The 127,166-nt window shown below is 43.8% G+C and overlaps 5 protein-coding genes, 1 non-coding gene and 1 pseudogene across 8 annotated transcripts; 3 read left to right on the top strand and 4 right to left on the bottom strand.

Annotated features, from left to right (window-relative positions):
• Window positions 1-23,209: 23,209 nt before the first annotated feature.
• Window positions 23,210-26,280, top strand: LOC115896878 (gamma-aminobutyric acid type B receptor subunit 1-like). Of its 2 annotated transcripts, none has more exons than XM_030928553.1 (4): window positions 23,210-23,542; window positions 24,006-24,093; window positions 24,798-25,001; window positions 25,754-26,280. In XM_030928553.1, the coding sequence occupies exons 2-4, from the start codon at window positions 24,006-24,008 to the stop codon at window positions 26,134-26,136; spliced, it is 675 nt and encodes a 224-aa protein (XP_030784413.1). In that variant the 5' UTR covers window positions 23,210-23,542; the 3' UTR covers window positions 26,137-26,280. The 2 variants fall into 2 exon arrangements, with proteins under 2 accessions (XP_030784413.1, XP_030784414.1); XM_030928554.1 differs by lacking the exon at window positions 23,210-23,542 and adding an exon at window positions 23,590-23,709.
• A 1,005-nt stretch (window positions 26,281-27,285) lies between these two features.
• GABBR1 (gamma-aminobutyric acid type B receptor subunit 1) lies at window positions 27,286-53,943 on the top strand. 2 transcript variants are annotated; one of them, XM_030928555.1, is made up of 19 exons: window positions 27,286-27,306; window positions 28,759-28,919; window positions 32,374-32,508; window positions 32,922-33,092; window positions 34,221-34,322; window positions 34,611-34,676; window positions 35,132-35,323; window positions 42,355-42,597; window positions 43,552-43,615; window positions 45,195-45,272; window positions 46,822-46,972; window positions 47,468-47,600; window positions 48,974-49,090; window positions 49,188-49,295; window positions 49,728-49,821; window positions 50,498-50,625; window positions 51,206-51,334; window positions 51,558-51,701; window positions 52,469-53,943. In XM_030928555.1, exons 2-19 carry the CDS (start codon window positions 28,794-28,796, stop codon window positions 52,640-52,642), a joined length of 2,355 nt encoding a protein of 784 aa, XP_030784415.1. In that variant the 5' UTR covers window positions 27,286-27,306; window positions 28,759-28,793; the 3' UTR covers window positions 52,643-53,943. The 2 variants fall into 2 exon arrangements, with proteins under 2 accessions (XP_030784415.1, XP_030784416.1); XM_030928556.1 differs by lacking the exon at window positions 27,286-27,306 and having other exon boundaries at window positions 28,244-28,919.
• A 13,163-nt stretch (window positions 53,944-67,106) lies between these two features.
• On the bottom strand, window positions 67,107-68,526 carry LOC104676767 (olfactory receptor 2H2). The gene is given in 2 exon segments (XM_030928552.1): window positions 67,107-67,553; window positions 67,555-68,526. Coding segments are annotated over 2 exon segments (939 nt in total). The 5' UTR covers window positions 68,047-68,526.
• Window positions 68,527-73,314: 4,788 nt separating this feature from the next.
• LOC104676779 lies at window positions 73,315-78,201 on the bottom strand (annotated as a pseudogene).
• On the bottom strand, window positions 74,028-74,114 carry LOC115897160. The gene has a single exon (XR_004057089.1). It is a non-coding gene; the product is annotated as a small nucleolar RNA Z195/SNORD33/SNORD32 family (small nucleolar RNA).
• Window positions 78,202-98,970: 20,769 nt separating the features above from the next.
• On the top strand, window positions 98,971-102,498 carry UBD (ubiquitin D). The gene is made up of 2 exons (XM_010381643.1): window positions 98,971-99,221; window positions 101,760-102,498. The coding sequence occupies exons 1-2, from the start codon at window positions 99,195-99,197 to the stop codon at window positions 102,228-102,230; spliced, it is 498 nt and encodes a 165-aa protein (XP_010379945.1). The 5' UTR covers window positions 98,971-99,194; the 3' UTR covers window positions 102,231-102,498.
• A 1,451-nt stretch (window positions 102,499-103,949) lies between these two features.
• LOC104676778 (putative olfactory receptor 2I1) lies at window positions 103,950-107,299 on the bottom strand. Its single transcript, XM_010381660.2, has 2 exons — window positions 107,294-107,299; window positions 103,950-104,891 (listed from the first exon to the last, which is right to left on the bottom strand). The coding sequence occupies exons 1-2, from the start codon at window positions 107,297-107,299 to the stop codon at window positions 103,950-103,952; spliced, it is 948 nt and encodes a 315-aa protein (XP_010379962.2).
• Window positions 107,300-127,166: the final 19,867 nt, after the last annotated feature.

Genomic DNA, 127,166 nt, shown 5'->3' with positions numbered 1-127,166 from the left:
TTCTGTATGTTTGTATGTGTGATGGGTCACTCGGGATTTGTTAGTTTCTTGTCCCCAAAGAATGTTTTTAGGGAAGTCATGAGATGAACGTCAGGAGTGCTCAGAGAGGCAAGGTTGGAGGAAGGGAGACCAGCAAGGGCAGCAACTAACTGTGTCAGTCAAAACAGGCAGCAGGGATAGAGCCAGCGTACAGGACACGCTCTCTAGCCTTCACATCACTTGCCAGTTTCCTCAGTGTCACAGGGAAGAGTGAGATCTGGAATGGAAACCTTTCTCTCACCTCTGGGCTCAGCTGAGAATTGCAAGGGTGAGACTAGCATTGGTACCAGGTTCCAAAAATAGACTTCCCAATCTTAAGGCAAGTATGCCTCCTCAAATAAGGAAAAAAGGCTCAATTTAGAGCCGTGCCTTCCAATGCAGCAATCACTGCCTGCAAGTGGCCACTTAAAATTAATTACAATTAAATAAATTAAAAATTTGGTTTCTTGATTGCACTAGCCATGTTTCGAATGCTCAATAGCACTACAGCTAGTGGTTATCTCATCAGACAACACAAATGCAGAATATTTACATCGTCACAAAAAATTATATTGGGCAACACAAAAATTTATATTGGGCAGCAAGGGGTAGAAACACAACTGAGACATACATTTCTGCTTTTGTCCGAGATGGGTGTAAGGAGCTAGAAGGACAGATTATGGTCAGCTGAATTTGGGAACTGCTTATTCTTTCACCCTGCAAGGCAGCTGGCATTTGGGCACAAGCAATGCTTGGCTACTCTGGTGCTGTGTGGTTGAAAGTCAAGATTGCAGGGGTGGATCCCATGGAAAAAGTGGCCGCTGTGGATCCCTGGCTTTTTACTAAGTGGGGATTTTCTACTTCAAAAACCTAAAATGTCCTGGGACGCTCTTTCTCCCTGATGCATATTCAGGTAGGAGAATTATGCACAAGATGTTTCTGGGCAGGGCTTCGGGGCGGTAGGATGTATGTAAGTGTCCAGCACTAAGCAAGCTGTCAAAAGCTGGATGGGAGATCAGGATGAGGGTGGAGGCATGTGGGAGCAGGGAGGGTCAGGAGCTTGCCGAGCCATCACAGCCACTTTGGAGAAATCACAGCATCTCTGAAAACAACAACAAAAAATAACCACCTTACTGAGATCTTCTATGTGCTGTGGTTCTAAGTGGTTTACTTGCATTAACACCTTTAATCCTCACAATAACAAAACAAATATTGAACTATTATCACCCATATCTTACAGGGGAGAAAAGGGAGGTACAAAAGAGGTAAAGGAACTTGCTAAAGTCACACCACTAGAGAGTGGCAGAGCTGGGATTTCAAGCCAGGCTTTCTAGTCCTAGAACTGGCTCTTTTAACCACCACAATACAAGACCTCTGATGAGCTCAGCTTATTTACTTTCATGCCCTCAACTGCCTCAAATCTCCTGAAAGGGGAGGATTCCTGGAGCTGTGAGAGCAGTCCCTTGGCTGACGTGCTCTTTGGGCAAAGATGATATATACAAAGGAAGTGGAGAGGGGCCACCAGCAAAATGAAGCCAGTGCTGTTGCCACTTGAAGAAATCTGGGGTATAGGGGCTGGGCGCAGTGGCTCATGCCTGTAATCCCAGCACTTTGGGAGGCCGAGGTGGGCAGATTACCTGAGGTCGGGAGTTCGAGACCAGCCTGACCAACATGGAGAAACCCTGTCTCTACTAAAAATATAAACATTAGCCAGGCGTGGTGGCGTGCATCTGTAATCCCAGCTACTTGGGAGGCTGAGGCAGGAGAATCCTTTGAACCCGGGAGGCGGAGATTGCGGTGATCCGAGATCGCGCCATTGCATTCCAGCCTGGGCCACAAAAGCGAAACTCCGTCTTAAAATAAAATAAAATAAAATAAAATAAAATAAAATAAAATAAAATAAAGAAATCTGGGGTATAGGAACACCAGGTATTGCCAGGAATAGAGCTTGGTGTAGATGTGTCCAAGAAGTGAAACCACCCTGTATCACCCTGGGAGCTGCTCATTTCTTTCAGCATTTAAACGTTATTTTAATTGATTTTGTATAGCATATGTTATGAGATCCTGCAAGTATTCTTGAGTTGCCTCTTTTTTTTTTTTTTTTTTTTGAGACAGGGTCTCTCTGTCACACAGGCTGGAGAACAGTGGCGTGATCAGGGCCCACTGTAGCCCTGACCTCTCAAGTTTAAGTGATCCTTATGCCTCAACCTCCTGAGTAGCTGAAACTACAGGTATATGCCACCATGCCTGGCTAAATGGAAACTTCTTTCCTTTCTTCCTTTCTCTGTCTTTCTTTCTTTCTTTCTTTCTTTCTTTCTTTCTTTCTTTCTTTCTTTCTTTCTTTCTTTCTTTCTCTTTCCTTTTTCTTTCTTTCTTTCAAGAAATGGGGTCTTGCTATGTTGCACAGGCTGGTCTCAAACTCCTGGACTCAAGTGATCCTCCTGCCTCAGCCTTCTAAAGTGTTGGGATTACAGGCTGAGCCACCACACCCAGCTCAATTTTCTTCCGGTGTTGCTGTCCTCAGTAATTTTAGCTTAATCTGCATTTCTCACCATGTCCAGTGACAGACCATGTGCACAGTAATATATACAGAGTGACACACTGAATACAATAAATGTGTGTGGTAATTTTTTTAACATGCTGTATCCTGTCCATATGTGAAATAGTAAGCACTCAATAAGTGATAACTTTCCTACATTAAATACCCAGCAACAGTACTGTGTAAGGTGTTCCAGATCATCTGTAAAATATATATCTTTACATTATTTATGTTATCAGAAGTGATAATGGACACACTGTTTTGATTCTTGTTGTCCACTTAATTCATAATTCCACGTTAATATGTAATATAGCTTTTTTGTACTTTTGAAAATTGATTTTAAGCCGGGCATGGTGACATGCACCTTTTGAGCCCATGAGAGAGAGGCTGCAGTGAGCACTGATCATGCTGCTGCACTCCAGCCTGTGCGACAGAGTGAGACCCTATCTCAAAAACATTAAAAAAGTAAAAATTGACTCTTATAAAGTAACATACTTTGAAAATCTCAGCCATCCAAAGTCAATCTGTATTTTCTCTAAATTCTTCCATATTTGTATATATATGCCACTAGAGGGCGCTCCATGAAAGTCAATGACCTGCGAGGGCTGAAAGTAGCGCTTACACATCCCTCCTTCTCCCTCCTCCCACCTGTTTTACGTAAATGGTAACAATTTATCTTGAAGCTCTTTCCTTATCAGTACCTAAAGAACATCCTTGTTATTTTTATACAGCTTACGATATTTTATTGGATGAATATAATATAGTTATTTAAGTAGCTTCCCTAGACATTTAGGCTGTTTCCGTTTTTTAAATATCTATTTTTACTAGGTTGAAGCAAAAATGTACTCAATTAATTTAAATCAATACATATTTAAAAGCAAGTGCTATGTGTCATACTTTATATTAGGCCCTGATTATAAGAGTTTCAGCAAGACAGACAAGATTCTTGCCTTCATGACTTATATTCTAGTTGTATTGCAGTTATATTCCAGTTATATGTTACCTAAAGGCACAAATTGATATATGTCAGGCCATCATTTTCAACCTTTTTGTTCTTACATATAATTTGTCAATGAATATCAGTCTACTAAGGCCAGCTACATATTTTGAGGGGCAAAATGAAACTATAGAGCTCCTTGTTTAATAGCAGGAAAAGGCCAGGTGCAGTATCTCATGCCTGTAATCCCATCACTTTGGGAGGACCAGGTTGGAGGATCGCTTGAGCCCAGGGGCTCGAGTACAGCCTGGACAAGATAGTGAGACCCCATCTCTAGTTAAATAAATCTATTAAAATATAATAAAATAGAAAATGAAAAGCAGAAAAAAAAGCCTTTTCCTTTTTTCTGTGGTTCCACTGTCAACCTATTATGTGGAGGTTTTTTTTCTTTCTTTCTTTTCTTTTCTTTTTTTTTGAGATGGAGTCTTCTATTGCCCAGGCTGGAGTGCAGTGGTGCAATCTCGGCTCACTGCAAGCTCCGCCTCTGGGTTCAAGCCATTCTCCTGCCTCAGCCTCTGGAGTAGCTGGGACTACAGGCGCCCGCCACCATGCCCGGCTAATTTTTTTTTTGTATTTTTTAGTAGAGACGGGGTTTCACTGTGTTAGCCAGGATGGTCTTGATCTCCTGACCTCATAATCTGTCCGCCTGGGCCTCCCAAAGTGCTGGGATTACAGGCGTGGGTCACCGCGCGTGGCCTTTTTTTTTTTTTTCTTTTTTATTTAATGTCACACTCCTTCAAGCACAGGAGTACCTGGGGGGAAGTGCAGATCTTCACAAGTGCCTAGGACCATGCCTTCCATTTGGCAAGGGAGGTGTGTATGCCTGACCTCCCTCATCATTTCCGCTGTGCCCAGGCCCCTGTTGGGAGCGAGCCTACAAAGAAGGTGGTGGAGCCGGCAGCTGAAAACCAGTGCTGGGGAGATTGGGAGGCATGGGGAGCAGGACCTGGTTTGGGCCAAGTCTCCAAGAGTCTCTAGCCCATGTTCTGCTTTCTCATCGGACCTCATTATAAGACACAAATTGAAAGATAAAATTATTAAGAATTTCAAGACAGGAAACACAGAGCTTTAGAACCCAAACCCGGTATCCCCTTCTAAATATGGGGCCCTTGTGTGACTGCCCTGGTCACTCACCTATGAAGTTTACTCTGCTTTATACACAGAATAGTTTGTTCAGAGAGCATGTTTTATTGGCAATTTCAATAAATATTGATAAATTGCCCTACACAAAGTTGTGTACTTCACTGTACCCTGGCTTTCTCCTTAGTGAGTGAGGGAATAATATCATCCACCTCACCAGGGTTATCATGAGAATTCCGTGAATCAGTCCCTGTTAACTGTGAATGGTACACAGTAACCACTCAGTAAATGCAGGCATTAGCCCTTACATGCAGTGATTTTCTCCTGGAACTCCCTCTAGTGGCATAAATGTAAAGAGGAATTCATTTTTTCTTTTCTACTTTTGTGGCCGTTATTTCCCATATTTGTGTGTTTAAATTGGTCTAGATATTCCACTGAGGCTCAATGACTGATAGACTATAAAATGTCTAATTTACATCCATTTAGCCAGATGCTTCCTAGGTAGGTCGGAGATATGAGAACACTGATCCGAATCAATGTGAGGCAGCTCCCAGCAAGTAAGCACTTGTAGCATGTGTGAGCACTGGTGCTGTGGTGAATGAAGCCAGGGGCTGCTCTTTCATACTGGTTTATTTCTTTTTTCTTTTCTTTTCTTTTCTTTTTTTGAGACTGAGTTTCGCTCATGTTGTCCAGGCTGGAGTGCAATGGCAGGATCTTGGCTCACTGCAACCTTCGCCTCCCGGGTTCAAGGGATTCTCCTGCCTCACTCTCCTTAGTAGCTGGGACTACAGGCACCGGCCACCATGCCCAGCTAGTTTTTTGTATTTTAGTAGAGATGGGGTTTCACCATATTGGTCAGGATGGTCTCGATCTTCTGACGTCGTGATCCACCTGCGTCGTCCTCACAAAGTGCTGGGATTGCAGGCATGAGCCACCGCGCCCGGCTATACTGGCTTATTTCTTCTAAGTAACACATACAGTGTAGAAAAATTAGAAACGATATGGAAAAATGTAGACAACAAAAGACTAATAATGTTAGGGCCAAAGGTTTAAATTTTATCTATCAACATTTTTTCCATTTTTGTATATTCCCTATTATTAATCTGAGATACACCAATATTTTTATCTTTCAAAAGAGAAAACATTCAGTTTCTTATGAGTCAAGTGAGTCAGGTGCTGAGGCTTGCCCCTCCCCCTCACCCCCCTCACTCTGTCACCAAATGGGAATGGGTTTGCGCTGATTTTAACCAAAATGCTATGGGTTGTCCTGTGGAAGAGGCTTTGGGCTGTTCTGTAGGTCCCTGTGGGGTAGAAGAGTTGGGTGCGAGACTCTGAAGGCAGATTTCAGCTCAAAAGAAAGAATTTTCCCTCCTTCAGAGCTGTCCAACAGTGGTGGGAATGGGTGGGAGCTGCGGGAGTGAGCTTCCCATTCCTGGATTTTCCAGCCAACCAAGAACTGGAGGTTAGGCCACATTATCCTAGTATTTTTGCCTAGCTGTAGGATGATACAAGAATATAAATTTTCCTTCCCCATCTTCTCCTGCTTTTCCTCGCTTCCTTTCCATTTCTTTGGCTCCTTCGCTTTTCGCCACCTAGCTGCCAGATATTGCGGGGTAAGGGCCAGGAAGCTCTCCCAATCCGACCCGCAACAGCTGACGTCACGGCTTCACCACCGAGAATTGGTTGCCAGGAGTTTTTGGGGGCGGAGAATAAGGCGCCGATTACAAATAGGTCAAAGAGAGGTGTATGCGAGCGGCCAGTGACACCCAGTTCCTACGGGCAGAGCCTTTCTTGCCTTTCGCATCAGACACACTGCCCTTGGTTACGTGCTTTTCCTCCGCTGCCTGCTTCGTTTATCTGCTTAAACCCAGCCTGGGCTAGGTAGGCCTGAAGCCTATAATGTTGCTTGGCTGTTGCTCAGGAGAAGAAAGGCCCAGGTGGCCAGTTTGGCAACTGGCCCAGGCCCTGTGAGCACCCACCTGGTGATGGTCCTTCTGTCACTACGTAGTCGCTCCGACGCCAGGAAAGCGCGGTGGTGGCCATTTTGGAACTGGGCAACTTACTTCCCAAGTCATCGTGGGGTCTGGCCACCACAGTATTTTTTTTGTTGTTGTTCTGGCAGAGAACACTTTATGGAGGGATAATTATGTAGCCTAAAATTTCTAGAGTTGTTTCAGGACTCATAATATCCTCATTCCAGAATATGGGAATATAGAAACTTGGAATACTCAGATGCAAATCCCAGCGCCACCCTTTCCTAACTGATTGAGGAACACATCTGACTCCAGTCTACGGTCCTGTGGAAAGACCTGTGACCTAGGCAAAGACCTTAAAGAAATCTCTATTTAACTGTAAAATGATAATTCTGTCACTCACCTCATGGTGCTGATGTAAGGATTAAATGAGACAAGGTACATAAAGTGCTTAGGCCTGTGTCTGGCTCCCCCAAAAAACATAACACCTCTTGTGCAGCACCTGTGCGCAGAATGTTAGCCAGTGAGGGCAGGACTTTGTCTTATTTTCCCTTTGCCCTCCTGGGCATTGAATAGTGAGGGATACATAATAGAATAAGTTTGCTGAAAGAATGAATGACAAAGAATCCCCGCCTGTAGGTCTTCAGCCTTTGTAGTCTATTCTCTTTTAGGCTGTGGGCTCTCCCTCAGGCATCTTCTTGCCACTCTAACCCCTCTAGGCTGATAATTACACTTTTACTTGCTCTAGGTCACAGCAACCTGTTAACTAAGAGATTAGGATTTTGATTAGTATTTTTGACTTTTTTTTTTTTTTTTTTTTTTTTGAGACATGGTTTCACTCTTGGAGTGCAGTGGCCTGATCTCGGCTCACTGCAACCTCCACCTCCCAGGTTCAAGCGATTCTCCTGCCTCAGCCTCCTGAGTAGCTGGGATTACAGGCGCCCATCACCACACCCGGCTAATTTTTGTATTTTTAGTAGAGACGGCGTTTCTCCATGTTGGTCCGGCTGTTCTCGAACTCCTGGCCTCGTGATCTGCCCGCCTCGGCCTCCCAAAGTGCTGAGATGACAGGCGCGAGCCACGGCGACCGGCCTGGAAGATTTTTGTCTGTTTGTTTTTTGTTTTGAGACGGAGTTTTGCTCTGTCTCCCAGGCTGGAGTGCGGTGGCGCGATCTCGGCTCACTGCAAGCTCCGCCTCTCGGGATTTACGCCATTCTCCTGCCTCAGCCTCCAGAGTAGCTGGGACTACAGGCGCCTGCCACCTCGCCCGGCTAATGTTTTGTATTTTTAGTAGAGGCGTTGCTTCACCGTGTTAGCCAGTATGGTCTCGATCTCCTGACCTCGTGATCCACCCACGTCGGCCTCCCAAAGTGCTGGGATTACAGTCGTGAGCCACCGCGCGCGGCCGGAAGATTTTTAGTATGCTTCTTGAAACTGTCGGTTCGGTTACTGGCTTACTAACACCACAAAAGCTGAACCAGTTATTAGTCTGTTAATGCTATCCCCTCAGAGAAGGAGGAGGACTTGGTAAGGAGCTAGTAAACCATAAAGAGACTGGGTACTTAAAATTTGTGAGTGGACTTGAATGTGGATACGTGTGTGTCTGCGGGGGTGGGGTGTGTGTGGGGGGGTAGACGTGGGTGTGGTGGTTTTGAGCTGGTTATGGTTAGCCTTCTGGGGTGGCCTTGAGACATGAAAGGGATTTCAACTAGCCCAGCACAGCTTTCTGCCTGACCAGAGTTAGCCAGGACCATACATTATTGCATTCAAATCAGGGCAAGGAAACTGCCTCAAGGTTTACCCAAAACGGATCATTTTTATTTATTTATTTATTTTTATTTTTTGAGACGGAGTCTAGCTCTGTCGCCCAGGCTGGAGTGCAATGGCAAGATCTCGGCTCACTGAAACCTCCACCTCCCGGGTTCCAGCAATTCTCCTGCCTCAGCCTCCCGAGTAGCTGGGATTACAGACGCCTGCCAACATGTCCAGCTAATTTTTGTATTTTTAGTAGAGACAGGGTTTCACTGTGTTGGCCAGGCTTGTCTCCAACTCCTGAACTCATGATCTGCCCGCCTTGGCCTCCCAAAGTGCTGGCATTACAAGCGTGAGCCACCGCGCCCGGCCGATAATTTACTTTTTATTGCACATACCACCTGATATATTTTCACAGTGAGCATATGGCCTTTATAATAATGATTTTTTGTTGTTTAAGTTACAAACAAACCTGAAAAAATACTTGCCTTTTAAAAATGCTGTTTCTGAAGGGACCTAAATTTGCCTTGTAACTAGTACCATCTAATGGTCAAACTGAGCTATTGCGCTGAGGTTGGACACAGGAAGCTAAGGGAAGACAGGGATGTGGGAAGTTCAACAGGGGTATGCTATGGAATAGGGTGATAGAACTTTGTGGATGACATACCGACATCACTTGCTGAAGTTGTGCAGAGTTTATTCTGACTGAAACAGTAATCCAGAAATTAACTCACATCTAATGACTTGGTGGTATAGCATACCAACACTTTAATGCCAGTCACTGAAGAAAAAGTGTGTTCCTATAGCATTTTCACATTCTGAAAACATCTGTCTATGATTGCATTTATTTCTCACAATATTATGTGAGTTAAGGAGATCAAATAGTTTGATTCCTATTTTACAGATGATGAAATTGAGGCCAGATGGGTTGTGACAGGCTCAATCAAGGTCAGTCAGGTAACCGTTGTCAGGGCAAGACCAGACTGCCATTCTTTTTCAGGTGTTTCTGCTGCAGTTGGGGGCAGAGATATGCAGGCTTAACTTTTATAAATATAAAAGAGATGCTTTATTGGGGAACATGAAGTAGTGGTTCACTGAGTTTTTTGTACCATTTCTTAGCCTTTTTGTTTTATACAATTTTTTATTTGCCCCAACCTGAACTCTATGTTTGGAGAGGTGATTTTCAGCAACTAAGCTAAATTTATGTATAATTTGTTTCTTTTTCTTTTATTAGTCAAACATGTTTTAACTTGTAACTTTTCTTCTAAAGTCAGCATCCTGTGTATACATATGTGAATAATTCCACTTCAAGGTAAGGAAACTTTAAGGGTATTTTAATTAGTGCTCACAACAAATATGTGTATCTCTTCTGATTTTTAAATCATAAAGACGGAGCATGACTATCTTATTCTGTTTCTGTATTCCAGTTTTAAAATCATTGGCTGGGGACAGTGGCTCACGCCCGTAATCTCAGCACTCTGGGAGGCTGAGGCAGGCGGATCACTTGAGGCCAGGAGTTTGAGATCAGCCTGGCCAACATGGCAAAACTCTGTTTCTATTAAAAATACAAAAAATAGCTGGGCATGGTGACATGCACCTGTAGTCCCAGCTCCTTGGGAGGCTGAGATGGAAGGATTGCTTGAGCCTGGTTGACAGAGTGAGACCCCCCATCTGAAAAAAAAAAAAAGTAGAAAGAAAAAAGAAAAAAAAGTCACCATACCACACTGTAGGAGCTATGAAGGCTGACATCATGCTTAGCTCATGTGTGTGATCCCAAAATGCCCTATTCCATAAATATTTATTGACTAAATGAGAAATCTTACAGCCAGATAAGTTTCTATTGCACACCTGTAATATTTTTAATGGTAGTTATGGAAGGTGATACTAAATAACAATAATATTTTCTGGACCAGGCATGGTGGCTCACCCCTGTAATCCCAGTATTTTAGGCGGGATGGTCACTTGAGGTCCAGAGTTCAAAACCAGCCTGGCCAACATGGCGAAACTCCGTCTCTACTTCAAATACAAAAATTAGCCAGGCATGGTGGTGCACGCCTATAATCCTAGCTACTGGGGAGGCTGAGGCACAAGAATTGTTTGAACCCTGGAGGCAGATATTGCAGTGAGCTGAGATTACACCAGTGCACTCCAACCTGGGTGATATATATATTTATTTATTTTTCTTATGAGCCCCTTAAGAATAAATCAATACACAGGCAGAAAAAAAGCATTCCAAGATTTTTGTTGTTGTTGTTTGTTTTGTTTTTGAGATGGAGTCTCGCTCTGTCTCCCAGGCTGGAGTGCAGTGGCTGATCTCGACTCACTGCAAACTCCGCTTCCTGGGTTCAGGCCATTCTCCTGCCTCAGCCTCCCAAGTAGCTGGGACTACAAACGCCCGCCACCACGCCCGGCTAATTTTTTTGTATTTTTAATAGAGACGGAGTTTCACCATGTTAGCCAGGATAGTCTTGATCTCCTGACCTCGTGATCCACCGCCTCGGCCTCCCAAAGTGATGGGATTACAGGTGTGAGCCACCGTGCCCAGGCCTCCAAGATATTTATTTATTTATTTATTTATTTATTTATTTATTTATTTATTTGAGACGGAGTCTTACTCTGTTGCCCAGGCTGGAGTGCAATGGCCGGATCTCAGCTCACTGCAAGCTCTGCTTCCCGGGTTTATGCCATTCTCCTGCCTCAGCCTCCCGAGTAGCTGGGACTACAGGTGCCCGCCACCTCGCCCAGCTAATTTTTTGTATTTTTTAGTAGAAACGGGGTTTCACCGTGTTAGCCAGGATGGTCTCGATCTCCTGACCTCAGTGATCCGCCCATCTCAGCCTCCCAAAGTGCTGGGATTACAGGCTTGAGCCACCGCGCCCGGCCTCTTTTTTTTTTTTCCTTGAGATGGCAGTCTCGCTCTGTTGCCTAGGCTGGAGAGCAATGGCTGAACTTGGTTCACATGCAACCTCCAACTCTCTGGTTCAAGTGATTCTCCTGCCTCAGCCTCCTGAGTAGCTGGGATGACAGGTGTCCACCACCATACCTGGCTAATTTTGGTATTTTTAATAGAAATGGGGTTTCAGGCCGGGCGCGGTGGCTCAAGCCTGTAATCCCAGCACTTTGGGAGGCCGAGACGGGCGGATCACGAGGTCAGGAGATCGAGACCATCCTGGCTAACATGGTGAAACCCCGTCTCTACTAAAAAATACAAAAAACTAGCCGGGCGAGGTGGCGGGCGCCTGTAGTCCCAGCTACTTGGAGGCTGAGGCAGGAGAATGGCATAAACCCGGGAGGCGGAGCTTGCAGTGAGCTGAGATCCGGCCACTGCACTCCAGCCCGGGCGACAGAGCGAGACTCCGTCTCAAAAAAAAAAAAAAAAAAAAAAAAAAAAAAAAAAAAAAAAAAAAAAGAAATGGGGTTTCACTATGTTGGTCAGGCTGGTCTCAAACTCCTGACTTCGTGATCTGTCCACCTTAGCCTCCCAAAGTGCTGGGATTACAGGTGTGAGTCAACACACCTAGCCTTTTTTCTCTTCTCCTTCTCCTCCTCCTCCTCCCCTCCTCGTCGTCCTCTTCTTCCTCCTCGTCCTCGTCATCGTCCTCCTCCTCCTCCTCCTTCTTTTTTATTTTTTAATTTTTATTTTATTTTATTTTATTTATTTTATTTTTTTTTTTTGAGACGGAGTCTCGCTCTGTTGCCCGGGCTGGAGTACAGTGGCCGGATCTCAGCTCACTGCAAGCTCCGCCTCCTGGGTTTACGCCATTCTCCCGCCTCAGCCTCCCGGGTAGCTGGGACTACAGGCGCCCACCACTTCGCCCGGCTAGTTTTTTTTTTTTTTGTATTTTTTAGTAGAGACGGGGTTTCACCGTGTTAACCAGGATGGTCTCGATCTCCTGACCTCGTGATCCGCCCGTCTCGGCCTCCCAAAGTGCTGGGATTACAGGCTTGAGCCACCGCGCCCGGCCCTCCTCCTTCTTTTTTAAAATAGAGATGGGTTTTTGCCATGTTGGCCTCAAACTCCTGGGCTCAAGCAATCTGCCTGCCTCAGTCTCCCAAAGTATTGGGATTACAAGTGTCAGCCACTGAGCCAGGCCTAAAACTTTTTATTTTCTAAAGCTGAAATAACTTCAAGATATAATTTAGAGATATCGTGACCCCTTGGGGCCCAGAGAAGAAAATCACTCAGAAGTTAAAATTAAGAGAAGGATCAGGCACAGTTGTGAGTGCTGTAGTCCCAACTACTCAGGAGGCTGAACAGGGAGAATTGGTTGAGGCCAGGAGTTCAAGACCAGCCTGGGCAATAGAGTGAGACCTGTCTTTTAAAAAAGTAAAAATAGGCCAGGCGCGGTGGCTCACACCTGTAAACCCAGCACTTTGGGAGGCTGAGGTGGGCGGATCACCTGAGGTCAGGAGCTCGAGACTAGCCTGGGCAACATGACGAATCCCCATCTCTACTAAAAATACACAAAATTAGCCGTGTGTGGTGGTGCATGCCTACAGTCCCAGCTACTCAGAAGGCTGAGGCAGGAGAATCATTTGAACCCAGGAGGTAGAGGTTGCAGACAGCCAAGATCGCACCATTGCTGCCTGGGCAACAAGAGTGAAACTCCACCAAAAAAAAAAAAAAAAAAAGTAAAAACAAGATCACGAGGAATGGTTGTAGGAGCCCAGCCCATTCTATTTGTGCCTCTATTTTGAGCCATTTCATCCTCTTCCCTGACCAGTTCATCCATCATCCCTCCTCCCCATTAACCACCAGCTTACCTTGTACTCTTCAGTCTTAGAACCCACATTACCTTCAATCTTCTTTGTAAAATGTTGGTAAGAAGTTAACAAATTCAGGCCGGGGGTGGTGGCTTATATCTGTAATCCCAGCACTTTGGGAGGCTGAGGTGGGAGGATCACTTGAGGTCAGGAGTTCTAGACCAGCCTGGCCAACATGGTGAAACCCCATCTCCACTAAAAGAACAAAATTAGCCAGGCGTGGTGGTGCACGCCTATAATCCCAACTACTCAGGTAGCTGAGGCACAAGAATTGCTTAAACCTTGGAGGCAGAAATTGCAGTGAGCCAAGCTTGCACGACTATACTCTAGCCTGGGTGACAGAACAAGACTGTTAAAAAAAAAAAAAAGTTAAACTCAAATTCAGGAATGATTTCTTAATACATTTATCCTGCTATTTTCCATTTTTCCCATAGTGGAAAATAGAAAATAGAATGGCATCACTTGAGTTCAGCATAGGGAAAGAAATTTCAAATAGGGCATAAGTTCTAGGATTTAGAACAGCTAATGCAGGAGTAGAATTAAAGAAGATACCCCACGTAGCCTAGCCTGCTAGCTGCTTGACAGTAACCAGGGATAACATGGGAACAGTTAAGGTTCTTCAGGTCATGGTCCCTTTCTTTTTCTTCTCCCCTCCCCCATCCTCCTTATAATTGTTCAGACATAATGAAAGTTTGCTGCAGGTACAAGTGAAAATTTTCCACCTGTATCCCTAGTTCATAACAGGACCTTGAGATAAGACCAAGAAGAATGATCCTTGGAAAAGTACTTTCTTAAGAGCAGCGAATGGCCGAACATGGTGGCTCATGCTTATAATCCCAGCACTTTGAGAGGCCAAGGCATGTGGATCCACCTGAGGTCAGGAGTTTGAGACTAGCCAGACCAACAATGTGAAACCCCATCTCTACTAAAAGTACAAAAATTTGCCGGGCGTGTTGGCAGGCGCCTGTAGTCCCAGCTACTTGGGAGACTGAGACAGGAGAATAGCTTGAACCTGGGAGGCGGAGGTTGCAGTGAGCTGAGACTGCACCACTACACTCCAGCCTGGGCAACGGAGCAAGACTCCATCAAAAAAAAAAAAAAAAAAGGCAGCGAGAAGAAAAGTAAGGCCCTCTTCCTGATAACATCTTGCTCTACTCCTGTTCCCGATGTGGGCCACCATTAATACCACTATGTGGAGCAGAATTTGTGCATGCACCAGAGATTATACTTGCGATGCTATCAAAATACTCATGGGTGGTGGGGGATGCATAGAGGTCCTGCCAGGTCTAATGCTGGTGAGGAAGCTTTAGTTTGCTAATGGTAAGGGCTACTGGGCAGTACAGTAAGGGTACTGAACATAGTAGCATCATGGACAGCAAAATGGCAGCACCTAAAAATAAGGCAAGTAAGTAAAGCTATTGCTAAAAGAAAATATTCAGATAAACACGGCTAAGTCTTTTTGGAGAGGGATTCTGCCTATGGCTCAGCCAAGGCCCCCTGCTGTATGGGAGGGTGAATCTTCTGAATCTTCTGCTAACAGAAATCTTACCCATGTAGTGATAACCCCAGTGGTTTAATCCATAGCAGCATTGCTGATATGCAGAGGTCTCTCAGGAAGAGAGACCCCGGGTATCTTGAGGATGCTTTCCACATCTTGTCATTGGGCTGCGCAGGGTCTTTGTGAGACACTGTGCAGATTATTAAACATGTCTGAGTTTCATTTTTCCCATTTTGCAAATGGGAAGAATAATATCTATATCAGAAAATGCTATAATGAGCAAGTGAGACAATCCAAGTAAAACACACAGCCCAAAACTGGTTATAGTAAAATAAATTCTATTATTATTATTATCCTGTAACTTATAGCGTGGCATGACTTAAATGTGTTTAGAATGTGTCACTGTTATGGCCCATGGAACAAAGCATCCCATTTTACCAATACCTAGTAGGTCTTCAACAAACAACAAAGACCACTAGATTAATAGACTTGGAAACTGGTGTGATCATTCTGTACAATGGAATGAAACTCATCTCTGAGTCAGAAAATATGTAGCTCTTTTAGTGGGATAAAATGAGTCACATAGTCAAAATCCCTGCCCCCCTGGAGTTTATGGTCTGGTTAGGAAGTCAAATGTAAATACACAATTCCATAGTTACCTTAATTACCACTGAGATAAGTTTTGTGTTTTTATTTTTATTTTGAGACAGGGTCTCCCTCTGTCACCCAGGCTGGAGTGCACTGGCATGACCGCAGCTTACTGACCTTGACTTCCTAGGCTGAAGTGATCCTCCTGCCTCAGCCTCCCACGTAGCTGGGACTACAGGCTCATGCCACCACACTTGGCTAATATTCCCCATGTTACCCAGACTGAGATAAGTTAGTTCCTTCGTTCGTTCCTTCCTTCCTTCCTTCCTTCCTTCCTTCCTTCCTTCCTTCCTTCCTCCCTCCCTCCCCTCTTCCTTTCCTTTCCCTTCCCTTCCCTTTCCTCCCCTCCCCTCCCCTCCTCTGTTCTTTTCCTTTCCTTTCCTTTCCTTTCTCTTTTCTTTTTTTTTTTTTTCTTTTCTTTTCTTTCTCAGGGTCTCCCTCTGTTGCCCAGGCTGGAATGCAGTGGCATGATCTCAGCTCACTGCAACCTCCACCTCCCGGGTTCCAGCGATTCTCCCGCCTCAGCCTCCTGAGTAGCTGAGATGACAGGCATGCACCACCATGCCCAGCTAATTTGTGTATTTTTAGTAGAGATGGGTTTTCACCATGTTGGTCAGGCTGGTCTGGAACTCCAGACTTCAGCTATCTGCCTGCCTCGGCCTCCCAAAGTGCTGGGATTATGGGCGGAGGGGTGTGAGCCACCATGCCTGGCCTCTTTTCTTTTCTTCTTATTTCTTTCTTCTCTCTCTTTCTAAAAAACAAACAAACAAAACAATGACTACCATATGCCATATATGTGAGTGGTTAGTGGGATTGGGGAAACAGGGTTCTAAGTCTGAGGAATTCAGGGGAGGCTTTACTGAGGAGGCGCCATTTAAGCTGTTAGTAACATGAAAATGGTATAGGGTGAGGAGGTTGAAGACGGCACCACGCCCAGGCAGAGGGAGCTGGGTGTGTTTGGTTTCTGAGTTGAAAGTTAAGGAAGTTAAAAGAACAGCAATTAGACTACCATGGCTGGAGCATTGTGAGTGAGGGGGAGAAGGACCTGAGACTTGACTTTGAGGCCAGCCTGTGGTATTTATTGGCTGTGTGATCTTACGAAGTTCATTCAAACTTTCTGAGCTTCGGTTTTCCTATCTGACAAATGGAGATATTATCTTATAGAAACAACCGAAAGAATTAGGAGAGCTAATGTGAGAATTCTTTGTAAATTATGCACCAGTAAGGTATTCAGCTTCTGTGCAGATCTAAGTGTAACAAATACTGAAAGCATCTGAAGGTGTGTATGAGTCATGTCTGCTTTTTAGGTCTTCAGAGTGATGGCTTAGAAAGACAGGCATGGAAGAGTAAACTCAGCAGGTGTTTGTTTACTCTCAATTGCTAAAAGTCAAGCTTGCTTCACATCTGTTCCAGGCTTTCCCTCCACTGGGTCTCAGTGGTTCCTATGGTTCTCTGGACTAGGGCAAGATTCATCTGACCTGTTGTAATAGAGTCATGGATGTGACATGATCAGGTTTTCATCCGTGGCCTTTATGGGGATCCTTACTGGCATTTAAAAAATTATTTTATTTTAATTTATTTTATTTTAATTTGAAATGGAGTCTTGCTCTGTCACCCAGGCTGGAATGTAGTGGTGGGATCTTGGCTTACTGCAACCTCTGCCTCCCAGGTTCAAGCAATTCTCCTTCCTCAGCCTCCCCTGTAGCTGGGATTACAGGCACCTGCCACCACGCCCACCTAATTTTTTGTATTTTTGGTAGAGACAGCGTTTTGCATTTTTGGTAGAGATGGGGTTTCGCCATGTTGCCCAGGCTGGTCTCGGACTCCAGTTCAAGCGATCCACCCGCCTCAGCCTCCCAAAGTGCTAGGATCATAGGCGTGAGCCACCGCACCCAGCCCTTTTCCTGGCATTTTTACCATATTTCCATGAATAGAATTTCTAGTCTGTTGCCTCAGATTTGTTCATTTGACTCCTAAAACATTTATCTGTAAATGTCTTCTCATGTTTATAAACAGTTTCACATATCCTTTTCTGCAATTCCAAAATTCACAATACTGTGAAAACCAAAATTTTGTAAGTCATTTGGTGGCAAAGCCTGGCCTGACTTGCATTCATTCTGTGACAAAACGAGATGTGAAGCTATTTATAGTCTTTCTTTACCTCACCTAGTGTAAATAGCCATACATTTAACGTGAAAATATATTTGTGCTTAATATGGGCTTTAGATCTGCATACACATATTAAATGGTAGATTTTTGAGTACTGTGTAGCTTCTAATAGAAAAATCTGGGTGATATATCCTTTTACTCTGAGTATTATTTGATTAGTGTGCTTTGAATAAGTGAACAATCATTTTAGTATTTGAACAGAATATGACGAGAGACAGAAATCTATTGCAGCAAAATGAACAAACAAAACCCCTAGCAACCAATTACATACACACATTATGACGCATATGTTTTTCAGATTAGTATGAATAATTAATTGTAGATATTCATACCAGTATATACTTAATTACACATGTTTAATTAAATATAATACTTATTTTGAGATCTTTAAAATGCTCACTAAATTTGTTTGTGAGAACTGAACCTTTCTTTTTTCTTTTTCTTTTTTTTTTTTTGAGATAATTTTGCTTGTTGCAATGGCACAATCTCGGCTCACTGCAACCTCCAGCTCCTGGGTTCAAGCAATTCTCCTGCCTCAGCCTCCCAAGTAGCTGGGATTACAGGCATGCACCACCACGGCCGACTAATTTTGTATTTTTAGTAGAGATGTGGTTTCTCCATGTTGGTTAGGCTGGTCTTGAACTCCTGATCTCAGGTGATCCGCCCACCTAGGCCTCCCAAAGTGCTGGGATCACAGGCGTGAACCACGGCATCCGGCCGGAGAGCTGAACCTTTTCTAAGTCTGTTAACATGACCTCATTATCCTCTAGATGAATGGACAAAGAAGCTTTCTATTTTCCTTTTTGTTTCTTAGGTTAATCAGACATTTAATTACATTGTGTTCATTCACTTATTATATAAAGGTGTGCTTATTGAGAAATTATTTCTAGAGGCAACTTCACAGTGTCAACGTTGTAATCTGGTTATGGGCTCTGGGCACTCCTGAGACAGGGGTAGGATCCCCACTACCTCAGGGCTTCTTGTGGGTGAGGGTGGTAAGTGCTAGTGCAGGTATTCATAATGTGGCTTTTTAATTTCACTGGTTTTCTGACTCCCAAACTGGGCTCACCTGTACATGCCTGTAAAGACATGATAGAAATAGCTTCATGAGCTTCCTATGTCCTTTTATTGGCACGAAGAACCAAGGCCAGAAATGCCAAGAATGTACAACTGCTATGGTCTGAATGTTTGTGTTCTCCCAAAATTCATGTTCTGAAACCTAATCCCCAATGTGATGTGGTATTAAGTGGTGGGGACTTGTGTGAATGAGATTAGTGCCCTTATACAAGAGGCCCCAGGGAGCTTGTTTGCTCTTTCTAGCATGTGAAGACACAGCTAGATGGCAGATGGCAGATGGCAGTCTATGAGGAAGCCAGCCCTCACCAGACACTGAATCTGCCAGTAACTTAATCTTGGATTTCCCAGTCTCCAGAACTGTCAGAAATACATTTCTCTTGTTCATAAGTTACCCAGTGCAAGAGATTTTGTTATAGCAGCCCAAATAGACGAAGACAGCAACCAAACTAGAATTGTGTGTGGGGAGCAATAGAGAGGGTTTATTAAAGAAAGATTTTTCCCTTACTCTCTTACTTCTTTCTGGCTCAGTGATTCTGAGTGCCTGTGTCTATCAAGATGGGAAGAAAGAGAACATACAAATGGAAACTGAGGGGAAGGATCAAACAGTTTCACAAAAATATCCTATTTTAGTGATATTAAATATGACGGAAAGAGTTCAAAACCTCATTAAAAAGCCAGAGTGAATCCCAGAGTGTAAATAACTTCACATCTGAATAATAAACCTTTGCCCTATACATTTTTCTAAACAGCAAGAGCTGTTATAGGACAGAAAACTCTCCCAGAAGACAGGTCTTTCATCCTAATCCAAGAGGACGTGAACATCTTCCATTCACCCAGTGATCACCACTACTTCAGATGAGAGAACAGAACTGCAGTTGACCTTTGATAGAAAATGCCTTGGAGTGGGAGTTGGGTGAGAGAAGCGCCTCAAAACTAAGCCTCTCAATGCAATAGAAAGAATTTGGAAATAGTGCAGTGAACTTAAGTGCAAATTTTGGCTCTGTCAGCTTTAAAGCTGTGTGACCTCTGATTTGCTTCTTACTTTCTTTAAATGGTAGTTTACTAGGCTCAGTATAGAACATGAATAACCACTCTGTGTGGTTAGGTGAGAATTTAATGAGATACCCACAAAATGCACCTAGCATCTACATGATCATCAGTAAATTGAATTACATTGGTTAATATGTTTTCAGGGCTCCCAGCGTGTTAAATTCTGGGCTATATGTTCTCAGGGATGGATGGAAGATGAGGCAGAAGAGAGGAAAGGAGGTAGAAAGAAAGTATGGGAGGCCTGGCCCGGTGGCTCACACCTGTAATCCCAGCACTTTAGGAGGCCAAGGCAGGTGGATCATGAGGTCAGGAGTTTGAGACCAGCCTGGCCAACATGGTGAAACCCCGTCTCCACTAAAAATACAAAAAATTAGCTGGGAGCGGTGGTGGGCGCCTGTAATCCCAGCTACTCAGGAGACTGAGGCAAGATAATTGCTTGAACCCATAAGGCAGAAGTTGCAGTGAGTGAGATCGCACCATTGCACTCCAGCCTGGATGACAGTGTGAGACTCTGTCTCAAATAAATAAATAAATGAATAAATAAAAATAATTTTTAAAAAGTATGGGAACTAAAATGAATAAGGTTTGTCATTTTCCAGTAATCTGAGTAGGAACTCCACTGTCTCCATGAAAAACAGTCAAAAACTGCAAGAGGAGATGACATTGCCAAAGGTACAAATTTTACAGAAGTGAGAGAACTGGATCAAGCCCAGGGAGCTTTCCAGAGGAAATAAGTTGTGTACTTGATGTAAAAGAAAAGAAGGAAGTAGACTGACTGTGGGGAGGATGAAATTAGGATACTCAAATAGTGGTTCTAGAAGGACCTTTATAAATACCCTGAAAAATATGGCCAGGAATCCTGGCAGTGACATTGGAGTACGAAAAGATGTGAAAGGAGGAAGTTGCAGCTACTGGTGGAAAAAGGTAAGTGGTTTGTATAGTGAATACAATTGGAGCCCCTGTCTGTACCCTCAAATACCTCTGCCTCCCAAACAAGTAACAGATTTTAGCTATACTGATTCAACTTGCTTAGGAAGGTTTTCTTTTAAACCTTTATAAATCAATTAGAAATGATTTATAGAGGAGACACTTGTAAAACATTTGAACAAAAGTTGAACAACAAATACGACAAAAGAAAAGTGTACAGGCCATGCACAGTGACTCACACCTGTAACCCCAGCACTTTGGGAGGCTGAGTCAGGTGGATCACCTGAGGTCAGGAGTTCGAGACCAGCCTGATCAATATTGTGAAACCCTGTCTCTACTAAAAATACAAAATTTAGCCAGGCATGGTGGCGTGAACCTGTAGTCTCAGCTACTTGGGAGGCTGAGGCAGGAGAATTGCTTGAATGAGCCGAGATCACACCATTGTACTCCAGCCTGGCTGACAAGAGTGAAACTCCGTCTAAAAAAAAAAAAGAAAAAAAGAAAAGTATGCAAAAATTAATGGCCCAGAGGCAATTCTTGTTAACATTTTGATACATCTTTTAGCTGTTTTTTTTGTTTTGTTTTGTTTTTTGACTGAGTTTCACTCTTGTTGCCCAGGCTGGAGTGCAATGGCATGATCTTGGCTCATTGCAACCTCTGCCTCCCAGGTTCAAGTGATTCTTCTGCCTCAGCCTCCTGAGTAGCTGGGATTACAGGCATGTACCACCATGCCTGGCTAATTTTGTATTTTTAGTAGAGATTTTCCACATTGGTCAGGCTGGTCTTGAACTCAGGACCTCAGGTGATAAGGGAAGGGGCACTATTGACATTTATGGGTGGGACAGAGGTGTAAGATATTCTTCAAAGCACTACCTACATGTTGAAGAATTGTTCCTCACCCAGATTCTCAAAAGTCCCCTAGGACATTCATGTAGTGAAAACCTGTGTTTAATTATCTGAGCCTAGAACTTAATACAGTTAAATTTTTTTTTTTTAAATATACAGTGAACTTTCTAGGAATGCAATTATAGTTCTGTGTAAATTTAGGGAAAATTAACTTTGCTACCAAGAGTTGTTCAACATTTTGTTAAATCACTTCATTGATGGCAACATGCTGGAGGTAGTTGAGTCACCAACTCAGCACCTGGATCAGCCTGTGTTGGTAGCAGTTCCATCCCCGTGGTTCTGTGAACAGGTGGAAGCATCTACTTACTCCATCAAGACTTCTAGAGGTAGTCGGGCCTCGGCACTCACACATTAAAATACTGTTTATGTTATTTTATTGCAAGTTACTTTTCTTTCATTTCCCCTTTACATTACAGAAAGGGAAGCATTTTGCTTTTGTGTGTGTGTGTATGTAGGTAGGTTATATCATCTATGACTTTCTCTCCCTCCCTCCCTTTCTTTTTTTTGAGATGGAGTCTTGCTCTGTCACCCAGGTTGGAGTGCAGTGGTGCGATCTTGGCTCACTGCAACCTCTGCTTCCTGGGTTCAAGCGATTCTGGTGTCTCAGCTGGGATTACAGGCGCACACCACCACGCCAGACTAATTTTTCTATTTTTAGTAGAGATGGGATTTCGCCATGCTGGCCAGGGCAGGCTGGTCTCAAACTCCTGAGCTCAAGTGATTGGTCCGCCTCGGCCTCCCAAAGTCCTGGGATTACAGGCGTGAGCCTCATCCATGAATCGCAATTCAGGACAGTAAAAGTGTCATTACAAAATATTTATTGTAAAAAAGAAGTTGAAGGTTGAGAGTCTCAATTCTAGTCAGTCTCTCAGTGCTTGGTTTCTTCCTACCATTTTTTCCCCCTAGGACCAGTCAGAAAGAAGCTTTTTTTTTGTTTGGTCCCTCCGCAAGAAGGAGCCCACTGTTTCCTCTCCCAGCCCAAACTCAGGCCTACGAACAACAACAACACACCACACACACACCCCTCCACTTCAAGGTATAGCCAAGAGCTTCTGGAGCCGTCAGAAAGGTCTGTACATGCTGTCTTTAGAGCTTCCAGTTTGCCCTTGGTCAAGAAATACTGTTTGCTAGGCCCTGCTGGAGTACATTAGATAATATTGGCTTCTAACCACCTGGAGGTTCTTCTTTCTTTTGTCCTTTTACTACCTTCGTACCTTAATTTCTCTCCTTGATGTCCCCCTCCCTGTTTTTCTTTTTTCCTTTTTGCCTCCAATCCGTTCTGCGCGTTCCCTGCAGAGCAGGCGAGTAGCAATGCTGCTGGACCATGGAGCTGCTCTAGTCTCCCAGAAATCTTTTCTATACCCACATTTCTCGCGCTTAAGTGGCCCTCAGCCCCCCTCCCCCACCTCCTTCTAACCCAGGTTTCTTCTTTCTTGCCCTCCGGTCGCAGTTCTCCTGGGCCTCTGCCTCTCTCCTGTCACCCGGATCCAGGGCTGCCTTCTCTTTGTGCAGCCGTCCTTCTCCACCTTCATCCCAGACTCCCCTGTCTCAGCGCCAGCTCCTCTGCCTTTGGCTCGGGTTCCCTCATCCCGACCCCGAGCTTCCAGTAGTCTTGCCCGCAGGTCCCCGGGTAGTGACCAGTGCCCGGCGGCGAGTGCGTGTGCACCAGTGCACCTCCCTCTCTCCCACCTCTCAGCCGCGCGCCTCTCCGCCGCCCGCCCCACCGCGCTGTGGGCGGTCCAGGGCGGGGCTGGGATCCGGGGCGGCTCCCGGGGCTCGGGTTGTGGGAGGCGCCCTCTCCCCGGTCTTCCCCTCTCTTCCCCCCGCCCTGCCTTCCCCTGCACCCTCCTTCTTCCCTCCGCCCGGGAGCTCTCACCGGTCCCCGGCGCCGCCTCCTTCCCTCCCGGCTCCCCGCTCCCGTGGCTGCCGCCGCCCCGGGGAAGAAGAGACAGGGGTGGGGTTTGGGGGAAGCGAGAGAGGAGGGGAGAGACCCTGGCCAGGCTGGAGCCTGGATTCGAGGGGAGGAGGGACGGGAGGAGGAGAAAGAAAGGTGGAGGAGAAAGGAGGGGGGGAGCGGGGAGGAGCGGCCGGGCCTGGGGCCTTGAGGCCCGGGGAGAGCCGGGGAACCGGGCCGGCGCGCCGAGGTAAGAACCAGGGCCCCGGGTTAGCAGGGCTCGGAGAGGGGCGCGCGGCGTGGTGGGGGAGGGGGCAGTGGGCGCAGGGCCCAGCTGGGGGAAGCGGGACTGGGGGAGAGGAGGAACCGCGGGGATGGAATCGGGGAGCGCTGAGGCGGCCGATCCCGGGAGCGTGGGTAAGCCAGGCTCTTGTGAGCCGCGGGGGCCGGGGGAGAGGAGGTGGTGAGAGGTGGAGTCCCGGGAGGGTTGGGGGCCGAGGGAGGCAGGAGGAGGGTGGGGACAGGCTTTCTCTCCTCCTCTCCCCCCACCCCGCGCGGGGCTCCGCCCCCGCCTCCTCCGCGGGGCGCTCTCTTGGTCCCCGGACTGAGCCCAGTCGGAGCTTGCGAGGCAACCGGCAAGAGGTCGAGTAGTCTCCGGGTACGGGCCGCGCCGGCGGGGCTCGGTCCGGTCCTCATGGCCGCCTCTCACTTAGATGCTGCTGCTGCTGCTGCCTCTGGCGCCACTCTTCCTCCGCCCCCCGGGCGCGGGCGGGGCGCAGACCCCCAACGCCACCTCGGAAGGTGCACCCTTCTTCGACGACCTCGGGCCCTCCTTCGCCCCACTTCCCTTTCCCTGCATCTCCTCATTTCTGGTCCTCATCACGATCCCATCAGTCTCACATATCATCCCGGTCTGGCAACCCCTTCTGCTCGGCTCCGCTTTACTACTGCTGACCTCTTTCTGTCACCCCACGTTACTATCCAGCACCCCTTTTCTCTGCCCACATTACTACACTATACCACCTTTTTATGCATTATTTTCTCCTCCTCAATCCCTTTCCCAGCCCCTCATTACTACCTCAATTACTCCCTTTTCTTGGTCCCACTTTGCTGTCCAGATGATCTTATAAGGCCCCCTTTATCCTCCTGTCCTAATTCAACTCAAATATCCTCATTTAGCCTTTATTTTTTTTTAAATAAAAGCTCCACCCACATATCATACCCTTCATGATTTCTTTACTTTTCTTCCTTACCTCCACCCAGCACCCTTCCCTCCCCACTTGTGGGTTCTCTCATCAGCTTTAACCCTGGCCCTTTACTCTCGGTCCTTTAGCCAGGGGATCTGTACCTGTTCCCACTCCCACCCTCTAGTGCCCCATCCCTCTTCCTCCGTCCCCAGCCTGCCCACAGACCACGCCCTACCCTCCCCTGCCTCCCATTGGGGAGCCTGCCTTTTCCTCTTTCCCACCATTCCTCTCTGTATGCCTCCCCCACTCACCCCTTAGGTTGCCAGATCATACACCCGCCCTGGGAAGGGGGCATCAGGTACCGGGGCCTGACTCGGGACCAGGTGAAGGCTATCAACTTCCTGCCGGTGGACTATGAGATTGAGTATGTGTGCCGGGGGGAGCGCGAGGTGGTAGGGCCCAAGGTCCGCAAGTGCCTGGCCAACGGCTCCTGGACAGATATGGACACACCCAGCCGCTGTGGTGAGTAGCCTCGGAAGCCCCTCCCCTCTTCAAGACCATTCCTTTTCCTGCCGCAAACTTAGCATTACTGCTTGCAAGTCAGCACTTTAAATCCAGTATACCAAAATTCACAAATACATTTATTGAAAGACTACTACATAAGAGCGGTTTTGCTCTGTGCGGTTGGAGGTAGTAGAGCTAGCAGCCTGCACAGTTCATTTCATCCTCCCTTCATTAGGCCACTGCTCATTGGCCTATAACATTGATAATTCATCTTGTGAATTATTCTCTTTGAGGATCATTAGTGGCAGATGATGACAAAAAAATTCTAAAATGATTTCATCACATTTTTGAATACCTCTGTCACCAACCCAGAGACCATATGCCCAAGAAACAAAAGCCAGTTTAATATTAGTAGAAGCCAACTATAATAAGAAAATCTGATTGTGCATCCAAAGTTATATACATCTACATATTTCAAAGCCAGAGAACCGCCCACTGTAGCTGACTTTGAAGAGATCCCATTTTGTGTGCTTATAGCCCCATCTTGGGTTCCTACAATGGTAATTTTTTTTTTTTTTTTTTTCGGGAATGTGTGGATGCTTGCAGAGGTAAGGGAGGATTGGAAGATAGGTAGGCAAATCCTTTTCACATGTGATTTTCTTTAGAGCAGGATGCTTGTGGACCCAAACCCACACCTGAGTCCCCTGCTCTTTAAAGGGAAAGAGCCTTCTCCAACTCGCCTCTCTTCTTATTTTCCTGTCTCTCCACAGTCCGAATCTGCTCCAAGTCTTATTTGACCCTGGAAAATGGGAAGGTTTTCCTGACGGGTGGGGACCTCCCAGCTCTGGACGGAGCCCGGGTGGATTTCCGGTGTGACCCCGACTTCCATCTGGTGGGCAGCTCCCGGAGCATCTGTAGTCAGGGCCAGTGGAGCACCCCCAAGCCCCACTGCCAGGGTGAGGGGAACAGCTGCCTGCATGCAGCTGATGAGGACGCTTGTGTGAGGATGGGAGTGGGGTGGGAATGGATAATGGGAAAGAATGGGGAGCTACAAAAATGTGGGGGAGGACATTGGAAAGGGGGAGATGAAAGTCCCTTTTTCCTCCATCACTTGCCTCAAACTTCCTCTTGCAGTCCCGGATATCCTCTGTAGGTTGTGGGCTTCCTTCCTTTACCTTTTAAAAAAGTCTTCTTCCTGCTCCCAATTCTTAAAGCCTCACGTTTTCTCTTTTCCTTTATGAATCTCACCTCTCTCACCTTCTTAAGGTTTAAATACTCCAATTTTCCCTTTCTCTAAACTTAGAACTTTCCATTGCATCACCCTCTTCTAGAATTGATCCCTCACCATTCCTTATATAATTAATTTATTGTAAAGTCTCAGAAATAAATCAAACATTGTACTGAGAAAAATGGAGAAGGAGAGCTCTGGGGGTGGAAACATATTAGGGTAAAAGACTTAAAATTGGAGGCAGCACTATCAGAAGATGAAGAACAACTCAGGGATGGGGTGGGAAGAAGACAGTCCTTTTCTATACCTCCCAGACAACCTCCATTATTCCCTAAGGGAATCAGTGTTGTGTCTGTCTACTTTTTTTTTTTTTTTTTTTTGCCATGTAATTCTACAAACTCTCCCTTTTCTAGGCACCTGAACTCTGCCATCTTATCTCCTGGGGTGCAGTCATCCCATTCCTATGCCTCATACTTCCTCTACCCTGGTAGATTCTTTCAAGATCCTTGGGCTTTACTTTCCTCACATAACTCAGTTATTCTGCTTCTGGTTTACCATTTTATTCTGGAAATGGAGAGTCCCATCCAGGGGTGGACTTATGACACTACCGAAACTTAGGCTTCAAGGTTTCTCACCTACAGGGCCCTCTTCCTGTGCTCTAATAATATAGAGGGCTCGATGGATATGTGTTCATATGGTAATAGGCTTTTGTAAAAATTGCAGAAATAAGATTTTAACAGCAATTGCTTAAAGCCAATTGTATGTGTAATTTTTTTCTTAAAGATTCCCAGTTTTGTAATATTCAGGCACCACAGAACCAAGATCTGCCCCAAACTTAGCTACCGGCATTACTGTCTCAAATTCTGTTGTTCTATGAAAACTCGAAGAAGAAAATAAGTCCTGATCCCCAGACCCCCCTTGCTCTTATCCCCAGGCACCCTCCCCTCAGAAACGCAGGCTTCTGCCCTCCCTGGTCTTCAGCATGGACAGGTGTGGGAGGGGGCTGGGGATCAGGCCAGGGAAGCTGGGCGCCAGTGGTAACTCTTCTCTGATCCCCGTCTTTCCTGCTGCCAGTGAATCGAACGCCACACTCAGGTGAGATGAGAAACCCTTACCGCGTGCACTGCAATGCCCTCCCCTTCACTCTGCACCCTCCACCCCCTGAAATTCTGCCCTTGAGGCTACGGGGCGGGGCGTCGTCCGTTGTCACCTTCCCCAACCCACCCCAGTTTGCGGCCACCCCCTTCCCTCCCTACCTGTTTCCTGCCTCCAGTCCCGGTTTTCCGGGCTGCGGTCCCTCCGTGTCCCTGCTTGGCTACACTTCCCTGGGCTCCACCTCCTCCCAGACTGCCTCGCCGGTGTCAGGCAGAGCCCAGCAGAGGGCGGCAGGGTGCTGGGAGACCCTGAGCTTCCACCACGTCTTCCCTGTGGGGTTTCTTGCGACCTTCTCTGGAACCTTTTCCAGCCTGCTGCCTCCTAGGATTTCACCTAATGGACTTCCTCAGCCCGTCCCACCCATCCCAACCCTGGCCAGGCCTCTTGCGCTCTTCCCCACATCCTTTCCTTCTGTGGACCCCTTCCTTGTCTTTTCTCAATTCCATGTCCCGTCTCCCTTTCTCAGGTTTCTGTCTACCCCGCCCCAGGCTCCCTTCCACGATCCCACCACTCCCTCAAACCAGTCTCCCTTCCGCACCCAACTCGTTCCCTCCAAAACCGTTTCCTCTCCCCCCATACCCTCAGTGCTTCACTGTATCGACTCATACTCCCACTTCAGACCTCAGGCGCCAGCCCCGTTTCTCTCCCGTCCCACTCGCATCCTTCCCTTCCTACCTCTGGTTCCTCCGTGCTTCAGCCTCCCGCTGCTCCCTCCGCCCACCCCGCCCTCCTGGCACGCCCCGTCCCCATTTCTCCTCCCCTCGGGTCCCCTTAAGTGAGATCCCTCCCTTCCTCTTTCGTTCCTTTCCTCTTCGAGGTTGCATCCCCCCTCCTCTCCCCTTCCCTCCCCTCCCCGCCCCTCCGACTGTCGCTCCCACCAAGGCACTCGCTTCCCTCCCCGCCCCCTTCTTGCCTCCCCAGCTCCCGCCCGCCCCCCCACCCCCCGCTGCCGCGCGCCGTCCGTGACGTCAGAGCCCCCTCCCAGCCCCACATCTCCCTCCTCCTCCTCCTCCCCTCCGTCGGTCAGTCAGTCCGCGAGGAGAGTCCGCGGTGGCGGCGACGGTGGCGAGAGCCGCGGGGGCTGTAGGAAGCCAACCTTCCCTGCTTCTCCGGGGCCCTCGCCCCCTCCTCCCCACAAAACCAGGGATGGAGGCGCCTCCCCGGCACCCTCTCAGCAGCCCTCCCCGGGAAAAGTGTCCCCCCTGAGCTCCTTCCGCTCCCCAACAGCTACCCCTGCCCCCCACGCCATGGGGCCAGGGGCCCCTTTTCCGCGGGTGGGGTGGCCACTGCTGCTTCTGGTTGTGATGGCGGCAGGGGTGGCTCCGGTATGGGCCTCACACTCCCCCCATCTTCCGCGGCCTCACCCGCGGGTCCCCCCGCACCCCTCCTCAGAACGGCGCGCAGTGTACATCGGGGCACTGTTTCCCATGAGTGGGGGCTGGCCAGGGGGCCAGGCCTGCCAGCCCGCGGTGGAGATGGCGCTGGAGGACGTGAATAGCCGCAGGGACATCCTGCCGGACTATGAGCTCAAGCTCATCCACCACGACAGCAAGGTAGCCCTGGACATGGGGGTGGGTGGGAGGTGGGGGTTTGCGGGGCAGGGGGCCAGCCAGCTGCACGCGCCTCCATCTGTCTGAGTCGTCTCTGGGATTGCGAGGCAGACCCCTCCCTTGTGTGACTGGCAGGAGATGGGCTGGAGGTGCAGGAGCTCGGGGAGAGTCGCAGGGGCTGGAGGTCCAAGATGAGCGTCTAGGGGTTCAAGATGGTTAAGCATGCTGCAAGGCAGACCCTTCTGCCCCGCTGCGGGAGTCTCCCAGAAGTGTAGGGGTTTCCGGAAACTGGTGGTGGATTTAAGGTATTGGGAGACACTGATCCTCTGAGGGAGTAAACTAACCCTGGAATGGGTTGGGGGTGGAGGGAATGTCAGAGGTGGGTAGCTGGATTGGGGGTTTACATTTACCATGGTAACAAGGTAAAGTCTTGGCGTAGGTTGGAGCTGAAAGGAATAGAGACAGAATGAGGAAAATTTTGAGAGACTTGAGAGCTCTAGTTTATTTATCATAACAAACAGCAAGGTAGTGGTGAGCCCTACCTGACTCCTTCTCATCTCTCTATTTCCAACCCTGTTGAGCATTCCCAGACTGTGGGATAGATGGCATATGGAGACTGGGGAAGGCTAATGATCAAGAGGTGGGCAAAAGCACTGGGAAAATGATTTGGATTGGGGATCCACATGGGAGCCCCCACAATAGCATGGGGATGGAGAAGAGTCAGCATATAGGGAGAAGAGAACAGAAAAGAATGGCAGTGGGGGAGAGGGGCAAGGAGGTAGGGTGGGGATAATGAGAGATCTTGGGGCACCCTATGGAACTTGGGTCCTGACCTTATCTTCCCTTATAGCATTGTGGCCTCTAGGATGTGAGAAGGGAAATGGGATTTAGGGAATAGGGAGGTGAGTTGAGGGAGAGAGAAGGTAAGCAAATTTGTGTCCAGGGGTATTAGGGGATAGCTTATAATGAGGTTCCTTTCCCACCCCTGCCCTACATGAATAATTGGGGGTGCGGGAAAGGATGTGACACAGGGAAGGAGATTTAAGACCTCAAATTTATCTTTGCTGACATGGGGCCCCAGAGACTTAAGGAATTGGGTTAGGGTGAAATAGAGTACAGAAGGTGAGAATTTGGTGATCTTACCAAAGATCAACCTTGGGGTGATCCAAGGGTTTGTATTCATTCTTTAGAACGTCACTATACACCTAGAAATAGGTGTGTGTGTGTGATAGGTGTGTGAGGGGACAGAAGTGAGGTTGAAAGTAGGGTACTTGAGGAGAAGAGAGCACAAGAATTGTCAGGAGCTTGGAGAGAGAACTTCAAATCCCCTTTGACTGTTACTTTCTCATGGTTCTCAACCTTCAGTGTACATAAGAATCACCAGAGGAGTTTGTTAAAAATACAGATTTTAGCTCCTTGGTCAGGGATGAATCCCAAGTATTTATCTGTATTTTTACCAATAGGCATCCTGTCTTGGTGAATTCCTGAGCTGTAAGCTAACCCCAGAATGCCTATAGGAAGAGCAGGAGGGTACAGGAAAATAATTAGGTATTAGGGGATGGGAGGCAGGAAGAGAAATAGAGGATCAGATCTGGTAGAGGGTCAGACTCGGTCAGAGAGATCACTGGCTATGGGGAGTGAGTGTGAAGAAAATTACCGGGAGAGATGGGTGCAGGCTTTATGATAGGGGATCACAGGAGATAGGGGAGGCCTGGCTGTGAGCTCAAACTCATCCACCATGACAGGTGATTCCCTGGAGGTGGTGGGAAGCAGACGCGGGAACTGGGAGAAGGGAACTGGAGGAGAACATACCAGAGGCAGCAAGCGGGGCTGGATGGGAAGGCAGAGGAACCGGAATGTGTCAACTGGAATAAGTCGGTTTCCTGCCTGCAAATCCAGATCATTGCAAGAGCAAAGAGAGGGAGGAGAACTAAGGAAGTCTATTGGGGAGGGGGAGAGAATCTCGTGGTGGAGAGAATCTGCAGTGATGAACAGTGTGTGGAAGAGGGAAAGGGTTGCAAGAAAAGGTAGATAAGAAATCAGGAAACAAAATGGGGGGCATGCATTGCCCTGTTGATATGTATCTTATATGTTCTTGTATGTCCTCATTATTCCTATTAACCCTGTCTTTAGAGGAGAAGTGGAGGGGCACCGAGGGGCTGTAGGAGAAGCTGGGAGCAGGATCTGGAGTAATAAATGTGGGGAGAGTGCAGGAAGGTGGGTCCTGAGAATGGTAAAGATTTACAAAGTTGCCTTAGTGGGAGGCATAAAGAGAAAACCTTCCAATGTTGTTGAACACTGCCCTTGGCCAGGGTGAGGGTAGGGTGGGCAACAGAGTTCTCAGTGAGTGCTGGTTCTTCAGATTCCAACAGCTTCCCTTGTTTCCCCCTTCTCCAACTTCCCACCGTGTCCCAAATGTCAGGCCTCAGTGGGAGGTAAGCAGGCTCCAGAGTGCTTTCTTTATTTCCTTTCTACTTATCCTCTCCTCCCCGCAACATTTCACCTTCCTCAGTCCCCTGAGCCCCCTGTCTGTGTCCCCTCTGCCCTGGCTCCCCACTGGCTGCCATTTTGTCTTCACATGCACTGAGGTTCCAGCAGCTTCTGAAATGTCATATATCAGCAGGAAGGGAACAGGCAGTGGGAGACCCAAGGCTGGCTCTTCCTCCCCCATTTCCCCTCCTCCCAGGCTTCCTTTCTTCTCTGGCTTTCTGCTTGTTTACTTTCCCTAGCTCCAAGCCTCTCTTTAAGGCACCTCTCAAATTGTCTGGTTTCTTGAGAGTTCCATTCTATTCATTCTCTCTGTTCTTTCCTCATCCTACATTCTTCCCCACTTCCACCCCCCAGTGTCTTTTTTTCTAATGGACCTGTCAAATGTCAGGGCCCAGCAGGAGGGATGGATCACTGAGCGGGACCCCCTACTGGTCTTGTTCCTGTTCTCTCTTTACTTATCACTAGCTCTGAAAAGAGAAGAGGGAGGAAACAAAGGGAAGGTGGGGAGAAGGGGTTTGAAGAGGTGAGGAAGGGATTTTCATAATATGGCTTTGAGCAAGCTGCCTGAGGACATGGAAAGAGTTTACCATATTCCTACTGACTCTTTTCTACCCACTGGTGTTTGGATCATAGAAACATGGGGTAAAGGGCCTGGTGACAAAGGGAAGGGTCTGAGGGTGAGCTGAACGGAGGTAAGGTGATATGTTCATTAATACCAAAGGAGGGGTATGCAGGAGAGGTGATGGGTAAGGCTCCAGATGAAAGACAGAGAAGGAAGTTTAATGAAAGAGGAGAAAAAAGACTCTTGACAGGAAGAGATGCTAGAAAGGAGAAGAAAATGGTAATTAATGATGAAAGTGAGTAGTTGAGAAAGGAACTAGTTTGTTTGAGAAAGATAAGAGTAGGAATTGCAGACAGGGGAGGGGCCCCAGGAGAGCTTGCCCTCATCTCTTCTCTTGTCTTTCAGTGTGATCCAGGCCAGGCCACCAAGTACCTGTATGAGCTGCTCTACAACGACCCTATCAAGATCATCCTTATGCCTGGCTGCAGCTCTGTCTCCACGCTGGTGGCTGAGGCTGCTAGGATGTGGAACCTCATTGTGGTAAGTAGGGCTATGGGGGTCAAAAGATGGGGTCATTCCCTTTTGAGCTCTACTAAAGGGAAGATCGCGATTGCGGGTTTGTATTGAAAAGATTGCAGGGGACCTGCTTCTAAGATTCAGAGTCCTCTGCAGACCTGAGCTAGGCAGCTTCCTAGCAACAGTGGCCTGACAGTACTGCAGCTGACCTCCTTCTTCAGAAGGAATTGAAATTAGATCAGTGAAAGAGCATCCCGATTGTGAGGGGTGCGTGGGCCTTTGAGAATCACTTTTCCTTAGGCAGACCAGAGGTGGGGAGGTTTGGAGAGAGTAAAGTAGAGAAACTGAAAGACAGAAAGAGGGTTAAAGGAACTCTTAGCCACGCTTGGTGTCCTCAGTGAACAGACCCTGTTGCACTCACTCTCCCTGCCCCACAGCTTTCCTATGGCTCCAGCTCACCAGCCCTGTCAAATCGGCAGCGTTTCCCCACTTTCTTCCGAACGCACCCATCAGCCACACTCCACAACCCTACCCGCGTGAAACTCTTTGAAAAGTGGGGCTGGAAGAAGATTGCTACCATCCAGCAGACCACTGAGGTCTTCACTTCGGTGAGGAGGGGTTGGGCAAGGGGTAAAGGGACATAAGCTCTAATTCCAGCACAGGGAGATGTGATGCGAGATTCACTTTTAGAGGCGAGAGCTTGATTCTTCATTAAAAGAGAACACATTTCTTGAGGATTAAGTGCATGTTCTTTCTGTAGCCAGGGGAAAGAATGAGTTGAGTTTTTGGAATCCTCTCTGTCTTTATGATTTCATGATTTTTTTCCCCTGTTTAATGCCGTGTTCCCGACAGACAGACCCAGAATGACTCAGTTCTGTTAAAGTAGGTTCAATCCAAAGTGGAGGCAAGAGATGGGAGGGAAGATGAGATAGGAATCCAGGAAGGCAGCAGATTCCAGAGGCTCTCAAGGGGGGTGGTGGGTGGGTGCGAATGGGAACAGAGGGGATGGAGCCGGTGGATTACAGGGGAGAGAAGGAGAGGAGAAAGAGAAAGAGCGAGAGAGAGAGAGAGAGAGAGAGAGAGAGAGAGAGAGAGAGAGGAGAATGGGGGAGAGGAGAGAGAGGGGCAGACGGACAGCTGCATGGGTCTGGTAGTTGGCACTAAGAGAGAGAAGCCAACAGACAAGGAAAGGTTGAGTGGGGAGAGGGAGATTTGGGGAGGTAGAGAGGAAATACAGGCTCTACATCTGAAGAAGGCAGTCTGCTCCCTTCCTTTTGTTCTATTCTTTGGGTCTTCTATCCACTGTGTTCAGTGGCCCTTTAATCCTCCCCCACTTTCGCTCTGATTCAGACCATTCTTTGTCTGTCTGCCCACTTGCCTCTTGAGGTTGACATCATGCTGTCTGTCCTAGTCCTCGCCTTGTCTTTTCCTGGTTCCTCTATGTTTCTTTCCCCCATCTTTGCCTTCAGTGGTAGGAGTGGGTGAATGGAGTGGCTTCCCCCACACAGAGCCTCAGCAGGGGCTCATCATTCACCTTCCCACTTGGAAGCCATATCCTAAGACCAGACGCCTTCCTGAACTCCTCACTCCAGGGACAGAAGCTGTTGAAGGAAGGTTCAGAATGGCTGTGTCTTTGCTCTATCTGAGTACTGCTCTGAAATCCCCAGTTAACCTCTCTGGTCTTTATTCCCTCATGCACCTGTGTTTTTCCAACTTGTTTTTCATTCCCACCCAAGACTCTGGACGACCTGGAGGAACGAGTGAAGGAGGCTGGAATTGAGATTACTTTCCGCCAGAGTTTCTTCTCAGATCCGGCTGTGCCTGTCAAAAACCTGAAGGTCAGGTGGCTGGAAGTGATGGGCTCTGTTTACAGAGGGACCAAGCTGGGGGACAGGGGCTGGTTGGAGAGGAAAGCAAGGCGGGGGCAGGTTTTGATTCTCTGAGGCAATAGCATCTCCTGGGGAAGTTTAGCTCCATCTTCCAATTGACGTTTATCCACTATGCATTGAGCGTTACCGTGCACTAAGCACTTTGGGATGGGAAATCAAAGCTGCGAAGATGCCTGGCTTAGCCCCTCAGGCATTCCCAGATGTCCCTCAGGAGCTATTTCTCTCTCTGTTCTGTAGCGCCAGGATGCCCGAATCATCGTGGGACTTTTCTATGAGACTGAAGCCCGGAAAGTTTTTTGTGAGGTGGAGTTGGATCTGAAGAGGGAGGGGCACTGGGTGGGAATTCCCCTTGGTTTTCTTGTGGGGCCTCCTCTCGGCATCTGTGCCTGAGTTGATAGCATATGATCTGAGGTGACGATTCATAGGATGTCTCTGTTGTCTCTGACTGCATCCCTTGTCTGCACACACATGATGCTTTCTTCAGATCTCATTTTTCTACTGCTTTGTGTTTCCCGAGAAGCCTATGAATTCCATCTGTCCTGATAGACTGGAAAAGGCCACTCAGAAATACAGGGACTGGGGAGTAACTTAGAAGGAGGAATTGTCAGCCTTTCCTACCATCCCCAAGACTTGCAGATTTCTCTTTGTAGTTCTACTGCTCTTCCCTGGTTCCCAAGAGGCTAAATAGTGTCAAGTGAGATAAGACAAAAACAAACAAACGAGCAAACAAAAACCCAGCCATCCTCCTCTGTATTCAGGTGTACAAGGAGCGTCTCTTTGGGAAGAAGTACGTCTGGTTCCTCATTGGGTGGTATGCTGACAATTGGTTCAAGATCTACGACCCTTCTATCAACTGCACAGTGGATGAGATGACTGAGGCCGTGGAGGGCCACATCACCACTGAGATTGTCATGCTGAATCCTGCCAACACCCGCAGCATTTCCAACATGGTGAGAGTGTGGGGACTTGCAGGCTGGCACCTGGGAGGGTGGAGGGGACTGAGGGAGGCTTGCAGGGGAGAGGGTGCCAGGGAGAGGGTGTGGAATTTGGATATAAGGGAGAAGAGGGCGCTGTGCCCACCCTGGACTTGTCTGCATTATGTTTCCTGTGGATCCTACCTTTGCTCTGACTTCCTTGGGTAGGAGAGAGAGAGAGAAAAAAAAAGATAGAGTTGTATGTTCAGTGGGTTCCTAATGAGTGGAAGGGCTGTTACCATGGAGACGAGGAGCAGTTGGTGAGAAGTCAGAGGAGGAACCGGCGTTAATGATAATATGGATGCTGTATACGCAAGCACACCTTTACAGGAGCGCTGTGTCTGGGCAGGATTGCATTTTATTTTCTTGGTGATTTACGTTAGTACTTTAGAGTTGCTTAATATTCACTCATGATTGATATGCAATTAGCTTGGATCCTGTTGCTTTTTTTAATGATTCTTTTTTTAGAATTTTATATGGAGAAGGGGCTTTTGAAATCATTTAGCCCCAGACAGCTGGTTAATGACAGACTTGGAGCGAGCAGGCGCATTCTCTGATTTGGGAGGGCTGGGGCAGCCCTGCAGCTGAGGGGCAGAAGTGAGTGTGGGTGTAGGCGTAGGGGAAGAGGCTTCTTTACTGCTCAGCACTACATTGTAAAGAGTACGGGAATTTGGGATAAGCTCGATACGTCCACCTATGTGTCTGCTTATAGTACCAAGTGTGTACCTGCTTTGGAGAACATGCTAGGGGTGAGTTAATGGTTGTAAAGCCCCCAAATAGCTTGATTTAAAAAGTTTTACTAACAGTGGCATTTATGTGGCGCTTAGATTCATGATTTCAGGGATCCTAACAGCAATACTCTGATATGGACTTATTATTTACATTTTGTAGACCAGGAAAATGAGACTCAGAGTGGTTTAATGACTTGTCTCAGGTCATGCAGCTACTCAGCAGTCCAGCTGGAGTTGAATCCTAGTTAAATCTGACTCCAAACTGCTCTGCCTCATCACTTCCCATGGAAAACTATAAAGCCTGACTAAAAAGTTTGTACTTTTATCTGCTAACACTTTTTAGCTACTGGCAGTTTCTAAGCAAAGGAGAAATAAGATTTAGGAAGTTGACTCTGGTGGTGCGTTGTGATGAAAGATCTGCTGCCACATGGACTCTGGTCATGCACACTGTTTTGGGACATTCTAAGTGGACTCTATGTTTTAAGGTATGTTAGTTGAAAAATACAATGAAAAAATTTTGGAAGATCACTTTCCCGTAGAGTACCCAAGAGGTGAGTCATCCCTAAAACCTGGGAAAGTATTGGAATTGGCTACCAAAGCCAGAAAGGCTTGTTGGTGCCCTGAGCCCAGGACCTGCCGATCATTGATTCTGTCTTACAGCAGGGAGCTAGAGGAGGCTGACAGAAAACAGGGATTTGGCTGGGTCTGGTGGCTCACACCTGTAATCCCAGCATCTTGGGAAGCCAAGGCAGAAAGATCATTGGAGCCCAGGAGTTCAAGACCAGCCTGGGCAATATAGTGAGACCCCCAGCTCTAAACAAAAAGAGAGAGAGAGAGAACAGAGAGTTGGTTAGGAACATAGAGGGACACCTGAGCGTTGGGGCAGGAAGACTTGGAAGGTCCCTTTCTGGCTTTTTGTCTCTAGAGAAAGATAGAGTCCGTAGGGCTTCCAATGGGACCAGCCTAAAATGCCAATGGGGAAGCCAATATTTTCTGAAGAGGATAGAAGCAGTCTTAACAACAGCCTAGGGGCGGGAGAGATTATAGATGAATCAAACAGCACCAATAGAAGTGGATCAAAGTAAGGGTTGGACTTAGGGGGCCGGAGCCATGGAGACTTAGAAAAGAAGCACAGTTGCTTTTATTCCCTAAGGATGGCCTTACATTTAGATCAGTAGTTCTCAAACTTTAACGTTCATCAGAACCACCTGGAAAGGTAGTACACAGGTTACCAGGCCCTTCCCCTGGAAATTCTGATTCAGGAGATCTGGGCTAGGGCCTGAGAAATATTTCTAGTAAGTCCCTGGGGATGCTGATGCTACTGGTCTGGGGATCACACCTTGAGAACTGTTAGTTAGGGTAGTGGTTTTCAACCAGAGGCTACCCTATCTGGAGGCAGTTTTGGTTGTTACAGTTGAGGGTAGGGGATGGGGAGGGATACATGCTCCTGATATCTAATGTGTTGAAGCCAAAGATGATTCTAAACATCCTACAAAGCACAGTCCCTGACAACAAACAATTATCTTGCTCAAAATGTTAATAAATAGTGCAGAGAGTGAGAAACCTTAGTTTAGAGAAAACATCTTTAGGGGCCATATGTGGAAATGGAGAGTAGGTTAGGGTGGTTTTAGAGAAATGTAACTGTGGGATAGAGGGGAATGTGGGAGGTGGCATCCTGGAGATTAGATTTTGAGGAAATCCTGATTGGGGTAGAGATCCCATCAGACCTAGGACCAATACAAGCTAAAAAGCTACCTCAAGATACACATTCTAGCCCACTGTCAAGCATTCATTCTTGAGAGCCAGACGAGGATTTGCACTTGGCTGATTAACTAATTGCTATGGGTTGAGGGGTCTTTATTGTTCAGATTTCCTTAAGCTGCAGAGTAGAGTTTCTGTTTGACAATCTATAGCTGTATCTTTACTGACTCAAGGGGGAAGCATTCTACTCTTCTCTACTCTTGGGGTGGCAGGAGCAATGGTGCCCCCGGTGGTTAGGCGTGTTTGTGGTAGTGACCTGGCGTGAGCACAGAGTATGACGACCTGGGCAGGGGACCGCATCATGCTGAGCAGATTAATCCCTTTCCATCTGGGTGATTTTTTTTATGCTGTATTTACGTTGAACTGAAGATTGAATAGACCAATCTTTCAATTTGAAACTAAGGACTACTCAAAGTATTAGCCTAGCCGCTATTTGTGCAGATGCTCTTGGAGAGAGGTGGTCTCACGTACAGAGACTGTGTAGGGTGGCTGGTAAAAGTATGGATTAGCTCTGCTACTCACTAGCAGTATAATTTTTTTCAGGCAAGTTATATAACTCTTCTCTGCCTCAGTTTTCTTATCTCTAAAATGGGAATAATAACACCTCATTGGATTGTTTGAAGATTAAATAAGGTGATATAGGTTCCCTAGGAAAATGCTTGATACATACTAAGGACTGTAAATGTTAGCCATCATCATCATCATCCTGTGTAAGGAGGGTTTGATATCAATGAAACATTTCAACAAAAGAGTTAAGAGGACTCAGTGATTTGAAAGGGTCTAATGTGATTCCAAGGCTTCAGTCCCGTTTCCTGGGAACTGTTTGGGAGTAAGGAAAAATTGAGCTTCGTCTTGGATATTTTGATTTTGAAAGTATTCATCATCCATTTATAAATGCCTCAGAGTCAGTTAGAAATATGGACTTGAGGCCAGGCGCAGTGGCTCACGCCTATAATCCCAGCACTTTGGGAGGCCGACGCAGGTGGATCACAAGGTCAGGAGTTCAAGACCAGCCTGGCTAACATGGCGAAACCCTGTCTCTGCTAAAAATACACAAATCAGCTGGGTGTGGTGTTGCGTGCCTGTAATCCCAGCTACTCCGGAGGCTGAGGCACAAGAATCTCGTGAAACCAAGAGGTTGCAGTGAGCCAAGATCGCATCACTGCACTCCAGTCTGGCAACAGAGCAAGACTCCATCTCAAAAAAAAAAAAAAAAAAGAGAGAAAGAAAGAAGAAAACAAAGAAAAGAAATATGGACTTGAAATATTGAAATATTTGGCTGAAATTATAGAACTGAGTATCAGTAACAAAGATGAGGTTGAGAGTCAAGGAAATTCACATAGAAAAAATGTAACTTACTTTATACCCAGCATTTTTATACATGTTCTAATTTCATTCCACACTATTTTAGATAGTATTATTCTCATTTTAAAGCTGAATAACCAACTGGTGAGGTTTAATAACTTTTTTGAGATTTCATTGCAGGTAAAATGATTAGAATATGAATTCATCCCTTTATCTATCCAACAGACTTTTATTTTTATTTTTTTTTGAGATAGAGTATCCCTCTGTTGCCCAGGCAGGAGTGCAGTGGTGCAGTCACTGCAGCCTTGACCTCCTGGGCTCAAGCCATCCATCCACCTCAGCCCCTCCTAAGTAAGCTGGGATCACTGGCATATGCCACCAAGTCTGGCTAATTTTTTTTTTTTTTTTTTTTTCTTGAGATGGAGTTTTGCTCTGTTGCCTAGGCTGGAGTGCAATGGTGCGATCTCAGCTCACTGCAACCTCTGCCTCCTGGGTTCAAGCGATTCCCTGCCTCAGCCTTCTGAATAGCTGCGATTTTGGCACACATGCCCAGCTAATTTTTTTTGTATTTTTGGTAAAGATGGGGTTTCACCATGTTGGTCAGGTTGGTCTTGAACACCTAACCTCGTGATTCTCTCCTCGGCCTCCTGAAGTGCTGGGATTACAGGCGTGAGCCATTGCACCCAGCCAAGTCCGACTAATTTTTTTTTTTTTTGAGATGGAGTCTCGCTCTGTTGCCCAGGCTGGAGTGCGATTGGCATGATCTCCGCTTACTGCAACCTCTGATTTTTGAGTTCAAGCGATTCTCCTACCTCAGCCTCCCAAGTAGCTGGGATTACGGGAGCCCACCAACACACGCAGCTAATTTTTGTATTTTTAGTAGAGACGGGGTTTCACCAGGTTGGCCAGGCTCTCTGGAATTCCTGACCTCAGGTGATCCACCTGCCTTAGCCACCCAAAGTGCTGGGATTACAAGCATGAGCCACCGAGCCACTGTGCCCAGGCTGACTTGTTTTTTATAAAGCCTTTTTAAAATAAAAATTTTTCTTTTTCTTTTTTTTTTTTTTAAAGACAGAGCCTTGCTCTGTTGCTCAGGCTGGAGTGCGGTGGCATCATCTCAGCTCACTGTAACCTCCACTTCCCGAATTGAAGTGATTCTCTAGCCTCAGCCCTCAGCCTACTGAGTAGTTGGGACTACAAGTGCACACCACCATACCCAGCTAATTTTTTGTATTTTGGTAGAGATGGGGTTTCACCATGTTGCCCAGCTGGTCTTGAACTGCTGAGCTCAGGCAGTCTGCCCACCTCGGCCTCCCAAAGTGCTAGGATTATAGGCATGAGCCACTGTGCCTGGCTTTTTTTTTTTTTTAAAGCAGTTTTAGTTTCGCCAGGCGCAGTGGCTCAAGCCTGTGATCCCAGCACTTTGGGAGGCCGAGACGGGTGGATAACGAGGTCAGGAGATCGAGAGCATCCTGGCTAACACGGTGAAACCCTGTCTCTACTAAAAAAATACAAAAAAAAAAAAAAAAAAAACTAGCTGGGCGATGTGGGGGGCGCCTGTAGTCCCAGTTACTCCGGAGGCTGAGGCAGGAGAATGGCGTAAACCCGGGAGGTGGAGCTTACAGTGAGCTGATATCCGGCCACTGCACTCCAGCCTGGGCGACAGAGCGAGACTCCGTCTCAAAAAAAAAAGCAGTTTTAGTTTCACAGCAGAATTGAGATGAAGGTACAGAGACTTCCCATATACTCCCCACATGCGTAGCCTTCCACATTATCAACATCCTCCACTAGAGTGGTACGTTTGTTACAACTGATGAACCGACATTGATACATCATAATCACCCAAAGTCCATAGTTTACATTAGAGTTCACCCTTGGTGTTATATATTCTGTGGGTTTGGACAAATGTATAATGATGTGTATATGTACTGTTAAATACTTTACAGAGTATTTTCACTGGCCTTATCCAATGGACATTTATTGTGACTTCATTATGGTTGGGCACAGTGCTAGACGCTGATGATTAAGAAAGGGATGGGATTTGATCTTGTCCTCAAGGGTAGAACCCAGGCCCATTCTACCCTAGGGCAGAACCCAGGCATCTTCAAAGCCCAGGCTGCTTCAAATCCCAATGTAGTAGCCACTGCTCTACACTGCCTGTGCCCTTTGCATATCTCACTTCTCCATCTCTCTAGAAAGTTGGAGAAAAAGTGAGCAAGGCATGAGGAACAAAGTTATTTATTTATTCTTCATTCATCTATTTATTCTTTCATTAGTGTATGTGTTAATACATTCCAAACCCAAACAATTACTTGTATGGTCCCTTGTGTGTTACTTGTGGTTTCCCAAGAAGTAGTTGCTAAGCTTTTCCTTGTATGGTTTCTGTGAGGTAAGGAAGGAGTGATGTGATTTTCTCCAGTATGTAGAATGTAGTTCCAAGAGGTTAAATAATTTACCTACAGTTATTTAGCCAAACAAGGTTACTGCAAGGTATATGAAGTCCTGTCTCTTGACCCAGTTCATGAGAGAGTTAAAGCTAATTCTTTTTAGCTTTCTTGGAAAAAGAAGGTTGAGTGTTAGGAGGGGTGTGGGTAGGATTGAGTAATGGACTTCAAAAATGTGAAGGATATTTCTGTAGTTTTCAGTCTTCCGAAAGCCCTCTAAGAGGAAGTGAACTGAAAGCACACAAGAATGGCAAGAAGTTAGCACGCTGAAGAAAATTCCTCCTGGTTGGCAAGCAGAGTGAGAAGACTGTGCTATCACCTTTTCTAGAATCTTTCAGAATTGTAGGAGCTGTTAGATCCTGGGTTAAAACTCTATGAAGAAAGTCAGAAGGATCAGAGAACATCAATGTCACAACTCTTCATTGGAATATCCATCTCCCCCTTTACTCTAGCTCTACCTTCCATCCTTTGCCACTCATTATCCAGAGTGTTTATTTGTCAAACTTCTCTGTTTGCAGTTCTGAGCTAGCAACTATACACACTAAGACCGCTGGACACAGCTAATCCCTGCTCTAGTCTAGTAGCTTCCGATCTAAGGCAGACACATGGGTATAGTTAAAGATTTTGAATGTACATATGCCCAATCTGACAACAGTAACACAAACCATCCATTCAAGTAGAAGTGTTTGAGCCAGAGTTGGATTGCACCCCTTCCCCCACACCCACACACATTTCAGTTCTTTCCTTATGATTTTTTCCTCCCAAGACATCCCAGGAATTTGTGGAGAAACTAACCAAGCGACTGAAAAGACACCCTGAGGAGACAGGAGGTTTCCAGGAGGCACCGCTGGCCTATGATGCCATCTGGGCCTTGGCATTGGCCCTGAACAAGACATCTGGAGGAGGCGGCCATTCTGGCGTGCGCCTGGAGGACTTCAACTACAACAACCAGACCATTACCGACCAAATCTACCGGGCAATGAACTCCTCGTCCTTTGAGGGTGTCTCTGTGAGTTACAACAACTTCCTTTATACTCCCCTGTCTTCCCAATCTCAAGAGAGACTCCCGAGAAGCACCTTCTACAAACATGCATTCTCTGTTTTTCTTAGTTACTTCTTTGCAATAATCAGTCTCCAAACAGAGAAATAGGGATCTTCAAATTCGAAAAACCCATCAAAGACTGGAGGGAAAAAAAGGATGTATTCCTTTTTTTTTTTTTTTTTTTTTTTTTTTTTTTGAGACGGAGTCTTGCTCTGCTGCCCAGGCTGGAGTGCAGTGGCCGGCTCTCAGCTCACTGCAAGCTCCGCCTCCCGGGTTCACGCCATTCTCCTGTCTCAGCCTCCCGAGTAGCTGGGACTACAGGCGCCCGCCTCGTCGCCCGGCTAGTTTTTTGTATTTTTTAGTAGAGACGGGGTTTCACGGTATTAGCCAGGATGGTCTCGATCTCCTGACCTCGTGATCCGCCCGTCTCGGCCTTCCAAAGTGCTGGGATTACAGGCTTGAGCCACCGCGTCCGGCCTTGTATTCCATTTTTTTAAACCCCTCCCCTCATTTCTTTTCAAACTAGTCTGAGTATTCATGAGTCAGATGAGAATTGTAGGATTTTGAAAGACAAAACAGTCTGAAAGGTCATCTTCTTATTCCTTTTAAAATGAAAAGATTAGTTTCCAGAGAGATTTGCTGACTTGCTTAGGCCACACAACCAGAAGCCTGCTGGTGTTCTGTCTGGGGGTTTTTTCCCATTCAAATCTCATGAGTGAAGCTCCTTCTCCAAAGAATAATGTTTCTAAAATCTAGGGTATGGGCATCTGGGGTGTGTCCTATATGCAGGCAAATGCCATAAATAGCATTCATTCAGAGGCTCAATTACATCAAAAACAGAAGGATTTAAAGAGTCCCTGATGTTCTCTTTCACTCCTGCTTTTATCCCCTTTGCCTTCCTCCACATGTTTCTTCCCTCAGGGCCATGTGGTGTTTGATGCCAGTGGCTCTCGGATGGCATGGACGCTTATCGAGCAGCTGCAGGGTGAGTACTGGGGCAGGAGGGGACTGGACATGGGGGCCCGGCTGGGGCTGGGCTGGGATGCCACCTGGGGAAGAATATCACAGAATCACAAGATGGCCCTGGCACCTTCCCACTTCTGCCCTTTTCTTTTAACCCTGTTCATCAAGCTTGTAAATAATAATAATAAAAAGCTTAGCTACAAGAAGATTGATGTCTTTGAGTTGCACTGGTTTTGCTCTCGAAAAGAGGTGTGTAGGCTGGGTGTGGTGGCTCATCCCTGTAATCCCAGCACTTTTGGGAGGCCAAGGCGGGCAGATCATGAGGTCAGGAGTTTGAGACCAACCTGACCAACATGGTGAAACCCTGTCTCTACCAAAAATACAAAAAAAAAAAAAAAAAAAAAAAAAAAAAAAATTAGCTGGGTGTGGTGGTAGGCACTTGTAGTCCCAGCTACTTGGGAGACTGAGGCAGGAGAATCATTTGATCCCAGGAGGCAGAGGTTGCAGTGAGCCGAGATCATGCCACTGCACTCCAGCCTGGGTGACAGAGTGAGACTCTGTCTCAAAGAAAAAGGTAAAGAAAAGAGGCGTGTAAATTAAAAACAGCTACTCTCTTTCCCAGTGGCTTCCATTAATTTCACAAATTTCCCCTGGAGTGGCTTGGGTTGAGAGGTTGATGACCTGTCAGTTAGACTCAAGAAAGCTGAATCTAGGAGAACTGCTACATTTTTTTAAGGGAATCCACCAAATTTCCTTGATGTGTAAACTATCATTTCTAATTTATCTTCAGTGTGTATAGCTTGGCTTTTATAGATTGTATTTTCTTGAAACTTAGCACACTTAGGTATTTGCAGAACTTCTAGGAGTTAATTTTTCTGCTCCACCCGGCTCTCAGTCTTTTATGGCATGGCCAAGAGAGCTATTTCTTGGCCTCCTGTGAAAAGTTTCTTTCTTCCTTTCTCCCCACCTCCACATCCTCTCAGCTTCTCTTTGTATCCAGGACAAGAGGAAGTGGACTTCAGCCATGGTGAAAGGAGTGTGAGTTGGCTTTTGAAGGAAAAGTTATGGTAACGGAAACAGTTCTAGAACAGAAATCTTAGAAGTGACCAAATTTTACTCAATGGCGCTTTAAGAGGCAGATATAACTTATCCAAGGAATTAAAACCCAAGCCAACGGAAGAGAATGTTCTAAAATTAAAATGAAAGCCACTGGGAAAATAGAGCCTGCCCATCATGAGAGGAAGAATAAGCAGAAATATGTGTAAAGCTTTAGAAGCCAAAATCAAAGTGAGAGACATCTCACCGAGAGAGGTGTGAGGAATGGAATAGGTGGCAGACATGTTGTGGAGCCTCCTCACTGAAGACTTTTAAACATAGATATTCTTATTTATTTGAGTTGCCTTAGGAACCACCTTATATTGCTTTTAAGTCATGTTGCTGATTCAAGCAACTCGTAGGTCCTTCCAAGCATCCTTTAGGGCCTCAGGTGAAAATAAAATCAGATATAGCCATGCAAAGCTCTAGGAAAGTGGGAAGTTGAAAATGCCTAGGATCAGCTCTTTGGCTCCCTGTGGTCACTCCTTTTATTGTCGTCTGCTCAGGTGGCAGCTACAAGAAGATTGGCTACTATGACAGCACGAAGGATGATCTTTCCTGGTCCAAAACAGATAAGTGGATTGGTGAGTGGACCTTGTTTGTATTTTCCTTCAGCCCCTCTGGACAATCAAGGGAAAAAGTCATGCCTTTGAGTGAGGATGGAATGGTGGAGACTATTAGGTTGGTATGTGGCTGGCAGCTGGGCTAGGAGAAAGGGTTAAGTGAGAGTGAATACAACCCCTAAGGCGTGGGTAGGGGAGACTGGTGTATTTGGAGAGGGAATAGGCGGTGGTTATACTATTTTTAATAGTACATTGCTGGGGTAACTGGGGATTAGAGGCAGGGGGTGGGCAGAGGGCGGGAAATGGAAACTCCATTTGGGTTTCCCAGATGTCCTGGTGTCTTGATATATTTGAACCAGCTACTTCAAGCCCAGAGCTGTCTCTTTGTCTGTCTCTTTAGTTTAATGGTTGCTTAAACTATGGAGGAGGAGGGAAAACCTCATGTAATTGTCATCTTCCAAAATGTGCTTGTTATTTTTATATGCATTTTTAAAAATTTTCCTATTTTTATGTAATTTTAGAGGTACACGTGCAGTTGTGTTACATGAATATATTGCATAGTGGTGAAGTCTGGGCATTTAGTGCACCTGTCACCCAAATAGTGTACATTGTACCTAATAGGTAGCACTTCATCCCTCAAAATATACTTTTTAAAGAGGGAAAGTAAGCAGTTATTCTTTGTGTGTTTGGCCTAAATGATAGGACATAGGAGAGAATCTGAAGGGGGACAAAAGGAAGGACCTACTGATAAAAAAAAGGCTCCTTGAGAATGAAGGGGAGGCCCAGCCATTGAAGATGGCTGCCATCTGCCCTGCCCAGTGGAAATCTAGTCATTCCCAGCACTGCTGGAGTTTTGCCCTTTTTTTTTTTTTTTTTTTTTTTATAATTTGAATTTAGGACAGTGTTCTGAGTTGCTATAAATGCTGCATGGCCTAAATTATTCTTAAAAAAAATACTAAGCAAATTGAAATTAGATTTTTGGTGAACTCTGACAAATTTGAACCCGTAATAATAACTGGAAAACATCTTTGGGAATATCACCTTGCCAGGATTAAAATTTCAGATTAGTTTTCCTTCTTTTTTTTTTTTTTTTTTGTCTTAAGATTAGGTGTCCACACTAGATACTTCAAGGCCTTTTTAGCTTTATGATTCAATAATTGTCGTTTGAAACTTTGATTTGGGTTATAAGAGACTTTATAACATTTTTTAGTTATCCCCTTCTTTCTCTTCCCATTTTCCTTTGCTGTAAGAAAGACAGAAAAACTTAAAGAACAAACAAAAACAAAGACTACAACTTTGGTGACATGCCTCAGCATTTCCCAACCTGTGGACAGACCATTCACTCCATCTTCTCATCTCGTTTCTGGTTGCTTTCTAACGGCCCCAGTGGCACTGAGCATTCTGCCTGCAGTAACCTCTGTTCAGTGCAGTTAGGGCCTCACGTCCCCAGCCAATGACTGAAGTCTGTCAGCAATCTAGTTCTTTGCCCTTTTCTCCTATCCCGTCTTCATTCCTTTGTCCTCCTTCCCTTCTCTTTTCCCTTCCCCTCCTCCTCCCCTGTGCCATGCAGGAGGGTCCCCCCCAGCTGACCAGACCCTGGTCATCAAGACATTCCGCTTCCTGTCACAGAAACTCTTTATCTCCGTCTCGGTTCTCTCCAGCCTGGGCATTGTCCTAGCTGTTGTCTGTCTGTCCTTTAACATCTACAACTCACATGTCCGGTAAGTTTCTCTTCTGATGTTTTCCTTGTCTGCCTCTCTGAGATACTGATCATGTTCCTGGACAGGATGAGAATGAAACCTGTGTAACTCGCATGGCCATGTATCATGGAGTTGTTCATTCTGACTTGTTAAGAATGAAAACAGGCAAACCAGATATAACCCCCACTCCTACTTCAAAGTAGCTAACTGGAAGGAAAAAGAAAAGAAGAGATAAAAACAACCTTTGGGGCCAGGTCTCACAGTCTTGGACTCTACATAGATAGCCTGTATTCTAGTGGGAGCCTGTGCTTGGGAAGCCCTCTGCAACTCCATCTTCAGCCCCATGACTGCATTGCTTTGCCTCTCAAGACTCCACTGTCTTCTTCAATCCTGTCTTCCTTTAGCCCCTGGCCCTGAAATTAGGGTCATGCCGTTGCATGGTATTTGGAGAGCTCAGCCTCCCTGGAGAAGAGGGGTAATTATCTCTCCCTGTCACCCTCTCCACCTCTGCCCTAGTTATATCCAGAACTCACAGCCCAACCTGAACAACCTGACTGCTGTGGGCTGCTCACTGGCATTAGCTGCTGTCTTCCCCCTGGGGCTGGATGGTTACCACATTGGGAGGAACCAGTTCCCTTTCGTCTGCCAGGTGAGGAGGTGGTGGGCAAATTCCTCACAGAATGTGGCTCTCCCACCCGTCTCAGGAGCGCCTTCCATGATTTATGGTTCTCTGCCTTTCCTCCTCAGCTTTCCCTGACTCTTGTCCCTGTTCTTTCCTTCTAGCAGTCACCCCTCTGGTCTCTGTTTGGCTCTGTCCCTTCTTTTTGTGCCTGCAGGCCATTTTCATTCTGTAGTTCACTTGTCAGTTCCAAGGTTGCCATGGCAGGCCTTGCAGAGAAGAGGAGGGAGCCATTGAAGGCAAAGGAAGGGAATTTGCTCAAAGGTCTCCTGAACAATGGTTGCTTGTCTGTAGTATGGGGGCTGAGAATCAGAACTGTGGACTTCCCTTGGGAGCCTCTGTTGGGTTTGGAAGGATGGAAGCAGAGATCAAAACAGACAGCAGAGAGAGTTGGGGGGAAGGGACCACTGCCACACAGGGAGGAGGGGCTCTGGGACTGTTGGTACATGGAAAGTTCTAGCGCTGTGGGGAGAGGCCAGCTTCAACAGTGATAGCTGAGTGGTTCTCTGTTGCATTGGTGGAAACACCCACTCTTTCTCCTGATCTGCCTGCCTGTCCTTGCTCTCTCTTTTTCCTCTGCTCTGTGCTGTCCTGATCATACATCTGTGCACATGGCATTTCCATGCACATGCACATGCAGTTCATCAGGAATCCTCTGTTCCCAGTGAGGCCAGAGTGCAGCTGGAGAAGCAGACAATTAGCTGCAGTGCAGTAGGAGAGGTTCCAGAGTAGAGATCTGCACAGAGTGCTTTGGGGGCAAAGAAGGGAATGCAGCTCACTGTTGGCATGATTGGGTGGACCTCCGTGAAGAGGTGCGTTTGAATACTGAAGGACAAATAGGATTTTATCAGCTAGAGAAATAAAGGAAGGCTACTTCAGGGGCATAGGGAGCATCGTGTGGCTAGAAAATACTTGAAAGAGAGTAGATGAAGAGAAAGTGAGTAGTTCAGCGTGGCTGGAGCGTGGGGTAGATGCAGGGCTGGGAGATTAGCCTAGCTGGACAGGTGGGTGGGAGCATGTTGTGAAGGGTCTGTGTCACATCCAGAAGTGTTCAGGCTGTAACTTATAGATACCGGGGAGTGGGTGGAGGTTTTTGGCCACTAAAGCCAGGAGGTTTTAGCAAGATCACCTTGGTGGTGTGGAAGTAGAGGGTGGATGGGAGGAACTGTTCAAGGTGGGGAGACTGCCCTCTCCCTGCCACTCCCCATCCTGTTAACATTTTCCCATCCTCCCTGTGTCACCATGTGCTCCCTGCCCACACTCCCTTAGGGTTCTGCCCATCCTTACTGCAGTCCCTGCTACTACCCTACCCTATTCTGCCTGTGCCCTCTCTTCTTTTCTAGGCCCGCCTCTGGCTCCTGGGCCTGGGCTTTAGTCTGGGCTATGGCTCCATGTTCACCAAGATTTGGTGGGTCCACACGGTCTTCACAAAGAAGGAAGAAAAGAAGGAGTGGAGAAAGGTGAGTTGCTGCCCAATCCTTAGCCCCCTGATCCTTGGCTCCTGGGGCACAGAGCATTTTCGCCTGATGTGCCTGTTCTCCCCACATATTTATCCAGACTCTGGAACCCTGGAAGCTATATGCCACAGTGGGCCTGCTGGTGGGCATGGATGTCCTCACTCTCGCCATCTGGCAGATTGTGGACCCTTTGCATCGAACCATTGAGGTACCGCTGGAGAGGAGGTGCTGTGGTCGGGAGAATGAGCAGGGCTCAGTGGCCATCAGGGCCCAGGGGTTGTGTGTGGTCTCGAGGGATGAAGCTACTTGGTGAGAGTGCCTTCCTCATATCGGAAGCTCTTCCTTTCCTTCCTAGAAGGAGCCCCTCATAGGCCTCCAGATTCTGAAGAAAGAAAGATTCCTCCAGATAGCTGAAGAAAGGAAGGGGTGGGGATCTGGGAAGGGTGTGTAGAACTTCCAGGCATCAGGGAAAGTGGGGAACAAGCACCTGCAAGGGTTCAGGAAAACATTCTCAGGCCTGGAGTGAGATTTGGCATCCGCATTGAGGGTCTCATAGGAGAACAGCTGGAAGCCAGAGAAGCATTGAGGAGAGGAGGGGAGGCTGGCAACCATCTTTCTTGTGACCTTGTTTCTCCTCTAGACATTTGCCAAGGAGGAACCAAAGGAAGATATCGACGTCTCTATTCTGCCTCAGCTGGAGCATTGCAGCTCCAGGAAGATGAATACATGGCTTGGTGTGTGGGATGTGGGCAAAGGAGGGCAGGGATGCACAAAGGCAAGAGGGAAGGCAAGGGCAGAGGACTTGGAGGGAGAGGGGTCTTTGGAAGAGGAGGTAGAGAGCTTCTCAACCCAGTTTGAACACCCTACTCTTTGTTATTGCACTAATCTTTTCTGAGAATAGGGGAGAGTTGCTCTTTTGCTATGAGGAGCTTAGGGCCCAAAGCACGGATGAAGAACTTGTGTTTAGCAGAGGGACAAGTGAGGGTAATCCACCTCCAGACCCTGACATTATCTTCTAGATCCCCCTTGGCCTTATTAACATTGTTCGATTCATGGTCACAAATGGCAAACCTACCCTCTGCCTGGAAAACCACCTTCCCCCCTGGAGGGTAAGGGTGAGGCATGTGTGGCCCAGACTGGCCTATTTCTAGATATTCAGCAAGCTCTTGCCTGACTGACAGCAGCTCGCCACCATTGCCTTCCTGTGTGAATCCCATGAAAAAGTGACGAGGTCTGGGCAAGCTGGGTGGACATAGGGGGTGGGGGATACAGGGTGAAGTTTGCTAGGTCAGAGGGGCTGGATTGGAGAGGAGGGCCCCTTTTCCATTGCAGAGTAGGTGAAGGGCAGACAGGGGATGGGGATTGAGTGAGGAGCATGGTGGTCCTTGTGACTCTCTCCTGTCATTCTAGGCATTTTCTACGGTTACAAGGGACTGCTGCTGCTGCTGGGAATCTTCCTTGCTTATGAGACCAAGAGTGTGTCCACTGAGAAGATCAATGACCACCGGGCTGTAGGCATGGCTATCTACAATGTGGCCGTGAGCATTGACCCCCTGGCATTGACCCTGTGGGCTGACCACTGCAGCCTAGATGTGATGAACTAGGAAGAATCAATGCTAGATCTGGGATCGGTTGCTTAGGAGTCTTAAAAAGTTTGTTAATTCTTCAAGTTTACAAAGCGCTTTACAGTTTACTAAGCTCACTGTAGACATTGTATCATTAATCTTACAGCTACCCAATGAAGTAGATATTAGTATCCCCACTTTATAGGTGAGGAAACAGAAACACAGAGAAGTTAAATTGCTTGTCTGTGGTTGATGGACTGGACTCTGTTGACATTTCCTACCAGGGACCGACTCTGGAGGACCTGGAATGTGTGCATAGAGATCCTGGGAGTTCCTGCCTTGAGGGGAGTGGTCAACCAAGAGTGAAAACTGGTTTGGGACAGTTTGAGATTTTTCTCAATCTGTATTTCAGGATGATCCTGAATTTGGATCCTTTTCAAAGGGAAAGTTCACCAGGAAGCTGTCTGCATAGGCTCCCTCCCATGGGGAGTAAACTCTGGATCTTGTCTGAGCCTGCAGACCTGAGACTCCCTCAATGTGTCTTTCCCTCTAGGTCCTGTGCCTCATCACCGCTCCTGTCACCATGATTCTGTCCAGCCAGCAGGATGCAGCCTTTGCCTTTGCCTCTCTTGCCATAGTTTTCTCCTCCTATATTACTCTTGTTGTGCTCTTTGTGCCCAAGGTGAGGTTCTATTTTTTCTCTCACCCTCTTTAGTCCCATGTTCCCTCCCTCCCTCCTTCCTACAGTACTGAGTTCCTCTGCCCTTCCATTCACCCTCCTCTCACTCCTCCCCTTGTTTGGGCCCAAGTCTCTTATCAGCATTCTTTCCACCTCCAACTTTCCATCAGCCATTCACTAGTACAGTCTCTGCTGGGCCACCCCACACCCAAACATTTGCCCCCAGATGCGCAGGCTGATCACCCGAGGGGAATGGCAGTCGGAGGCGCAGGACACCATGAAGACAGGGTCATCGACCAACAACAACGAGGAGGAGAAGTCCCGGCTGTTGGAGAAGGAGAACCGCGAACTGGAAAAGATCATTGCTGAGGTGCGGGGGTGGGTGTCAGGGTGGGGTGTTGGAGTGGTGGGGTCCAAGAGGCTTGTGTCTTAGCTCGGGTTGTCTGAAGCCAAGCCTGAGGTACAGGGTTAGATGTTCTTGGTTCATGGAGGGAGGGTCCTAGGAGAACAACCTGTAAGGAGTGAGTGGAGCAGGATAGGGGAGGGGAAAGGGCTGAGCAAGATTCTGTCTCAGGCAAAATCCAGTGTTGGCCTGACAGGTGGAGGGGCTCTGGAGTGGGAGCTATGTGGTTGACTCAGCCTCCTTAAGGCAAGAGGATGGCTGTTGGCTGTGGGTGGCAACTGAAGAGAGGCAGCAGTGAGCCTCTAGTAGTCAACACTCACAGCAGCTGGGTGTCGCATGCAGCCCCAGCATAAAGGACCTGGGCAGGCGTTCACTGTGCCCCAGGCTGTCATTAGGGGCTGGTGCAGTGCCAAAGAGAGGGATGTTCCAACTGGGTTGACACAAATCTCTCTGATTTATTGGAAGCTCTGTGCACTGACTTTTCTCTCCTTCCGCACTTTTTCCTTTTGTTTTTAAATTCTCTCTTATTTCCCTGATCTCATTTTTTTATTGGTATCCCCATTATGTTCTCTGGCTTTTCTTGTTCTATTTTGATTTCTCCTTTTAATTTCTTCTGTCCACTTACCCTATGTCCTCCCCCCTACATTTTTCTGTGCCCTTCCTCTCTTTCCTTCCTCCCCACCCCTTCATCACCTCCTCTTCTCCTACTCTCCCAATTGTGCTTCTTCCTCCAGAAAGAGGAGCGTGTCTCTGAACTGCGCCATCAACTCCAGTCTCGGCAGCAGCTCCGCTCCCGGCGCCACCCGCCAACACCCCCAGACCCCTCTGGGGGCCTGCCCAGGGGACCCCCTGAGCCCCCCGACCGGCTTAGCTGTGATGGGAGTCGAGTGCATTTGCTTTATAAGTGAGGGCAGGGTGAGGGAGGACAGGCCAGTAGCGGGTGGGAAAGGGAGATAGGAAGGCCAGGGGACTCAGGAAGCAGGGGGTCCCCATCCCCAGCTGGGAAGAACATGCTATCCAATCTCATCTCTTGTAAATACATGTCCCCCTGTGAGTCCTGGGCTGATTTGGGTCTCTCATACCTCTGGGAAACAGACCTTTTTCTCTCTTACTGCTTCATGTAATTTTGTATCACCTCTTCACAATTTAGTTCGTACCTGGCTTGAAGCTGCTCACTGCTCACGCGCTGCCTCCTCAGCAGCCTCACTGCATCTTTCTCTTCCCATGCAACACCCTCTTCTAGTTACCACGGCAACCCCTGCAGCTCCTCTGCCTTTGTGCTCTGTTCCTGTCCAGCAGAGGTCTCCCCACAAGTGCTCTTTCCACCCCAAAGGGGCCTCTCCTTTTCTCCACTGTCATAATCTCTTTCCATCTTACTTGCCCTTCCACACTTTCTCACATTTGTCTCCCCCTGAATTTTGCTTCCTTTGGGGGCTCATTCTTTTCGCCAAGGCTCACATGCTCCTGCCTCTGCTCTTTGTGCACTCACGCTCAGCACACATGTATCCTCCCCTCTCCTGCGTGTGCCCACTGAACATGCTTGTGTGCACTGCGTTTTTCTCTCATGTTCAGTCACATGTGCTCTCAGGCACCCTGCATTCATAGCCACGTGTGCCCCACTCACGGTTATGGGTCTGCCCTTGAGCGTGTTTGGGTAGGCATGTGCAATTTGTCTAGCATGCTGAGTCATGTTTTCCTGTTTGCACACATCCATGTACTTTCCCTGTGTACCCTCCATGTACCTTGTGTACCTTCTTCCCTTAAATCATGGTATTCTTCTAACAGAGCCATATGCACCCTACCCTGCACATTGTTATGCACTTTTCCCCAATTCTTGTCTGGTGGGGCCATCCACACCCTCTCCTCATCGCAGAATCTCCATTTCTGCTCAGACTCCCCCCTTCTCCATTGCATTCATGTACCACCCTCAGTCTACACTCACAACCATCTTCTCCCAAGACTGCTCCCTTTTGTTTTGTGGGTTTTTTTTTTTTTTTTTTTTTGAGGGGAATTAAGGAAAAATAAGTGGGGGCAGGTTTGGAGAGCTGCTTCCAGTGGATAATTGATGAGAATCCTGACTAAAGGAAGGCAGCCTTGACTGTTGGGATAGACAGATGGACCTACGGGGCGGGAGGTGGCGTCCCTTTCACACTGTGGTGTCTCTTGGGGAAGGATCTCCCCGAATCTCAATAAACCAGTGAACAGTGTGGCTCGGCACCTTGCACTCTTCCTGTGAACAGAATGGGTTTCAATCCAAGAAGGAAGGCTCAGAGGACTCCAAGTTCATGAAAAGGCTTTGAAGCAGAGGGTGAAAAGAGGTGTTTTATTGATCCATTGAGGCCTTAGCAGAATAAAGCAGGACATGATTAAGTCTGAGATTAGTGAGTGAGGACACTACTGGTTTAAAGTGTGGGCTCTGGAGTCAGACTGCCAGGGCATCAGATCCAACCACATGCAAACATTTTCTTAGTCTCTATTCCCCGTGTCCTCATCTATAAAAATGAGAATAACAATAATAATACATTCCTCCATATGTTGGGTACAAAGACTATATAAATTGTGCATTCAGGTGCCTAGGATGGCCCTTGGGCCATGGTATATGTTGCATGAATGTTAGCCTCTGTCCCTGCTGTTTAATGAGTTCCTCGACAGTAGTGGGCATGAATTGGGAGCCTGGAGCAAGTGCCTAAGCGTCCCCTCTAGGGACGCTCCTTCCCAGGAACTAAGAACAGTAAAAGAATGATGACTGCTGGAAGGTAATGGATGAGATGGCCACTGAGTGCTTCCAACCTTAAACATCTTTGTCTAGGAACTCTGAGCATTTTGGAAATAATTTGCTATCAAAATGAAAAAAATTTTGAATGGACAAGGGCCAAAACACTTGCCTGAGACTTTAAACATTTTTTATGTCGTCTTGGAGAGTGCTTTTTTGAAGCTCAACTTTTCTTTTACTTTGGCACTGATTTTTAAAATGATTCTCAGATTTTTGTAAGAGAGCTGCAAGGGTTGAATGGGCCCCTGTCATTCATTGACCAGTTAAGTGCCAATTTCTGAACTTCCACTAAAGCATGAGCTGGTTGAATCTTAGACCAGTACTTGAAAAACGTTCCACTGTGATTATCCACCTGGGACCAGTTGGACTTAATGTGAGTCTCTCTTCTTCCCACAGTGGAATATCCTCTAGGAAAAGAGAAGAAGCCAATGGAGTAGATAAGCCTGCAGTGTGGAAAATGAATAGTTGGCATCAGAACAGCAGCAGGAGGCTGGGCGCGGTGGCTCACGCCTGTAATCCCAGCACTTTGGGAGGCCGAGGTGGGTGGATCACGAGGTCAGGAGTTCAAGACCAGCCTGGTCGAGATGGTGAAACCCTGTCTCTACTAAAAATACAGAAATTAGCTGGGCGTGATGGTGGGCGCCTATAATCCCAGCTGCTCCGGAGGCTGAGGCAGATAATTGCTTGAACCCAGGAGACAGAGGTTGCAGTGAGTTTGTGCCACTGCACTCCAGCCTGGGCGACAGAGTGAAACTCCATCTCAAAAAAAAAAAAAAAAAAAGAAAAGAAACAGTAGCAGGAGCTGTAGAACAGTCATGGGTAGAACCTAAAAGACCCAAATTATCATCTTAAACTTGCATTGCACTTAGGTGGGCTGTAAATTATAAACAAAGGGTGAACAGTTCTACTGGGGCCAAAGGTGAGCCAGACACTCTGCTAGCAGGAGTGCAGGAGTCTCAAGCCAGATGGTGGGACTGGCAGAGTGCCCAGTGCAAAGGGGTGGGAAGGAGTGAGATTGAGGATATTATAAAGGTACTTAGAAGAGAACTTGTAAGATTGTTACTGGCCAAATTTAAAACATGACTGAGCACTGTTTTTCATACAGGCCTCCTACTAATAAGAAAAACACTTTTGAGATAACTGTTTGTTTGAGTTCACAGTTAATGTTCCTGATGATTAGGATCAGTTGCAAATGTACATCTGTCAATGCTCATCTATAATCAGACTTCATGTATTCATTTTTGAAAGTGTCTTTTCAGGGAGAAAGGTGCTATTGATTAGCACTAATACTAATTATTAATGTATTATTATATATAATTACAATGAGATAGATATACACACACACACACACACACATATATATACACACACACTCAATGATATTTAATTAATGTATAATTGTACCCCAAGAGGTGCAAAGGAGACGTGTTGCCAGGTGGAGAGGCTACCACTTGGCAGTTCTGGGAGGACTTGCTCCCTGGGCTCTGTGAGGCACGCTTTGCATTTCCAGCCCTGCCTTAGTCAGGGTAGGGTTCAGATCACTTTCTGACTTTGGAATGTCCTGGAATGTAGACTGCCTGCAGGCTTCCATGTCCCCTGCTTTTCCCTGACTTAGCCTGTTGCCTCCCTGCCCTCCTGTTGGTTGTCTACCAGTGGAGAGCATTTTGTGCGCACTTGGTTGCTACATTAGTTGGGTTATCTTCAACAAGTGTTGATGGTGAGTTGCTGTGGCAGGTGCTTTGCTTGGCACTGAGGCAAAATGGGGAGTAAGATGGCTTTCAAGGGTTGTACCTTCTCAACATGGGAAGATGACCAGTGAGCAGAAAAACAAATAAATGAGATCACTTAAGAGAGCAACCAGGAGTGTTAGGCATCTCACAACCATTAGCTCTGGTGTGAAGGACAACTCTAAAAGCAAGGGAATTGTGTGTTCATTTTCTGGGGTCACAGAGCTACTAAGGAGCAAAGCCAGCATTCAAACTGCATATATTATTATCTATTGCCACAAAACCTGTTACCCTAAATGGCTTCAGACAACAATAATCATTTATTATCATGGTTTTTGTGGGCTAGAAATTCAGATAGGGTACAGTGAGTGGGGAGGGTTCACCCTGCTCCGTAGCATCTGGAAGGTCAGAAATCTGGTGGCTGTTGTCGTCCGAAGGGTCCTTCACTCAGCGTCTAACGGGGGTGTTGGCTGTTGGCAGAGACCTCAGCGAGGGCTGTCAGCTGAAACCCCTACACATGGCCTTTCCATGTGGCCTGGTATTCCTCATGACCTAATGACAGTTCCAAAGGCAAGTGGAGGCAGTTGTAGAGAGCCAGCCAGGTTTAAGCTGTATTTATTTATTTATTTTCCCTGACAAAGCCTTGAAAGTCACGTAGAATCACTTCTGAGATATTCCACTGGTCCAAGCAGTCACAAGGCCATGCCTAGGTTCAGGAGAGGAAACACTTCACCTCTTGGTGGGATAAGCATAAGTCACACTGTAAAGAGAACATGTGGAATGGGACAAATGTGTGTTGCAGGCTTCTTTGGTAAAAGCAATCTGCTGCATCTGGTCTGCCTGCTACAAAGCCAGTGTTCATTTCATCTTACCAAGTTCTTTGTCCGCCCTCTGAGCTGAACACCCTAGCCTTGTATATTTGCTGTCATGCAGCCTCTTACCAGGCCCTAGATTCCTCTGGACGCTTTGGGGCCAGCTGTGATCTCACCCCAGCAGAAAATGGGAAGTGTTGAAGATGGTCCTGCCAATTGCTTCTCCCACAGTCCTTGGTAATTTTAGGATACCCTGGATAGGCAACATTTTGTTTATCCACTCAGGCTTTTGAAGCAGATAATTCTGTGACTTTGCCCTTGAGGGAATCTATCACTTGACATGAAGCTACCATAAGGTAGGCTTCATGTTAAGGGAGGCTGTCACTTGAAGGCAGGCGGAAAGGTGCTATTGATTAGCCACCTCATGGTGGTTTCATGTTAAGTGACAGCTTCCTTCAAATGGGATGCTACTCAAAATACTTAACCAATATGGCATCCACTTACATGGCTCCCTGGAACATGGAAGGACATGCTAGAGACTATCCTGGAAGGTGAGTTCAGCACTAGCAGCAGCTGTGATAGGGACACGTACTGAGGCCTGTGTGGGCTGGACACTGGGACTGTGATGCAACAAAGCTAGGGAGACAGATGCAGAAGCAACATCATGTGGCCTGCGGAGTACATTCCCCAGGTATGTGTAGGGAGTGTAGGAAATAAAATCCTTTTCCTCTGCCTGTCTTAGGTTCTCCAGCTACGGCTGTGTAAATTAGAGTGGCATAAGACAGATTAATGAGAGAAAAACAAATAGAAGTTTATTAACATTGGCTTCATGCATGTACACATGGGAGTACCCAGTGGTGAACAATGCAAAGAGGTAGTTAGAATTTAAGGGCTCTTGGCTGGGTGTGGTGGCTCACGCCTGTAATGCCAGCACTTTGGGAGGCCAAAGCGGGGGATCACTTGAGGTCAGAAGTTTTAGACCAGCCTGGGCAACATGGTGAAACCTCGTCTCTACTAAAAATACAAAAATTAGCTGGTTGTGGAGGCAGGAGAATTGCTTGAATCCGGGAGGCAGAGGTTGCAATGAGCAAAGATTGTGCCGTTGCACTCCAGCCTGGGTGACAAAACGAGACTCTGATTCAAAAAAAGAAAAAAAAAAAGGGAATTTGGAGCTCATACAGTTGCCCCTTGAACAACTTGGGGCTTAGGGTTGCCGATCCCACACACACACGAAAATCTGCACATAACTTTTGACTCCAAACTTAGCTACTAAAATAGCTTACTGTTGACTAAAAGTCTTACCAGTAACATAAACAGTTGATCAACACATATTTTGTATGCTATATGTCTTATATATGTATTCTTACAATAAAGTAAGCTAGAGAAAAGGAAATGTTATCAAGAAAATCGTAAGGAAAATATATATAGGGCACTATACTGTGTTTATTGATACCTTAAGTTTACATCATTTACATGATGAATTGTCTGTCTGAAATGGCAGCAACCCCAGCAATGGACCTCAATGGACCTCAATCTATGGTGTATATCAAGCAATTCAACTTTTTATAGAGTCATGACTTTTCTCTGCTTCTTGGGAGAACTTCCAGCATCACTATTGACACTTCATATGGGTCCTATGGTGTTATTTAAGGTTTATGGTATTGCTCTAGACGTGATGAAATATATGCAAGAATCTTGAGCAATCACTCTTTACTGCTATACACAATTTACTGGATAGATGAGCTGCTCATGCAGAGATGATTAGTGTCACATGGCATTTTAGGCAGATACTTGCAACAATTGAGCTCATTGCAATGGTAGGAGGAAGTGGCTATCAAATTACAGTAGAACAGTATACACTACAGTTAACTTTTTGCCATTATGATTTAATTCTGTATCTTTTGTTAAGCTTTCTCTTGACTTTGAATGGCTCATATGTGGTCTGTAAGTGTGTGCATACGTTTTGATAAATTCTGTTTATTTTTTGAGACAAGGTCTCACTCTGTTGCCCATGCTGGAGTGCAGTGGCATGATCTTGGCTCACTTCAGCCTCAACCTCCCAGGCTGAGGTGATCCTCCTACCTCAGCCTCCTGGGTAGCTGGGACTGTAGGTACATGCCACCATGCCCAGCAAATTTTTTGTATTTTTAGTAGAGATGGGGTTTTGCTATGTTGCTCGGATTGGTCGTGGACTCCTGGATTCAAGCAATCTGCCCACCTCAGCCTCCCAAAGTGCCTGGCCAAATGTTTGTTTTTTATAGTAGATTTGTGTATATTTTTTGGTAGTATCTACATATATTTTATACATTTATGTGTTGATGAGAAAAGCCAAATATGTAAAATATTTGAAGAGGTTTATTCTGAGCCATTTATGAGTGATCATGGCCTGTGACACAGCCTGAAGAGATCCTGAGAAGATATGCCCAAGATGGGTTGGGTTACAGCTTGGTTTCGTACATTTTGGGGAGCCATAAGTCACTGACAAAGACGTAAATCAATACATGTAAGGTATACATTGGTTCAACTCAGAAAGGCGGGACATCTCAAAGCAAGGGAGCTCACAGGTCATAGGGGTTATTCAGATTTTCTGATTGCCAATTGGTTGAGAAAGTTAAGCTCTGCCTAAAGAGTTGAGGTCAGCAGAAAGAAATGCTTGAGTTAAGATAAGGGGGCATGTAGGTGGTGCTGGGGGAGATGTTTGTGGACGCAAAGATTCTTGTTATGTAGTTGAAGCTTCCAGGCCTCAGAAATAATAGATGATAAATGTTTCTTATCGCACCTTAAAAGACATCAGGCTCTTATTAGTAAAATCTCTCCTGGATCAGAAGAATACCTGGAAGGGGAAGGGGATTCTCTACAAAATGCAAATCCCCACGACAAGAGATGGCTTTGCAGAGTCATTTCAAAATATGTCAAAGAAATATATTTTGGGGTAACATACTTTGATTTCCTTCAGGGCCTGCTATCTGTGATGTGATGCTATACCAGAGTCAGGTTGGAGTTGACTATTTTATTGCCACAGAGAATCTTTTGTCAGTCTTATGATCTCTATTTTAATGTTAATGCTGGTCAGTTGTCCCTAAACTCCAAAGGAAGGAGGGTATCACTGGCATGTCTTACCTCTCTTCCTGTCAGTTGGGGAGCTGAGAATTTTATTTTTGGTTTATACATGAGATACTTTTCTCTTATTTATTTATTTATTTTTTTAAATGGAGGCTGGAGTGAGGTGGCGCAATCACGGCTTACTACAGCCTCAACCACCTGGGCTCCAGAGAGCCTCCCATCTCAGCATTCCTAGTAGCTGGGACTACAGGTGCGTGCCACCATGTCCAGTTAATTTTTTTTTTTTTTGTAGAGATGAGGTTTCCGCATGTTACCCAGGCTGGTCTCCAACTCCTGAGCTCAAGCAATGCATCCATCTTGGCCTCCCAAAGTTCTGGGATTACAGGCATGTGCCACAGCACCTGGCCTGTTAATTTTTCCAATGTGTCTAGGCTATGGGTTTGTCTGTTTTTTTCAAATTGTCACAAATCTCCAAAAACTTTTTCAATATACTTACTGAAAAAAATCATGTGTGAGTGAATCCATGGAGTTCAAACTCGTGTTGTTCTTAGCAACTGTATACCATCTTGGCTAGGTAAAGGAAAAGGAGTTTGGGGCTTCTGGGTGAGTGATAGATGGGAAGGCAAGTTATGGGAAAGTGACCAGGAAAATATGGAACAAAGTGGTTTAGTAAGGTTTGTTATGCAGATTTAAACTGATGTCTTCTCCATTAGTAAGAGTTGCACCTTTACAGATAGAAAAGGTTTGTTATGCATATTTAAACTGATGTCTTCTCCATTAGTAAGAGTTGTACCTTTACAGATGTAAATTTATTTACAAAAGGAAAACTTGTACCCTATTTTACAGCATTCTCTAGTCTGATGATTTTCAGTTGTTAGCTCAAAATAATCCATATGCTAAAGATAGTTTGAGGTGGCATATACTGTTACCCTTCAAGGGGGAGCGATTAATTCTGCTTGGGAGGAGCCAGAAGGTTTCCCCTTCCCTGGGAGAGAGAGGGATAAGACAGGGCTGGGCCCTACACATAAGTAACCATGATTCAGTGAGCCCTTCAGATGTTTGAGTTTTTTTTTTTTTTTTTTGGAGATGGAGTCTCACTCTATCTCCCCATGCAGTGGCGTGATCTCAGTTCACCGAAACCTCCACCTCCTGGGTTCAAGTGGTTCTTCTACTTCAGCCTCCCAAGTAAGGGGATTACAGGCACCTGCCGCCTGCCCTGGCTATTATTATTATTATTTGTATTTTTAGTAGAGGTTTTTAAATTTTTATTAGAGACTTCATATTTTTAGTAGAGATGAGGTTCTTGAATAACGTTCCTTTAAGGCTTCCAACTCACATGTCATATTAGAATGAATAGTTAAGTGCCTGCCCTCAGGAGACTTAAACCATGTAGGTTTGAAACATCTGTAAGGGATTTTTTTTTTCCTAGTTGTGTTCAATTCAGTAGTTTCTGTATCTTTCTGAAATAATCCCTACCTTCCTCCTTAATCATTAATCATTTTGCTCCCTGGTGTAACTCCTTCCCCCACATCTCCCTATCTTAATGCACAACATGCTTATTTCTGTCTTTAGCCTTTTCTGTTATAGAACCAAACTGGGGTCTGCTTGCCTGGTGCAATAAAACCAGATACCTACACCAAGGATTGTGCCAACAGAAAGAAAGGCATTGATTGCAGGACACCACGCAGGGAGGACCAGGCAGCTAAATGCTCAAATCCTGGCCTCCCTGATGTCTTGCAGGCACGGGTGTTAGTGGCAGAATGTATCAGAGTTATATGGCATAAAAGATATGTTAGCAGCTGCGAATCTGTATGGGTCTGCAGCAACCTCAGTTTTTGCCTCCTCAGAAGAAAGAATCTGACTGAGGGGCATAAGGCAGAGTAAGAGACTGAGGCAAATTTTAGAACAGGAGTAAAAGTTTATTGAAAAGCTTTATGGCAGGAACAAAAGGAAGTAAAGCCCACTTGGAAGGGGGCCAAGTGGGCAACTTGAGAGATCAAGTGCATGGCTTGACCTTGACTTAGGGTTTTCTGTGTTGGCATGCTTCCAGGGTCCCTTCTCCCTGATTCTTCCCTTGGGGTGGGCTGTCTGCACTAGCAGTGGCCTGCTAGTGCTTGGGAGGGGCCACATGCATGGTATGTTTACTGGAGTTGTACGCATGCTCCCTTGAGGCATTCTTCCCTTACCAGGGAGTCTTATTATAAGGTTATAAACCAGTTAATGCTGCCATTTCCCCTCTTAGTCCCCATGCATGAGCCCACTTGCCCAACTCCTGAGATCTTATCAGTTTCAGGTTTTTCTATTTATTGGGAGACTGTTTTTTCCTGGCACGGACTGTGACCAATTATTATTTTAGAGACAGCTTAACAACCGCCTATCACCTGATGGTTGCTTGTCATTCCTGGTGGGGAAGGAGGCCCTTTCCTGCCCTGCTCATGTCTGGCTAACTACTGTAGCACAGGTTTTTAAAGGCAGGGGTAAGGCAGTGTGCAGTGGCTCACACCTGTAATCCCAGCACTTTGAGAGGCTGAGGTAGGAAGATCACTTGAACCCAGGAGTTCAAGAATAGCCTGGGCAACAAAGTGAGACCGCAACTCTACAAGAAATCAAAAAATTAGCCAAACATGGTGGCACATGCCTATACTCCCAGCCACTCAGAAGGCTGAGGTGAGAGGATCCCTTGGGCCCAGGAGGTCGAGGCTGCACTGAGCCGTGATTGTGCCACTGCACTCCAACCTGGACAACATGGCAAGACTCTGTCTCAAAAAACAGAAAACAAAACAAAAGGCAGGGGTAAACTTCAGAAAAGCAGAAGCTACAAGGAACATTGTAAATCAACGCATGGAGGTTCCACATTTTGTTTTTGTTTTTTGAGACGGAGTCTCACTCTGTCGCCCAGGTTGGAGTGCAGTGGTGCGATCTTGGCTTACTGCAAGCTCTGCCTCCCAGGATCAGGCCATTCTCCTGCCTCAGCCTCCTGAGTAGCTGGGACTACAGGCTCCCGCCACCAGGCCCGGTTAATTTTTTTTTTTTTTTTGTATTTTTAGTAGAGACAGGGTTTCACTGTGTTAGCCAGGATGGTCTTGATCTCCTGACCTCATTATCTGCCCACATCCACCTCCCAAAGTGCTGGGATTACAGGTGTGAGCCACCGCGCCTGGCTTCCACATTGGTTTTGATCTAAAGGGGTGGGATATCTTGAATTGGGCTGACAGGCTATAGATAGATTCAAAGATTTTTCTGGTCAGGTATGGTGGGTCATGCCTGTAATCCCAGCGCTTTGGGAGGCCAAGGAGAGAGGATCCCTTAAGACCAAGAGTTTGAGACCAGCCTGGGAAACATAACAAGACCCTATATCTACACATACAAATTTTTTTTTAAATTAGAGGCTGAGGCGGGAGAACTGCTTGAGCCTGGGAGGTTGAGCTACAGTGAACTACGATTGCAACTGCATTCCGGCCTGGGTAATGGAGCAAAAGCCTGTCTCAAAAAAACAAAAACAAAAAAAGCCCCCAAATTTGCAACTAGTTAAGGAAGAGAAGCTTTGTTTAAAAATTTGGGGTCCAGTAGAAAAATGTTAACTGGCTAGGAGGTGTTACTTTCTCCAAGCCCCTCAGGAAGAAACTTAGAACAAAGAATGACAGTTAAAGTTCAGTCGTCATTTTCCTGTCCTCTGAGGTCTATGCCAGCAGATCCATTTGGTGGGGTTCCGAGTATCTGAGACAACTCGGAGACATATGTTAAGATGTTATCTTTAGTTTCTATGAGGAAATCAAACCTATTCGGAATGCTGAACTTCCTTGGCTGTTGTCTTAGGCTGCTATTACCTTCTTGCTTATCAAGTTGCTACTTATTTCTCAGAGCTAGCTAGGTGCCTGGAACTTTCCTTGAAGAAACTCAGGATTTTGCTTTATTTCCATGCTTGGGAGTTCACAGGCCCCTAAAAAGGGGGTCTCTGCATCTCATTTCCACACAGTCAGCAAATATTTCTTATTAATTTTGTTTACTCTTCTGTGGTTCAAACCTCTAAGAAGATGTCTATGATCACTGCCGCTCCAAGCACTCACACACTTTTTTCTTCAATTCTGTATTCCTGTAGACTCTTATTTGCTCCAATTCAGTTGTGTAACTGTCATGCATACTGGCACTATGTGTCTGACCATCCCTATTTTCGTTGGACATTGTGGGGGTTGTGATTGAGTAACCTTATATTGGATTTTCTCACAGAGTATCCAATAGATGACTGTTACATGGAAATTGAATGAATTTGGGATAAGAGATGTTAGTTTTAAGGCCTATGTTAAACCATTTATTCAACAAAGCAGATTCTTTTAGACTGCTTTATTTAATTCTCTGTTGCACTTTCCGTAGAGTCTGTCTAGAAATGATTTTACTATACACAAACATTACAGCCTCTGGCTGTAGGGAACTGATAAACAGGAGAAAAGTATAGACATTTCTAGGTGCCAGTAAGAGAAAGAAGATAAGAGGGGGTCATAAAAAAAGGTCTTACTACAGTGATTTGAAAAGTGGAATTAAGGTTAGCCTTACCTATAGGGCTGAGATTATGATTATGATTGTTTGAGACGGAGTCTCACTCTGTCGCCCAGGCTGAAGTTCAGTGGCATGATCTCAGCTCACTGCAACCTCCGCCTCCCAGGTTCTCCTGCCTCAGCCTCCTAAGTAGCTGGGATTACAGGCTGTGTGCCACCACGCCCAGCTAGGATTTTTTTTTTTTTTTTTGTATTTTCAATAGAGACGGGGTTTCACCATGTTGGTCAGGCTGGTCCCGAACTCCAGACCTTGTGATCGCCTGTCTTGGCCTCCCAAAGTACTGGGATTATAGGCGTGAGCCACCGTGCCTGGCTGATTAGGATTATTAAATATAAAATGGGGGCTCTACATTAAGATTAGGATATGCTCTAATGAGGTCAAGGAGACAATAAGATTAACACAAGGATGGCTAGAATAAAGATTAGGATTATAAAAGAATTAATATTGTTGTTCTGTGCCAATGCCAGGGTAAATGTTGAATCAAAATCATTTTGTGTTGGAACTAGAAATAAAACTAAGATTTTCTTTTTTCTTATTTTATCAGTGTGTACTCAAAGGGAATTTGGTATTGCTGCCCTTGCCAGGGAAAAGCTGGGAGACAGCATCTGTGGGATTGGAACCCCAGAACCTTTTAGATATTCTCTTTGGAGAGTGTGATTCATTCATTCATTCATTCATTCACTTATTCATTCCTAAAACTGGGTGCCAGTTTTATGCAAAATTCTGGTCCTTGCCTTCTGAGAGCCTGAAATCTAGTGGGTGAACTAAGCCAGAAACACACACACAATGAACTGTAACACAACTTTTTCCAAAAGTTTTATTGTTCTATTGTTTCTTATGCTTTGAAGTATTTGAAAAACTCTTATTTTAAGGAAGCAAAACCCCTTCGGCTGGGGGATCACTTAGATATAGTTTTGGATTGAAATGATTTCCTCAAAGCTTGTTGAGAAGTTGAAGCTTTCACCTGGGCTCGGGAGGCATTATTTGTACCAAAAGGCAAGGTTAAGAGCGTGGAGTCTGGAGCCAGTTTTCCTGGGTTCAAATCCTGGCTTGCACATTTTCAATTGGTAACATAAATTCTGTGTTTTAGTTTTTACCTCTGAAAAAGGACAATAATATTATCTGTTTCATGGTGGTGTTATAAGGATTAAATGAGTCAATATGTGTAAATTACAGGCGGTTCCTGACTTTGACCATTTTTTGACTTAATGATGATGCAAAAGAAGTACATTCAGTAGAAACCGTACTTTGAGTACCAATATAACCATTCTGTTTTTTACTTTCAGTACAGTATTCAGCAAATTACATGAGATATTCAAAACTTTATTATAAAATAGACTTTGTGTTGAGGATTTTGCTGAACTGTAGGCTAATGTAAGTGTTCTGAGTATGTTTAAGGTAGGCTAGGCTAAGCTATGATGTTTGGTAGGTTAGGTGTATGAAATGCATATTCAACTTACAATATTTTCAGTATATGATAGGTTTATCGGGAGGTAATATCATCATAAGTCAAGGAGCATCTGTTCTTTAAGTGTTACTTGGGTTATCATAACAATTACATAAATGCTTTATAGTATCATAACAATACCTATGTCTTTGAGCAAAGTACAGTTCGGATGACCCTGGAGCAGAAGTCTGGGATGTCACATGCAATACCATATTTGGCCGGTAGATGACACCAAGGTCCACAATGTCGAAATTGTGCCAGCCTAAACATTAAGATATTTTTGTGTCTTTCTAGCTCCTCCTTTACCTGCGATTTATGGGCATTGTAAGGGAAGAAATAGGACTAAAGAAGCTAATTTACATTATTAAAGCTAATCTACAAATTTCCTTTGTAAGGCTCAAGCCTGAAATACTGAGATATTTGATTATGGTATGAAAACAACAGTGTGTATTTGAGAGTTGCCTGACTGAAAATTATGGGGCCTGGATTTTAGTTCATGATGCTGTGGACATTGTGTGTTCCTGGGTGAGTTTCTGAACTTAACTGGGTTTCAGCTTCCCCTTCTCTTTTGCTGTTATTTGAGGAACAAAATAGAATGAGAATGCAAAACAGACATATAACGAAGTGGAAAAACATGAGGGAGAAGCAAAGAAGATGTGGTAGGAATTAGAATTGGAGGTGAAGGAATAGTGGGCATACGGCAAGGGAGGGGAATTAAAAGTGGAAATGATAAAGGCAGGAACATGACTGTGGAGGCGAAGACAAAATAGAAAAATATAAAATATTATACTTAATGCCTATAATTTGTCACATAAAGATACCTCCCTTTACTACATTTCAGATGCTGTCTCTTGCACGCATACACACAGACATGTGGCTTTCATCCATTCTCGCAATGTAATGGGTGTGAGGAAGGCAGAGGGGCAGGGAACTCAAACTTTCTGATAAAAGCACATAGAATCTCCTCTCTTTTAAAGCACATTAAGCAGCTCTCCCTTAGCTTTGTGTGGGCCCCATTTCCTTCCCCAGCAATCTCCTGAATGCCCTGGTTACCTCCTTGTTCCTCAGGGTGTATATGAGAGGGTTAAGTAAAGGAGTGCCCACTGCATAGAAGAGACCAAAGAACTTGCCCCTCTCTTGGGCATAGGGATTTTTGGGCTGGAGGTAAACAGCAATGACTGAGCTGTAGAAGAGGGTGACCACAGTGAGATGGGAGGAGCAGGTCTCAAAAGCTTTCCTCCGCCCTTTTGCAGAGTTAATCCTCAACACTGCCCGGGTAATGGCTCCATAAGAGACAAGGATGAGGCTGAGAGGCACAACCAAGATGAAGACACTGGCAACAGCCATCTGGATCTCATTGTAGGAGGTGTCCCCACAGGATAGTCGAATTAGAGCTGGGACCTCACAGACAAAATCATCCACCTGCCGATGGGGGCAGAAGGGGCAGGCGCAGGGTGGATGGTATCTGGACCACTGATTCCACCAGCCCAATGACCCAGGCCACAGATGCCAGCTGCCAGCACAGGAGGGGGTGGATGATGGTGGCATAGTGGAGAGGCTGGCAGACAGCCACGTAGCGATCAAAAGCCATCACTGTCAAGAGGATGCACTCAGTGGTCCCCAGGGACAGGAAGATGAAGAGCTGAACAGAGCAGCCCAGGAAGCTGATGGTCTTCTTTGGGCCCCAGAGGTTAACCAGCATTTGGGGGACACAACTCGTGGTGAAGCAGAGGTCCAAGAAGGAGAGGTTGGAGAGGAAAAAGTACATTGGAGAGTGGAGACTGGGGTCCAGCACAGACAGCAGGATGATGAGTGTGTTGCCCACCAGGGTTAGGAGGTAGGAAGTGAAGACAACCATGAAGAGAGTCCTTTCCAGTGCTGGGTGTTTAGAGAAGCCCAGAAGGAGGAAGCCCATGGGGGAGCTTTGGTTAACCATGGTCTTTTCTTGTTTGTACCTGGGAGGATGAGGCTGTCACCCCAGTGTGATTCAACTTGTCTTATCAAAACTCAGCCTGGGTGTTTGTGAGGTCACAGCAGGTGGGTGTTTCTCTTCTGTCTCTGCTCACCCAGCCTCCCTTTCCCAGGCTCATCACCATCCAGCAGCTCCTTCTCGTTCCCTGTTCTTTGTGGTCAAACATTGTCTAGTGAGAATGAGGAAACCATGAATGTACTGGACAGCGGATGGAGACTCACATTGGTGCCTCTGACTTCCTGGGTGAGGGCAGAGGAGACTGATTTAAAACAGCATTAATTAATTCATTCATTCAAGGGAAACCTATTGAGTGCCACTATGTTCTGAATGCTGTTCTAGAGTTGTCTCTTATTTATTGGATGATCTCGTAATGTATATTGAATGAATTTTCTGATAAGTTGTCTCTGTAGGCTCAATTATTGCTGTATTGGTTGAATGAATTTTATAGAACTCTGTACATTCCATTTATTTTGTATTTTTTCATTTGCAAGTGAGCTTATCAGAGACAGTGTTTTATCTAAGAGAGATTTTGTTTTGTTTTAAGATGTCCCCAGAGGACATCCAGGTTGTCCTGGTCTACGGAGAGACCAGGTTGGTTGCCCTGGCCTTTTTAGCAACCTAAGTTGCTGAACCAACTGACCTGAAGGGAGGGGTGGAAATTGGTCCACATACTTTGTCCTTGCCATGAGTAGCTTACAAGTAGGAGGCAAGAGTGGCCACAAGCATGTTAAAATCACCAGGAGTTCACAGGAACATTATGGAAAGACTCCAAGAGTCACTCTCCCTAAATCCTGTGGTCTTTCAGACACCACCAAAAAAAGAGTCCAAAATTTAAAGGCCAGTGACACCAATGTACTGGGTGAATGAGAGTAAAGGTTCTGTAGGATGACTGACCTATTTGGTTGGATATATCAGGGAAAGCTTCCTAGAGGAGGTGGCTGGGTTTTTTCCTTAAAATGGAGATGTATTGGGGCATAGAAGGTCAGCTGAGAGCTAGAGGTGGGAGACTAAAGCCACTCTGGCAGGTCAGAGACAAGGACTCAGGGTCTTACAGGACCTTAGGAAGGCCATGAGGGGAGCAGAGGAGATGGTGGGCCACCCCACAAATGTGCCATGGAGTTCAGAGGATGGCAGGAGTGTCTTCCTCTTACAGGGTCTTCATGTTGTTTTAAGTTCTATCACATCTCCTTTTTTGCCAGGACTCTCTGCCATTGTCTCTTCTTCCTCTTTCTCCCATTATTCTTTTCTTGCTTAAAATATATTTTTAATTTTTAAAATATTGTTACATATTTAAACATAAGTATGAGTAAGGCAAATTACAGTTTAAAGAATAATAATGTCAGGGCTGGGCGTGGTGGCTCACACCTGTAATCCCAGCACTTTGGGAGGCCGAGGCGGGTGGATCACGAGGTCAGCAGTTCAAGACCAGCCTGACCAACATAGTGAAACCCTGTCTTTATTGAAAATACAAAAAAATTAGCTGGGCATGGTGGAGGGTGCCTGTAATCCCAGCTACTTGGGAGGTTGAGGCAAGAGAATCTCTTGAAACTAGAAGGCAGAGATTGCAGTGAGCCGAAATTGCACCACTGCACTCTAGCCTGGGCAATGAGAGCAAAATTCTGTCTAAAAAAAAAAAAAAAGAAGAATAGCGTCAACCCCCCCTGGTATGCCCATCAAGCAGGTTAAGAAACTGAGCAAATGTTTCAAGTATCTTAGAAGCTCCTGTGTGCCCCTCCCTGCTCTCTCAATTCCTCACCCCCTCAAGACGTCACCACCATTCTGTTTTTGTTTTTTTTTTTTTTTTAGACGGAGTCACATTCTGTAGCCCAGGCTGGAGTGCAATGGTGTGATCTCTGCTCACTGCAACCTCCACCTCCAGGGCTCAAGCTATTCTCCTGCCTCAGCCTCGCAAGTAGCAGGGATTATAGGCGCTCATGACCATGCTCAGCTAATTTTTGTATTTTTAGTAGAGATGGGGTTTTGCCGTGTTGGCCAGGCTGGTCTCAGACTCCTGACCTCAGGTGATCTGCCTGCCTCAGTCGCCCAAAGTGCTGGGATTACAGGCATGAGCCACCGTGCCTGGCCTCTAAAATTTTGATTATGCCTTCGCTTTCATTTTTTGAGATGTATTTCACATACCATAAAATTCGCCCTTTTGAAGTGTGTAATTTAGTGGTTTAAAGCATATTCACAAGTTGTGCAACCAACATCATTTACTTCCAGAACATTTCATCACCCCCAAAAGAAACCTCATGCTCATTAGCTGCCGCCCCCCTCCTTTGTTTTCTTTGCAATATAAAATTATTTGTATGTAACCTTAAACAATAGCCAACTGTTTCTTATTCATCCATCATGTGTCATCCTAAATAATTTTCTACATTTCTAACTTTGTCATTATCTTGGCATTTTACTCCTTTCCTTTCTCTGCTATATTGCTGAATCTCTTTAGATTACACCTTTCTTAGTGACTCTTTGTTTCCCTTTCCCTCTTTGATCTCTGTCTTTTCTACTCACATTATTTTTCTCCTACTCCTTTTCCTTCTGATATATTCATGCATTGGTCTGTGCATTTATTCATTTCTTAAACCCCAAAGTGCCAGCATTGTGTTAGGAGCTGGGGAAGGAGTTGGGAGGTCCCTTGAAAGGGGTTTATGATAGGCTAGTGACCATGACCTACCCTTGCTGTTAGTAAGGTGTTTCCTGTGTGCCAAGCATGGTGATAAACAGCTCCCTGAACATCTGGTTCTCATAGTGACCCTACAAAGAGATATCCCAATTTTACCAAAAAGTGAACAGTCACAGACAAGAGACTTGTATAAGGTTACCTAGCCAGTAAGTGCTAGGACTAGGATTTTAGAATATGTTTAACTCCAAATCTGGTGCTCCAGTGTTGAGGATAGGTGGAAACTGATATCTCAGAGCCAAAGAGCAAAGGTTCTACTTACCTTCAATCAAATAAAAATCTCTTCTGCTACCAGCAATCCCCATAACAGACTCTTAATTGGCACCCAGCCGCCACTTGTACATCAGGAAGAAACAAACAAATAAATAAATAAAGAGTAATGGGCATCCTTGAATGGGCAACTGCATCTCTGGTCACAATAGGGATTGCTAATGCTGACCATCTGGCACTTTTCTAAGCACACATGTGTGTGATGAGCTGGAGCTGGCTGAGACTATCTCTTGATTAGTAAAATTTAGGAATTTTGTGAGACAGTTATTAAACCATTGGTGGCTTGAGACAGCCATGTCAGGAATATTTACACTATGAAAATTGGCAAACACTACAAATTAGGGCTCTCCCCATCTGCCACCAACCAAGATGTTTATTAAACATTTAGCCTACACTGCTGATTGTCCTTCACAACGGTACATATTATTCTCTTCCTTCCAATATGAAGAAGTTGAAACAAAGAAATATAAATAACTTTCCCAAGGCAGTAAGTAAGCACCAGAGCTGATGGTTGAACCCAAATCTGCTAACTGTAGAGGGTGTGCACCAACCAAAGCCCACCAAATCTCTGCAGGGAGGATGAGGCCAAGGTCAGAACTTTGCCATTGAGTTCTTTGACATCGAGTTCTTTGCCAACAATCCTCCCCCTCCATCTAGGGAGAGGTGCGCCTCTGTTTTAGTGGCATTGGAGGTAGAAATGTTGACATGGTATGGTGGTAGAGAGAGGGATCCCATGGAGGGAAAGCGCTCATTAATTCTGCTGAGACCCTAGGGTCCATAGCCCACAGACAATTCATTAGCCGCTAATTATGGTAATGGGGGCAGGGGAATATCTATAGGAAATATGCCAACAATAGTCATCACTGTGGTAGGTAAAAGAGGTCCCTCACTGCTTCTTTCTGTCAATAGGAAGAAAAAGGACAGTGTCTCTCTTCCCCACCACATCCAGTGAGTCCCAGGCATCCTGATAGTCCTCTCAAGCTTATGATTCATCCATTCAGAACCTCAGTTGTTTAAGTTCTCAGCTTCCTCCTTTTCTATTTAATTCTGTGATGGATCACATTGTAGTAACAGAGAATTATAAAGCTCTGGATTTGGAGAGTACTTAGGACATTTAGCCAATCTTCATATAACTGAATCGTTATGCTTCTCTTCAATTAGAAAGGGAGCCTATGGGGTCAGCTAATAAATGGCATGTACTAGGTCCATGGATCTACCCAGTAGTCATTTCTGCAGCCTTTAGATCTGTAACTGGAATGCACATGCTTGGCAGTTGGCAGAATCCCCACATAGTTCTTTAATCTGTGGAGTAAGAACTACAGATTCAGGTGGAAGCCCTGAATCTACAACTCTTACCACAAAGACAGTGAATCAAGAACAATATCACAATTCAAGGGAAATGGCTGATTGATGCCACCTTTAAAGGATGTGAGGGTTTGTTCCTATCATAGTTCACATTTAATTCACCTGTCTGGTCACTACAAAAATCAGATGCATCTTGAAAGGTGACCAGACTAGCGCAAACCCAACCAAGAAATAGCTGTAATTGCAGCTGTTGTGCCTGATTAACATGGTTTCGGGTCCATGTTATATAGCTATTAATCTGTTGAATAATGTGTTCTTTTCTTTTTGAGATGGAATCTCACTTTGTTGCCCAGACTGGAGTGCAATGGCGCGATCTTGGCTCTCTGCAACCTCTGCCTCCCAAGTTCAAGCGATTCTCCTGCCTCAGCCTCCTGAGTAGCTGGGACTACAGGCGAATGCCACCACGCCCGGCTAATTTTTGTATTTTTAATAGAGGGTTTCACCATATTGTCAGGCTGGTCTAACTCCTGACCTCATGATCTGCCTGCCTCGGACTCCCAAAGTGCTGGGATTACAGACGTGAGCCACTGCGCCTGGATGAATGTGTTCTTTTCAAATACTATCAGGAAGAAAGACCAAAGGCAGTTTGAATTTACAGGGTATGGATATAAGTGTACATTTACATTTACATTTTTGCTTCAGTACCATGTTAAAACTCTCCCATTATAATAGGGTCCATATAATAGGGACATGGATGTGCTGCAACTCCGGCAAAAAAGCCTTGATTTCTATAGTGTAAATATTCTCACCATGGCCAATTTTAAACTGTCAATGTGAGATTACTGAAAATGCAGAGTTGTAGAGAAATGTACAGTAACACACCATTACACTGAAGAATTTATAATACAGAGGGTTTTTTTTTTTTTTTTTTTTTTTTTTTTTTTTTTTTTTTTTGCATAAACAAACGGTCTTTATTAGGCTAAGACCAGAAGTCCATGGGTCTTGAGGAGACCTGTGTGTATTTGTCAGTTTTCTTTTTCATGTTCTTTTCCGCCTATTTCTGCAGCCTCATAAGCTGTTTCTTCTTCTGGTAGTGGATCTTGGCCTTCTCCTTCCTCTTCTCCAGGGTGGCTGTCACTGCCTGGTACTTCCAGCTAACTTCATGAGCCGGGTGTCTAGGCAGACAAACTTTCTCGTAGGCTTCAGACACACAGCCTTGAGGGCAGCAGGAACCACTATCGCTTTTTCTTGTCATAGGGCGGCGGAATGCCATCAGACACCTTGAGGTGGTTCAGGGTGGCCTGGCCTCGCTGGGTCTTTTGGGGCAGCCGGCCTTGCACCATCCACCAGATGTCTCTGGGGCCGAGAAATGGCAGGGCCTCGAGAAGAGTTGGTGTTCATCTGCTTGCGGAGAAAGGCCTGCGGAAAGGCCAGGTACTTCAACTTGTTTCTGTAGAAATTGCCAGAAATGTTGATGCTCTCGCAGCGCACGACCACCACCTTCTGGCCTAGAAGGTGGGAAAGGGTTGGGAAGTGCTGAGGGTGCCACCCGAAGGCTGTCCCTCTACCTGTGACTGCACACAGACAGTGATGGGCAGAGCGGAGTTCATGTTTAAATTAAAAGACAACCTAACGGAAAATCACTTCTGAGCCAGGAGGACCGCACTCAAGGACTGGGAGTGGCTGGCAGGTCTCAGAGCAGCAGTGCATGGGGTTGGTCTCATGGCCATGAAACTCAAACGAAAGATGGTGATTGTTGCTCATCACCGATCCAGAATATTTTTATTATACAGACAACATCATTTAGTATTTTTATTATACAGACATAACAGATATAAATAACCAGAATAGTATAGAAAATATGGTAAGATAAATACCTAGAAAATGAAGAGCTTAGGGATTTGTTACCTATGTCTTAAAATAACTTATTAAAATAATAGTCGTGTTTAACAACTGATTTGCACAATTTCTGAAAATTTAACTGTTGGCTCCATAAGGCAGGATGAACTAGCTGCAACACACCACTGAACGTGGACCTTCTGGACATTCTGCAAAACATCACATTGTTCCACTGTATCAATAATATCTTATTAATCAAACAGAACGAGCCATGAGGGCAAGCATATTGGTGACACTGGTAAGACAAATGCACTCCAGAGAGTGGGAGATATACCCTGTGAAGATTCAGCATCCTCCACATCTTTGAAGTTTTTAAACTTCGTGCCAGGATATCCGTCTAAAGTAAGAACATATTGCATTTCACACTTAACACCACTAATGCAGAACTGGAAAGAGATGCACAGTAACACACCATTACACAGAATAATTTATAATACAGGAGTGTTTTTTGTTTGTGTGTGTTTCGGAATAAACAGTCTTTATTAGGCTCAGACCAGGAATCCATAGGTCTTGGGGAGACCTGTGTGTATTTGTCAATTTTCTTCTCCACGTTCTTTTCCACCTGCTTCTGTAGCCTTATGAGCTGTTTCTTCTTCCACTAGTGAGTCTTGATCTTCTCCTTCCTCTTCTCCGGGGTAGAGAATGCTTGGTTGTCCTATTTAGTTTCTAGAGGAAGCATATTCCACACTCATGGGAATACCACATGGAACAGTTTGCTAGTGACTGACTGAAGCCCAGAGCAGACATGGGGTCTGCAGTTGTTCTAGGCTGTCATATCAGCCATGTGGTACTGCTTTGGCCGTGTGACTTAATAGACTTAATAGGCACTAAAGGTATCAGTGGTGGGAAAAGATACAGTGTGGCATTTTGGGCAAGCCTCAAAAGGAAAATCACAACATAGATCCCCGGGGTTCTTGATCAAAGCTATGCTGTCTGCTGCAGGAAAGTGAACTCCATTAGGAAACAAGTCCTAGCCTACTCTTGGGCCTTATTAGAGACAGAGCTCCTGATCATGAGACATCAAATGGCCATGAGGCTAGGACTGTCCATCGTGAGCTGGGTCCTGTCAAATCAATCAAATGATGAGGTCTGGTGGTTACAACATCATCAATTGGAAGAGAGAAGTAGTATATCCTGGATCAATTGTGGGCAGAACTGGAGGGCAAATGCAAGGTGCTGAAGTGGGGGACCAGGCTCCCATGTCCTCCACACTGTGGCCTTGGTACTTCCCAAATTGCTCATACCAGTGGCTCATGGGAGTGTTCTAGTTATTTATTGCTGCATAACAAAATCTCCCCAAATTTGATGGGCTTAAATGAACACAAACTTCTTTGTATCTCACATGTTGTGGGCCAAGAATTTGGGAAGAAATTGGCTGGGTTTTCTTATATTCCATGTTGTACCAGCTGGGATCCCTTGGAAGTATTCAGCTGGCAGATGGACTGCTCTAGAGGGTCTGAGACAGCTTCACTCACATGCCTGACACCTTGGTGGGTTCACTGTAAGTTTGGGCTCATCTTGACTCTTCTCTGTCTTCATGCTATCTCAGGGCCTTTCTACATGGTCTGCCCAGCATGATAGTCAAACTTTTTACTTGGAAATTCAGAACTCCAAGACAGCAATGAGGAACAGCCAGTTCTCTTACAGGCTGGCCCCAGAGCTGGCATAGTGTCACTTCTGCCACGCTGCTTTTGTCAAAACAGTCATAGACTAGCACAGATTCAAGGGGAGGGGAAATAGATAGCCCTCCTGATGGGATGATTGTCTGATAGTTTGTAGCCATCTTTAATCTGTCATGGGGGCAGGGGTACTTTATAATTGGCTAATGGAGGAAAAATAAGATGACCTTGGTTCATGGATGTATCTGCTCAACACATTGGTGTGAGCTGAAAATGGACGGCTGCTGCATTATAGCCGCACTCAGAGTAGTTCTGGAAGACCATAGAAATTGTAAATCCTCCCAATGGCCAAAGCTTTGAGTAGTGCACCCGATTATCTGTTTTGTGTGGAAAGAATAATGGCCTAATGGAAGAATATTGTGAATACATGGGCAGTGGCAAATGACTTGGTTGGCTGGTCAAGGGCTTGGAAGGAGGAGGTTTAGAAGATGAAGAACAATGAAATTTGAGGAAGAGGCACTTGGATGGATTTATGAAAATGGGAAATCTTTTTTTATTTATGAAAATGGGAAAATTGTGAATACCTTTGTTTTGCATGCTAATGCCCACTAGAGAGCATCCACAATAGAAGGGGCTCTAAACAACCAAGTAAACAGTGACTACAGGCCAGTTCACACTAAGCAGGCTTCTCCACAGGCCACCCTAGTGCTGGTAAAAATGGACTTATGAAGGCAGTAGCAATGGTGGTAGGATGCAGGTCTGTATGTGTTCAACAACATGGCTTCAACTCACCAACACTGATCTAACTCCTGCTGCCGCTGAACATCCAACCTGCCAGAAACATGCAAATGCTGCCCTTGATATGGCACCACATTCTGGGCATGAATTTGCAGGTCCAGTATTCAAAATGGATTTGAATCCAGACCATCTGATGCTGCACAATGGGAAAGGGCTCTGAGTATTTGCAGAAAACCCCCAAACTGACCATTTTCTCCTATATCCTCAACATTCAACACTTCTAGTCACCAAAACGTGTTGGTTTTTATTTTATTTTATTTTATTTTATTTTAGTATTTTTTTTTTTGAGATGGGAGTTTTGCTCTGTTGCCCAGGCTGGAGTGCAGTGGCGCGATCTTGGCTCACTGCAAGCTCTGCCTCCCAGGTTCACGCCATTCTCCTGCTTCAGTCTCCCGAGTAGCTGGGACTACAGGCGCCTGCCACCATGCCCGGCTAATTTTTTGTATTTTTAGTAGAGACGGGGTTTCACTTTGTTAGCCAGGATGGTCTCGATTTCCTGACCTCGTGATCCGCCTGCTTTGGCCTCCCAAAGTACTGGGATTACAGGGCTGAGCCACTGCGCCTGGCCAACATATTGGTTTTTCTCCCAGACTGACCAATAAATTCTTCAGTGGACACCAATTAGGTGTCCTATAATTCAATTCAATTCACTTCTGACATTATTCACCTGGAGACAGAGTGAGATCCCACAGATTAAAGGATCGCATAAGACTGCTCCCTACTTCAGATGCCAATCACAAGTCCAAGCTTCTGGAACTTCTGATCCTAGTGGGAACCCTATTGGGGGTTCCCACAATTCCCTCCTTGGGTTTGATCATTTATTAGAGCAGTTCACAGAATATATGAAAGCTCTTTACTTCAATTTACCAGTTTATTATAAAGGATATTCCGAAGGATACAGATGAACAACGAAATAGAAGAGATGCACAGGAAAAGGTATGTGGGAAGGGGCACAGAGCTTCTGGGGCATGCCGCCCTCTCATCACTTCTGTGTGTTCACCAACCTGGAAGTTCTCTGAGCTCCATAGTTCAGGGGTTTTTGTGGAGGCTTCTTCAAATAGGTATAGTTGATTATTAACTCAATGTCTAGCCCCTCTCGATTTTCTGGAAGATGAGGGTAGAGCTGAAAGCTTCAAACTTCTAATCATGGCTTGGTCCTTCCAGTCAGAGTCCCCATTCAGGGGCCCACCAAGGGGTCACCTCATTAGAACAAAAGATGCTCCTGTTACCCAGGAAATTCCAAGGGATTAGAGCTCAATGTTAGGAACTGACATATTTGGTTAAAGACCAAATATTAGAACAAAAGACTCTCCTAGCACTCCTTGCTCAGGGAATTACAAGGGCCTTAGGAACTCTGTGCCAAGAACTGGGATCAAAGGCCAAATATGTATTTCTTCTTATATCACAATATCACAGCCTCTTGGCCACCACATTATTCTGCAGCCCATGACTGCAATAGCTTTTTGGATTATATTCAGATGGTTTTCACATGTGGCTATAGACTCAAGTACCATACTCAGTGATGATCTCAGAATTACATGTCATTTTGCTATGATTCTCTCCCAAGTTTGGCTTTGTGAAAAATCTTTTGGTTTCATATTATATTATGGGACATATTAGCAATCTCTGATAGTTTTGTGGCATATTAAATATTCATGGGTGAAGCAGCTTTGGGAGTAGATAATGGATGGGGTGTTTATAACTAACCTAATTTAAAGTTTATTCTAGTTACTACATTACTATAGCTATTTTGCCTGGCAATTAATGAAGAGCACTGGAAGTGATTCCTACTGGGGCATAAACTTGTAGCCACTTCTGTCTTGAGTCTATTAGCTGCTTAAAATTTACACGCACGCACACACATACACACTATTTTGAATATGTAAAGCACACACAGCTGTAACATTTAAAAGACAGGCAAAAATATAAAGTGAAAAGCAGATTTCTCTTCCATGTCTGTTCTTCAAGTTACAGCTGTCAATGATGTCATAGGGCTCACCAGCTCCAGAAACAGCTTCTTCTGCAGGAACCTGGGAGGCTTCCAAGACAAAGGGATTTTACTTCCTGCTGAAAGACATTGATGATGGCTTTCTTGACTCCTGTAGACCTCGTGACTGCCGGATCCCAGTTGGTGTAATCTACAGTCTTTGGCAGGAGCAGGCGTCACGGGCCCAGAGCTTGAGCCGATTTCTTCTTCTCGACATGGCAACCTTGTCTAGGGAAGGCTGGCACAGAGGTCTGCAACCATAAGCCAGCTCCGCCCTGCTCTGCTGTCAGCCTGCACTGGAGGCCAATGCTTTCATGAGGACGCAGGGCCTAGGATTTCTTTCCATAAATATAGTCTATCCTCCATTCCCATGGGTGCTGCATCCACAAGCAAACATGAATTGAAAATACAATATCCTCAGGATGCTAAACTCATGGATGTGAGAACCGACTTTTTGTATCTGTGAGTTCTGCAAGGTCAACTTTGGAACTTCAGCATCTGCAGATTTTGGTATCTGAGGGAAGTACTGGAACTAATTCCCTGGAGATACTGAGGGATGACTGTAATAAATGTTCATTAAATACCTACTATGCCAGATACTATGCCAGGCACTAAGAGTTTTAGAATAAGTGAGCCAAAACCCTGGCCCTCACTTTCCTTACTCTGTGCTTTGAGAGGTAGACAATTAAAAAGATCCTGTTACTTCATGGGAAGTGCTTTTTGTTGGTGGTAGAGAGGAACTGGAGGGGAGAGTCTTCCAAAAAGAGGGAGGAGCACGTTCAAAGGCTAAAGGTGGCAGAGAGCCTGGTGTGGCTCAAACACTTGCACTTGCAGGTAGTTCTATGAACTTGCAGGAGTCTAGGCAGTTGAGCCTTAGGAGGTCGAGATGGTAAAGTCTGGAAAACAGGAACCTGATCTAGGAGTTTGGGCTCCACATTTTATTGCAGGGGGAATCTATATATTATTTTTGGCTAAGGGAGTAACATAGTCAAATTTGTATTTTAGAATGATTACTCTGGTTCAACATGGATAATCAATTTGAATCGGTCAAGACTGCAGGCAAAGAGGCAGTTAGTAGTCATTCCTATCATCCACCAGATATTTCTGGTTCCCTTTCCTGCCACATGATTGGTTTATTTCCCCTCACCTTGAAGTTATATGTAGCCATGAGATTTGCATTGGCAAATGACCAATGAGTCAAAGTGTTATGCCACTTCTGATTGGAAACTAAGTGCTAGTTTGCTATTTGTCATGCTTATTATTTCCTTCTTTCCCAGCACCTAAGAGTGTTTGAGATGGTGGCTGTTCTGTCAGTCCACATCTTGGGGTGAGGATGACAAGGCAGAACTTCTGGTTGGATGACAATGGGCATGCAGCAGCAGCAAGAAATAAACCTATGCTGTTTCAAGTCACTGAGGATTGGTATTGTTATCACAGCATAACCTGGTATATACTGACTAGTACACCTGAGATGCAGCTATTGCAATAAAAATAAGCAGCACGTGGACTGCAGATAAGGTAGAAGCAGCGGGAATGGAGGGAATGGACAGATGTGAGGGCTGTTGAGATAAAATTGACCAGATAAAGTGACTGAAATGGAGGGGAAGAAACAGGTTCAGGTAGAGAAAGATGCTGACTTTAATGTGGAACATTCTGGATTTGAAGTTCAGGTGGAGGTGTCCGGTGGACAGCTGGACTTACAAGTGTGCAACTCAAGAGAGCTGGGTTACAGATGAAGATTAGAAGCATCAGTAGATTAACACATTCCTGCACTCCTCTTCCTTGACCTGAAGGTCAAGATTCTCTGCTCTTTCCTTCTGAAGGAGGCAGTAGCATCAAGATGGTGTAGGCTACTGAGGGGACAAAGGCAATGAGAAGAGGAAAGAGGAGAGAATGGTTCCATTCTAAACAGATTTTCCATCACACTCTCCATTCCATTCATGTGAGGCTTTGAGAAGGTAATGAATGTAGATCAACTTGAAAAAGGAAATAAGATTTCATAGAAGTTGGGGCTTACACTGCTGCTCCCTTTCTTCTGAGGCCCTTGCTCCATCCAGGCTCCGCTGCAGCACTTTATTACTTACAGTTGGATTTCATTTTTGTGCCTGGCCAGTAGAGGTTGGTCAGAATTTCAGAGCTGCACTAGAAAATGGATGCAGGACAGCTGTTACCACTGTGTAGCCACTGAAGAGCAGACTCACACCTCCTCATGGTCACTGTCATGCAGAGGTTGAGAAGAGGTAAAGGAAAATCATCTCCAGGAATGGGAACATATTTTCAGGGTTTGGCAGGAGATTAGTGTTGTGATCCCTGGAAAACTGGATGATCAGGAAACCTACTAGGACTGGAAAAACAGAGTTTTCTGCCTGATAACCCATTTGGGTATAAATCCTAATTATGTTGGTATATTTATAATGGTGTAAAAGCAACTGCATTCACTTGGTAAGTTAACAGATATGCATCTTAATTTAGGTCTAACAAACTGCTGTGTGTTCTTGGGTGAAATTACTACATTCTCTGAGCTTCAGCTTTCTGTCAGTCCACCTCAAGCAAGTGGAGATGAACCATCCTGATATCAAAGGAAATAAGATTGTAAGAATCAGAAGTGGCTGGGCACCATGGCTCACTCCTGTAATCCCAGCACTTTGGGAGGCCGAGGCGGGTGGATCACCTGAGGTCAGGAGTTTGAGAACAGCCTGGCCAACATGGTGAAACCCTGTCTCTACTTAAAATAAAAAATTAGCTGGGAGTGGTGGCGCATGCCTGTAGTCCCAGCTACTCGGGAGGCTGAGGCAGGAGAATTGCTTAAACCTGGGAAGCGGAGGTTGCAGTGAGCCGAGATCACACCACTGCACTCCAGCCTGGGTGACAGAGTGAGACTCTGTCTCAAAAAAAAAAAAAAAAAAAGAATCAAAAGTGATGATAAAGTGATGATATGATAATATGAGAATCAGAGAGAGGTTACATAACCAGAAATAGGCATGGTGTATCTGGAGAACCTGTAATGGAGAAGACAGTTAAAAAATCATAAAGAAAATAAAAATAAAGAAATTAAATATTAAAATGGGCAAGTATGATAATCTTTTCGAGTTTTAGATGTTAATTAAAGATACCTACCTCCTCTTACTTGACTCTTAGTCTTTCTCTGTCTCTTTCTCTCTCTCTCACACACACACTAATGTACTGTGACCCATTGTAAAGGCTTTGATGGGTGTATGAAAGGTAGTATAGGCCGGGCGCGGTGGCTCAAGCCTGTAATCCCAGCACTTTGGGAGGCCGAGACGGGCGGATCACGAGGTCAGGAGATCGAGACCATCCTGGCTAACACGGTGAAACCCCGTCTCTACTAAAAATACAAAAAAAAAAAAACCTAGCCGGGCGAGGTGGCGGGCGCCTGTAGTCCCAGCTACTCGGGAGGCTGAGGCAGGAGAATGGCGTAAACCCGGGAGGCAGAGCTTGCAGTGAGCTGAGATCCAGCCACTGCCCTCCAGCCTGGGCGACAGAGCGAGACTCCGTCTCAACAAAAAAAAAAAAAAAAAGAAAGGTAGTATACTTGGGAGCTCAAACTTGTTCACAAAAGGATAAATAATTTCTTCTTAATTTAGAAAGCACATTAAGCAGCTCTCCCCCAGCTTTGTGTGGGCCCCATTTCCTTCCCCAGCAATCTCCTGAATGCCCTGGTTACCTCCTTGTTCCTCAGGGTGTATATGAGAGAGTTCAGTGAAGGAGTGCCCACTGCATAGAAGAGACCAAAGAACTTGCCCCTCTCTTGGGCATAGGGATTTTTGGGCTGGAGGTAAACAGCAATGACTGAGCTGTAGAAGAGGGTGACCACAGTGAGATGGGAGGATAGGTCCCAAAAGCTTTCCTCCGCCCTTTTTCAGAGTTAGTCCTTAGCACTGCCCAGGCAATGGCTCCATAAGAGACAAGGATGAGGCTGAGGCACAGCCAAGATGAAGACACTGGCAACAGCCATCTGGATCTCATTGTAGGAGATGTCTTCACAGGAGAGTCGAATTAGCACTAGGCCCTCACAGACAAAATCATCCACCTGCCTATGGTCTTATTAAAACTCAGCCTGAGTGTTTGTGATGTCACAGTAGGTGGGTGTCTCTCTTCTGTCTCTGCTCACCCAGCCTTCCTTTCCCAGGCTCATCACCATCCAGCAGCTCCTTCTCATCCCCTGTTCCTTCTGATCAAACATTGTCTAGTGGGAGTGAGGAAACCATTAATGTGCTCGACAACGGATGGAGCCTCACACTGGTGCCTCTGACTTCCTGGTTGAATGCAAAACGGCTGATGTAAACCATAGATCAGCTAACTAGTTAGTTTTCATTAATTTTGAAAAAATTTATTAAGCACCTATATGTTCTAATCACTATGCTACTACTGAATTTTCCCTTTGTTATGTGTGGAAGGAAATACAAAGAAATGTGTGTTCAGTGTGTTTCCTGATTGTAAACATTGCTAGAGAATTCACCATGTTTTCTAGTGGTTGGTATAAATTTTCTCAAATCATTCACATTCTATCTACTTTACACTTTTGCAAGAGATTTGACCAGTGATAGAAATGTGGACTGTGGAGACTTCTTCTGCATGTGAAATGACTCAACCGCTAGAAAGATCAGTCTGGTGATTTAGGTCTTGCAAAAAAATTATGACTTATTAAACTAAGAACAAATATTTCTTCTGCAAATGAAACGTCCTACCTAAATGTTCCATTATGTGTAATATGTAAAAATAAGAAAAAATATAATGTCAGTCAGAAAGATTATTTTCTGGTTCTATAAATGCAAAAAAATCCTGAAGAACTGATGTTTGGCAATAGAAAGCTGAAATAGATTTCAATATCCTCTCCTTTTCATGTAAGATAAAATATAGTAGTAAAAACATATCATGTTGAGTTTGGGACATGTAAATAGAATTTTGTTTTGACAATGCTTGGTTAATTTTATTCACATGCAATTAAAAACGTTTGATTTTGAAATAAGTTGAAACTTACAGAAAAGTTGCAAGTGTAGTTTCAAGAACTTCCACATAACCTTTATCAAATGCATCAATTTTTAGTATTTTTACTCATTTTCACTATCATTATGCTCAATATGTTTATGTATCATCATTTTTACTCTGAGTCACTTGGGAATAACTTGTGGACATCATGCCTCTTTCTCCTTATTGTCTTAGTATGCATTTTCTACAAGATGATCTTAATTAACACTATTCAGCAATTAAATTCAATAAACTTAAAATTGAGACAGTATTGTTATATATTGTTATAACATACATTCCATATTCCTATTTTCTCTAGGTCCCAATAATATTCTTTGTAGTATTTATTTATTTTTTTTCCACATAGGATCCAGTTGAGAGTCACATATTGTACTTAGATGTCAGGTCTGACTGTCCTCTTTAGTAGCCTATCCTAAGTCACTGAACTAAGGAGCCTACTTAAAATTATTGAACAATGTGGTCATTCAAGGTTGAGGAGCTTATGGGCTGGAAGAAAGAGTAGTCTTTCTTTCTTACCCAGGGTTGAAAAACCCTGGGTAGTACATTCAGCATCAGCAGAAAACTTGAAACATTGCAGGCAAATAAGGCAAAAATATTGGGGTAGCGGGGTAGAGGTGAGAAACAGATCTGTAAAGAAAATAAGTAGGGTGGTTGAGTGAATCAGGGAATGCTTCCTGGAGGAGGTGACTGTGTTTTTGAGAAGGGAAAGAGAGTTTCAGCATACAGGGCCAACTCAGATGTGGGTGGATGGTGGCAGCTGAGAGGCAGGAACTGGGCAAGTTGTTGGGGAGGTGGCTGGAAAGGCTGTAGGTTGGCAGTGTCTCCCCATTACAGTGTCTCTTTTTTGTGTGTTTAAAAGCCCCATCTCATCTGTTTATATTTGTCTCTTTTTTTCTTTTCCTTTCTCCTATATTCTTTTTACTCTAAGAAAAAGTTTTCCCTTAAAATATTGTTAAATATTTTAACAAAAGATTGTTTAAATCTTAAAAGCCTTCTGTGTGCCTTCCCTAATCATACCCACTACCTACTCCTGAAGAGGCAATGACTATTTCGATTATTATTTTTATAAAATCATTCCTATATTGTCTTATAACATTACATCCTTTGTGTTGGTAAAAAATAGTCAACTGCTCCTTATTCATCTGTCAACCATCATTCTAATATGCTTTGTGCGTCCCGCCTTTACACTCTTATACTATTGGTAATTCATTGCTTAACTCTATGTCATTTTTCAGTCTCTTCAATTTACATAATTCTTTGACTCTCTGTTCTCTCTTGTTCTGTGCTTTGCAACATGTCTTTATTCTCACTCTCTTTCTTCTGGTCTTTTTTAGTTTTCTTGGACACCAACAAAAGTCCAGTACAACTTTACTCTCTTCCTATTAATTTCATATTCACGGATGTATTTCTTTATTAATCACCAAAGACCTAGTTGTGTACTAGGTGCTACAAGGGAATGAAATATCAAATCTTTTCTCCAATTCATTAGTGTAAACCACGTTAATACTTTGGCAGCTACCATCTGTTGTGTACTTCCTATACACCAGGCACTGTGCTAAACTTTTTCTGAATACCTGGTTCTCATAACTCTTTGAGGTAGTTAGTGTCATCTTCCTTTTACAGAAGAAGAAACAGTTGCAGAGAGGTTAAGTAGCTTGCCCAAGGTTACATAGCTGATAAAGACCGGGCCTGGAGTCTGAGTCCTGTTTGATTCCAAATCTGGTGCTCCTGGGGTAGCTCTACCATTGATGATATGTGGACATTAATGGGCAGTAGGAGAAGAATAAACTTATAAGTTTTCCTCAATCATGTCAGAATCTCCTCATTGCCTGCTGCTGGAGCTTCCCCCTGACAAGCAGCTTCTGGACTGAGTGAGCCTCTACTTAATCCTCACAGTGAAACCTACAAGCAAAGTCAGGAGTGTTGGGCATCTTTGAAAAGGTGGTGGATTAGGGCTTAGGTAGTAATGTTGACTGCTAGTGCTGCTGCCACACCTTTCAAAGCACTTCACAACATTTGTAGGACCCAGATATTATTTCTATAGTCTATCTTTATTTTCAGATGAAGAAACTAAAACATAGACAGGTTAAATAATTAGCTCAAAATTATATAGCTAGAGCTGAGACTTGAACCCAGGTGGGCTGGTTCTAGAGTCAGACACAAATTATACCCCATCACCATCCATCTTCTGGACCTGTGAGGCAGGAGGCTGCTCTTTGCCCACAACCTCTCCTCTTCAGTCCAGTAAATTAACATCTCTTTTAGTGGTAGTGGAGATAGAAAAGGAAACGTGGTGAAGTGATGGAGGGAGGAATCCCAGGACTCCCATCCCATGGAGAGCAATGGCTCATTAATTCTCCCAAGACTCCAGAGCCTCACAGCGCACAGACAGTTCATTAGCTGCCGGTGCTAATGATGATTAAGAAAGGAGGAGATGATTCAGAGGAAACGTGCCAGTATTGGTGCTCCCTGTGGTAAGTAAAAAGGTCACTTTCTGCTCCTTTGTGTCATTGAGGAGCACAAGGTCATGTTTTCTCATTGCCACCTCTCCTGAGTGTGTCCCATTCTTTTCTCTCAAGCCTCATTTGAACCCATCTAAGACTTCGTTATTTCTTGTTTCTTCTCTACTTGTTGAAATTTGTATATAATTTACATGCAATAAAATGCACAGATTTGAAATATACACTTTGATGAATTTTGATGACTTCAATGAAGAAACAGAAGATTTCCATCATCCTACAAACCTTCCCCTTGCCTCTTTCCTTGATACCTGCCATTTTTGCCCAAGGCCAACTGCTATTAAGATTGCTATCACCAGTTTTGGCTCTTCTAGGACTTCATACAAATGGAATAATACAATATGTACTCCTCTGAGTCAGAATTCTTTCACTAGGAGTAATTCTTTTGCAACTTATTAATGTTGTTTCATGTATCAGTAGCTCATTTCTCCTTTTAAAATCAACTTGAGTCTGGGCATGGCGGCTCACATCTGTAATCCCAGCACTTTGAGAGGCCAAGAAGAGTGGATCACTTGAGGCCAGGAGTTTGAGACCAGTCTGAGCAACATAGCGACACCCTGTCTCTACAAAATGTACAAAAACGTAGCTGTGTGTGGTGGCCTGTACCTGTAGTCCCAGCTCCTTGGGGAGCTGATTGGGAAAATAATCTAAGCCCAGGAGGTTGAGGCTGCAGTGAACTGTGATCATGCCACTACACTCTAGCCTGGGTGACAGAGTGAGACCTTGTTTCAAAAAAACATAAAATAAACTTCTTTAAGGTACAATTTACATGGAATAAAATGCACATACTTTAAGTACTACTGCACTCCAGCCTGGGTGACAGGGTGAGACCCTGTCTCCAAAAAAAAAAGAAAGAAAGAAACAAAGCATTCATATGTTCATGCCAGCTGATTTCATTGATATAACTTTCCTACAACAGGAAAAACAAATCTAGCAAGATAAAAATCAGATAACTGGTTGTCTGGGACAGGGCATAGGAGAACTTTCTAGAATAATAAAAATGCATGCTCTATATATTGAATGGGGTATTGGTTATCCAGGTGTATGCACTTGTCAAAACTTGTTGAACGATATACTTAAAATGTGTGCATTTTATTACCTGTAATTTTTACTTCAATGAAGTTTACTTTTTTATGTATTTTGAGACAAGGTCTTACTCTTCACCCAGGCTAGAGTGCAGTGGCATGATCACAGGTCACTGCAGCCTCAACCTCCTGGGCTCATTATCTTCCCAACTCAACCCCCATGTAGCTGGGACTACAGGTGCAGGCCACAACGCATAGCTAAGTTTTTGTACTTTTTGTAGAGACAGGGTCTTGCTATGTTGCCTGGACTGGTCTTGAACTCTTGGGCTCAAGTGATTCACCGACCTCGGACTCCCAAAGTGCTAGAATTACAGGCATGAGCCACTGTGCCTGGCCTTCATGCTTTATTTCTGGCTTCTGTTATCCAACTTGTTATGGAAACTCATTCATAGTGTTTCATATATTAGTAATTTGGTCTTTTTCATTGCTAATAATATTTCACTGTGTAAATATACCACAGTTTATCCATTCATTGATGGGCATTTGGGTTGTTTCTAGTTTTGGGCTGCTATGAAAGAAGCCACAATTGTTGGGTGTGGTGGCTCACACCTGTAATCCCAGAACTTTGGGAGGCCAAGGTGGGAGAACACTTGAGTCCTGAAGTTGGAGACCAGCCTGGGAAACATGATAAAACCCTGTCTCTACAAAAAAATACAAAATATTGACCGGGCATGGTGGTGCATCCTGTAGTCTCAGCTACTTGTGGGGCTGAGCTGGGAGGATCACTTGAGCCCAGGAAGTCGAGGCTACGGTGAGCCATGATCATGCCACTGCACAATAGCCTGGGTCACAAAAAAAAAAAAAAAAAAAAAAAAAAAAAGAAGTGAGCAGTTAGTTGTGTTGTATATAGTTCTTTGATCTTTGTGTGAACACATGTGTTCTTTATTTTGGGTAAATACCTAGAATTGGAATTTCTGAGTCATTTGATGTCTGTTTATCTTTATAAGAAACTGCTAAACTGCTTTCCAGAGTGATTGTGCCATTTACGCTCCCTATAGCAATGAGAGTTCCAGATGTTCCACATCCTTGGTAATGCTTGGAATTGTCAATCTCTTGGTTTTAGGCATTCTGTCGGCTGCAAAGTGCTCCCTCAAGTCGTTTCAGTTTGCTCTGTGGTGGTTAATGGTGTTAAATATCTTATCATGTGCTTTATTGGTCCTTACCTGTCTTTTATTTAAATTATTTTTCAATTTTTAAACTGTGCTATTTGTCTTATTAAAACTGTAGTCATATCTTATAATAATATAATAAAGTAATATAATAAGTATTTATGGTAATACTTTGAGATTGTGCAAGTATCTTTTACACATTATAGTTTTGCCTACTAATTTTAGCATCCACAAATGAGTTTTGACTGTAACAATTACTACTGGGCTGTTTGCGTAGTGATAACTCTCATCATGTCTCCTATGTTTGTTATTTTGAATTCTGTAAGAGCTGTTCCTCTCCTCCTATTCATTTACTGTTTATTTTCTTTATTCATATCCAGCAATGACTCCTGGATGTTTATTTTATTCTTTCTCCATTATTCTCATTATTTTGTTTGCTGCTTAAATTTTCCCAGATTTGGCTATGGGGAAATCCTTTAACTTGATTACTGTGAATTTTTTGGTATGTCCTCATTTTTTTTTAAATCACTTCTTTAGTTTCTGGCACCATACAGTATTCCAGGGTTATCTTGTATGTTCTCTTTCCACTCTCTGGGATCAACCATCTCTCCAAGGACTCCTGGTTCTTTTTACCAGAAAATCATATACAGTCGACCCTTGAACAATGCATGGGTTAGAGGTGCTGATCCCCTCATACACATTTGGAAATCCATGAATAACTTTTGACTCATGTAAACCTTAACTACTAATAACCTACTGTTGACCAGAAGCCTTACAGATCATATAAACAATTAACTAACACATATTTTGTATGTTGTATGTATTATATACTGCATTCTTACAATAACGTGAGACAGAGAAAATAAAATGTTATTAAGAAAATTATAAGGAAGAGAAAATACATTGACAGTAAAATACTGTATCATTATGTAAGTTTGTGTCATCTCTTAAGAAGATGAATCATCAGTCAGAAATGGCAGGAAACTGCAGCAGCAGACCTCAATCTACAGCACATATCAAGCAATTCAACTTTTTCCTGTAATGTTATGACTTTTCTCTGTCTCCTGGGAGAACTTATGGGTCTTAAGAACTTAAGAACTTATAAGTTCTTATAAGAAGAACTTAACTTATAACTTAAGAAGTTATAAGTTCTTATAAGAACTTATAAGTTCTTAAGGACTTATAACTTAAGAACTTATAAGTTCTCCCAGGATATAGCATCACTATATATAGCATATAGCATCACTATATGGGTCTCATGGTGTTATTCAAGCTTTATGGAATTGCACTAAACACAATTAAAAATACACAAGATCCTGGGCGCGGTGGCTCACACTTGTAATCCCAGCGCTTTGGGAGGCCAACGGGAGTGGATCACTTGAGGTCAGGAGTTCAAGACCAGCCTGGCCAACATGGTGAAACCCCGTCTCTACTAAAAATACAAAAATTAGCCAGGCGTGGTGATGCATGCTTCTAATCCCAGCTACTTGGGAGGCTGAGGCAGGGTAATCACTTGAACCCAGGAGGCAGAGGTTGCAGTGAGCCGAGATCGTGCCACTGCACTCCAGCCTAGATGACAGAGCAAAACTCTGTAACAAACAAACAAACAAAACAAAAACAGAACAACCACAAGAACCGTGAGACATCACTTTTTCCTAAAGAGAAGATGAACTACTCACATGGGAATGATTAGTATTACATGGTATTTTAATCCCATACTCCCAACACTTGAGCTCACCCTTAGTAACAGGAGCTGGCTACACAATTATTATAGTAGGACAATATGTACTATGACTAATTTTATGCAGTTTTGATTTAATACTGCATTTTATGATTGTTTATAAGTATTTGTGTGTGTTTTAATAAATTTTAACTTTTTATAATAGATTTGTGTATATTTTATAGTAAATGATAAAGTATGCTAGTATCTACATGTATTTTATGCATTTATGATATAACTAATTGTTTCTTAATTATTTTGATATTTCTAAGCTATGAAGTTTGCGAGTTTTTTCAAACTGTCACAAATGTACAAAAAATTTTCCAGTATATTTACTGAAAAAAAATCTACATTTAATGGACCCATGCAGTTCAAACCCTTGTTGTTCAAGGGTCAACTATATTGTATTTTTCAGGTCCAGCGTTTCCGTTTGGCTCTTTTTTTTTTTTTTTTTTTTTTTTGAGACGGAGTCTTGCTTTGTCGCCCAGGCTGGAGTGCAGTGGCCAGATCTCAGCTCACTGCAAGCTCCGCCTCCCGGGTTTAAGCCATTCTCATGTCTCAGCCTCCTGAGTAACTGGGACTACAGGCGCCCGCCACCTCGCCCGGCTAGTTTTTTGTATTGTTAGTAGAGACGGGGTTTCACCTTGTTAGCCAGGATGGTCTCGATCTCCCGACGTCGTGATCCGCCCGCCTCGGGCTCCCAAAGTGCTGGGATTACAGGCGTGAGCCACCGCGCCCGGCTCCGTTTGGCTTTTTAAAATGGCAGTTTCTACATCTCTCTCCTAAAATTCATCATTTTTTTACCCATTGTATAAATCTTTCCCTGTGGATTCTTTAAAATACTATAGTGATCTTAAAGTCTCCATCTGATAATTCTAACGTTTGGGTGGCATTTGGGTTTGCTTTTATTGAAGATTTAAAACTATTTGTCTAATATTTCTGTTTCTTCACATGATTGGTAATTTCCTGTTTTACACTTGATGATGTAATATGTTACAGAGATTTCGTATTCTATTATCTTTATCTATTTCGTATTCTATTATCTTTCTCTGAAGCATATTGAATCTTGTTTAATAAGCAGATATATTACCCACTGATCACTTTGAACTTCTGAAAAACTGACTTTACATTTTGCTGGAATGGATCATTGCAGTTTTTCCTTGGTTCTAGGGCGAATTCCTTAAGCCTTGGTTGTGATTTTGACTTCTAAAGTCTGGTCCTTTTGGGGTTTCAGTTAAAGCCACATTATTTTCAGGTCTCTGTTAATGGTAGCACAGCCTAATCTTAAGTGAAATCCGAAATCCCCAGCTGACAGAAGAAAGTACCAAATAAGTTGCATGGGAAGTAGGAGGCAGAGCCTAGATTCACTCCAAGATGGCCTGACTGCTACAAAGTGGATATGGGCCGTTGGTCAACACATCATCCTGCACCTATGACTGCATTAGTTATTCCAGTTGCTTTGTCAGGTCAGACAATTTTTGCACATCGACATCAGACCCAAGTACCAGACTCAGCAATTGTCTCAGAATTACTTTTTTTTTTTTCCGTTAGGTTTGGTCTCTGATTTTAGCTAATTATAAATTTCTTTGCTTTCAGATATATTATGGGCTATATTATCAATGTTTCCAAGTTTTGCGGTATGTAAAATATTAGTGGAAAATAAATTCTGGGGAGTAGGGAAGGCACAGAATCACAATAGTTAACTTACTATAGCCACCAACTTTTCATGGCCCTTTGCCTGTCAACTAGTGATGAGCACTGAAACTGGTTCCCATTGGTGTATAGCTTATAGCCAGCTCCATTCTGAGCTGATGACTATATAAAAAAAATACTATCCCTTCCCATATTATCTGCGTATCTGAATGTGTAAAACAAGCATGGTTGCAAAACTAGAAAATAACAGCAATAATAAGATAAGACGTATAATAAATAGTCCACTTCTCATTCCTGTTCCTCAGGCAACTCAGTTGCTCTTTGCAGAGTCAGTGTCTCCTCACAGAGATGTTGTATGCACATTTTAGCATATGTGTATATTTTCTTCCTTTCTAAATAACAAAATATTATACATATATTTTGCAACTTGGCTTTTACATTTAATTCAACTGTATACACCAGCATTTATTTGTCTATTGATAAGTGTTGTTCCCATTTATTTCCATTGCCAATAGTTATTTCACATGAATATTCTTGTACATGGCTTATTCCACACATACATAAGTGTACTAATAGGGCCAGGCATGGTGGCTCATACCTGTAATGCCAGCACTTTGGGAGGCTGAGGCAGGCGGATCACCTGAGGTCAGGAGTTCGAGACCAGCCTGACCAACATGCTGAAACCCCATCTCTACTAAAAATAAAAATAATAAATAAATAAGAAATTATAGTCAGGCATGGTGGCGCATGCCTGCAATCCCAGTTACTCAGAAGGCTGAGGGAGGAGAATCGCTTGAACCCAGGAGGCGGAGGTTGCAGAGAGCCAAGATCGTGCCATTGCACTCCAGGCTGGGAGGCAAGAGTGAAACTCCTTCTAAAAAAAAAAAAAAAGTGTACTAATAGGATAAATTCCTAGAAGCAGAATTGCTGAGCTAGAGGATATGAACATGAAAAGTTTTAAATTATATTTTATTATAATCTCTGATACCACAGATAAATAAATGTAACGCATGTAGAATAATATAATGTAACACTATAAAGCGTAATAGTAGCAATATGAACACTTAATGGTTTTTACATTTTTATAACAGCCGTATTGCTTACATATGTAGTTCTAGATACTATATTCAGTTTTGCTTATGTTTATTTTTCTTTGGAACATTTGTTTTAGATAATATTACTTTACCTTTAATAAAGTGAATATACAGTATGTCTGTCAAGTAATACATTTCTTTAACAAACATTAAGTTCTCTTGGTTAAATTTCAGATTCTGAATATGGCAAGATGAAATAATATCAGGCCTTCTAATGCCCTCTTACTTCCTGTTGAAAATCTCCTTCAAGTAGCTCATATCAGCATTTAGATTGGGCTTCATTTTTGTTAAAAAGCAGACATATCCTGAAGTTCAAAGTAGTTCGTCTTTTTCTCGTCTCACTATGTAGTTTTGCTTGCTTTTGAGATTTATGGAGAGTATCATACTTTATGTAGTCTTATTCATCTTGCTTTTATTAGATATACTGAACTCCAAGATGCTCTTTACTCTTTGATTCTCGATTTTAAAGTTGAACTTCCGGGTTCTCTTCACCCTCTTGCCGCTAGTTTCAGTAAACAACTTTCCTATCAGTTCTTATCAGTAGTTCACATCTGTTCCCCTGGTCACCTGCTCCATCCTGAGTCACCCCTGGCCACCTGCTTTGACTTGAATCATCCTGAGTCACCTGTTCTGTAACCACCCTTCCTGCCAAACTACCCACCATGCCACTCCGGCTCATACCCCTGCTCTCTTTGAAATAGCCAATCGGAATTAGCTTAGATTGTGCGGTCCAAGCCTAGCCACTAGGGGAACGACACAGCAGTAGGGGCTACCTGTCTCAAGAATAAGAACTCCTTCCCCTCCCTTGTCCAGGTGTGCTCTTGCCATTACTCAATTTGCGAGTCTCACCCTTCTATAGAAGTAAAAATTCCTTGCTGAGAAAATTAAATTTATGTCTGAGTGCTATTTCTTTGCAGCACTGCAGAATACGCATTTGTTTCTAAAACTTTTTTCACTCAATACGTTCTAGCACATTCATCCACATTGTTGTTCACAGGGATAATCCTATTTATGCTGCTTATGATATTCTACAATTTGGTTACCTATTTCCCTAACACTGATAGGCATTTGGTTGTCTTGGTTTGGTATGTCCATTTTAAATTTTGATAGGTATTTTCAAACTGTTCTTCTTTGAGTGTAGACTTTTTTCCCAATCACCAATAAATGAGAATTCACAGTAGCTTTCTGACTGAGTTTGGTTGGCATTTTTGAAGCGATATTCTAGGTCTCAAAGCAGTTTAGAAACTCTTTCATGGACGTTATTAAAGAGACTAGAAAGAGACCTCTGTTCCAAGTAGGCCTCAATGGGGGCAGTGACAGGCCCAAGAGCATCCCGTCAGCCAGGGCCACACTGGGACACTCGTAGATAACTGCAACAATTGTTTTATAACTTGGCAAGATCTCCATACCATCATCTTTTACTTTTGTTACTGGAAAGGGATCCTGATCCAGACCCCAAGAGAGCGTTACTGGATCTTGCACAAGAAAGAATTCAGGGTGAATCCATAGAATAAACCCAAAGCAAGCATATTAAGAAAGTAAAGGGAAAAAAGAATGGCTACTTTATAGGCAGAGCAAGCCTGAGTGCTGCTGGTTGATTATTTTTATGGTTATTTCTTGATTATACACTAAACAAGGGATGGCTTATTCTTGAGTTTTCCAGGAAAGAAGTGGGCAATTCCTGGAACTGAGGGCTCCTCCTCTTTTCAGACCATACAGAGTAACTTCTGGACATTGCCATGGCATCTGTAAACTGTCATGGCCCTGGTGGGAATATTTTTTAGCAAGTTAATGTTTTATTTAGCATATAATGAGCAGTGAGAATGACCAGAGGTCACTTTCATTGCCATCTTGGTTTTGGTGGGTTTTGGCTGGCTTCTTTACTGCTTCCTTTTATTTGCAAGGTCTTTATCACCTGTACTTTGTGCTGATTTCCTCTCTCATCCTGTGACTTAGAATGCCTAACTTCCTGCGAATGCAGCCTAGTAGGTGTCAGCCTTATTTTACCCAGCCCCTATTCAAGATGGAGTTGCTCTCATTCAGACACCTCTGACACTTTAGCTGGTTTTCTGAACTTGTCAGAGGGGTAAATGATGTAGTTTGGATGTTTGTACTCTCCAGATCTCATGTTGAAATGTGACCCCAAGTGTTGGAAATGGGCCTACTGGGAGGTGTTTGGCTTGTGGTGGCAGATCCCTCATGAATGGCTTGGGGCTGTCATCATTGTAATGAATGAGTTCTCACTCCATTAGCTCACATGAGAGCTGGTTGTTTAAAAAAGCCTGGCATTTTTCCCACTGTCTCTTACCTCCCTCTCTCGCCACATGACACGCCTACTGTCTTTCACCTTCCACTGTGAGTAAAAGCTTCTTGAGGCCTCACCAGAAGCAGATGCTGGTGCCATACTTCTTGTACAGTTGGTAGAACTATGAACCAATTAAACTGTTTTTCCTTATAAATTACCCAGCCTCAAGTACTCCTTTATAGTATGCAAAACAGACTAATACAGCAAATTAAAAGAGATCTGTCTCTGAAATAACTTATTGTAACATAGAGAGAGAGAAAAAAGTCAGATTGACACTGGGTAAGAAGCAAGGAGGCCAGGTCCCAAGAAGAAATCCTGCCTGTGGTCAGCAAAGGGGCACCAGGGTGTCTGGGACAGTCTTGGCCCTGGCTTTGGGCGGGGAGGGAATTTCTCATAGGAAGGGAACAGTAGAGAGAGAGAGGTCAGAGTTCAGATTTGTTGTTCATATGTCTTCTTGAAAGGGCACTATTTCCCGGAATCCAGGTCCTCTCTGGGTAGGAAATCCCCTGAATTAGTTTTTTTCTGAGAGTATATTAGATTTGCCCTCACAGTAACCCCATGCTGGAAATACCCAACTCCAGTAGCACTTTTCTCCTCGCCTTTTCCCACTGAAAGAATATAATAATATGGGAAGAATACAAGGACTATAGAAATACAGATTAGTGTTTGAGCCCTTGCTTACCAGCTACTACTAATATGATTGTGGATGAGGTAGCTCCTTGCTTATTAACAGGGATACTAATACAGGTGGTTCCTTACTTACAATGATTCTACTTAGGATTTTTTTATTTAATAGTGATGCCAAAGCAATACGTATTCAGTAGAAACCTACTTCAAGTTCCCATAAATCAGTCTGCTTTTCACTTTCAGTACAGTATTTAATAACTTAAATGAGATATTTCACACTTCAGTAGAAAATAGGCTTTTTGTTAGATAATTTTGTCCAACTGTATGCTAATATAAGTGTTCTGAGCATGTTTAAGGCAGGTTAGGTTAACCTATGATGTTTGGTGGTTTAAGGTATTAAATGCATTTCTGATTTTGGATATTTTCAGTGTACAATGGGTTTACTGGGATGTAACCCCATCATAAGTTAAGGAGCACCTGTACTTACTTCATTAAAATGCTGAAACAGTAAATAAGGTAACATTTAATAATAAATTGTTCAGTTCTTGAAATTTAACTACTCACTAAATATTACTTTTCCTTTTTTGTTATTTACGTACTTTTCATTCATTTATTAATTCATTTGTGCATTTAGTAAACATTTATAAATTATTTCCTGTGCCAGACAGCATGCTGGACCAGTGCTAAAGATACAAGTTAATTAAGACACAATCACGATCCTCAAGATTCCCACTGTTTTCTAAAGATTACAGACAAGCAGACGATGCTGTTGTTGAAGAAACACGCTCTGGGAGGCGTTTGAAGGAAGCGTAGAGGACAGAAGATGGGCACATAACCCAGGATGGGAGGAAGAGAGTTAGGGAAGGCTTTTTGACGAAGATGCTGTTTACACCGTGTGTTCTTATAAATTCATGGCGGTGGGGATAGAGTTGGAGGAAAAGGCATGCCCAGTGGCATGGAGATGGCAGACAGATTGGGATGTTCAAGGATATGCAGGAAATTCAAGGAACGAGAATCCCCATAGACACAGACACAGCTAGATATATAGATCTACAGCTGAGGTTGGCACTGTGGTTATAGATCTGGGTGGCTTCAACAAATATCTTTCCTGAGAAATGTCATCCTGGCTTCTCCTCCTGGAGCCAGCCTCTGGCCAAGGTTCCTTGTTGCTCCTGATACTTGGTGCAGACATTGGGACCAAGATAGTGTAGGTACTGAGGAAGAAGGAAAGTGGGAAGGGTATGAGAAGACAGTGACCTAATTTTAAGCAGCTTTTAACCATCTTCTCTTCCTCTTGTCTTCCTGGAAATAACATGAAGATCTAAGAAAGTAGTGAGTGCAAAGTTTGAAAAGCGAGAGCAGTTTACTCAAGTCTGAGTTTGTACAGCTTTTCCTTTCTCTTTTTCCAGGTACTTCCCCCACCCCTGCCATCCTGCAGGACTTTCTGTTTCCTGATCACCCTGAACCTGATCTGACATTGGCCACTGGTAATGTTTCAGAATCTCTAAATCCCATTGGACAACGGATGAAGGGCAGCCCTTATCTGCTGTGTAGCAGCCAAAGGTCAGAACATTGGTTTCTAGACACAAAGGGGCCACAGGGACCTGGAGAAAGATCTGAAAGGAGAATAGCAGAGGCCAGTGGTTCCTAATGTATTCCATTAGGCACTCTTCTGCTTTATATTTATCCTGCCTGTGTATTAAAAATTATGTCTACTCCACAAAATGCATTTAAATAATAATTAATGTTTTCAATTTTATTAACTAATAAAAGCTTCATATAGAAGAACATGATTTATAGTAAGCTTTTGAAGTAGAGAAATGAGCTGTTGCATTTCATTACTCTGCATCAATCCAGCACTTCTGTAAATTCGATTCTCCAGGACAGAACCTCCTAGAATAAGATGGGGTCATTTGCGATCTGTCAGTGAGTGAAGGTACAGTAAATGCCTCTGCAAACAGAGATGATAACTTGGCATTTTAAAGAGCTTCCTACTTTGAAAAGATTTGAAGCCCTTGAAAACATACTTTTAGGCTGGACACGGTGGCTCGCATCTGTAATCCCAGCACTTTGGGAGGCCAAGGTGGGCAGGTTGCCTGAGATCAGGAGTTTGAGACCAGCTTGGACAGCATGGTGAAACCATGTCTCTACTAAAATTACAAAAATTAGCAGCTGCCTATTATCCCAGCTACTCGGGAAGCTGAGGCAGGAGAATCACTTGAAGTCGGGAGGTGGAGGTTGCAGTGAGCTCAGATTGCACTGTTGCACTCCAGCCTGGGCAACAGAGTGAGACTCCATTCCAAAAAAAAAAAAAAGCTTTTAAAAACTGGTTCCATGGTAATGCCCTGAGAGTTTGGGAGAGAGCAGTAGTTAATTTGGGATACGAGGAGAATCAGAGTGATGGAGTAAACTTCCCGGGGACAGGCACACCTTTCTTGTCTCCATTTAAGTCTCAAGGGCAAGGGAGAGAGCGGCACCTTTAGGTTTGTCTGAGATCACGGTGGTGAGGTGCATCCAGGAGTAAAGGTAGAGAAATAGAGGTGCCGCAGTGTGAGAGTGGATGTTGATTGCTTTGTGTGTTGAAGAGGGGAGTCAGCATTTAATTGTTGGCTTAGGATTGTTCTCAAGTAGTGGATTTGGTTTGCAGGTTCTGGGACAGGGTAGGAAGTATGTTGGAGAGCTCAAGACCCAGAAATCCAATGTTATTTTGCAAAGGGAATTTTACAAGCAAAGTTTTCTGAGCCTGGAAGACACTTAGGAATCTTTTCCAGTCATCTCATTTTATAGACTGGGAAACCAACCTCTAAGGAGATTTGTCCAAGGTCACGTAGCAAGTGACCCTCCTGGGACTCTAACTCGTATCTCCTCTGTCTGAGGTTATTTCTCCTATGTCTTCTTAAGGCATGTTTTATACCTTCTGCCAGACTAGCCATGTCAGGCTCACAGTCACAGCACTCTACACAATGCTGACTGCCGTATCCTGCCTGGGTGCTCTCGTTCTTAGGACGGCCCCTGAGTAATGGGGTGCTCTTAAAAGCAGCATGAGAGGTTCAGCAAGCATTACAGGTCTTCACGCCAGTGAGGGCCCAGGCCACAGGACGGACAGTAATAAGTCAGGACTGGGAGAGGAGAGGTGGATTGTTAATCAGGGAAAAATTTTCAACACAGAAAGACCATCCCATGTTTGGAATGAGGATTGCAAATAGATTGCCTGAGGGGAGAAGTACGTAATCAGAAAGCATTCTTTGTTTATTAACTCCTGCCCAGCAAAAGTGAGAGAAAATTCACAGGAGCATGCAAGAACAAAGGGCACAGCAAAGCTGGACAAACACAGCAATCCAGGCAGGGGATTTCCAATTCAATGCTGGTATATAAGCTGGATGCAAAATCCTTTTTCTGTCTCTGGTTTCTGGCCCCTTGACTGCAGAGATGGCTCCTAATGCTTCCTGCCTCTGTGTAAGCTGGGATTTGATAAAGGGGATGGGGAAAGGAAAAGCACTTTCAAGAGTTGGGGAGAGATCTTAGAAACGGGAGATGGACAGTACTCAGGGCTCTGGGTGGCTAGGCAGGCATCCTTAAGGGGAAGAGACTGGCATTGACATTTGCAGAATGGGAAGAGGGATTGTCTGAAGAGAAGCTGGTTATCTGGCTTCTGTGTTCTTTTTTAAATCAAACATTGGACTAGCTACTCTTAGGGATAAATGGTAGAAAAAAAAGTGGGGGTGAGCTTTGTGTTCCACAGGGCTGGTGAGATTTGAAATTATGGAAACATTTTTTAGGGTTCTTAAACTTAATCTTCTCTTTTCTTTCAAAGGACAGCTTCACAAAACTCATTTATCTGAAGTTGTTAATGATCTAACACATTACATTATATAAGAAAATATGCACTATGGAGAGAACCTGGAATTAAGGCAATGCTTAACACAGATCCTCCAGTGAAGAAATGTCTGCAATATCTAGATTGGGAAAATATTTCTGAATGGAGTATGAGGGAGGTCTTCTCAGGCTTTCAAGTGGCCATTGGGAGTGAGTTTTCCAGTCTTTTAGGGTTTTCCAGCTATTGAAGTAAGACTTAGACATAGTCCCTATCTTCTGTGAGTGAGGCCCTAGTCTAATCAAAGGAGATCGTATTCTATATTAGGTAGATATAAAAACACAATAAATATAAATTAACAAGAAACACTGAACATAGTGTCACTGTAATATGTAAGTTATTATTATAAAGCAGTGGGATATTTGAAAAAAAACTAACAGTTCAGTGGTTATGTGTCCTACCCAGGATTTCCTTCTGAAGTATTGACAGAGGGTATCCTATTGCTATATCTTATGAGGCTGTCATATTTTAGAAATTCTCTTTGACAGTTGTTTTTAGAGTCTGGTGTACATCTTTTGAAGCTCTGTATTTACTTTTTGACATTTGACAAACTTTGTCTGGATAGGAGAGGCAGGTAAATAAGGTAGAAAATCTTTAATTACATCTCAAGATGAATAAAAAGTATGTTTTTTACATCTATTGAAATGCACAGAAAAAAGGAAGTAAAAAATTGTCAACTAAAAACAATTACACAATTTATACATTTAGAAAGGAGACTTTATTTCTTATGAAGGGTTATAGTCTGCAAGGTAGCCATTCTGACAAGCTGGGAAGCTCAGCTTCTGGTTGAAAACCAAAAGCAAGCTTTGTAGGAGGAAAGTGACATAGGACTTTATGCTGAAGGGGTTTGCTAAGTATACATATCCAATAGGTTACGACAGAGGCAATGAATATTCATGAAGGGGGTCCTAATGCATGCATGTTGAATAAGCTTGCATGTTATATACCACCCATGGTCACTCTGAGGTGGAGACTTAACATTTAATTGCATTACAGTTAGGCCTTATACATGAAAAGGTGAAGCAGGGACACAAAGGCATTCAAATGTGCAGCTTCTGTAAACTAGCCAGAACCAGTCCATGGTCAGTGGTCTCTTATCAGGAGAAAATTACTGAAATCAGTCATTTGTCCAACTAAAACTGTAGTTATGGCTTGAGGAACAGGGGGTCAGTTAGCATGTGGATGAGCTGTAATTGTTTTAATATTGTTCCTCTCGAGGCCAGTGCTTGTTTAGCTGCTAGAGAAAAAAGAAAACAACTTTGTGGCAGTTAGAACATAGTTTATTCTTTAAGTGTAGGGATGCATGACTTAACTCTGGCCTATTATAGCCTCGGGTCTTGTTTAAAATTTGCCACAAAAATCTTATTGCCACCAATAATCCATTCTTTCAGTCTTATAATCTCTAACGTTGCTGGTCAGTTGTGTCTAAACTGCAAAAGGGAGAAGATATAATGAGGCATGTCCAGCCTCCTGTTTCATCATGACTGAGGTATTTTATTTATTTATCTTTTTGAGACAGAGTCTCACTCTGTTGCCCCAGCTGGAGTGCAGTGGTGCCATCTCCACTTACTGCAACCTCTGCCTTCTGGGTTCAAATGATTCTCATGCCTCAGCCTCCTGAGTAGCTGGGATTACAGGGACTCAACACCACGCCTGGCTAATTTTTGTATTTTTAGTAGAGATGAGGTTTCACCAAGTTGGCCAGGCTGGTCTCGAACTCCCAGCCTCAAGTGATCAGCTTGCCTCAGCTTCCCAAAGTTCTGGGATTACAGGTATAAGCCACTGCCCTTGGCCCAATGACTAAGTTCTTAAAATTTCTCTAGGGTCCCCCTGAGCAAGAGAGGGTCTGTTCAATTGGTTGGGGGCTCAGGATTTTATTTTTCATTCTCAAGATTGAAAAAAAAGGTGTGATTACAAAGGAATGGGACAAATTTTCTTATTTGTGTTGCGACTTGGTAATTCCAAAGGAGAAGTTCCAAGAAAGAGAGGGACACTGGCTACTGAACAGGAGCTAGAGGACCAGATAAACAGTGGAAGGGTGGGAGCCATTGTGGTGGGGAGCAGAAATGTAAAGTGAGGCAGGCATCCTAGGCAACTGTCGTGTGGCTTTCACTTCCCAGGTGCATGTTCGTTCCAAGGAATGGGATTTAATGACCTTTGATGCCAACCCATATGACAGCGTGAAAAAAATCAGTGAACACGTCCGGTCTAAGACCAAGGTTCCTGTGCAGGACCAGGTTCTTTTGCTGGGCTCCAAGATCCTAAAGCCACGGAGAAGGCTCTCATCTTATGGCATTGACAAGGAGAAGACCATCCACCTTACCCTGAAAGTGGTGAAGCCCAATGATGAGGAGCTGCCCTTGTATCTTGTGGAGTCAGGTGATGAGGGGCAGAGACATCTCCTCCGGGTGCGAAGGTCCAGCTCAGTGGCACAAGTGAAAGCAATGATCGAGACCAAGACGGGTGTAACCCCTGAGACCCAGATTGTGAATTGCAATGGAAAGAGACTGGAAGATGGGAAGATGATGGCAGATTATGGAATCAGAAAGGGCAACTTACTCTTCCTGACATCTTATTGTATTGCAGGGTGACCACCCTGGGGATGGGGTGTTGGCAAGGGCCAAAAAGCTTATTTCTTTTAATCTCTTAATCAACAACCACATCCTTTGATGATTTCCCAAAATTAATGAGAATGAGATGAGTAGAGTAAGATTTGGGTGGGATGGGTAGGATGAAGAATATTGTCCAGCTCTATGTTTCTTTGATTCTAACACAATTAATTAAGTGGCAGGATTTTTAATAGTGTATTACTGAGACTAGTAAATAAAGTTTTAAGGCAAAATAGAGCATTCAAAGCCAGCTTGCAATTTAATTCTTTCTTGATATACCTTGTTATTTATGGAAAAACTCCTATCTCCTTTCATTTTTGACAAGAGAGTAAGTTTTAGGTTGGGATCCATGTTCTACTGATGTCTGTATTTCTTTGTTAAGCCCAGTGCTTTATTTATATCACTCAATAATGGTTGAACCAAATTGAATTTCTACTTACAGAGCATAGTGAAATGATTTATTTTAAAATGAATTAGTTGCTCTGACATGATCATAATCAAATTTCTAAACATTTTAGAAACTAAATTGAGCTCCTTTCCCCCTCTTCTCCTTTAAGGCTATTTGGTATGAAATGAAGTCCAGCACCATGCCCCCTCCTATTCTCTATGTCCCACATCCAACTAAAATAGTCATTATTTATGGGGATGATGGCGAGCAAGGAAAGGTATTTTCCACAGGAGTCTAGTGATCGTGTGTAACTAGTGGGGGTTCCTAGGGGTAGATGAACACTGGGAGAGAACAAACTTTCTGAAGCTGGGGGACTGTGGACCACCCTCTCTCCTACCTGCTGTAGGGTCTAGCAGGTCTTCTGCATGATGAGGGTGCCAGTCTGGGTGAGGGTGGGTGAGGAGCTGGGTTCTGGATTGACCTCAATATTCTGCTCAGGTTCTGTTGATTGAGCATTTTTCTCTCTGCTTTTTTTTCATGAGTAGATCCCTGTTCCTGTCTTGAGAACTTGAGTCCCTTCCTCCATCTTCCTCCCTCCATTTACTCCTCTTTCTGACTCTCTTTCTTGCTCTCTCTCTCTCTCTCTCATGTCTCACTATTGATCACCTGTGAGTTTTTTTCACAGCCTGAGACATGCCCGCCTTCTTCCACACTCGTCCTAGTTCCTTGTTTCTTTAAAACTTGTTCAAGAACCAACTCCTGCAGGAGGGTTTCCCATCTTGACCCCACTCAGCAAAATTCACCACCACGTATGGGCTTTCCTCATCACACTTATGGGTGAAATGCCCCGGGGAGGGCACTGGTCCCCTGGCAAGGTCTGCACTAGGTTGGACTGGTTTCCGAGAAGAGAGTCCATGGTCTCTTTTTCTGGATGACCCTCTCCTGCAGAGTAGGGACTATGATTTTCTTCTTAACTTGAGACTTCTGATGGCAGAGACCAAGAGGTCTTCACGGTCTTCCATCAGATAGGGAGGAAGCTAAAGGCAGTCATCACGTCCATCATCTTACCTGCACGTGGAGTCGTGAGGGGTAGGTTTTCCTTCCCTAAACCTGTGTATATAGAGGATTTAGGAATTTTCCCTCAAGAGCTAAACATTCCACATGGGAGGAAAACATTTCCCCCATTGGACTTCTTAGGACAAATCTTGCAGATTATCATACAAAAATGAACAGTCTGAAGTCTAAACTGACTCACTAATGGGTATTTCCATCCTTGGGTTTTGGCTTAATACTTTCTCCCCTCCCCAACTTACTCACTGTACAGCCTGGCCTCTCCCCAGACTCCACAGCAGCCTCCTCGCCGCCCCCTTCACTTCCTTATTCCTGAGGGTGTAGATGAGCGGGTTGAGAGCGGGTGTGACCACGGTGTAGAAGAGCGATATGAACTTGCCCCGTGCCTGGTTGTAGCGCTGCGCGGGCTGCAGGTAGGTGTAGATGGCCGAGCCGTAGAACAGGCAGACCGCTGTCAGGTGGGACCCACACGTGCCCAGCGCCCTCCTCCGGCCTCCGCTGGACCGCATGCAACAGACAGCTCGAGCCACGGCACCACAGGAGGCCAGGATGACAGCAGACGGCAGCAGCAGGATGACCACGCGGGCGGCGAATATCTGGTTCTCGGTGGTGTCTCCGTCGCCTCCGCAGGCCAGCTTGAGCAACGCCGGCAGCTCACAGATGAAGTGGTCCAGCAGGCGGGGCCCGCACAGCGGCCGCTCAGCCAGGAGCGCGGTTTGCGCAACGGAGTTGGTGACGCCGCCTAGCCAGGAGGCGCTGGCCAGCGCGCGGCATAGGCGCGCGGAGGCGAGCCCAGCGTAGCGCAGCGGGAGGCACACTGCGGCCGCGCGGTCCAGCGCCATCACCGCCAGGAGGACGCACTCGGCCGAACCCAGAGCCAGCGATGCGCACAGCTGGGCCGTGCAGTGGCTGTGCGGCAGCCAAAGCGCTGGTCTGCGCAGGTTGGCCAGCAGGGGCGGCACCACGCTCGTGGTGAAGCCCGCATCCACCAAGGCCAGGTGGCAGAGGAAGTAGTACATGGGCGTGTGCAGGCGCGGGTCGCGCAACGCCAGCAGCACCAGCACCGAGTTGCCGGTCAAGGTCAGGAGGTAGCAGAGGAGGACAAGGGCGAAGAGGACCGGCTGCAGGGAGGGCCAGTCGGAGAAACCCAGCAGGAGGAAGCGCTCCTCTGTGTTGTAGTTGGCCTAAAGGAGGAAAACTCCCAGAATGTTTGGAAGGTCGAAATAAGAAAGGGTGACTACCCCCTTATAAGCAAAGGAAAAACCTTGGAGTGTGGGACTGGGTTGGGCGAAGGAATGGAAGCATATACAAGGTTAGTTTGTGGATTGTAATCCCGTTTACAGATGAGATTACTTAGTAATAATCCCCCTAAGAATAAGAGCAACACTCCAAGCTTGGCCTGGCCAACATTCGGTAGGCAGAATGATCACCTCCCTTGTTTCAGGTACTCTATGTTTGTTTATGCAACTGTTCATGTAAAAATGGAGACCAGGCCAGAAGTATCCTTGAGCTGGCAGAGCCAGTTGGGCCTCCTAAGTAACATTAACCTTGTTTGATTCTCAAGCATGTCTGAAACTTTATTTGTGCTATTTCTTGTAAATGCCTATATTAAAGAAACATAGAACTTAAGCTCAACCAATCAGAAGCAGCCAACAAAAACATAATTATATAACTAGGACTTCCTCATGGGATAGACCAAATAAGGCAACTGTATAACTGTAACCAATGAAATATTATCTTTGCTTTTACCTGTTTGTCCTAAAAAGCCTCCTCCTCATGTCCTAGAAAGCTTCTCCACAGAGAGATCTGTGGAGCTCCCTAGTCACTTCTGGCTTGGAGCTGCCCAATTCAGGAATCACTGCTCAAATAAACTCTTAAATATGTTATTGGGCCTTAGTTTACTTTCTAACACAACCCATTATACTGCTGATTACCGATTTTTAATTTGTTGTGAATAGAGACCACTCCCAACGTCCATGCCCCTCCCACTGAGGGGAGATCAGCACATGCATACTAGCCTTTAAATCAGGAATCAGTTGGGTAGAAAAAAAGAACACTTTCTGGTAGACCAGAAGTCAGGACATCGTGGTTTTACCTAGCATACTCCCTTTAGCCAGTTATATGATATGGGGAGATCTTCATTTCCCTCTGTCTCAGTTTTCTCATGTGTAAATCAAGGAGTTTGAACTAGATGACATCTAAGTTTCCTGTCCAAACTCCTTCACTTTAGTATCAAATATTGATCAAATAAATAAAAAATAAAAAGAGAACCCCAGGGAACAAAAGGAACCTCATTCTCCAAAGGGTCTTGTTGAACCAAGCGTCTTAATGGTACAGAAACATATGGTTTATGTGATGGATGAAAGTTTATGTGATGGATAGAAATGTTTCTGCTGCATGACTCCTGACATAAATTATTGTGTAGATAACTTATTTTACACATCATGTTCACTTCTCTTAATTACAAAAGCACAGTAACCTAATTTTTCATTTTTCAGGGGGAAAAACACTGTTCCCTACCAAAGCATCCTGTTTGATTGTATGTTTCACTCATTTATCCTCACTGGGCAGAACAAGCATTAATGTTGTGATTAAGAACCAGGGTTTAGCAGCCAGACTGCCTGGGTTTGAGTCCTGGCTCTGCCATTTTCTAGCTGAACAACCTTGGGCATGTTACTTAGCCTCTCTCTGCCTCGGTTTCCTCATATGAAAATAGAAATATGTTAAGTGGGCTAAATATGAAAAGCTGTTAGAACAATGCCTGGCACATAGCAGTTGTTAACCATTGTCATCCTTTAATAAATGCTAACTATTGTCATATCTTTTTCCCAAATTAAGAAACAGGTTTTTAAGGGGTTCTTATGCTAGGCAGTGATGTAACTGCTATGAACATTTACATCTCGTTTCATTTATTAACTCTAATCTTTACTCACTTGAAAATTAGGCAATAGCCTTATTTTATAGAGTGTGTTAGGAGTGTAATTGAAGTTAAATTACTTGCCCAAGGCCACATCATTTGTAAATGCTTAATAGGTTTTCCACTTATATTTGACTAACTTCGAGGTCCTTCCCTGTTTGATCAACCAGGCTCCACTGTGCTAGAGACTGTGGAGTATAAAAGGACATGCAAAGTCTGACCTATATTTAGAGATAATTTTATAATTTGGGGTCATATTGGAGATGAATAAAGTAGGAGAGGTGACATTCAGGCTTACAGACCTATGGTGGCTAGAGATGTTGAGTTACAAAAGGTCAAATTCTTTAATGCGGTGATTACACGGACACTCAACAGTTTAGCCAGGCAAGCTCTAAACCATTCCTCTTCAAATATGCCACACCATGAAAACAGGCACACAATAATAAAACTGCACAGATAACATTCTTGTTACATGTATGCACAAATTCCCCAAAACATAGGCACGTGTGCACCTGTAAACATAAACCCATCATCTCCCTCATACATCTAGAAGACAAATCTGTTGTGAAATGTATAATATAATGTGTCATCAAACTTCACTTGGTATTTCAGAATGTGCCTCTCGGCACAAGACCATTTTGCTGTAAGGCACTGTAATACCCAACTTACCTTCATGACTAATCTTTGGCACTAATGTTTACACCTTGAGTTTCCAGATGATAGGTTGGTCTCTTGCTCCTGCTCTGGATTCTCTGGATTTGAAATGGCAGTTGGGAGGATTTAATAAAAGATGAAATTGCATGGCTGTGTTGATTTCTGGAATAGGGTGCCTGAGATCAGAGCCAGGTATCTCAGGAAAAGGATAAGGGGTGGGTGTCATCGTGCTTGTAAATAGGGGAATAAAAAGAACTGATAAGAAAAAACCTACACTTGTGAAATTTCAGGATCTAGGCAGAGGTGGTGATGTCTGTTCCTGGAGAACCTTGTAATGGGGTACAGACCAGACAAGGACCTGGGCCTTGTGCTGGTAGCAAATCAGCATTAGCTGGTGGTGGTAGCAAAATCCCTCCTGGATCTAAAGGACAGAGTTAGAAGGAGGAAGCATGCTGATGAGTGCTCTCACTAGGGAAGAAACAGGGGAATCAACGTTCCCTGTTATTTAGAAGAGAGGATGGAGCTCTGGGGAATCAATGTCCCACTCCCATCATTAGTACTTTGCATGAAGGTGTCTGGAGAGGAGTCCCCAAGAGTGGGGAAGAGGAAATTCTGGAGGGAAAGTCCCTTTAGGATAGTGTGTCTCTGGCAGTGTATGAAGGCCAAAGGCAGCACAATTCCCTCTCATGATCGTTTCTACTATTCAATTGGAACTGGTTTAGAATTTCATTCTCTGATGGAGTGACCTTAAGCTAATTGTTTAACTTCAGTGATTCTCAGTGTCATCGTCTGTAAAACAAGGAAAATAACCGGTTCTGTCAGGAATTTTGTAGATTTGTTGAAGTCATTCTCAGTTTTGAATGTAGCTTTGACTGTTGTGTCATCAGCTTTGCTCCAAAGCCTGCCTCCCCGCTTGTGGCTGTCACCATGCTCGTTCCCTGTGCTCCTCCTTCATCCTTGAAGATTTTTGTCCCTGATCCCCTCTCACTCTCTCCAGAACTGTGATGATTCTCGGTGAATTCAGTATCCTCATAGATTATCTTTCTATACTCTCCTCTCAGTTTCTTCCTCAGTGAGAGGTCTGCAAATTCATCGTGGCCCCTCACGTCCCTTGTATCTTCACTCCTCTGTCAAGCTTAGACTGTCTGGTCAATCACTGTTACTCCTTTGCATACTCTCAATGTTCCTGCCCTTTTCACTTGTTAGACTCTTTTGGCTAAATTGCTTTCCTATTTAAATCCAACTATAATCCTACTCTCTCCCTGTATTTGTTCAGCTGACTGTGGCTGAAGAAAAGCCCATAGCCACGCTGAGAGGTTTCACTTTACATTCATGACCATTACTTTAAGAGGAAGGGTCTAATGTCATGGATAATCATATTTCCCTAGTCCCCTCACTTTCCCCTCTCCTATGTAACTCATGCATACTTTCTGGTCTCTCCTTAAATCCCCAATACTCCTCTCTCTCAAATAATATCATCTTTCTCAGATAGATATTTTGCTTCATTTTTTACTGAAAAAATGTAAGGCAATTAAAAGAAGTTCTTACCAACCCATCTGTTCACCTACTTACATCTGTGCTCACATATAGGACTCTACATTTGCTTCTGATACTGCTAGGAATATACTATTTTGCATCTGTCTGATGTCAGTACCTCCACTTGCCCACTATATTCCATCCCTTTCCACTTATTCAGGGATATTACTCTAGTCTTTCCCCTTTTTCCTGTAGTATAATTTGCCCTTCCAGTGGACCATCCCTATCCATACATAAACAGACTTTGATTTCACTCATTAAAAAATAATCTTCTCTTGACTTCACTTCCCCCTAGCTACCATCCAGGTCCTTGAATTCTCTTTTGGGTTGGCTCCAACAAGGCTTCTGCACTGGAAATCTTTCATCGAAGGTCACAGACTGACCTCCACATTGATATAGTAGTTTTCAGTCCTCATGTTACTTGACCAGTTAGAAGCTTTTCAACAGAGTGGACTTAGCTTTCCTTTTTGGAACATACCTTTCACTTCTGCTATGGACTGATTTGTGTCCCCCCTCAAAATTCATACATTGAAGATCTAATCCTCAATATGATGGTATTTGAAATGGGCATTTTAGGAGGTAATTATGAGGTTAAATGAGGTCACAAAGGTGAGGGCCTAATAGGATTAGTTTCCTTATAAATTAGGAGGAAAGAGAGTAAGAGCACGGGAAAGGCCTTGTGAGGAGGCAGCAAGTAGGGAGTTGTCTGCAAGCCAGGAGGAGAGCCATCACCAGGAACAAAATCAGTCAACATCTTGATCTTGAACTTCCCAGCCTCCAGCACTGTGAAAAATAAACTTCTGTTGTTCAAGCCACCCGGTTTACGGTATTTTGTTATGGCAGTCTGAGCTGACTGACAGCTTCAAAAGCACCAAAGTCTTCCAGCTGTTCCTTCTGAATCTCCTTTATTGGTTTCTCCTCCTCTCCTTGCAGTGCCCAGGGTTCCGCCCTCTTTCCTTTTTTACATGCACTTCCCTCATCCAGTCTTATGACATTGTACACCATCTACATACTGATGACTCCTAAATTTATATTTCCAACTTGGATTTTTCTCCTAACCTTCAGATTCCTATGTCCAATTGTCTACCCACCAGCAGCATTTTGGTGTCTAATACACATCTCAGGTTTAACATGCCATAAACTGAATTCCTTACTACCCACCTTCTCCCCTACAATGTGCTTCTTCTGTAGCCTTTCTCATCTCCCATAATGAAAATTTGTTCTTTTAGTTTCTCAGAAAAAATCTTGTGATACTGACTCTTCTTCATCTCACCCACATATAATCTATCCACAAATTCTGTTGGCTCTACCTGCAAAAATATGTGGTGAATCTGACAAGTTGTTATCACTGTTAGGACCACCACTCTGGTCTGTCCTTGTAATCATCATCTCTTGCTTGGCTGATTGAAATAATCCTCTGGTTCTTCCCTTAACCTTTAGTATATTCTCAACATGGAAGCCAGAGTAACCCATTTAAAACACAACTCAGATCATACCACTTCTTGTCTCAAAATCTTCCAACAGTTTCTGTCTTACAGAAACTAAAGACCTAAAAATCAGTGCTCTCCACCTCAGTACTACTGATGATTTTGACTGGATCATCGGATCATCCTTTTTAGGGGTGCTGTCCTGTGCATTGTAGGATGTTTAGCACCATCCCAGGGCTCTACCCACTAGGTGACAATAGTGCCTCTTCTCCAATTGTGACAATCAAAACCAGCTCTAGACATTGCCAAATGTCCCAGTGGGAGGCATAATCATCCACGGTGAGAACTGCTGCTTGACTTCATCAGATCCCTCTGACCTCATTGCCATCTTTCCTGATAAGTCACTCTACTCCAGTCACACTGGCCTCCTTGCTGTTCCCACATTCACAACAGTGCTGCTCCTACCCCAGGGCCTTTGCTCTTGCTCTTCTTCATACATGGAATGCTTTTCCCTCAGACTACTTGCTTCTTGACTACTTTACTTATTTCCTTTGGAAACTTTACCTAAGTGTCAGCTTCTTAGTGAAAGTCCCTCTGGCCATGCTATCTGAGATTCTGAGATACAAACTTCTATTCCTAGCCCCTTCCTTGCTTATTACTTTCTCATTAGGATTTATCATTATCTAACATACCAATGATTCCATTGTTTTTCTTATTTAAATAATCAGTAAAATGATTTTGTCTCTCATTAAAGTCTAAGCTAATTGAGAGTAAGGATTTTGGTCCTTTGTTTTTTTCTTCTTCTTCTGTTTCATTTACTGATGTATCTCTAATGCCTAGAACATTCCCTGGTACATAGCAGACAGCAAATGGATTTGTGGAATGAATGACTGAAAGAATGGATTCAAAGTGCCTCATGCCCCATGGTAAGCACTCCCTGAGTGGTAGTGTTTATTATTTTATCGAGCAGTTGCTTTTTATGAAGCATGATGTTTGGGACTGGAGTTACAAAAAAACACAATAAAAGGGCCTGACCATAGAAGTTTGTATTCTATCTGAGAACGCATGTTAAATTCCTTAAAAACAAAGCAAAATACTACTTTAAAATGCACTTAGGGCACAAGTCAGTAAACAACCAAGGAAAGGCAAGTGAGTGCTGTGAGGATCAAAGATGGGACATGCATTACCAGTAGGAGAAGTGGGGTGGGCTTTTCAGAGGAGGTACGGGGACTTCATCTCACCATGATAGGCTCCCATTAAAGTCCAGGAGAGTTAATTCGAACAAAGATGTTGATGTGGAAATGTGCATGGCAGATATGGTGTCCATGATAAAAGGCCAGCATTCAATGCATCTTAAACTGTGTTTGGGGCATAGTGAAGACAACTTGAATAATATAATAACACACAGAAGACTTCCCATGGTCCTTTCCTTTCCTTTTCCCTCAGGATCTTTTCAGTTTTTTTATTTGCCTTGAATTTAACCTAAATGTCTCCTGCCTCAGTAAGAGGGATGGGCAGTGGCTCAAAGGATGTAATTACCTCCTGTACTCCTCTCTAGTTAAAGCTGACAATGGAGACTTCCAACAGTCCAGCCCCAAGTTTTTAGGCCCAGTGGGTGTTCCGCTTCTCTTCATGTAAATGACACTACTGGTCAGGTTGGGTGACTGCCCATGATTTTCTGTCTCACGTCTTTGCACTTTCATTTGTTTTTGCTTCAGTAAAAGGCCCTTCTTGTTCTCTCTGCCCTATCTTAGCCCTCTTCCACTCTCAAGGCTCAGCACAAGCTCCACCTCCTCCAGGAAGCCTTCCCAAGCCCCCTGTCACTTCCCAGACCCCTTACAGTTTCCATGAGCATGCATGACCTTTCTCACACATTGTTCTTCATTTTTACTTCAAAAGTCATTTTCTGACTTTTGGAAGTCAAAAATAAAGTAATATATAAATAACCCTTTCTGTCAGGAAATAAAGTAATAAAGTAATATTCTGAAATGAAGTAATAAAGTAACATATACTGAAATAAAGTAATATATACTGATTATAAAGTAATAAAATCTAATATAAAGTAATATATACTGGAATAAAGTAACATATACTGATTATGGAATAATCTGAAATAAAGTAATATCTACTGATTATGAAGTAAAGTAATATATACTGATTATGGAAAACTGGGAAATAAAGTTTCTGAAATAAAGTAATATATACTGATTATGAAATAATAAATACTGAAATAAAGTAATATATACTGATTATGGAAAATTGGGAAATATAAAGAAGTACATAGAAGTTAAAAAGCCTATGCATAATACAGTCAACAAATACTGTTATTAATCATCTTCAAGCTTTTAATATATTCCCTTTCGCACCCCTTTCCTTCAACTTTTAACATAGCTGAGTGCATTATGGCTTCTGCAAATTTGTGTTTTCACTTTGCTTTGGCCATCTAACATTATAGTGACAGAATTTCTATGTTATTAAAGGTTCTTACAAAGAGAAAAATAATTTACATTTATTGATCATCTGCTAACAACTAGGCACTGTAGTATCTGCAAGATACATGTGCTGTCAATTGTGTACATTTATTATAATTTTCTTATCTATTGCCTTTTCTTTAATATCTAGGCTATTTTAATTTTCTTAGAAAGTAATAAAAATAACACTTTAAGAGACAGAATTAGTTTTCTGTATTCTTATCTTTTTCTATAGGAAAGAGTGTTGGAAATAGATTGCATTAAATATGCCCTCAGAATTAGTGGAGTCTCTCTTTCCCTCTCTCTGTCTTTCTCCTTACCTACCTAGCAATCATCTGTCTGTCTGTCATCTATCTGCATATCTATCTCTCTGGCAACAAAGCAGAAAGGGTGTATGCTTTGCAGATAGGAAGACCTGGGTGTGGATACTGGCCGTGATGCCTGGCTTTTAACAATGCATTTGAGGTCTGTAAGCATTAGTATCTTCATCTGTAATTTGAGTAGAATACCGGCTTTAATGCAAGTATTCTTTGCTGTGAGGATCAGATACGATGTATCAAAACCGCTGACACACAGTAGGAGCTCAGCAAATGGCAGCTTGTCAGAAGAGTTTTGTTTGTGTACACTTCTATCTGCCATGTACAGTGTACATGTTTCTCTGCCACTTTTCAGCTATTGCTAAATATTCTTATTCAAATAAAATGTCTGCCCATTTACGAGTGAAAAATTAAATTATTATTATTATTTTAAAGTTACACTGTATATATAGCTGTCTGCACCAAGTGTATGTAAAACACCATGCCTGTGGGCACAGGGCCAGGCCTACCAACCTCTACTTGTAGCTGCTGTGTACCCGGTCATGCTCATCTTGTGCTGTTTTACCTCTTGATTACTAAGGATCAGCCACATAGGCTCCCTTTCTTTTTCTTAAACAAGGTAAACTCTTTGTATTGCTATTTCTTCTTCCTGGAATACTTTCCCCTTCACTTGTCCAAGATTGGCACCTCGTCATCTTTGAGAGCACATCTTAAGTAGGAGTAGGGGCTTAGGAGGTGATAATTAGAGGCCAGCCAGAAAAGGCATGGCAAGAAGGGAGGTGAGATACTGTGGATGGTGGGGAGTTATGTGGAGACCCCATGTACGCTTCCCAAGGAAAAGTGTTAGTTTGGGATTTGCTAAGCCCAGAGGGAGTTAGCATTAAATATTTGCCATTGAGAGTGGAAACTGGCCAAAGCATAGGTACTGCCAAATCATAGTAAGTCCTTTTATGTCCATTAACTTATTCCTCCATACCCATCTCCCTTCCACCTCCAAGTCTGAAGGAGATAGAGGCAATCCTAGTGAGTGGAGGAGTAGAATAGGGGCAGACACTTCTCTCAAATCCCACTACAGGAAGACCCTAGTTAGGAGAAGGAAGAAATTCAGAATATTGACCTTTATAAAATTTTAGTCATTTTATTTACTTAGGTCAACTTTTGGGACAAAAGGTGACCAGAGTACATTTGTTGTCTGAGTGGCCTGTCCAGTATTTCGCCCAATGGGTTGGGAAGTGATCCACATGGTTGGTTTGCCCACATGGTTGGTGTGAGCAAATGAAGCACAGTTGTTTTCTTTCGGAATCCCACTCTCTGGAATTGTACTTGTTCAATGTACTGGTAATATTTATTTGTTTATTCTCTTCCCAACTAGAAAGTGAACTCTAGAAGAGCAGACACAAGGTATATCTTGTTTATAGCTGTGTCCTCAGTGCCTGTACATTAGGATTGCTAATATTTCTCGTATCTGACTGCATTGAAAGTACTTTGTAAAATAGAGTGAGATATTATTATAGCTGATATATGTTTTGATATTTTAATAAACTTGCATGAACATTATTAGGGTATAATTTACATACTAAACTATATTGGATGTTCTGGAGAGGGTGGAGCAAGATGGCAAAATGGAAGCCTACACTGTCCCCACCATGGGAATACCAAAGATTAACAACTAACTACACCCCAAAGCACCAACGTGAAAACCAAAAATGAGGTGAGCAATCACAGTACCTAGTTTAACTTCATATCACTGAAAGAGACATTGGAGAGGGCAGGAAAGACAGTCTTGAAGTGCCAACACCACCCATCTCCCAAGCATGGAGATTCTGTGCACTTGGGAGAGGGAGAGTGCAGAGACTGTCAGGCTTTGCATTGAACTCAGTGCTACCCTATCGCAGTGGAAAGCAGAGCCAGGCTGTACTCAGCTGACATCCACCCATGGATGGAGCATTTGGACCAGCCCTAGCTAGGGGGAAATTGCCCATCCTAGAGGTTGGAGTGTGAGTTCCTGCAAGCCTCGTCACCATAGGCAAGAGTGTTCTGGGGTCTTAAGTGACCTTGAGAGGCAGTGTAGGCCACAAAGACTGTAACTCCTAGGTAAGTCCTGGTGCTGACCTGGGCTCACAGCCAGAGCACTGAGGGGGGCACACAACATACTGAGATACCAGCCAGAGTGGTGAAGGGAGTACTTGCACCATATGCAGAAAACTGAAATTGGACCCCTTCCTTACACCTCATACAAAAATTAACTAAAGATGGATTAAAGATTTAAGCATAAGACCTAAAACCATAAAAACCCTAGGAGAAAATCTAGGCAATACTATTCAGGACATAGGCATGGGCAAAGACCTCATGACTAAAACACCAAAAGCAATAGCAACAAAAGCCAAAATTGACAAATGGGATCTAATTAAACTACAGAGCTTCTGCACAGCAAAAGAAACTATCATCAGAGTGAACAGGCAACCTATAGAATAGGAGAAAATTTTTGCAATCTACCCATCTGACAAAGGGCTAATATCCAGAATCTACAAAGAACTTAAACAAATTTACAAGAAAAAAACAAACAACCCCATCAAAAAGTGGGTAAAGGATATGAACAGACACTTTTCAAAAGAAGACATTTATGCACCCAACAAACACATGGCAAAAAGCTCATTATCACTGGTCATTAGAGAAATGCAAATCAAAACCACAATGAGATATCATCTCACACCAGTTAGAATGGTGATCATTAAAAAGTCAGGAAACAACAGATGCTGGAGAGGATGTGGAGAAATAAGAACACTTCTACACCCTTGGTGGGAGTGTAAATTAGTTCAACCATTGTGGAAGACAGTGTGGCAATTCCTCAAGATTTAGAATCAGAAATACTATTTGACCCAGCAATCCCATTACTGGGTATATACCCAAAGGATCACAAATCATTCTACTGTAAGGACACATGCACATGTATGTTTATTGCAGCACTGTTCACAATAGTAAAGACTTGGAACCAACCCAAATGACCATGAATAATTGACTGGATAAAGAAAATGTGGCACATATACAGCATGGAATACTATGCAGCCATAAAAATGGATGAATTCATGTCCTTTGCAGGAACATGGATGAAGCTGGAAACCATCATTCTCAGCAAACTAACACAGGAACAGAAAACCAAACACCGCGTGTTCTCACTCATAAGTGGGAGTCGAACAATGAGAACACATGGACACAGGGAGGGGAACATCACACACCAGGGCTTGTCAGGGCTTAGGGGGTTAGGGTAGGGATAGCATTAGGAGAAATACCTAATGTAGATGACGGGTTGATGGGTGCAGCAAACCACCATGGCACGTGTATACCTATGTAACAAACATGCACATTCTGCACGTGTATCCCAGAACTTAAAGTTTAGTAATAAAATAAATTATAGTGTAGAGTTTTTATTAGTTCTCTTTTTGTTTGTTTGATGTTTGTTTATGCAATCACTGTTAAGTCGTTGTCAGTTTGAAATAATTTAATTCAACCAGAGAATGCAACAATTCTAAATATATATGCAGCGAACACTGGATCATCCATATATATAAAGCAAATATTATTAGGCCTAAAAAAGAAATAGATCTTAATACAATAATAGGAGGAGACCTCAATACTTTCAGTACTGGGCAGAACTTCCAGATAGAAAATCGATAAAGAAACTCCAGATTTAATCTGCACCGTAGAACAAATGGAAGTAATAGACATTTATAGGACATTTTATCCAATAGCTACAGAATACACATTCTTTTTCTCAGCACATGGATCATTTTCAAGGATAGAGCATATGTTAAGTCACAAAATGAGTCTTGAAACATTTAAGGTATTTAATAATATCAAGCATCTTCCCTGACCGAAATGGAATAAAACTAGAAATTAATAGCAAGAAGGATTTTGGAAACTATACAAACATATGGAAATTAAACAATATGCTCCTGAATGAACAGTGGGTCAATGAAGAAATTAAAAAGCAAATGAAAAAATTATTGAGACAAATGATAATGGAAACACAACATACTAAACTTATGGGATACAGCAAAAGTAGTACTAAGAGGAAAATTTATAATTATAAGTGCCTACATTTCAAAAGAAGAAAAACTTCAAATAACCTAATGATTAATCTTAAAGAACAAGGAAAGAAAGAAAAAAACAAACCCAAAATTAGTAGGAAAAAAGGTCGCAGCAGAAATAAATAAATGTGAAATGAGGAAAACAACACAAAAGATCAATGAAACAAAAAATTGGTTTTAACAAATAAATAAAATGGACAACTCTTTAGCCAGAGTAAGAAAAAAGGAGAGAAGACCCAAATAAATACAATCAAGAGATGAGAAAGGAGACAGTACAATTAATAATGCACAAACTCAAACGATCATTAGTGGCTACTCTCAGCAACTGTATGCCAACAAATTGGAAAATCTAGAGGAAATGGAGAAATTCCTAGACACAAAAAACCTACTAAAATTCAACCATGAAGAAATCTAAAACTTGAAAATACCAATAACAATAATGAGATTGAAGTTCTAATAAAAAAATTCTCCCTGTAAAGAAAAGCCCAGGACCCAGTGGTTTCAAAGCTGAATCCAGCGAAACATTAAAAGAAGAACTAATACAAATCCTACTTGAACTATTCTGAAAATAGAGGAGGAGGAAATACCTCCAAACTCACTCTATAAGGTCAGAATTAGTCTGATACCAAAATCACACAAAAACACATTAAAAAAAAAAAAAAACTACAGGCCAATATCTCTGATAAATATTGATGCAAAAATCCTCAACAAAATACTAGCACACTGAATTCAACAACACAGTAAAAGATCAGTCCGCATAACCAAGTGGGATTTATCCCAGGGATGCAAGGATGGTTCAACATACACAAATCAATCAATGTGATACATCATATAAACAGAATAAAGGACAAAAACCATATGATCATTTCAATCAATGCTGAAAAAAATTTGATAAAATTCAACATCCCTTCATGATAAAAAGTTCTAAAGAAACTTTGGTATAGAAGGAACGTACCTCAACATAATAAAAGCCACACATGACAGACCCATAGTTTGTATCATACTGAATGGAAAAAAACTGAAAGCTCTGGAACAAGACAAGAATGCCCACTTTCATTACTATTATTTCACACAGTTATGGAAGTTCTAGCTATAGCAATCAAACAAGAGAAAGAAAGAAAGGGCATTCATATTGGAAAAGAAGAAGTCAAATTATCTTTGTTTGCAGATAATGTGATCTTATATTTGGAAAAACCTAAAGACTCCACCAAACTCTTAGAACTGGTAAGTTCAGTAAAGTGGCAGTATACAAAATCAACATACAAAAATCAGTAGCATTTCTATATGCCAGTAGCAAACAATCTGAAAAAGAAATAAAGTACTCACATTCACAGTAGTTGCAAATAAAATTAAATACCTAGGAATTAATTGAAGAAGTGAAAGATGTCTATAATGGAAACTATAAAACACTGATAAAAGAAACTGAAGAGGACACAAAAAATGGATGGCTATTTCATGTTTATAAATTGAAAAAATCAATATTATTAAAATGTCCGTAGTACTCAAAGCAATCTACAGATTCAATACCATCCCTATCAAAATACCAATGACATAGTTCATGAAAATAGAAAAAAAAGCCCTAAAACTTATATAGAGCCACAAAAGACCCAGCATAGCTAAAGCTGTCCTAAGCAAAAAGAACAAACCTGGAGGAATCACATTACCTAACTCTTATAGTACAGAGCTATAGAAACGAAAATGGCATGGCACTGGCATAAAAAGAGACACACAGGCCAATGGAACAGAATAGAGAGCCCAGAAACAAATCCATACACCTATCATGAACTCATTTTTGACAAAGGTGACAAGAACATACATTGGAGAAAAATAATCTCTTCAGTAAATGGTGCTAGGAAAACTGGATATCCATATGCAGAAGATGAAACTAGATCTGTGTCTCTAACCATATAAAAAATGAAATCAAAATGGATCAAAGACTTAAACCTAAGATCTTCCACTACAGAAGTACTACAAAAATAAATTGGGGAAACTCTCCAGGGCACAGATACAGACAAAAATTTATTGAGTATTACCCTAGAAACACAGCCAACCAAAACAAAAATGGACCAATGAGATCACATCAAGTTAAAAAGTTTCTGCACAGTGAAAGAAACAATCAACAAAGCAGAGACAACCCACAGAATAAGAGAAAATATTTACAAACTACTCAGCTGACAAGGGATTAATAACAAGAATATATAAGGAGCTCAAACAATTCTATAGGAAAAATATAATAATCTGATTTAAAAATAGGCAAAAGATTTGAATAGATATTTCTCAAAAGAAGACAGATAAATGGCAAACAGACATGAAAAAATGCTCAGTATCATTAATCATCAGTAAAACGCAAATCAAAACTACAATGAGATATCATCATATCATCTCACCCCAGTTAAAATGGCTTTTACCCAAAACACAGGCAATAACAAATGCTGGTGAGGATGTGGAGATAAGTGAACCCTCATACACTGTTGGTGGGAATGTAAATTAGTACAACCATTATGGTTGGGGCTTATTCCAACCTTTATTTCAGGTGAGAGGGCTGGATCCAAAGCATAAACTGAGCAGAATGGAAGGTTTAGTGAGTATTTAATATTTGGGGAAGGGAGTAGATTAGGGAGAAGTCAAATTTACTTTTAATTTTCTCTTCCTTAATCATACCTCCTCTTACCAACATATGCATCCAATTGTTAATGTGTTGGGAAATTATTGTTGTCAGCCACACACTTTTGCCATTGCCATTCCCATCATCATGCTTGTGAAGGCATTTGTCCTGTGCACCCCTTACCCTGAAACTGTCATTCTGCATCAGTCTCCCATTTTGCTTTACGTGCCTTCTAATCTGCAGGATGTATGTGTACTTATAGCTATCTCTGAGTCCTTTAGAGTACCTCCCCTGTGATACCACAAATCCCTAACAGCCAGATCCCTTTGTGTTCTAATTCTTGCCAATTTAGCAAGCATTTATGAGATATCGTGTGTTGTGGAGCTGTGCACTTCCTGAGCTCTATTCACCTTCCTTGGAGGATGTCATTTGGAGTGTGAAGTTGATTTGAATTTATTCCAGTAATATAAGGGAGACGCAGGGGATTTTTCTTTCTCTCCCAGGTAGCCTTGTAAATTTTTGAAAAATAAAACTAATATTTTTCTGATTACATATGGGATGCCTGCTCATTATAGAAAAGTTGTGCCAGGCGCGGTGGCTCAAGCCTGTAATCCCAGCACTTTGGGAGGCTGAGACGGGCGGATCACGAGGTCAGGAGATCGAGACCATCCTGGCTAACACGGTGAAACCCCGTCTCTACTAAAAAATACAAAAAAAACTAGCCGGGCGAGGTGGCGGGCGCCTGTAGTCCCAGCTACTGGGGAGGCTGAGGCAGGAGAATGGCGTTAACCCGGGAGACGGAGCTTGCAGTGAGCCAAGATCCGGCCACTGCACTCCAGCCTGGGCAACAGAGCGAGACTCTGTCTCAAAAAAAAAAAAAAAAAAAGAAAAGTTGTAAATATAAAAAGTGTAAAAAACTTTAAAAAAACTCATGATACCATTACCCAGCTAAAACGTCTCTTTACATTTTGGTATGTTCCTCAGAGACTTTTTAAAAAGTTAGCTTAATTACAGATCTAGAGACAATGTCCATCTTCATGTACCCACAAATATCTCCAAAAATGAGATTGTTAGAGTGATAAGAGGTTAGAATGGAAGGACAGTCATCTTCTGAGGCTCTTTAAATCAAACTGTGTACTAAGATCAGCTCTAGTATTTTTTATTATTTTGGACAGTGACCCCCAGTAGTATTTTGATGCTCACTTAAACTTGGAGCCACCTGGTGGTTATATTCCGATACTGATGATTTTTAAAGTCTGTATAAATTAGCTTAGTTTAAGTGTTGGCAGAAGTTTTGGAAAAAGTTCTTTCTATCCCGAAAATATCCAACCTGAAAGGTCTGGAGTTGTGATTGGTAGGTGATATGGTTTCAGAACAGCAGCAAGTGCACTCTGGTATCTTCAGCACTTATTGACTCTCATTAGTTACCTCTCCCAGGAGGTGGAGGTTGCAGTGGCAATGAGCCAAGATCACACCACTACACTCCAACCTTGCCGACAGAGCAAGACTCTATCTCAAAAAAAAAAATAAAAAAAAAGGAACCAAAAAAGAGACTATGTATCCAAGACAATCCTAAGCAAAAAGAACAAAGCTGGAGGCATCACATTACCTGACCTCAAACTATATCACAAGGCTACAGTAACCAAAACAGCATGGTACTGGTACAAAAGCAGACACATAGACCAATGCAACAGAATAGAGATCTCAGAAATAAGACCACATATCTACAACCATCTGATCTTTGATAAGCCCAGTGAAAACAAGCAATGGGGAAAGGATTCCCTATTTAATAAATGGTGGTGAAAAAACTGGATAGCCATATGCAAAAAACTGAAACTGTATAAGGTGTCTGAGGGCCCCTGTTGGGGGGATCTCACCCAGTCAGGAGGCATGGGATCTTGGACCTGCTAAGCAGAGTGCTCTATCTTCCCCTTGGAAGAGGGGATGTGCTGCATTGGGGAGAATCCCACTCTTCTGCATTTCCCGGATTCCTCAGAGCCAGCAGGGAGAAAGACTAATCTGCTGACCTGTGAAGAACCATGGCTACCCCTCCCCGCAGGGGCTCAGTCCCAGGGAGATCAGAGTTTTGTCCCTAACTCCCTGGTTAGAGTTGGTGAAATTTCTGCAGGGAGGCCCCACCTGGGGAAGAGGGATGGCTCAGGGTCCTGTCTAAAGAGGCAGGCTGGCCATGACCTGCCATAGCTGCTGTGCTGTACTGTGGGGAATTCCTCCTGGGTCCAAATGGCCCAGTTTCCCCAATAGCAGCAGGGAAAAAAAATTGCCAACTAGTGCTGCAGTGATGGCTGCCGCTCCTTTCCCTGAGAACTCAGTCATCTTAGGCAGCAGGCAGCTGCAGTGATGATGGCTGCCCCTCTGCCTGGGAACTCGATAGTCTTGGGCAGTCTCTAGTCCAGTGGCCATTTGAGAATCTGCACAGCTCTGTGCTTGGGACACAACACCCTGGTGGCATGCACTCACGAGGGAGATCTCCTAATCTTCAGATTGCACAAATCTGTGGGAAAAGCATGGTTGCCTGGGCAGGGTAGCACCATCACTGCCTTCCTTGGGTGGAAGTGGGAGCTCTTTTTGCCCCTTGTGGCTCCTAGTTGGGCCATCTCATCACCCTGCTTTTCCTTACTCTCCATGGGTCTCACCAGCTGCCTAGTCAGTCCCAGTGAAAGAAACTGGATAACTCATTTGCCAGTGCAGGATTCACTTGCCATTTTCATTTTTCTTGGTGGGAGCCTCTGACTGCAGCTGTTTCTAGTTGGTCAACTTGGCCCCTCCCCAAGACAGTCACATAGATCATTTTGTACATGTGTTTATGCTTCATGCTAAGGAAGAGAAGGTCAAGCATTTGATGACACCATGTTATTATTTATTATTATTATTATACTTTAAGTTCTGGGGTACATGTGCAGAATGTGCGGGATTGTTACATAGGTATACACGTGCCAAGGTGGTTCGTTGCACCCATCAACTCGTCGTCAACATTAGGTGTTTCTCCTAATACTATCCCTCCCTTAGACCCCCCCACCCCCCAACAGGCCCCAGTGTGTGATGTTCCCTTCCCTGTGTCCATGTATTCTCATTGTTCAGCTCCCAATTGTGAGTGAGAACATGCAGTGTTTGGTTTTCTGTTCCTGTGTTGTTAGTTGGCTGAGAATGGTGGTTTCCAGTTTCATCCATGCTCCTGCAAAGGACATGAACTCATCCATTTTTATGGCTGTATAGTATTCCATGCTGTATATGTGCCACATTTTCTTTATCCAGTCTATCATTGATAGCCATTTGGGTTGGTTCCAAGTCTTTGCTATTGTGAATAGTGCTGCAATAAACGTTATGTGTGCATGTGTCTTTATGGTAGAATGATTTATAATCCTTTGGGTATATACCCAGTAATGGGATTGCTGGGTCAAATGGTATTTCTGGTTCTAGATCCTTGAGAAATCTCCACACTGTCTTGCCCAATGGTTGAATTAATTTACACTCCCACCAACAGTGTAAGAGTATTCCTATTTCTCCACATCCTCTCCAGCATCTGTTGTTTCACAACATTTTAATGATCACCATTCTAACTGGTGTGAGATGGTATCTCATTGTAGTTTTGATTTGCATTTCTCTAATGCCAAGTGATGATGAGCTTTTTTTCATATGTTTGTTGGCTGCATATGTCTTCTTTTGAGAAGTGTCTGTTGTAATCCTTCACCTACTTTTTGATGGGGTTGTTTTTTTCCTGTAAATTTAAGTTCTTTGTAGATTCTGGATATTAGCCCTTTGTCAGATGGATAGATTGCAAAAATTTTCTCCCATTCTGTAGGTTGCCTGTTCACTCTGATGGTAGTTTCTTTTGCTGTGCAGAAGCTCTTTAGTTTAATTAGATCCCATTTGTCTATTTTGGCTTTTGCTTACCATTGCTTTTGGTGTTTTAGTCATGAAGTCCTTGCCCATGTCTGTGTCCTGAATGGTATTGCCTAGGTTTTCTTCTAGGGTTTTTTATGGTTTTAGGTCTTACATTTAAATCTTTAATCCATCTTGAGTTAAGAATACAGTGTCAGGAAGGGGGTCAGTTTCCATTTTCTGCATGTGGATAGCCAGTTTTCCCAACACCGTTTATTAAATAGGGAATCTTTTCACCATTGCCTGTTTTTGTCAGGTTTGTCAAAGATCAGATGGTTGTAGATGTGTGGTGTTATCTCTGAGGCCTCTGTTCTGTTCCATTGTCTATATATCTGATTTGGTACCAGTACCATGCTGTTTTGGTTACTGCAGACTTGTAGTATAGTTTGAGGTCAGGTAGGGTGATGCCTCCAGCTTTGTTCTTTTTGCTTAGGATTGTCTTGGTTATGCAAGCTCTTTTTTGTTTCCATATGAAATTTAAGGTAGTTTTTTCTAATTCTGTGAAGAAAGTCAGTGGTAGCTTGGTGGGGATAGCATTGAATTTATAAATTACTTTGGGCGGTATGGCCATTTTCCTGATATTGATTGTTCCTATCCATGAGCATGAAATGTTTTTCCATTTGTGTCCTCTCTGATTTCCTTGAGCAGTGGTTTGTAGTTCTTCATGAAGAGGGCCTTCACATCCCTTGTAAGTTGTATTTCAAGGTATTTTATTCTCTTTGTAGCAATTGTGAATGGGAGTTCACTCATGATTTGGCTCTCTGTTTGTCTAGTATTCATGTATAGGAATGCTTGTGATTATTTGCACATTGATTTTGTATCCTGAGACTTTGCTGAAGTTGCTTATCAGTTTAAGGAGATTTTGGGCTGAGATGATGGGGTTTCCTAAATGTACAATCATGTCATCTGCAAACACAGACAATTTCACTTCTTCTCTTTCTATTTGAACACCCTTTATTTCTTTCTCTTGCCTGACTGCCCTGACCAGAACTTCCAATACTATGTTGAATAGGAGTGGTGAAAGAGGGCATCCTTGTCTTGTGCCAGTTTTCAAAGGGAATGCTACCAGTTTTTGCCCATTCAGTATGATATTGGCTGTGGGTTTGTCATACACAGCTCTTATTATTTTCAGATATGTTCTATTCGTACCTAGTTTATTGAGAGTTTTTAGCACGAAGGGCTGTTGAATTTTATTGAAGGCCTTATCTGCATCTATTGAGATAATCATGTGTTTTTTGTTATTGGTTCTCTTTATGTGATGAATTACATTTACTGATTTGCATATATTGAACCAGTCTTGCATTCCAGGGATGAAGCCCACTTGATCATGGCTGATAAGCTTTTTGATGTGCTGATGGATTCGGTTTGCCAGTATTTTATTGAGGATTTTTGTATCGATGTTCATCAGGGATATTGGCCTGAAATTTTCTTTTTTTGTTGTGTCTCTGCCAGTTTTTGGTATCAGGATGATGCTGGCCTCATAAAATGAGCTAGGGAGGAGTTCCTCTTTTTCTATTGTTTGGAATAGTTTCAGAAGGAATAGTACCAGCTCCTCTTTGTACCTCATGTGGAATTCAGCTGTGAATCCATCTGGTCCTGGGCTCTTTTTGATTGGTAGGCTATTAATTACTGCCTCAATTTCAGAACTTGTTATCGATCTATTCAGGGATTCGACTTCTTCCTGGTTTAGTCTTGAGAGGGTGTATGTGTCCAGGAATTTATCCACGTCTTCTAGATTTTGTAGTTTATTTGCGTAGAGGTGTTCATAGTATTCTCTGATGGTAGTTTGTATTTGTATTTCTGTGGTATCAGTGGTGATATCCCCTGTATCATTTTTTTGTGTGTCTATTTGATTCTTCTCTCTTTTCTTTTTTATTAGTCTGGCTATCAGTCTATCTATTTTGTTAATCTTTTCAAAAAACAAGCTCCTGGATTCATTGACTTTTTGAAGGTTTTTTCTTGTGCCTCTATTTCCTTCAGCTCTGTTCTGATCTTAGTTATTTCTTGCCTTCTGCTAGATTTGGAATTTGTTTGCTCTTGCTTCTCTAGTTCTTTTAATTGTGATGTTAGGGTGTCAGTTTTAGATCTGTCCTGCTTCCTCTTGTGGGAGTTCAGGGGTATAAATTTCCCTCTAAACTCTGCTTTAGCTGTGTCCCAGGGATTGTGATACATTGTGTCTTTGTTCTCATTGGTTTAAAAGAACTTAATTATTTCTCCCTTAATTTTGTCATTTACTCAGTAGTCATTCAGGAGCAAGTTGCTCAGTTTCCATGTAGTTGTGCAGTTTTGAGTAAGTTTCTTAATCCTGAGTTCTAATTTGATTGCACTGTGGTCTGAGAAACTCTTATGGTTTCCGTTCTTTTGCATTTGCTGAGGAGTGTTTTACTTCCAATTATGTGGTCAATTTTAGAATAAGTACAATGTGGTGCTGAGAAGGATGTATATTCTGTTGTTTTGGGGTGGAGAGTTCTGTAGATGTCTATTAGGTCTGCTTGGTCCAGAGCTGAGTTCAAGTCCCGAATATCCTTGTAAATTTTCTGTCTCGTTGATCTGTCTAACATTGACAGTGGGGTGTTAAAGTCTCCCACTGTTACTGTGTAGGAGTCTGTCTTTTTGTAGGTCTTTAAGAACTTGCTTTATGAATCTGGGTGCTCCTGTATTGTGTGCATATATATTTAGGATAGTTAGCTCTTCTTGTTGCATTGATCCCTTTACCATTATGTAATGCCTTTCTTTGTCTTTTTTGATCTTTGTTGGTTTAAAGTCTGTTTTATCAGAAACTAGGATCACAACCCTTGCTTTTTTTTTGCTTTCCATTTGCTTGATAAATATTCCTCCATCCCTTTATTTTGAGCCTATGTGTCTCTTTGCATGTGAGATGGGCCTCCTGAATACAGCACACTGATGGGTCTTCACTCTTCATTCAATTTGCCAGTCTAGCTCTTTTAATTGCGGCTTTTAGCCCATTTACATTTAAGGTTAATATTGTTATGTGTGAGTTTGATCCTATCACTATGATGCTAGCTGGCTATTTTGTCCATTAGTTGATGTAGTTTCTTTATGGTGTTGATGGTCTTTACAATTTGGTATGTTTTTGCAGTGCCTGGTACTGGTTTTTCCTTTACCTATTTATTGCCTTCTTCAGGAACTCTTGTAAGGCAGGACTGGTGGTGACAAAATGTCTCAACATTTGCTTGTCTGTAAAGGATTTTATTTCTCTTTCACTTATGAAGCTTAGTTTGGCTGGATATGAAATTCTATGTTGAAAATTTTTTTCTTTAAGGATGTTCAATATTGGTCCCCACTCTCTTCTAGATTGTAGGGTTTCTGCAGAGATCTCCTGTTAGTCTGATAGGCTTTCCTTTGTGAGTAACCCAACCTTTCTCTCTGGCTGCCTTTAACATTTTTTCCTTCATTTCAACCTTGGTGAATCTGACAATTATGTGTCTTGGGGTTGCTCTTCTTGAGGAGTATCTTTGTGGTATTCTCTGTATTTCCTGAATTTGAATGTTGGCCTGTCTTGCTAGGTTGGAGAAGTTCTCCT

This window comes from Rhinopithecus roxellana, chromosome 4, assembly GCF_007565055.1.
Source record: "Rhinopithecus roxellana isolate Shanxi Qingling chromosome 4, ASM756505v1, whole genome shotgun sequence".
Lineage (NCBI taxonomy): Eukaryota > Metazoa > Chordata > Mammalia > Primates > Cercopithecidae > Rhinopithecus > Rhinopithecus roxellana.
The sequence above is the reverse complement of the archived record's forward strand: the minus strand, read 5'-3'. Positions and strand labels throughout refer to the sequence as shown.

What these genes read in the sequence shown, in the direction of transcription:
- GABBR1 (XM_030928556.1), top strand. Translation starts at nt 28,614, where the DNA reads ATGGGGCCAGGGGCCCCTTTTCCGCGGGTGGGGTGGCCACTGCTGCTT. An exon ending in CCACTGAGGTCTTCACTTCG is followed by an intron (nt 33,093 to 34,220) that starts GTGAGGAGGGGT and finishes TTCCCACCCAAG; the next exon opens with ACTCTGGACGACCTGGAGGA. An exon ending in TGGAAAAGATCATTGCTGAG is followed by an intron (nt 51,702 to 52,468) that starts GTGCGGGGGTGG and finishes TTCTTCCTCCAG; the next exon opens with AAAGAGGAGCGTGTCTCTGA.
- UBD (XM_010381643.1), top strand. Translation starts at nt 99,195, where the DNA reads ATGGCTCCTAATGCTTCCTGCCTCTGT. An exon ending in CTAATGCTTCCTGCCTCTGT is followed by an intron (nt 99,222 to 101,759) that starts GTAAGCTGGGAT and finishes TTCACTTCCCAG; the next exon opens with GTGCATGTTCGTTCCAAGGA.
- LOC115896878 (XM_030928553.1), top strand. Translation starts at nt 24,006, where the DNA reads ATGCTGCTGCTGCTGCTGCCTCTGGCGCCACTCTTCCTCCGCCCCCCG. An exon ending in CCCCAACGCCACCTCGGAAG is followed by an intron (nt 24,094 to 24,797) that starts GTGCACCCTTCT and finishes CTCACCCCTTAG; the next exon opens with GTTGCCAGATCATACACCCG. An exon ending in GGACACACCCAGCCGCTGTG is followed by an intron (nt 25,002 to 25,753) that starts GTGAGTAGCCTC and finishes GTCTCTCCACAG; the next exon opens with TCCGAATCTGCTCCAAGTCT.